The sequence below is a fragment of the Schistocerca serialis genome, chromosome 9 (assembly GCF_023864345.2).
Source record: "Schistocerca serialis cubense isolate TAMUIC-IGC-003099 chromosome 9, iqSchSeri2.2, whole genome shotgun sequence".
Lineage (NCBI taxonomy): Eukaryota > Metazoa > Arthropoda > Insecta > Orthoptera > Acrididae > Schistocerca > Schistocerca serialis.
The window spans coordinates 374,385,805-374,529,983 of NC_064646.1; the positions used below are offsets into that span (position 1 = coordinate 374,385,805).

The window sequence follows — 144,179 nt, forward strand, 5'->3', positions numbered from 1 at the left end:
TCCGGTCGTACCTAAGAGCGAAGACAGCTATCTAGAATTTCAGTTCTGACCTCTGGGCAGTATCTAAATGGTAGTGGGATACAGGATTAAAGCTCAGCCCAGACAAAACCCAAGTGGTACTCGTTGGTCATTCCAGGATCGCCAGGTCGAAATTTGGGGAATTCTAACCATGATTAATCCCAGACAGGAGAGTACCAATATCTCTCCCTCAGAAAAGAGTTTCCTCTGTGAGACAGACAAGGGGGAGATTGAGTCAGTAATTAAATCACTGAAGACTAATTACTCTCATGTATATGATAGAGAGCCTAGCAGAATATTACTGTGATGCACATGTTAGCCCTGTATTTAGCCATATTTGTAAATTTTTCTTTAGGAATGGTCAGTTTCCTGAACGATTAAAGTATGCAGTAGTATAACCGCTTTATAAAAAGGGAGAAAGGGGTAATGTAAACAATTTTAGACCTGGTTCTATGCCATCAGTCTTTGCTAAAGTTATTGAAAAGGCTGTGTATGTAAGGATAATTGATCATTTTATATCACACGATTTGCTATCAGACATACAGTTCAGCTTTAGAAGAAAATTAACAACTTAAAGTGCTCTTTTCTCTGTCAGGTCCAGGATGGGCTAAACAAAACGTTTCGATCGCTAGGCATATTTTTTTGATTTAACTAAGGCATTTGAATGTGTTGCTCGCAAAATATTGCTCCAGAAAATGGACAAATACGGAATATGGGGAAGAGCTCACAATTGGTTCACCTCTTACTTTACCAACAGACAGCAGAAGCTGATTATTCACGGTCTTGAGAATGGCTGTGATGTGGGGTCTGAGTGGTGTGCAGTTAAATGGTGGGGAGGTGCTCCAGGGATCAGTGTAGGGGCCACTCCTCTTCCTTATTCATATAAATGATATGTCCTCTAGTATTACAGCTAATTATGAAATATTTATGTCTGCTGATGACACTGTCTTGGTAATAAAGGATGTTTGCAACCTTGGCTCGGTTTCAAATAGTGCAGTTCATGACTTAAGTTCATTGCTTGTAGAAAATAAACTAACGGTAAATCACACTAAGACCCAGTTTTTACAGTTTCTGACACACTGTTCAACAAAAACTGACATTTTGATATCACAGAATGGGCTTATGATTAGTGAAAGTGAACAGTTCAAATTTCTAGGTGTTAAGATAGATAGTAAACGTTCAGGTTAGATTAGATTAGATTAGATTAGATTAATAGTTGTTCCATAGATCATGAAGACGACACTTCGTAATGATGTGGAACGTGTCAAGTTAATAAAAGATGTCTGTACAAGATATTACATTACACATAATATTGCATGTCACTAATGTTTAAGTTGTTGTTTTCCTTAATTTATATATAAAAATTCAGCCAATGAATAGAAGAAGTTGTCATCTAGAAATTCTTTTAACTTATTTTTAAATGTTAGTTGACTATCTGTCAGGCTTTTGATGCTGTTTGGTAGGTGACCAAAGACTTTTGTGGCAGCATAATTTACCCCTTTCTGTGCCAAAGTCAGATTTAACCCTGCATAGTGAAGATCATCCTTTCTCCTGGTGTTATAGCTATGCACACTGCTATTACTTTTGAACTGGGTTGGATTATTAACAACAAATTTCATAAGTGAAGGTGGGGTTACTGTGAGGATCCCTAGATCATTAAATAGATGTCTGCAGGATGACCGTGGGTCTTGTTGAAAGACTTATTGCAGCCATTTTTACTATTCGGAATGGTATCTGAAGTGAGTGAGATCGTTCGGCACGAAAATTAGTCTACTTTCATTATTTTCATTCGCTTATGTCATATGGTATTATATTTTTAGGTAACTCTTCCCATTCTAGAAGGATATTTTTGGCTCAGAAGCAGTGGTTCAGACAATAAGTTATCTAAGTTCATGGACCTCTTGTCGACCTCTGTTCACGAGTCTGGGTATTTTAATATTGGCCACTCAATAAATATATTCCTTACTTTCACTTCTTGTTAACAATATTAGCTTATTCCCAAGAATAAGCAGCTTTCACTCAGTTAATACTCGGCAGACGCGCACTAAAATCGAAACTGAAGAGTTTCCTCATGAGTCACTCCTTGTATTCTGATGAGGAGTTCCTTGTAAAATTACCTAATTCTTGTTGTATTGTTGATTGCGTTTACTTAAACTTATGGACTGACTATTTTCGGGTTTATAAACATTTTATTTTTATCTGTTATTACTTATATGTTGTAATTTCATGTACTGACACGTATCATGACCGTGGAGATTTGCTCCTCAATTTGGTCCTATGGAACGTGACGTGTAAATAAATAAATAGATGAAGATCTAAATTAAAGTGGCACGAAACTGCAGGGTGCTACAAGGCATTAGCATCTCTCCATGCCCTACAAAGATATAGAAAAATCTTCTATCTTGACCCGCAAAAAACTTGAAGAGACACTTATACATCCAATAACAGCAATTTCATCCTGCAAGGAAAGCTCACAGCGCCTGAAACTAACTACAAACGCCAGTGTTCGATATATCTGCGACGTTCGACTCTTTGATCATATTTCACCATCACGTGCATAGACATCCTCGCTGCGTGCAGACAAGCGCTTAGATTTCCTTACATTCTGTCTCCACTACTGTCGCATCAGCCTACATTTCCCCTCGTATCTCTACTCGACTTAACGCTCTCGTTTGAACAACAAGGCAGAAACATCCGTTCCCATCAGAGCAAAATCCTTTCTGCTCCGCATCATCGCTTACCCATTTCTTCGAAGTCCTTTCAGCAGTAGGAATCCGACTGTAGGATAACATCCCTCACTGTATTAGGATCTGACTAACATTTCCATTTGCAAAAGACATATCTACTGAAGCAGCAATAGTGACTACTATTTTACCTCTTCGCATTCGTTGCCTCTTGACATCCTTCTTTCTTTTCACATCTGCCTCATTCTCACTGTTGGCAGCTCAGCTGTCTTTTTTTTTTTTTTTTTTTTTTTTTCCTACTGACTGGTTTGACGCGGCCCGCCACGAATTCCTTTCCTGTGCTAACCTCTTCATCTCAGAGTAGCACTTGCAACCTACGTCCTCAATTATTTGCTTAACGTATTCCAATCTCTGTCTTCCTCTATAGTTTTTCCCCTCTACAGCTCCCTCTAGTACCATGGAAGTCATTCCCTCATGTCTTAGCAGATGTCCGATCATCCTGTCCCTTCTCCTTATCAGTGTTTTCCACATATTCCTTTCCTCTCCGATTCTGCGTAGCTGGTACAGTCTCCTTAAATTTCACTTCCCAGAACTCGCTATATCAGAAAATATTTATTTTGTACACCTATAAATTCTTTTATGTCTGTCACTGTCATTACTATTATTATTACTACTGTCGTTATTTTCACTATTATTGTTGATATTCTTGCTGTTACTGAAAGCAGCAGTAATAGAAGTACTGCCAGTATAATATTTTGTACAACAGAAAATTCTTTTATATCTACCACTATCATATCCATTTTATTATTACTGTAATTATTTTTATTATTGTTATTATTGATATTATTATTGTCCTGAAGTCAGCAGTAATAGAAATACAGCCAGTATTATCTATACCAGATATTAGGCAGTACTATTTATTCACATTGTCTCTAGAGACACTCATATCATGACTTTTCGTTATATTAATACTATTTTTGATTTCTTAATTAATCAAGGATTAAAAAGATACTGTATGTGTGAATCCCTGGTCCGATGTAGGAGATAGCCTGAAGGCTCTAATCTGTACAGGATAAATAAAAAAATAAATCGATATAACCAATGATTTCGCATACTTTATTCAGATGATCATTTCTCCCTACGTAAGTTGTAGTCAATTCAATATTTTCTCATACATAGAAGAAAGTTGGTGACTCAAATTCCATGAAAGATCTCGCCGCCACGTAAAGTGCCTGTGTTATAATGGCCACCCAAACTTGCTTGTGATATCAGTGACACTCTCTCCCCTACTTTGCGATAGTACAAAACGAGCTGCCCTTCTTTTTATTTTGGAATTTCGCAGTGTCCTTTGTCAATCCTATTTGGTAAGGATCCAGTACCGGTCATCAGTGCTCTAGCAGAGGACCGCCAGACGCAGGATGGGTAGTCTCATTAGTGTACGTGTAGCACTTTGTAAGTGTTCTGCCGATAAAACACAGGCTTTGGTTTGCCTTCCCTGCAACATTTTTATGTGACTGATACAGTTTAAGTTGTTTGTGATCGTAATTCCTAAGTGTTTAGCTGAACTGACAACTTTAGACTTGTGTGATTTATTTTGTAAGCGAAATTCAACGAATTTCTTTTGGCACTCATGTGAATGTCTTTGCACTTTCCCATATTTAGAATCAACTGCCTCTTCTTCCGCCGTAGAAGTATAGTATCTCAGTCATTTTGCAATTGGTCTTGTTCTTCTGATAACTTTACTGGACAGTAAATTACAACATCACCTGCAAACAGCCTAAGAGGGCAGCTCAGATTGTCTGCTAAATCGCTTATACAGATTATGAACAGCACAGGTCCTATAACGCTTCCTTGGGAACGCCAGACATGACTTCTGTTTTACTCAATGACTTTCTGTTGATCACTACGAACTGTGATCTTTCTGACAGGAAAGCACGACACTAGTAGCACAACTGAAACGATTCTGCTACGGGCGAAGTTTCATTGGAAATCTCTTTTGAGGAACGAAAGCCTCCTGAAAATCTATCAGTCTCAAGCAGCGTTTTCAACCAGCAATATGCACTCTCGTGAAATGGCCAAGATGTTAAAGTTCATAAATCTGTGACAATAGTTAACCAATGTAAAATCGGACTATCACTTCCATATGTCTTCTGTAATTAATATATCCTCAACACAGATAGTTAATCCATTAACAAATCTGCTGAGAAAACTTTATTAAAATCTCCGCTAAATGTAGCTGAACCCTAAGGGTAACTTGTGAAATCGATAACAAGAGGCACACCAAAATAACGTAGTGAATTTTCGACACGAGGGACGCAACTCAATTTGCCAACAGTTCCGCTTAAATCAGTGGAAGACAGCGCACGAATGTCACAGAATTTTTGTAAATGCTCATCTAAAATCAATTATCTATCAATTTCCTGTGAACTAATTATATTAATCTGCCTAAAATCCAATACCATCGTAATACAATCTCTATTCTTAGCAATTACCTACAATAGGTTATTATATGAAGTGGCAGCGGACTGAATCACACCTTTTTCTAACATCTTCACAGTTTCAGCCTCAACTCTCTCTCTTTGTATGTCAAAGATATCGGATATGACATGACGAAGTCTCTTGTGATCTTTAACCTTGAAGGGTAAGGTTGGTTGATTTGTGGGAATGGATACGAAAAGTCCTTAATTGCACCAGCCTGTTCCGAAAACACAGAAGGATAACGTTGCATTACAACAAACAAACATTTGAGTACCCTGTCTGCCTTTTCAGCGTAGTCAACCTCATTTCATATTTCTGCTAAATTACAGTCATCCGTTTGTCAGTCTACAGACAGAATGCCATAAAAAGTACCCTTACTCACAAAAGGTCCGAATTCAAAAGAAAACTCTAATGAGAGATTTGAGAAAATGCACTGAACTGTTTTCGCGACCCACATATTCATCAGATCTCAACGTAACCTCATTATACTTCAAATTCACTTGTGCGCACCCAAATCCATTACAGCGTGGTGCACTGACAAAAAATAAACTGCTAACGCAGCATCAGTAGTCATCCCCGGCGCAGTCACAAAATTCACAGAGAATTTATTAGCTTGACATAGAAATTGAGCATCTTCTTATCTCTTCACTTCTATGTTTTTTTACAATAATTATGCCTCTCAGACAGCTGCAACGAAATAATAGGCTTTGAACCTACACCTTTACACACCTGAAAAGCTGACTCGCTTAACACAGACCTGACTGCCAGTACCCTGAACAGAAGACAAAGGAATTCCGTTAACATTTGTTCAGAGCATCGGAATCGCCAAAAAAATTAGTTCTTCTACATCTTACTATCATGACCAATGTAAAATTTTAAAAATTCTACTTGCAGTAGAACCGCTCTAATCCGTCACCTTCGGGACCGGGACCATGGTCGGAACGAAAAAAGGTCGGGTTATCCGAAAAATCTAATATTTATTCCAAAAAATATAAAAAGAAATTTGGTACAAAAATTAAACGATTTTAGAACTAAAAGACGTCTACAATAAAATAAAAAGATGCTTTTTACACAGTGTTAAACAATATATTAACTAAAAATACGTCTACACACACTATAATATGTATTGGTTTTAAAAGGAAAAACGACAAACAAATTACAGTACTCTACTGTACTTAATAACGTATAAACGATATATACTGTAAATTAAGAAATGTTTATAGCACTGTATATAAAAATTACGTTTTTACAAAGGAATAAACTACTGTAGGTATAAACTAAGAAATGATTATACTGTATGCATTGTTTTTACAGTAAAAACGAAAACAATCTACTTGAAAAAAAAACAATAATACATATTTGTTTAGCAGATCTTATTCTAGATTTAGCTGCAGTGTCCCTCCATAAAACCTCCATTGGAGTTGATATTGGATTCTGGTCGATGTATTGAAGGGCGATGTCAAAAGGGTTTTTTGCATCGTCGTGTGAAATCTGGTTGGGGGATTCGTCTTCGCCGTCCGAGTCCTCATTCACAGTTTCCTGACTAACAACGGCAACAATCAGGTCGTCACTGAGCTCTTCCAAAGTGTCTTTGTCACATTCGTTGATCCACTCTTCAACTTCATTGGCAGGTACGTTCGGCTCCAGAGTTTGCAGATCTTTAACGATTTCCAGTGCGTCGTCGTTTTGCTCATCTTTGGTATGCTCAGTTTCAGTCATAACTTGTGGCCAAAGCTTACGCCACGATTTCCGCAGTGTGTCAGGTTTCAGTTCATCCCATGCTGGAGCGATTGTGTAGATAGCATCTTCGATGTTCAGGGATTTCATTGCCTCAAATAAGTTATGACCTTCTTCAGATTTTTCCAAGATTGAACGCATATACTTTCTGCGATATCGCCTTTTTAACCATTTTATAACGCCCTGATCCATTGTTTGGATGAGTGAGGTCACATTAGGAGGCAGAAAGAGAGCTTTTATGTCCCCTTTCACCAAATCTTCCTCAGATGGATGTGATGGTGCGTTATCCAACAGCAGTAGAACACGAACAGACAGATTTTTTTGCTTCAAGTCGTTTTCGACCGATGGCACAAACTCGTCGAAAATCCAGGATTTAAAAAGGTTTCAGTCCATCCAAGGAGATTTTTTATTGCGGTAATAAACCGGCAAGGAAGATAAGTTTATGTTTTTGAATGCCCTTGGCTTCTTAGATTTGCCAATGACATACAAGGGGAGCTTGTGGGTACCATCTGCGTTGCTACAAGGAATGACTGTTATTCCTGCCATGGATTCATTTGAAGCTGCGAGCGTTTTTATTGACATCATTTTAAAGTTCAGCCCTGTCTCGTCGCTGTTATACCCTGGGCAGGGTAACAGTTCATTTTCTTCTACAATTTCTTGAAACTTAACAGAATACTCCTTAGCAGCTGCGGCATCTACAGATAGTTTTTCACTGGAAATAGAAACAAATCGGACACCATGACGAGTTTTCCAACGATCAATCCAGCCCCCACTGGCAGCAAATTTACTTTCGGCATCCAGTTCATCTTTTCTTTTTTTTTCAGAACTATCGCTTTTTTTAAAAAATTGGCCCAGATATTCGAGTTCCTTTCCTTTTTTCTTGGCAAAACCACATCCACAATGCGTTATCAAGCAGTTCAGTTCAAGTTTAGGCTTGAAAATGCAAACGGAACATTATTTTTTAACACAATTTAGCAGAAGATAACACAGAGAAAATAACACCAAGCAGAAGATCTCTTTCATCACTGTAAATTGCTTTTCGAGTAATGTGTTCAATTTCTCCTAAGTTCCACAAGTTAGACCGACATAAATAATTAATGACCAGTGAAGTTACCTGCAAAAACTGAGTGGGACTATAAAATAAATTCTCCCATCATAGGCAGTGATATTATGAAGTCAAAAATTGATGTAAAAGCTAAGAAACACTGGTGTTAATGAGAAGAAACTCTGACTGTAAAACGGTCAGGAAAACCAATCTTATGCAACATGGTAGGGTCGACGAACTGTAAGGCACCAATACTGGTAGTTTATCTGAAGTACGTAATAATGCTTACAGATTTTCGCTATGATTAAATTGCCATTTGTTTCTATGCATGTTGATCCATAATAGTGCTACTGTAGTGCAATCTGATGTGAATAATATAATGATACGAATAATTACAATAATATGAATTCATTAATGAATGAATATAATAATATGAATAACATACCACATGCAGCACTTATTTCGGGCTATGGTTAATTTTGGTGTAGGGAATGGTTAATTAATTTTACGTCTAAATTTACTAGTTAAAGAACAACCATTTGACGTTGAGAAAGTCCAGCTAATTGGCAAAAGATACAATCCGACCATGATTGCGTCACACGTACGATTCTAAATATTTTACTGCATAGAACCTAACAATATTTAAAATATTTTTGTTCTACCACAATACAACACGTGCTGCTCCAAAGATATAGGCAATGACTTCCTTGTGAAACCAGTGAAGATTTAACTGAAATTACTGACTGAATGTATGTTCCACATAAAAAATAATTCTTGTTGAGAAAGTGACCATGCTGTAGGCAAATGTTGACAAAAGGAATCCTGCTACTGAATAATTTATGAGGCCATGGTCACATAACTTCTTGAAAACAAACATGACATAGGTCGCAGTTCTCACTGTTACGTTTTCACACACGAACTCAGATCGTGATCATCAAATACTCTAATTCTCACTCAGTGCATATCAGAGCAGTCACACTTCCTCCTGATGACCACACCACTGCACTGACTAGAACAAAACAGAACTGGCAACACCCATAGTCCATAATTCTAAACCAGAAGTCACACCTCTATCACTGGCCTTGTTAAATAATTATATGCCTGGCCACCATTCGAAAAGTGGCGTTAGACAAACAACTGTAGCTGATCCAGGAGTGGTTGCTCCACAGATATCGACCAGTGGACATACACTATCAGGATAACACTGATTGCGAGGTCGTAGAGGATTAAAAGACGATAGATACTCAATTGACAGACCTAACATGCAACTGTCAAATTCACGTTTCAGGTTTGCGTGTGGTCATGTCTAATGATTGCACTTATTGTGCTCTAAAATACTGGTTTTGTATGCTCATGTAACTTTTAAGTAAACTCTACTGACTTATAATCATATTCCATTATCTACTATTGTTGATTACTCTGTTGTAACTTTCAGCTAATGATACAATGGCGTGCTGAAACCTAATGTCACCGAATTTTTCATGTGATAATCTTTTTAAATAAAACAAACATTACTAACAGTCTACATCTTTATTCTTCACATGCCGCATTCTGTCGATAGAGAGCTCGGAATTGTGGTTTATAGCATACAGGTGTGTCATGTAGCTATGCCCGTAAGTGAGAGACAGCATGCTGGAACCGAGTTTTGAATCCATGAGTTCTTCTAGACATGGAGCACCCTCTTCTTCACCATGACAATGTCACACCACACACTAGCGCTGCGACATCTTCAACAATACGACACCTTGGGTTTACTGTCATCGATCATTATCCATACAGTCCTGACTTGACACCATCTGATTGTCATCTCTTTACTTCACTTAAAGAAATCTTTGGGAAGTTCACTCTGATAGTGGTGAAGCGGTGCAAGCACAGATGAAGTTGTGGGTCCGTAAACAAAGTCAAACATTCTAAAGTGCCTGTATCAAGAAACTGGTCTCGCATTGGGAGAACTGTGTTGGTGCCGAGGGTGACTATGTTGAGTAATAAATACGTAGACTTGAACAATAAAAATGTGGAATATTTATAAGGTTTGCTTCATTTAAAAAGTTTTAGGACTTTCCACATAAAAAATATGGAGGCATTACCTGTCATCAAGCCCTCGTAGTTTTGTATTCTTAGACATGAGGGTTTCCCTTAAGTGTCAGTTTTTTACTCTTTCTAGGAGGTGGGTATTTCAATAAAGTGGTTGAAGCCAGTGAGGACAATAACAAAAACCTAAGCAGTATCTCAGCAAATAAGGTTTCTATAACACAACTTGAGCCGTGGCTGACTCATGCTATATGCTGGATTAAACCTTCATTGCAATTCTGAGTTTATTGCTACGAGGTCCGTGGCTCACCGACTCTGGACACTAAAGTTGAGTTTTGATGTAATTTACCAGGAAGTCAAGACTGTTCGTATTGTGTCGTTTGGAGTTCATTGTCGGCTGTTGGGATATTCCTGAGAGCAACAATGTTGTTTTCAAGTTGGAAAATTCTAGCCTCCCTCTGGTGGAGTCTCACTGTATTTGGTTATTTGAATTGAAGTTACCAGCGGAATCTTGTGTCTTGTGGCCGTTAACGTTCCAGTTACCTGCCCTGACCGTTGACGTGAATTTCAGGCAGTGTAGTTTCCTCATCGTGTTGTTGCTGTCCAGCACGGTGTGTAGTTCGACAGCTCCATGTATGATTGGTTGTGGGCGCCAATATCTTCTACGTTGTTCCGTTGAACTCCCTGTTGGGCCCTGGACGGGTAAAGTGGAAGTTAACTTGTTGGTGGATCCGTTGACTCTCTGTCGGTTGGGTTGTCGTCGGATCGTGAATAGTTGGTACGACTGTCTCTCACCTAAGCGAGCGTTAGTGTTGGATTTCCAGGCCCTCCCTCGAACATCTGAGCGCCCTTGAGTCTACTGCCTTTTTTTTCATTTATTCTTGTTGTTTGTACTTGTATGGCTTCTAGCTGATATTTTTAAAATTAAGGTTGTTTTGTCCTTAAGACGTAAGATTCTTTAGGCCTTTAACGTAATTTAAAGAACTGTTTCACGTAAGACCTTTGCCGTTTTAAAAATTTTAATATTGTTGAATTTTAAGTGTTGGGCTTTCATCCGATTTTGAATTCAAATTTTTTGCTCTGAAAATGTCAGATTTTTTGTGCCTTTGAGCTAAATAAAGAGCTGTTGTAAGATAAGGCTTGCCTTTTAAATTTCTGAAAATGCTTACGTTTAAACTTATTTACCTTCAGTCGTTTTTAAATTAAAGTAGCTTTCGGCCGGTAACTAAGTCCCAAAGATTAAGGCTGTGTGTTACGAAAAAACCATTTTTGGGCTCTTGTAATGTTTGATGAAATAATAAAGTTGTATGTAACTGAGCCTCTTATTTTGGCCCCTTACCACAATTTACGCTACCTGTCCTGTCGTGTAGGGCGTCTCACTGGCAGCAGAGCGTGATTTGTGTTTGTGCTTGCCATTCTAGTTGGTGTCAGTTTCACTCTTATTTCGTTTGTGTTTTATGGCACCATATTGTTTTGGCTGTAACTTGTAACAGGTGCTTACCGTAATGGCAGTCAGACAGTGTCCGTGAATCGTCATCCTCAGGAAACACCACCTTGTTTATGAGTTGGCAATAAGGCACCAACCGATTGAGGGCAATGTCACGGAATTGGTAATCCGTTTGCGCACTGCCCTTCTTCAGCCAGTTGACGTCGCGCCGGCGGTGCTGGGTGGGACAGGAGCGGCAAATGAGTTCTTGTTTGGGGCTATTAGAGGCCTTGAGAACACTATTTGTCTTTTGGAAGGAACGCAACCGAGTAACAGTCAGCTGGATAGGGTGCAGGCACAATTAATACATTTAACTAATCGGATAGCGGATTTGAGCACGTTAGATTTGGAAGACCATCACAAAAAAATAACCGTTGAGTTGATAAATTTGGTAAGCGCATTACAGTTTAAGCTTACGTGTTTGGAGTTGGATGGGAGGGAGGTTGAAGATAGGGAATTGCGCTGTCAGGGAGAATGAGAGCCAGCACGGGGTGGTGCTGTGACAGCCTCTGTCAAGTTAGATGCTGTATTTATAAGTTGCCTATTTCTTTCGAGGCATTACCGTACTGACTGTGGAGCGACTTGATCAGGTAGAGGAATTATTGTGATTATTGGTTCGCTTAGAACAACACGCGGCCGCTTTTCGAGTTCCGCACCAAGTAATTTTGTCGTTGTACCCGTTAGCTAGAGGCGAGCTGCAGAACCTCCTCTCGCGAGCCATGGCGGAAGGGTTTTCTTTGCGGCAAAGAAGAGAACTCGTAATTAGGCAAAGTTTGGCCACCGGGGTTCGTAAACAGCTTGAGTGTCGTTACATTTGGGAAGTACAGCGGGGCGAGGAGCAGTTACATCACTATGTCGATAGATTTCAGACAGCATCTTTGGCCTTGCTGATTTTCTTACCTGAACACGAATTGCTCTCTATCGTTCTTAGCGGAATGCGTGCGGCGGTAAGTCATATTTTGTCTTCCGTAAGCAGCCTTCAACCTGGGAAGAGCTTCGTGACGTGGTCGTAGCAGCATCTGCATTACCACTTGAGAACCGTGTACGTCACAAGGTGAAGGGGCGGGACGTCGGCGCTGTTGCCGGAGTATCTGCATCTGTTGAAGTTATAAAAACGGAACCCCGGCATTGTTTCAGGTGCACCAGTGCAGCTCATTTGGTGCGCTCTTGTGTTCAGCCTCGTACACCCAGAGCCAATAGATGACGCCGGGTTGGGCCGCGAAATCGGGTTCGAGATTTCAGACATTGATGTACTCAGGTGGTCGCTTCCTCATCACCACCCTTGCACTACGTTTGTTATCGGGAAGGTGACGAGCCCGTTTGTGCTCCTTTGGATTCTGGTAGTTCCTTTTTGTTATTGACCTTCGAGTGGTTTTTGAAATTTGGGCATCTCACGAAAATTCGATCGGTCCCTTCGTCGGTGCAGAGATGTCGGAAGGCCAATGCCTCTGTACGGTTGGATCCTGGGGATTACATCGGTCGGCGACGTTTCCTGGCCTATGTCTGTAGCCTTGGTTAAGGAACTGTCCGTTAATCTAATTTTGGGGTGTGATTTCATCGGTAAAATCGGCTTGGTCTTGGATTATTCCGGACACACCTTCTTCTTTAAAAAGTTTGGCCTTTGCGAGGGCGCTAAACCTGTTGTAAATCTGTCGGGGCGTTGGCCCTCGAGGCCGTAGCTAACGAGTTTGATCTGGTTCATCTCTTGCCTCATCAGGTTTCTTAGTTACGCGAATTGTTGCACAGTTTCCCCAGGTCCTTAGGGATAACCTAGGTGTTACTAACGTTCTTGATTATCATATGCGTCTGTCCGACAATATTCCAGTTAGGCAGTCCCCATACCGCCTCTCACCCCTAAGGTGAAGATACGTAAGGCTAAGATACCTCACATGCTCCAATACATCTGCTTATGCCCCCCAATATTTCTTGTACCCAAAGATCAGGGGCGTGATTTCAGACATGTGGTAGACTACTAGATTACAGGCAGCCGGGCTGACCGTTAAGCCTAGTAAGATGACGCTAGCCAAGCAGCAGGTATCTTTCTTAGGTCATATAGTGTCGGGTCAGAGTATTCACATTGACCAAGAGCGAACTAAAGCCTTACGGGCTTTTTCTCGACCTACTGATAAGCAGGGTATTGCTAAATTCATAGGCATGGCAAATAATTTCGTTCCCAATTTCACTCAGTTGGCAGCACCCTTAAATCAGTTACGTCGGAAGGGCATGGGGCTCGCATAGGAGGCTGCCTTTGTGCATATTAAGGCACCGATAGCAAATCCTCCGGTCCTTGGGGTACTCGATTTTAATAAAAGGTTTATTGTTTATTGTTCAACGCTTCTAATTCTGGGGTTTCAGCTGTTCTCCTAAAGGAGTTTGAGGGGTAGAGACAGCCATTCGCCTACGAGTCTCAACTGTTAACTGATTCCGAACTCAAGTATTCCGTCTACGAGTGCGAGGCTTTGGCCGTTTTGTTTGCATTAGAGAAGTAACACTTCTACCTTGAACATCGGGTTTTCCAATTAGAAACCGACAATCAGGCTTTGAGCAGGGTGTTGGCTAGGTCGCGTTAGACTGGCCTTATTGACAACAGGTGGGCAGTATGCATTTCAGAATTTCAGTTTGAAGTTGTGAAGGGCTCTGAAAATATCGTTGCTGATGTCCTCAGCCGGGTGTTCACCGAAACTACACCTAGTGAGAAAAACCGGCAGGTAGAAGGAGACGGTCTTAATTGTATGGTGTTGGGTGAAATTGCCTTCTTGTTTCAAGATGTGGGTCAGCATCAGGATCAGGACCCATTCTGCAACGTGTGTTGGCAGGAGACCTGTCGGATGAGTATTTTGTTGAGAGTGGTATTCTCTGTAATAGTGTGGGCGATGCTAAGCGGTGCAAGATCCGTTTGTCTGTAAATTTGGTGCTCCCGGTTTTTTGTTATTTTTATGATTCGGTGGCTATTTTTGTACTTATAAGACTCTCCAAAATATCAAGGAAGATATAACTTGACCATCCATGAACGGGGCTGTGAGAGAGATGATATCCCAATGTCACTTGTGTAATGCAGCCAAACGCAAGAATGCTCTTCAACAGGTTTGCTGAGTTCTGAACGAGAGTCATGCCCTACGCACAAGTTCTATATTGATTATTTAGGACCTTTTCGTCGTACTAAGAAGAGTCATCGATATGTACTAGTTATTATCGATGCGTTCTCCAGATTTACTTGGCTCCTCCCGACCCGTAACGTTACCGCTGCCACCACTATTTGTCATTTAACTTGGTAGCGATAATGCTCCTGCTTTTCTTTCGGCCCTTTCATGGCATTCTGTTTTCATATCGGTGTCAGGCATATCACTACCACTCCGTATTATCCCCAGGGGCCTTTCACGGAGAGAGTTAACCAAAATCGTAAATCCGTGTTGATTATTTATAATCAGAAAACGCCTAGTAAATGGGACTCCAGTCTTCCTTGGCTTAGGTTTGCCTTTAATACCACCAACCATGAAGCATTGCAAGTTACACACGCCTACTTGATCTTTTCCTATCCGGTCAATTCCTCTCTTTCAAACTTGTGGGGAATTCAAGATATTATTCCAGGCCATATTAGTCCTCGTGTTATCAAGGAATACTGGAACCGGGCCATACGCAATATACTCAGAGCCCACAATAAACAAGCTCAGCGTTATAATCGCAATCGAGAAACCTTTACAGTTAGGCCAGAGGATCAAGTTTATGTCCGCAATTTCCCAGGGAGGCAGGTGCGTGGAGGGAATCTTAGTAAATTTACTCCTTGTTTCCTGGGGCCTTCCACTATCATACGTATTTTAGGCCCGGTAAATCTGTTGGTCAAGGAGAACAGTTCAGGTAAGCAGTATCGGATTCACCTTAGCCAAGTTAAGTACAGGTAGCTCAGGGGTTGAGTTACCCCCTTCCTGTGTTAAGTTTGAAGGGGCGGAGGTTGAGCCGTTACGGCAAGAAAGGAAGAATGAACTGATTGTTCGTGTTAATAACGATCATCCTTTACCTCCTCTGCATTACTGCAGATGACGTGTCACTGAACACATTTGTTCTGTGCAAGTAGTACACGTGCGGCGCCTAGTTGTTTCCGCTGCACTGTGTGGAATCTGGAGGTTCTGTTATAGTTCACTAACCTGCTGTCTTCAAGTTGATGTCCCCAGCGCAGGAAACAGCACGCAGGTCGTAGATTCTCTATCTTGAGGCTGAAACTGACTTTTAGCGAGGTTCTGTTCTGAAATAATGTATCATTTCTCGCGTATTTTAATACTGCCACACGAGAAAACTGCATGATCTTAATACAACACCTTCTGATACAGCAAATTACATGATCAATCACAATGTTTACGAAAATGTATCTTTACACTATTTGTGGCACGTGTCTATGCCTCATGACTACCGGAGTGAATCTTTTATTACTGAATACTGGCATACACATCTCGACTGCCTAATCCAGAGTGACGAACAGGAACTTAAATAAAAATTGGAACTACATCCTACGACAGACAACATGTCTGTTCTCCTCGACTGACTAATCCAGACTGACTAACAGCCCGAAACACTTCGCGCGCCATACGAGAAAAGGCGTGACCCGAACGCTTCCAAAGTGCTTCGTCTGCAATTTCGTCAGTCTTTTGTTTTTGATTTAAATTGTTTTTAACAATTCTAAAATGACTGATTGATAGTCAGCTGTTGAGAGATATTTATATAAAAAGTGAAGTCATTCCAATTATTAGTGTAACTAACAATAATAACTATAATTTAACGTTTTGGTGCCCTTGCTCCGAACACAGCAGCCAATCACAGAGCAGCAGCATTATTCGGGCGGTCTTCTCATGGGAATGGTACCGAATCTAACGACTTTCGCAGGTACCTCACACCACATTTCTTCATCTATATATTTCTTGCATCTCCACAGCTCTGGGAACAGCTTGTTGTAGCCTAATATGGTGGCTGACTAACCCAGAAATATTACACCGTGGCTGGCTCATGCCATGCGCTGGATTAAACCTTCGTTGCGATTCTGTGTTTCGTCTACCGCGGTTATCGCGATTATGCTGTTATCCTCTCCTTCCGCGGGTGGCAGCAGCGGTGTGTATCGATATTCGCACCCTGGACTATCCTTGACCTGGCACTTACAGTTTCCGTCAGGGCGGTGTGTGACCAGTCAGTCGGTTTGCGTGGAGCAGCGAGGAATTCTCGGCGGGACATAGTTTGACCAGGGCCGCTGGCGGCCTCTACGCTGTGTTCGAATGTATGGATGTGTGGGGCTGTTCCCATTGCTATGAGGTCCGTGTCTCACCGACTCTGGACACGAAAGTTGAGTTTTGATGTAATTTACCAGGAAGTCAAGACTGTTCATATTGCGTTGTTTGGAGTTCATTGTCGGCTGCTGGGATATTCCTGAGAGCAACAATATTGTTTTCAAATTGGAAAATTCTAGCCTCCCTCTGGTGGAATTTCACTGTCTTTGGTTATTTGAATTGAAGTTCACCACGGAATCTTCTGCCTTGTGGCCGTTAACGTAAATTTCAGGCAGTGTAGTTTTCTCATCGTGTTGTTGCTGTCCAGCACGGTGTGTAGCTCGACAGCTCCATGTATGATTGGTTGTGGGCGCCAATATCTTCTACGTTGTTCCGTTGAACTCCCTGTTGGGCCTTGGTCGGGTGAAGTGGAAGTTATCTTGTTGGTGGATCTGTTGACTGTCTGTCGGTTGGGTTGTCGTCGGATCGTGAATAGTTGGCATGACTGTCTCTCACCTAAGCGAGCGTTAGTGTTGGGTTTCCAGGCTGTCCCTTGAACATCTGAGCGCCCTTGAGTGTACAGTCCTTTTTCATTTGTTTTTGTTGTTTGTACTTGTATGGCTTCAAGCCGATTTTTTTTTTTTTTTATTAAGGTTGTTTGCCCTTAGGCGTAAGATTCTTTAGGCCTTCAGCCTAATTTAAAGAACTGTTTCACGAAAGACCTTTGGCATTTTAAAGGTTTTAATGTTGTTGAATTTTAAGTGTTGGGCCTTCAGCCGAGTTTGAGTTGTTTTGCTCTGAAGGTCTTCAGCCTAGTTCAAAGAACTGTTTCACCTAAGATCTTTGGTATTTAAAAAAACAAATGTTATCGAGTTTTAAGTGTTAGGCCTTCAGCTGATTCGAATTTAACTTGTTTGCTCTTGAAGTGTCTGATTCTTTGGGCCTTCAACCTAACTAAAGAACTGTTTCAAGATAAGGCTTTGCCTTTTAAATTGTAATTCTGGCAGACACAGCAAAGGACCTGGAACAGCAGTTGAACGGAATGGACAATGTCTTGACAGCAGGAGATAAGATGAACATCAACAAAAGCAAAACGAGGATAATGGAATGTAGTCAAATCAAGACGGGTGATGCTGAGGGAATTATATTAGGAAATGAGACACTCAAAGTAATGAAGGAATTTTGCTATTTGGGGATCAAAATAACTGATGATGGTCGAAGTAGAGAGGATATAAAATGTATACTTGCAATGGCAAGGAAAGCGTTGCTGAAGAAGAGAAATTTGTTAACATCAAGTATAGATTTAAGTGTCAGAAAGTCGTTTCTGAAAGTATTTGTATGGAGTGTAGCCATGTATGGAAGTGAAAAATGGACGATAACTAGTTTGGACAAGAAGAGAATAGAATCTTTTTAAATGTGGTGCTACAGAAGAAGGCTGAAGATTAGATGGGTAGATCACATAACTAATGAGGAGGTATTGAATAGGGTTGGGGAGAAGAGGAGTTTGTGGCACAACTTGACTAGAAGAAGGGATCGGTTGGTAGGACATGTTCTGAGGCATCAAGGGATCACCAATTTAGTATTGGAGGGCAGTGTGGAGGGTAAAAATCGTAGAGGGAGACCAAGAGATGAATACGCTAGGCAGATTCAGAAGGATGTAGGCTGGAGTAGGTACTGGAAGATGAAGAAGCTTGCACTGGATAGAGTAGCATGGGGAGCTGCATCAGACCAGTCTCAGGACTGAAGACCACAACAACAACAACAACAAAACACATAAGGTCATTCTATCAATCCCTTTTTTCCTTGGATTTACGACTTCAGACGTTCACTGATATACAAGTGTTAGAATATTTCCTTGAGGAGTTTGAAGACATAGTTGCGCATGTACAATTCTTTTTGAACTTTGAACAAAGGCCTCGCTCTATATATATCTTTGCTGTAAATGTTTGTATTTATTAATGTGAAATTTAGATCAGTATAAGCGATTATTACTAATGTAGTACATGAGAACACTTATCATAGATACATATCCAAAAGGTAGCTGTAGCTGGCAGTAAATATAATCCGGAATGTTATTTTTAAATTCGTTGTAGTGCATTACGAAGTGAAAACAATACTAAGAGATTCAATGCACATGAGCTCCATTTTGCAAACTTTTAACAAAGCCTTTACTCTGTGGAGGTCTTGTCTGTAGATGTTTAAATAAATCAACGTTTCCTTTAGAACCAATAAAAGCATGTCTTACGTCCTTAGCACATGGTAACATACAAACATAATGACAAAAACAGGTTGAAATTATAACCCAAGTTTTTAATTTTAAATGTAGGAGTGTACTTTATTTATAGTTATCTTACAAATGATGGGAAATATATTTTTGTGATGAAATACAATAGCATGTTTTTATGATGAAACTTTTTTAAGTAGCTAATCACTCATATAATTAGACTCCGCAAGTTAACAATATGTTACAAAATAACTTATAACAACTCTTATACCATGATTTTTAAAAATGAATTTATTATTCGGTATATATGAAGTATAGAACGATAATCGTGTGAACCACACACATTAACCATTACATGGTGCTGGTATCTTATTTATTAATGTCTAATGGCATCAGAGTAAATGGACTAGAATGCCCTAAAGACTTAACACAGCATTTTCTGGAATAAATTTTCAAACAAAAGTTTTGCAGTGTAGTTTATACATGGGCAAAATAACTATAGAAACTGAAGCAAAATCATTTATTTCTATGAAAATAATGTTCATATTTTATTGTTTCTGTAAAGTAGAAGTATGATAGAGCACAGCAGTGTACGATATTGGACTGAACTAACGTCCACCTATGTGAATGACTAATGAAGTATTTTTTCTAAGGCAAAACCTGCATTTCGCTCCACTTCATGAAGGTGGAAAGACTGAGTTGTAGGGAACATTTCTGAACACCTTCCTGGCCATTTGCTTGAAGGAGACTCCCAGAGCTTCATCTATAGCCGGTTTCAGCTCCTTTGCAATCTCTTCAGAATTCTCATTCAGGAACTTGAGTGTGTTGTCAGCTGTAACATCGACATGCAGTTCACCATTACTTTTACTTTCTCGGAGCCATACTCATCGTCCAGCATCAAATTAATATGTCAGACACTGAGCAATACATTTCTGAGGTTTTTCACTACTCTGTAATTTCATAGATTTAGTTTAGAATTATGACCAAATATATTTAAAAGATTGTAAATTCTATCAAAACACTAGGAAATATAGTTGCAATAAATGAAATAACACCACAAACAAATGTGGCATATTATCAGGAGTTTATGAATGTGCTCTATCAAATTCTTAACATGGTTTACATTTTTCCTATCAAAATCTTAATATTCTGGAAACGTTAATTAGTTGTTAACATAAACTATTTATTGCAAGTAGGTGGGAGGTACATTCATCTATGGCCTTTTCCCACAGTTCACTTATGGTGTTTAACCACTGACCTTGGTATTGTTATTTTCTTGCATTTAGGCTGTTTGACACATACTTGTAATAAGTAATTCGTTATAATTCACAAACAGTAATAATCAGCACAAAGCTGTTGGTAGACCATGAAATCTGTAGCATGATGCCGCAAAAAATATTAACTGTTCATCTAATAACATAAAAATGTTGACAAATAAGAAACCAAATTACAAATCTAAACTGAAATCGTCGTATCTTAGATCGCTTCTTACCACATATTGATGATTTCCTTAAATTAAAAGGTGCTTGGTTCATATACAACATAATTTTTAAAAATTTTTACATTGAAGTATTTCTTAGTAGAAATACACGAATTAAAGAAAAATTCATTTTTTCTCAATCTTTAATTTAACTATGGTCACTAACAACAGAATTTGTGTGTAAGACTGAACTGTCCATATTTGTTAATATATTTGAGCTTCTTAGATATTTATTGATTTGTAACTAGGTTTTGGTTCATTAGCCGGACATAGATATTAACTGGAAGCAATGAAGTGTCCACCTAGAATAAGTGTACCATAAAATAGAATAGATTTTCTGCTGAATTAAGTCAAAACTCGACTGAAAGTAAAAAAGTGCTAGTAGGACTCTCTGAGGGTTCCTTACAAATGTAGTTAAATATGTTTATAAACAGCTCATCCATCGACGATTTTTTCCTGTTATCGATTTTGACATTACGAAGTATCCCTCCTGGTAACTCCAAGACTTTCGAGAATATTTTAATGTTAAGTTTTAAGTTTGAATCTTTTGTGTGATTCCGCATGTCCTATTGTAATTTTTCACAGTTAGACGAAATGGGAATGAAACATTTATAAATTGTGAACATAAATTTTACACATAAACCAACGATTAAGAAAAACCATATCAAAATCTTGACAGTAGTCCCTCAGACTGGCCTGGACATTCAAACACAAGAGAGGAAAGAACTTATGTCTACATCGTAGAGAGAGAAGTATTGACGAAATATTGATATTTACTTATTAAAACTGGACTACAACATCCATTTTATATTTAAATACAGTAATATGTTTCTATTATCCATAAAGAGGATGAAAGCAATTTAAGTACTAATGGCAAAATGAGTTTTTATGTAATATAACTACAATTTAACAGATTTTGGTCCTTTAGCTGTACTATAAAACCTTTTTTCTTCGCGAATTTTACTATTCAAGGTTAACAGGAAGTACTCTACAGGCTTTTGATGAGTGAGTTTACGACTAGTGAAATATGTGATATAAATGGACATGTATTTTGATTGCATTGACATAGAAGCTAGACTATTTTATACCAACAAGGGCTGGTAGACCTCAGTCAGTATGTGACATAAATCTCAACTTGATATGTCTACTCGTTCCTGAGAAAAAAGGGTCTTAAGTTGGACAGACAGGCAGACAGAACAGAGGGACAACAAAGTCGTTCTTTAAGGGATCCATTTTTTAGGATTGAGGTATAGAAAACCTAAAAATAAAAATTCTATCGAACTCCTGCACACAGTTACCAGAATACTTTCATAGAATTACCATGAAATCTTGAGCAGTAATTAATCCAAAGGATGTATGATTCAAAAAGCCTAATTTCAATGAAACAGAATGTCAGAACTCGAATTTTGTACCGGTTGTCCACTTTCGTAAACATTTCCAACCGAATTTTGTATCTGTTGTCCACTTTAGTAAATATTTTCGATAAAAATCGATAAGAAACGTGGAAATTCTTAGAGAAGTAGCAGTTAACAGTTCCTACAGGCTATGGATCACACTGTACTCGTATGAAAATACTAGCATACAACCAAATTATACTAATATAAGTCGGGAATCATCAATTATCAGCTGTACATAATGAAGAATACAAATAAACAGAGCTTGTGTAAGAGAAAATTGCACAAAAATTACATATAAATTAATTTGATTAAAGCTTTGGAGAATGACGAACTGTCGACTTTCATAGTCGCTAAAGGTTCATCTGTACTTTTTGTTTCAGTATGCGGGTTCTCCTTGGTAATGTCCTTAACACTCATGAACAGTATCTCATTTCACCAGATTTTCGAAACGTGCTAACCATTAGGAGACATGTTTGGGATATTTAATGACTTTTTGCAACTATGTATCAGGATTTACAGGACCAAAGTACTTTATGTAAGTGATATATCCGAGAGTTTTGGGAAAAATCAGGTATTATGTTGATGTATTAAGTTCCTTAATATTACTATTTTCTATTACAACGGCACAGTTTGTGCACAAAAATACGACGCAATCCGAATTTATCGCTTGTGATACGATTTACTGGCAAGCTGTGACAACCGAGTTCCACCTTAGTGGCTGGACATTGCTTTGAATACCCAGCGTATACAATGAACACTGAAGGATAATAATAAGTCACAGCCAAAAGGAAAAGAACTTTCTTGTAATTATTCGAGTTTATGGATAGCCTGTGCCCTTTGTAACATGTGAATTTATGTGGGGAAACGACTATTCATAGGATGGTTAGGATTTTCAGTACTTCCAATAATTACAATTCCTCAACGGGTGCTAGTTTTGTTCTCACGAGGAGGTGCAGTGCTTAACATACTGGACTCTTCACATTGGTGTGGATGACTGCTTAAATTCCTGTCCAGAGCGTGATAACTACTTTCTTTTTTTTCTTTCTTGCCATGATTACCTTAAGATTACTTAGCACAAACGATTCCATTGAGAACCTTACTCTACATTTCCTTCCTCATGGTAATCTGACTTGAGCTTGCAATCAGTCTCTAATGACACCCTCATCGACGGTGTTTTCCACAAAGTCTACCTTCCTTAAATCTGCAACCAATAAAATAATCAAAGAAATGCTGCATCATCACAGTAACAATTCATTGTGGCAATCTCAGGTCTGTGCAACCGATTCAAGGAGATGTAAAGAAAATTATTGTAATGTTGTGTAAATGAGGAATGAGGCTGTCACGACACGGATGAGAATAAGAGAGTCATTGGGATATGTAGGTGGTATTTTAAATACTTTTAAAGTTCTTCAAAACCTATCACAGAAAATCACCTTACTAGCTGTAGAAAGGACGTTCACAAATTTTGCTCTATCGTTTCCTTTTTTTTCATTTTTTGCAGGAGGAGAATGAAACATTTTTTCAGCATACTTGGAACATTTAGCTATAAAATGATATATAAAAGTATTTTCTTTTATTTACAGGTGAACCGTAATGGATCACGAAGTATATGTCAGTTTGCGACGTCGGTGATGGAGTTCATCTTCAAAACCGGTGACGACTCTGCCTTATCGTTTGACAGGAAGTTGCTCCCTGTTTATGGGGAGGACACAGTGGATCGCAGCAGTATCCAGCGGTGGTTGCAGAGGTTTACAGAAGGTGATTTCTCTCTTCTGGGCAATCCAAGATGCTGTACACCATTGATGGCAGTGAGTGATGTGAATAAGGAGACCATTGATCAAGCCATCCAAAATGACAGATGTGTGACGACACGACAGCTTGCTGAAATGACTCGTTTGTCATTGGGTAGTGTGGTATTACTGTTACAATCACTAGGGCACAGAAAAATCTGTGCACATTGAGTGCTAAGGTTATTCACAAGAGAAATGAAAACGATGAGGAAGAATATGTGTGAGGGTCTCATGCAGACCTTTACTGAAGAGTGGAAACAGTGTTTTGATGGCGTCATTACCCAGTATGTATCATGGTTGAATTTGTCCGAACCTGTGAGCATAACCCAATCCATGGAGTGGCGTCATCTGGGTTCCCCTCGGAAGAAGAAATCAAGAGTTTCACGAACAGCAGGCCGAAAAATTATGGCCTCCTTCTTCTGGAATCAGCGTGGTGTCATGTTCACTGACCTTTTGGAAACTGGCTCCACAATTAACTGTGACCGTTGCTGTTTGTCACTGGACAAGCTGCGATGTGCCATCAAGACTCGCAGGCCAGAGCTTCAGGGTCAACTCATCACGCTACCATGACAATGCTAAACCCCATACAGCAATTATGACACAGGAGGAAATCAGGAAAATGGGTTCGAAATTGTTCCTCGTCCTCCCTACAGTCCAGACTCTGCTCCATCTAATTTTTACCTGCATGGAAAAACATTTGATAGTGAGACATGCCTTACTTCCTCTGTCAAGCGATTGTGTAAAAGTCAATCCCCATAATTTTACCAAAGTGCATCTATGTCATGGAAAGAACGTTGGGCCAGATGCGTCACAGGTGATGGAGGCTACATTGATAGGTTCAATGTACAGCTAAATGTTCCAAGTACGTTCACAAGAAATTTCCTTCTCCTTCTGCAAAAAACAAAAAATTAGAGACGACTGTGCAAAACATTTTGAACACCCTTAGTATTTCACGAAAGTGTACTGTGCCTTCTATACTACAAGAGATGAAGCATAATGAAACCATTACATCTTTGATATTGATAAGAACTGGAGGATTTTTCTTTGCTGCAGTTATAGTCACATCCCACTATATTGATGAACAGTGTCTGTCTCTGTTTCGTTTTCACAATTAAAACCACATAAAATATCTTTATTGTTTTACGAACTCAGAATTGCTTTTCATTAATAGCATTGTGGTTTGTTTCATCTGGTATCAAAGGATGTAAAAAAATTAAAGTTGTCTGTCTTAATAATCTACTACATCAACTTATGATTCTAGCAAGTGATTTCTGTTGCTAAATTTGTTTTTATCTACAAAATTTTGACACTTGCGAAAACCAACAGAAATTATCTTTCTTGTATACTTTTACCATACAAAATCCAGCTTTCAGTGATCACTAAAAGCAAGAATCAATTCTGACCCAGTTTTTGTAGTAAACTGATTTCTCTACAACACCTCCAAATTACTCTTTCTAAGAATCAACAATCAGTAACACAGTCACTCCTCTTAGCAGTAATCTAATAAACCCAGACCTAACAACTAACCATAATCTAAGAGGTTTCAGTGGAACTTTTAGACTTTCATTTTATTGAGTCCTCATATCAGAAACTGTCTACTGTATTTTTCGTGTATCTCAATATTTCAACAAGTGGAAGAAGCAGGCACATGATTTGAGCACAACAACATCTTTTTAGTCACATACCTAATGCTTTGTCATTGTTGAACAATCCTGTAAGGTCCATCGACAACTTGTTCAACTTGAGGTCGACCTTAAAGTCCGTCACGTCCCAGAACACCTGTCCATCTCGTTCAGTTGGCTGTCCAGTTAGCTCCATATCGGTTTCCAGTCTAGCTGAAGGTATGGGAGACAAAATGAATATTAGTACAATTGCACTGAAACTCAGAACAACAGACAAAGGATTATTTATAAAGGCAGCTTAATGCAATGTTGGGCATGAAATGACAAAATAGTTTCCTTAGGGTGCATGTTGAAAGAGGGGGAAAAACCGCGATTTTACTGTTGTACATAATGGTACCATCTTTGAAATCTGCGAAATTCATGGTTATTTACAAGCTAAAGGAAGTGACTTTAGTTTGAAAAATGGTGATTATAAAACCATTATACGCGATTAATAAGCTGTTATGAGGTCTTCAAGCACTGGGGGCCGATGGCTCCCTGTATAAAAAGTCACCACATTTTGCTAACGACCTTGTCAAAGAGGGCAGAGGAGCGAACAGAGGATCAGCATACTCTCTCGTCCGTGAGGTGGGAAACTGTACCTAAAGGCGGAAGAATCGCCAATGATTAACGGCATGAGGATGCAGAATGCAATGAAAACAACTGCATTAAAGAAACTTAATGTGTCTCCACAGGACTTTTGGGTTGTAATTGTGAAAGTGTCGTGGTAATCTCTCTATTGGCAAAAGATTTGGGATTAGTCTCCCATTCGGCTGTGCAGAGGGGACTACCAAGGGGGAATGACAATAAGAAGAAGATTGAATAATCGATGAATGGAGAACATTCTATGAGTCAGGGCATCGATTGTCAGAAGCTTGAAAGTGATAGGGGAGCTAGGAAATCTGAAAAGGTAAATGCAGTCGCTCAGTCTCGCTATAGTAGGAGCCAGTGAAATGAAATGGTAAGAAGACGAAGATTTCTGGTCAGATAAGTATGGGGTAATATCAATAGCAGCAGAAAATGGTACCATGGGAGTAGGATTTCTTATGAGTAGGAAGGTATGGCAAAGAGTATGTTAGTGTGAACAGTTCAGTGATACAGTTGTTCTCACCAGAATCGACAGTAAATCAACACCAACCACGACATTTCAGGTACACATGCTGACACCGCAAACTGAAGAGACAGAGAAAGAACATGAGGATACTGAAAGAGTAATACAGAATGGCAAGGAAGATGAAAATCTAACAGTCATCGGGGTCTGGAATGATGTTGTAGTAAATAAATGAAAAGGTTATAGGAGAATCTGGGCTGAGGGCAACCAATGAGAGAGGAGAAGGGTTAATTGAGTTCTGTACAAAACGTCAGCTTGTAATGGTGAATACTCTGTTCAGGAATCACAAGAAGAGGAGGTAAACGTGGAAGAGGGCATGTGATACGGAAAGATTTCAGCTATATTACGTCATGGACAGGCAGAGAGTCCAAAGTCAGATACTGGATTTTAAGGCATTCCCAGAAGCAGATACAGACACGGACTACAATATAGTATTAATGAAGAGTAGGCTTAAGTTTAGGAGATTAGTGAACAAAAATCAATATACAAAGAAGTGGGATATTTAATTGCTAAGAAATGACGAGATACTCTTGAAGTTCTCTAAGGCTATAGATACAGCACTAAGGAAGAGCTCACCAGACAGTGCAGTTGAAGAGGAAAGGCAATCTATAAAAAAGGCAATCACAGAATCTGGAAAGAAAAACTTCAGTACAAGGAAAGAAATTGTGAAGAAATGATGGATAACACAAGAAATACTTCAGCTGATCGATGAAAGAAGGAAGTACAAATATGTTCAGGGCAACTCAAAAATACAAAATAGAAGTAGCTGAGGAATGAAATAAATTGGAAAAGGAACTAAGCTAGGGAAAAATGGATGGATGAAAAATTGGAAAAAAAAGACAGAAAGAAAGAATTGTTGGAAACTGACTCAGCACATAGGAAAGTCATAACAGCCCTCAGTGAAATTAAAAGTAAGGGTGGTAACATCAAAAGTGCCATATTCCACTGTTGGATGCAGAGGAGAGAGCAGAAAGGTGGCTTGAGTACACTGAACGCCTCAGAGATGGGGAAGATTTGTCTGATGTGATGGAAGAAGAAACAGGAATCGATATTGAAGAAATGGAGGACCCATTACTTGAATCAGTATTTAAGAGAGCTTTAGAGGACTTAAGACCAAATAAGGCAGAAGGGATGAATAATGCTCCATCAAAATTTCTAAAGTATTGGGGGAGGGAGCGACAAAGCGTCTATTCACGTTGGTGTGTAGAATGTATGAGCCCAGCGACATAACATCTCACTTTCGGAAAAATATCATTTACACTACAACGAAGTCTGAAAGAGCTGATAAATACGAGAATTACGCGCAATCAGCTTAACAGCTCATCCGTCCAAGTTACTGACACAAACAACACAGAGATGAATGTAAAGAAAACTGAGGATGTCACATGATGATAAGTTCTGCTTTAGGAAAGGTAAATTCACAAGAGAGGTAAATCTGACGCTGCCGTTCATTACAGGAGAAAGAGAAAAGTCAAGACACGTTCTTGGTATTTGTCACCCTGAAAGAAGCGGTAGACAGTGTAAAATGGCTCAAAATGTTAGACCATCTGAGAAATATAGGGGTAAGCTACGGGGAGAGACAGGTTATTAAGAAAATGTACAAAATCCATGAGGGAATTATAAGAGTCGACCACCAAAAGCGAACACTCAGACTAAAATAGTGTAAGACAGGGGCGTAGTCTTTCACCCCACTTTTCAATCTGTAGCAATGACGGAAATGGAATAAAGATTCAAGATGAAAGGATATTAATGATATGAGTAGCTGATGACATTATTATGCTAAATGAAAGTGAAGAAGAATTACATTATATGCTGAATGTAATGAACAGTCTAAAGAGTGCAGAATATGGGTTGAAAGTAAATTGAAGAAAGACGATAGTAATGAGAAGTGGCAGAAATGCGGACAATAAAAAACTTAACCTCAGGATTTGTGGTCACAAAGTAGATGGAGTTAACGAATTCTGCTACCTAGGCAGAAAAATAAGTAACGAAGGATGCAGGAAGGAAGGCATCAAAAAAGTCTAGCACTGGAAAAAAGTATTCCTTGCAAAGAGAAATGTAGGCCTTAATTTCAGGAAAATATCCTTAGAATGTGCGTTTGGAGCACAGAATGGTGTGGTGGTGAAACATGGACTGTGGGAAAACCGGAATGGAAGAAAATTGAAACATTGAGATGTGGTGCTACAGAGGAATACTGAAAATTAGGTGAACTGATAAGGTAAGGAATGAGGAGGCTCTGCACAGAACTGGAGAGCAAATGAATATGTGGAAAATATTCTCAAGGAGCAGAGACACGATGATAGGACATTTGTTAGGATATCAGGGAATGATTTCCATTACTGTAGAGGGAGCTACAGAGGAGAAGTATGTGGCGAGGTTAAGTGGATCCAACCAACCCCAAAATTACTATAAAAACGAAACATATGTTTTTCAAATTTTGAATTGTAAATCATTATTTTAAATCTTTCCATTTATATATTAGCTTAATGTAACCATCTTCAAAATATTGAAAATCACAACCAGAAATTAATTTATAATATACATCAGGTAAAATAATGTTAAAATACTTACTGATCCACGTAAAAATTTTCTTTCCTTGTCTTGTTTTCAATATTATGTGAAGCATTTACTTTTATCTCACTAATCTTTTAAATAAAATAGTGTTGCTTATGTTGTTTTTCAGAAAATTCTTACATTTATATAGAATACGTTTTTATTGAGGATAAAAACTATTTATCTTCATAAATATGACTACAGTGAGTGATTCATTTAAATTTGACATTTTTTTAGAGAAATAAGAAACAAAGTTGAATGTAATATTTGCAAACAATATTTTAAACTGTCTCTAATTATAGAACATTTGAGAGGCCAGGACCATACCAACAGTATTAATGTATTAAAGCAAATTTATAAAGAAGAAGAATGCAAAATGAGATTTAATAGTTATGATGAAATATATTGAAATATGGGATGACATAGAAAATTCAGATTCTCTTTTTTATGACAGTTTGAAAAGTAGTGAATTACAATTTATCAATACATAATTTACCAAAAATAATACAAAATTATATTAATGCATTTTGGATTTTGTTCTTATATTAGAACATACAGAAAAATTAAACTTTGTTAAATAATAAATAATTTTTAATAGCCATAAGGTATTGTGTCATAATTTTCTAGAACTACTCTTATCACAGTGAAATGAGAGTTCTTCCTTAACTTGTTTGATTATTAAATTCTTAGTATTTCCATCTCTAGTTATCTGGTTGTACTCTATTTCCTCTTTTCCTTCATTTCACTTCCTACTAATGTTATCATGGTCTCACCATACAGCTTTAAAGACCAGTTTGTTATCCACTTCTTATCTCATAACTTATCTGTCCTTTCACCCAACATACAAAATTTTTCTAAGTTGACTTTGCCATCATCAATATACACTACCAAATCGATATCAAAATATATCCCGTTTTTCCTAGTTTATCTAACAGACAATAAAATGTAGGCATTGCATTCAATGTGGTGAATGCAGCTATAAAAATATTTGTACTTGCACAATTTTCTATATAATAATACTGGAAGTTGTGCCTCATCTGTAACATAAACTCATTAATAAAATTTATATCTATGTTACCTAATCGGTCATCTAATAGCATCTCATGAAAAGGTTTTAAATTTGTAACATACCCAGTTTTTCTCATATTTTGTCATTGTTCAAATTTACCACATAATTTTTTTAATGTATTTTAGCAAGTGCCCTTTCTCCAGGATTTTGTTCTATCTTTTATTTATCCCATAGAATTCCTAATTTATCTTTTACTGCTTTTATGTATTCATCTTTACTTTTAAATCGTTTTTCTGAGGTCTGTATTTTCATTTATTGCCTACATAATATTTGCATTTGTTTTTAAAATCCCATACTTCATAGGCATCTAAAATTTTACATCCTTTTCCCACAGCTTTCTTTACTTCATCTGTTATCCAAGTTCCAACAAAACTTCCTTCTTCATCATTATGATAAAAAATTTTTTTAATTTATTTAGTTTTTCATTCATTTTTACAGGCAATACTGGATGACACAATCCTCTATGTGGCAACACATTACATTTTTGAATAATATCTTGGTATATAAACTTTTCTTTTGTGTCACAGAATAATATTCATAATATTGTACAGTCGACTAAAGACTGCATATACTATCAAATCTTATTTTTCCATTAGCTTCATCTGCTTTAGCTCTTAATTTTATCACATTTGTATAACTACCATAAAAATCATATCTGGGCTTGAATGGTTTTGATAACTTTTGGTAACTGTTTTAATTTTTTAAGACTTTTGTATGCTTCTGAAATAAGTCAGTCACATTCACACACCTCTGCTCAATTGCATCCAGCTCATTTCTGCACCTCTTCTTAAAGTCATTTGATAGAGGTTACCAGCTGTTTCTTCACTTTAATTGGTAATTGTCTCAGTTTTAACATTTTTTTGCAACCATGGCAGAATCTGCCATGATATTGATAAATAGCATTTGTTTCATTATCAAATCCATCTATTTTTGCTGCAGCTGTTTTTAGTCCATCGCCATTAAGAGCATGTTAAATATTATCATTGTTTGAGCTATATCACTAAGCTATGCATTCTTTAATTTTCTCTCTGTTTCTTATCTTACCGAATACAGAAACTGTATTTTTAGGCATGTGTTTAGATACTACAGGTTATGGCAGCATTCATAGTAGGATATTAAATACACACCATCAGGCAGTAACTGTAATTTATTTATTACCTCTTATGTGAATTAATAGCTAAGGGTATGACATTTACTAATGGGTAAGTCATTGTCCATTAATATCGTAGTAGATGCATCTCTGGCACTGATAAATTATTTAAAGCCTTATGTACAAGACTTTTCCACCCCTTTTCATTTTTCCTAAATTTGTGAGGAAGATTATTCAAAAATCTAATTAAATGCAGAATTTCTTTTCGATATTTTGTTATGAAATCACTAAATTTAATTGTTAACAATTGAGTTATTCCAATTTTTTCATTCTGATGATTTTTATTTAAGGCTAATACTTCTCCATGAATTACTGCTAATTATGGACATCATTGATCGAAACATATTGCATTGGTTTTGTTGTGTATTTTTTAATTATACCTTCACCACTTTTTTCATCCACATTTGAATCTAAATATGAGGCCAGTTTTTGTGAAGGCTAAAGATCAACATTTCCTTTTTAGAATATTTGTTATTATTACCTTAACTTGATTTTATTTTATTCAGATTGTTATTAGTATAAAATGCTCCTGCATGAATCAATATATCTGCATAATCCAATAAATCAGAACATGTAAGTAATGTATTCATATCATCCATAGTTACTTCTTTTTTTAGTTAAAAGACTCGTTAACCAATCAGTAGCTCAATATCTTCTATGACCAATTGTTACTTTAACTCCATCAAATTTTAATGGTAATTTATGAACAAATTTAAATGCACCAACAGGTTTCAATCCAAGAACTTCATCTTCACTGTGATTAACATATTGTAACATTTTAAATTAATTCTTTTAACTGCTTGTTCTCCTCTTGGAGGTATCCTTTCTATCTCTTCATGTTTTGTCAATAAATCTTGTATTTTTTATTTACTTATTGTATAATCTCTTTTACCACTGTCATATTCCTTAGTTGTTGGAACATCATTGAATTCTTCTAAAAAATGTTGATTATAAGTAACCAATTGTTTGTCAACTTCTCCAGTTTCTTCAGTTGATTGTAACACATTATCACCTATTCCTTCAATACCTTGTTTAACTTGTTCAGTTGTATCAATAGCAGGTTGACCTTTTTCACATTTTTCATACTCTGTTCATTGTTGTTTTCTATTTTTACTTTTTGTTTTATTTTTACTTTTAATCTTCTATTTCCATTAGCTTTTTTAAGAACTTCCAGGTTGTATGTTGCAAACATTTATTATCGTAGAAAACATTTAAAATAATTGTTTTAAAAATGTTTTCGTTTTATATCTGAACTTTCCATCGTTCGGACTCCTAGCCATGTCTGCCACAAAAAACCCAAACTGATCTTTCCAACATTTACAACTTGTTTCTTTAAAATCCTCAATTTTTAAATCACTTCCAACAACTCATCGTAAATACGTTTCAAATTTGTTTAATGTTGTCGGAATACATTTAAGAAATGAGATTATCTCTAACTTATTGTTTTTCTATTTTTAAATCCATTTATGCTAAATAAAAATAATCTATTCGTTTATGTGTTCCTCTAGTAAACTATTCTCTAACAATACCCTGGTTTTCAAGAATGTAGTCATCAACTACTGCTACCCAATTTTCTACACATTAATCAGATGGAATAATTTAATCTCTATTGTCAATAAAAGTAGTAACTTCTTCCATATGCTTACCTACAATTTTTGACATTTTTTTATAAATTCTGGAAGTATGGTTGATCTAAACCTCTGGAGTAAACATACTAATATTTAATTTTGATCCAATTCAATCATCCTGTAGTTATAATACAATTACCAGTTATTAACGCAGTTATTTCACAAACACTTGCACCTATTATTGCACATCGAACAGAATTTTGGTAAAAGTTTTCCATGCTCAGATTTTTATTTCTGTTCTGGTATTTTTAATTTTGTTTCCTAATCTGTCATGTATTTAATAAATTTTTTAATACAAAATGAGTAGATTATTTCAATTGCGTGGTAAGTCATCTTGACTGATTTAACTTATACACTACAGCTTCAGTAATGTTGCACAGGTTGGTTTTTATTCAAATTTTTAACTCAAAATATTACATCAATAAATAAATAATAATTTATATTGCAGTGAAGAAACGGTAGAAATTCCAGTAGGTCAGTATAGTTTAAGAAATTTAGAAAAATTTATTCATTTGAAAATGCCAAACATTCACATTAAATCTGATGAAATTTTAAATAGAGTAACTACTGAGACATATGTGAAACTATACATGGATATAAAAGATAGTACTGCAAGTGTGGTTGGATTTAGTAAAGAAACTATTAAAGCTAATGAAAAGACTTGCTAAGAATGTTCCTAAAATTATTGCATTCGAATTAATAAAAAGAAATGTTAATCTAGATTATGGTATAATTACAAAATATATTGATTCTTGTCAACATAAAACTATTATTGAATCATTCAAGCTTAATGCAGAATTTGGTGGATCAATAATTCATGAACTACATTATCCTGTATATATTCCGATTTTGATACTATTCAATATATAGAAATTACTGGAACTGAAGTGAATGGTAACTTGATTGACTTTAATGGTGCTGCTGCAACAATTGTATAGAAATGTCTTGATAAAATTTTTCCTTATGAATGATGAACAAAATCGAGAGTTATCAGCTTTACTCATTCACTGTGAATCAGAAGATTAAAGTCCGCCCCGGTAGCTGAGTGGTCAGCGTGACAGACTGTCAATCCTAAGGGCCCGGGTTCGATTCCCGGCTGGGTCGGAAATTTTCTCCGCTCAGGGACTGGGTGTTGTGTTGTCCTAATCATCATCATTTCATCCTCATCGACGCACAGGTCGCCGAAGTGGCGTCAAATCGAAAGACCTGCACCAGGCGAACGGTCTACCCGACGGGAGGCCCTAGCCACACGACATTTCCATTTTAGAAGATTAAAAATAATTTATTTCTCCCCAACAATAACATGGAGATTAATATAAATATTGGAGATGGTTGTGTTCATCCCAGTCATGCTCAACAGTAAATAAGCTGTAGTATTATTGGAGCTGATGGTACTGGTTATCCAACATATGATGGAAAATTCAATAAAAAATTAATTGATATCTATGTAGGAAAGTTGTTGGAGATCATCACTACAAAGAAAGGAAACACTGTCTTGTCTATAATGGGACATCGATTCATCATTCCATCTGTCCTTAAACGATTGACTATATCCTTAATAATGATAAGATAAAAACAAAAAAAAATGAAGCGATTTTTCTACTGGATTTTTTTTTGGTGGTTTCTTCAGTGATTATCAAGAAGTGATTTGGGAAGGAAATGCAACAGTAATTTTTAGATGGAGTCAAAATGCTGGAGATGCTGTTCTTCGATGGGCTGATAAAAATGATGCTGGAGTTGGAATAAAAGATACTCTTTCAAAAGAAGGCAAAACTGAAGTAAAATCTAAGAAGCCTTGCATTCCATCGGTAGAATATGAACCAGAATGAAACTTCCTGGCCGTTTAAAACTGTGCGCTGGACCAAGACTCCAACTCAGGACCTTTGCCCGCGAAAGGCAAAAGTCCAGAGTTCGAGTCTCGGTTCGGTACACAGTTTTAATCTGCCAGGAAGTTTCATATCAGTGCACACTCCACTGCAGAGTGAAAATCTCATTCATGAACCAGAATATTCACTAGGGCTGGAAGGAGAAAGCCTAAAAAATCAGAAAATTCCAGTTTCTTTCTTTGAAACACGAGAAGTTGAAACAGCTGAATTTTGTGGAAAAAGATATTTTGAACTAGATATTACTAATCATCATAATTCTTGAGAATTTTAGGGGCCTTGCTTTGATTTTTGTTGTGTTTCAAGCTAACCAAAAAAATTATAATAAACTGATTCTTTTTCATTCAAACAATAATAACAGAATACCTATATAAAGAACATATAAAATGAAGTTTCTCCTCAAGAAATGTGGAATCTAGATCCAACAAATATCTGGACGTGTATAATGCTTTCTTAGATATTAAGCAAAATAATAATTAAATCGACCCCCTAGCTGCAAACATCATTGGGGACATGTTGAAAATGTATGCCCTGACCAGGACTCCAACCCAGAATGTCCCACTTACATGGCAGACACTCTATCCTTCTGAGCCGCCGAGTTCACATAGGATAGTGTGCCTGCAGGGACTTATCCCTTACATGCTCCCCGTGAGACCCACATTCCCAACATGTCTACACCATTACATTCATAGTGTGCCTAATAGATGTTTCTCCATTATATTGAAAAATTTTCGCTCAACTGAATGGTGATAACAATGTAACTCCTTTCAATCTCATTGAAAATTATCCTATTTTTGTCATAAATATGTCTAGGAGAATGAATGTGTTAGCCACACAGAAAACCAGAATGAAATAAGTATATCTTTCAATGATAAAATTGCGAAGCATACAACTGTCTATATAGTAATGTATAGCAAGAAAAATTCAATATAGGTTACTCACCATAGCGTTTTGAGTGAAAAGTTTTAATGTAAATATTTTTTATTGTATATAAATTGATAGCCTACTAGAGAAGCTTAACAATGCAAGCAATTCAAATTTGTGTGAAAAGATTAGCTAGCTGGAAATAAATGAATTGTATTATACTACAGACTGTGAATTTTTAAAAACTAGACACAGGAAGAAGATTTGTTTGGAACTTTATGTTAAATTTAAAATTATTTTACCAAACAGATGTGATAAATTAATTAGCAGTTGTGATTTATAATTTTTTGGTGTAGGAAATATTAAACTAACATATAAATGAATGAAGAAACTTAAAAATAATGATAATGAATTTCATAATCTGGAGCTCTTTATGTGAGAATACATTATTTCACTTTTGTATTAGTTTTGTGGTTGGTTTGGGTTTGCTTGGTAAATTATGTACTAGTGTGCTCAACCAATCCACTTGATACTTAGAGGGCAAGAGCTGTGGAGGAAGACGGAGATTGGAGTACATCCAGCAAATACTGAGGACGAAAGGTTGATGCACTACTCTCAGATGAAGAGGCTGACACAGCAGCGGAACTGGTGGCAGGCTCCATCATACCAGCGAAGACTGATGACTCAAAAAAAGAATGAAATCTTCGGCAAAGGGTAGGACGTCTTGTGCCACCCTCTGAACTGCAATTCAAATTTACACCCTCTAATGATTTTGCGCAGTGTGTAAGAAATTTTAGCTCTTTGTATAGATACAGTATAAGTGATTATGTCTTCAATACTAAAAAATAATTACCCTTACCTTTCTTCTAAATTTGCCCTTGTACACAACAAGCGATTTCTACCCAATTTGGAACAGTTACGACTGCAAGCTGAAACATGCCTAGTACCGTGCAGCTGGGGTGATGGTGGAAGTTCTCTTTCATCCAAATTTAGTATACCAATAACTGAACATGCTTATATGTGAAAAGTACACTGAATGTAATGGGCCCCTATCATCCTCTGAACTGTAAATGAAATATTGAATTTGAAGTGATGACATGTGAAAATATAATTCTGGAACTTTTGGAGATATTTCACACTAATAAGTATGCATATGGTTTGCTGTTTGAAGAGAATACTATGGGTTACTGTATGTCCCAGAGCAAGATCAGGCTACTGAAGATGTGCAACTCACAATGTGACTAAAAGTGTAATAGTATCTCAAGCCTGTAGCACACTGGAACTGCAGTATTAGGTGGATACATATAGTGTTATGTAGCTCCTGAAGTACTTTTAACCTCAAATTGCAAACATAAGATGGACCAAGTGGAAGAAAAACATGGTGAGTGGGACATACATACCCTCACTAGGGTCAACAGTGGGGGTCAACATTATTTTGTTACTGAATTAATTTTACTATCAATAACAGCATATTTTCAAAATATAAACAGTTAATGAAAAACTACCGTAATTGATATCATATCGAATATTGTAGGGGTGCTAGAATATGGATATTATTTAAGCCAAATTTAGTCCATTAGAGGTGTTGTATTCTGTGAGCCTTTATGCAAAATTAGAGCAATCCAAAATTGCACATTCTGTAGGAAGTACTGTTCTTATACTTAAAAGATCTGAGAAACTACTACAAATATGTGACCTTAAAGCACCTGGTAATCAACCAGATAACTCTGAGAGAATGTGTTCGCTATTTCAATTATAAGATATTGGATTTCTGGGTTGTTTCCCACAACGATTTGAGTGGAAAATATAAACATGATACACTACCTAATACATTATTCTCTTTAGATCAACATTTCACCTGGAAAAACAAGTATGTCCTTATTATCCTTTGTATTATCCCTGCATGTACACAAAGAATTCTTGTCTGTTGAACCTTCTCCTACTAATTCTCTATCAGTTACTGATGAATGCTGTTCAAAAATGGTAATTTCTAGGGTTTCACCTGGAGAGATTATATGCACCAACAACAGAAATAATTAATCACATTATAGGTATCATTGTGGATAATTTGTTTCTTTTTTATAATCGATGTTTTCTCTGTGTGAGAAGTGGAAACAGTATGTAGCAATTGTCACAGCAGTTTTATTACTTCTATGTTATGTTTGAGGTAGAAATCAGATTTATTCTGTTTCATAAACTCCATGTGATCAGAAGTATCCAGACACTCCATAAACCATACATTTTTCGTATTAGGTGCATTGTGCTGCCACCTACTGCCAGGTACTCCATATCAGCGACCTCAGTGGTCAGCACATATTGTGAGAGGACAGAATGAGACACTGTATGGAACTCACAGACTTCGAACGTGGTCAGGTGATTGGTTGTCACTTGTATCATACATCTATATGCGAGATTTCCACACTCTTAAACATCCCTAGGTCCACTGTTCCTGATGTGATAGTGAAGTGGAAACGTGAAGGGACACATACAGCACAAAAGCATACAGGCCGACCTCGTCTGTCGACTGCCATCTATTGAGACCATCAGGACCATCACACAGGAATTCCAGACTGCACCAGGATCCAGAGCAAGTACCATGACAGTTAGCCAGGAGGTGAGAAAACTTGGATTTAATGGTCGAGCGGCTGATCATAAGCTACACATCACGCTGGTAAATGCCAAACGACACGTCTATTGGTGTATGGAGAGTAAACATCGTGCGACTGGATAGTTGAAAAACTTTGTGTGGAGTGACAAATCATGGTACACAAAGTGGCGGTCTGATGGCAGGGTGTGGATATGGCAAACGATCGGTGAACATGATATGCCAGCGTGTGTAGTGCCAAAAGTAAATTTCGGAGGCGGTGGTGTTATGGTGTGGTCGTGTTTTTCATGGAAGTGGCTTGCGCCCCTTGTTGTTTAGCGTGGCAGTATCACAGCACAGACCTACTTTGATGTTTTAAGCACCTTCTTGCTTCTCACTGTTAAGGAGTAATTTGGGGATGTATGTTTCAACACGATCGAGCAACTGTTCATAACGCATGGGTTGTGGTGGAGTGGTTACACGACAATAACATCCCTGTAATGGGCTGGCCCGCACAGAATCCTTACCTGAATCCTATAGAATACCTTTGGAATGTTTTGGAACGCCAGCTTCGTGTCAGACTTCACCAACCTACATCGATACCTCTCCTCAGTGCAGCATTGCGTGAAGTATGAGCTGCCATTCATCAAGAAATCTTCCAGCACCTGATTAAATGTATGCCTGTGAGAGTGGAAGCTGTCATCAAGGCTAAGGATGGGACAACACCATATTGAATTCCAGCATTAACAATAGAAGGCGCCACAAACTTATAAGTTTCAGTCAGGTGTCTGGATACATTTGATCAGCTGGTTAGCAAAAGATAGTCTGAATATGTTGAGTACTGATGTGTAACAGTATCCTAATACAAGTTCTTGCTGATACACATTAATGATCTTCCACATTCCTTGTCACAATATGGGAATATTGTCTTTGTCCTTTTTGAAGGTGACAGAATTATAGGAGTGGGAAGGTAGCACTAGAACAGTAACTTAAATTACCCATAGGCAAGCATCTAAAACTACCAACAAATGATTGAAGGCAAATGGATTCTTATTAAATATTAGTTAGACTTAGCAAAATGTATACACTGACTCTACTTGAATGCCAGAACTAAACACCATTGCTCAATCAAACAATGAAATAGAAGAATTAATTAACACTCAGTCTTTGCAGTTCTTAATGCATGGACTTAATTTGTATCTACTTCTACACTAGGCACACTATTCAAAGATGGGACTGTCTTACTTTACCTATATTAGAAATGCAGTTAGTTATACCTACATGGTGATTACAGATGAATGATCTAGTTTATCCAGTATATTTCCATCTCATGATAAGTAACAGATTTGAGAAACTTAAGGGGACTTGATCGTGAAAATTACCAAAAATTTGAAAAACATTTTCTTGTTCTATAGAAAAGAGCATTTCAAGCTGATTTCAGAAATGTATGGTTTATGGGCTTTATCATTTTCCGTTCATTCTAAAATTGAGGTAGAACATAATATTGCACAGGGGCCATGCCCATCTCTCAGTTTGAAGTGCGACAGAACATGTGATGAATTATTTTGTTCTTCCATTTTTCCATCGTTGGTTACAGATCGATAGCACAGGTGTATTCTAGAAGGCAATCCTGGAACCAAAGTACAGGCATGTCTAGAAGGCTATGGTTCGAATCTAAACAAAGATCTGAGAATATATGATTGCCGAATTTCATAGGCATGTGATTTTGCAGTAATTGTGTGTTGTTTTTGTGTGTGTGTGTGTGTGTGTGTATGTGTGTGTGTGTGTGTGTGTGTGTGTGTGTGTTTTCTGTGCTACAAATGCCGAGAGTAAAGAAATTTTGTCCCAAACGAAAGTTTCGTGGTAACCTGTTCCAAACACAACCGAATAATACACATCGGTTGCTTCAAAAGTCACCTGCAGAAACTGTGTCTACAGGTAGCGCTTCTGGTCGTAAACTTTCGATTTCTGAATGTATAAGAACACACCTAGTAGTATAATGAGCAGTAACAGCGATGGACATATTATTGTGAACCTAAATATGCCGTCAAGACTTTTGAAGAGAGCTGTGGAATGTAAGTACTGCAATTGTGAAGATAGTATTGATGTTTCTGAGGACATTTCAGGAAGGAAGAGTGTACAGTGTAAATATTCAGCTTACTTCTGCAATGTGATGTATTGGAAGGGGTAGGATTGCTGCCCAGACTTTTTGTGCAGTAATGGATTTGCCTCCACCTCCACTAAGATTTGACAGATACAGTAAATTAATAGTCTTACAAAAGTGAAATAGATTCTTTGACTTAATATTATAGACTAGGAATAAGGAGAACATGAGACGAATTGTTTGGGCAACATAGTTCCACAGAGTGTCAACAGATGAAACGCAACAACATGATTTGTGTCCAAAAAGGGAAGATTCGTGGTGCAAATACTGGTTGAGCAATGCTGCAGGCATACAATATACCGACAAGCATTCCTTACCACTTGCTGTAATGTATACAATTAGGCCTATATGTAGGGATCTGGCAAATAAAAATCTACTTAGGAAATTTATGCATGGTCTCTCTCAGAATGAAAATGAAAACTTCAACAGCTGCGTATGGGACAGAATACTCAAAGCTGTATTTGTTGGGCTGACAGTGGTGAAGATTGGTGTAATGGGCGTAATAATAACATTCAATGATGGTGCAATTTCAAGGATCAATGTTATGAAGAAATTTAACATGGGAAGGAATATGGCTTCAGCTCTAACTGCTATTGATAAGCAGCAGGTAACCGAAGCAGAGACATCTGCAGAAACTACTACCAAGAAGTCAAGGACAAAGAAAAGAATTAAGACAAAGAGTGTGGAGCATAAGGAAACAGAACAACTGGAGTATGCAACTGGACTGTTGTAAACGAGCCTAGTGGTAAGTTATTAAATCTGTAAAACTTCTTTTGCGATGTACCGAAAACTTGAATTTTCCTCTTTCAGGTACACTTTTCTCCTAAATGACTGAAGTTAAAATCACAAAAATTGGTGCAGATATTTAGAATGACCTCCTCTATCTCCCTTGATTACTATTTCATCAAAAATTTATAACATGATGATGATGTCGCTGATATTTGTGATACATTTTAAATATTTTTGTTGTAGTAAAATAAATTATTTTTCTTTTACACAGATCAGCATCAGGGAGGGAAACCGGAGGCATAAAACACTTACGTGAATGTTGTCTGTACTCGGACTCTTTGTCCAAGCTGTCCAGTCAGTGGTTACAAAGAAAATGGTACCACAGTAAAACAGTGTTCCGCTTTTTATTTATATTGTTGTCAGTACCAAAATATAATAAATATCTCAGTGATTTTTTGGGAAATGCTTTGACTGATGACCCTAATTGTTCGTAAGAATTTTGAGCCGTCTCCCATATATAGATCAGTTGCACTACAAGGGTGAAGATAATGCTAAAAATGCAGCATGTTCAGGGGCGTGCCCCCTTAAATGATCGAACTATAATTATCATAATATCCAACTATCTTCTAAAATACCGTTGTTGTGATAAGAATACACCCTTCTTTCGCTACCTCATAAGAAAGTTTGGTATGTGCATGATTGTTTCACATCTCATGTTCAGGTATTTCACATTGTCAGTACTTCAACTCTCTCAAAAGCAAAATGTGGCAACAAGTTATCTCTATAAAGGCCCCAGATTTTTAACATTAGTACAAATGGATTAGAGGTACATGGATACAAACGTACTCAATAACCTGCCAAACAATGTATCAAATTTATTTTAGATATTATAATGGGAATAAAGGGGTAATTGAGGAAACAAGGAAAAATTTCTATTTTTCAAACCATTTGTTAACACATAAGTGCCACCACATAGGAACTATTAAACCTACTGTATTTGAAATAACCAGGATAATCTTCTGCACACAGCTGGCTTATTGTTAATGATTAATGAAAAGTACCTCTGCTGTATTATAAATTCGTAATAACACATCTGAGGTGGTTTTCGTCAATCATTAATCAGTCATATTAGTAGAAGACCCTAGTATTGCATTACTGGAAGTCACTCCATTATAAAACACTCCAGTAAGCGCACATTTTCGGCAGTTTTTCGCTACCAACACTGATAAGAGAATTAAGATTCGGGAAAAGTTAGCCTGGAAGAGGTGTTCTTTACTGACAGTTACATGTACAATGTCAATTTTTTAGGAGGCTGTTGTATTTGCCACACTAGTGGAAATGTATGCTTTGGGGGATGGTGTAGGTATTTGAAAATGTTCCTTTTTTTATTAGTTTAATTGTCCTCATTCCAAGTGTACGATTAAATACAAAAATATTTTGAATGGGAATATAATACAGAAAGGTGTAAAAATATTTATAACTAAGAAACTGAGTTATCAAATATTGCTGGTGACTTATTAGAAAGTGTTGTTTTGGCATGATTTGACAATTTTTTGAGATGCCAAACGTAACGTTGTTTAGGAGAAGGTAACAGAAGTTAGGATGGACAACGAGGAGACATTTTATATTTTGAGGAAGAGCTCTTCACTAACCGTTGTTGTAGGAAAAAGGAATCGATTGTTCAGATTTCGTGTCACGATGAGGAATAGCACAGTTTCAAAGGACAGATAGATGTTTTATTCGATTTCGTGGTAAAATACCAGAGGTAATTAAACCATCTTTGGCAGATTATGTGGAGAATTGATAGGTGTGTGTTCAGGGGTATATGATCGTGTAGGTCAAGCAGATAGAGACTCTTGTAAGGGCAATACGGTGCTTGGTATCAAGTTTGTTGAGACTACAAGTGTTCGGAATGGAGGATGGGTGATAAACGGGTAATTTTATAGATTCCTATAGTACATATGAGTGTGAGAGTAAGTAGATGTGAAAGCAAAGTGGAATATATGGATGTATAGTATAAAGAAGGGAGTGATAGAACACTGGATGGATGGAAGTCTACGTTACATTTGATAGAAAAAGATCTCGAGGACCGTCGTCATATTAAATGAGTGGAGGAAGCAACAAACTGGGTACTTACGTGCTGTTATGTTGCTGTTTCCCTCCCCTTTAACAGGCAGCACCAGAACCTTGCCGTCTGCCTTGTATTGTCCAATCAGCGAGAAGGGCGAATCGGCATGCAGCTTTGCCTTCAAGTTGTAACTGCCTGGCTTCATTCTGTGAACACAGTCATGTTGACCAGAGTTATCAACGTTGTGGCGTTGTAAGCCTATATTTGGCGAATACTCATTTCTCCGAGTAATAACATATGAATGAGTGTTTCATTATTCTATGCTGACCCTCTCTCAGAGCCGGCTCTTCGGCACCTGGAAATAGAGAAACACTATCGAAGGCTGATGTTGGAGAGTACTAGATACACCGAAAGGTGATGACCTACATTATATTTCCCAACCAAACTTTGGAACAGTCCATAGTAACTTCTCAGTTTGCCAAGTATGTAAGCTTACTGTAGTATGGCTGCCCACCTAGTCATCGATGGTTGCCTCTATCAAGAGTTTAGACTGTGTTTACTAGAGAATTGTGCTGAGGCTTCGTTCGGCGAACAAAGACTATTGCCGGATATGTGGCCTACAAAGCGCCAGCTGCTGTATTGCCAAAAATGGTAACTTTCACCATATGTACTGTACGTTTAATTTTAGTCTTCATCACCAGAAGTATTTCTGTGTTATTGAAAGTACACTTTCCACATTTGTGTGCCTTGTCGGCTAGGTAAGAATAAGTTGCGCTGCGACTATAACAGAATCAACAGATATGGATTTAATCATAATTCAGTCAGCATTCTATTTGATACTTGTAAATCATGAGTAATTAAGATTTACGAGTGGAGATATTTTCGTAGATATATCGTGGCGCAAAATCAACAGACTGCCACATAACGAAACGGTGATGGATAGCCTCATTAGAATGAACTACAGGGTGTATACATAGCCAAGAAAAAAAATTCACAGATTTTTTCCAGATTTCGCGGTTAAAATTACTCTTTCTCCCGGGTGAAAATACAGTTTTCCCCTGTTAAGTGACAGTATACTTATCCTCGGAACTGTAAAACTTATCAATCCTTCGATTGTTTATTGTTTAATACACCGTCGTATAACTTGAGGACCTTTAGAAAACCAAACTCAGTAAAAAAACACGTTTTGTAAAGATCTTTGATGTGCAGCAACATGTACGCTGCATATTTTCGTGTTACGAAAGAGTAAATTTAAATTCCACCAAACGCCGCATGTTACTTTCCAAAGCATTGAAATCAAGATTGCAATGCGTTTTTGTAGCCAGTCAAAGCTCGTCACATGATATCGCCAGCCGATGACAGCAGATCTTTTAGCATAGGATACGTGATGTAGTCATCCAATAACAATATTACTGTCAAGTAGAGCGTACACACAAATAGGAAAAGTTAATGGTTTAAATTAACATACACAGCGTTACTACAAGAAAAACAAAGCTTTCACATACAATATTGGCCTCGACGATTAATAAGCTGCAAGAGAAGCTAAGCTTTCACATATAATGTTGATTTTTTCTGTTTTTTGCTCGTGTTACACTTTAAGGTACATCACACAAATATGCCAGTAAAATTTTTAATAAAGATATAAATGTCTGATCTTCTGAGGTCAAAATTTTTCTAAATGTGCGTCTTCAAAGGCCAAAATTTTAAATGAGAGTCAAACGCTCTCTGATATAAAAAATTCATCGCACATTCTCGCACATAATTCATCTTGCATAAAAGAATATTTACTTTGAAAGTAACACTTTTCAAACTACCATTCGCAATATTTTCCCGTGACCTGTTAGAAATATGTTCGTTTCAGTAGTTTCCAGAGAGCGCCAGAAACAGGCGTCACCGCGCTTGTGCAGTTGCGATGACGCAGGAAGCCCCTATGTTCGTAGGTGTAAGACATTAAAAGATCTTACACTATGTCATAAAAGAAACAAGACATCAGAGGATACTCCAAGAAGATCGTAATTTCGTGAACCATACTAAAATGCGTAATTCGGCTTAAGGTACACGTTCGTATGTCCAGATTCGGAAGTAAATTTTCTTGAGTACCGGTACTGTATTATCTCATGTTTGGTTCTTTATTATGGCATAATGTCATAGTTCTAGAAGATGAAAACATGCCCTTTTGAAATGCAGCGAACAGTTGAAACTAGCCCATAGTATGAAATCAAACACTCGTTACTGCCCCTGCGGAAAAGATTAATAAAAGCCAAATTTCTTTAGCATTTGAAGTATAAAATTTTATTTTGTGTTGTAGCATTAACAAGACAAGTGCCAAGGGAAAACAAGTACGAGCGACCTAGGCAGTCGGTCATTAAAAATTCTGCTCCACGTGCCTGCCCTGCGAATTGCGTAACGTTAGCATTATATCAGACTATTTGAATTGTGGATGAAGGAAATGAATTGTTTTAACTCCCCAGACCGGCCACACGCCTTATGAAATATCAATTCCCATGACATGCACAACCATAGTAGAGTTACCTAGTTTCAAATAGACATACACCCACTTTCCTATGAACAAAATAAAAATTAAAAAGTATTTTGGCATTAGCAGCAAGGACTATTGATCAACACAAAAGCGACATGTTTTATTACTTACTGCTTCACTGCTTCGTGATAATCGTGTAAAAGGTCTTCGAGCCCTGAAATAAAAAGTTATAGACAGTTTCAGGTTCATAAGCCACGATTACTGCAAGCTGTAGTTTCAGTACGCTGCGTGCTCTGGAGATATGTGCGTTGTCTGCTTTTGACTGTTTACCTGTCAGTTTTCGTCCCTTTAAGCGTGGTTCTTACTCGGGAAACTATTAAGTAAAAAATATTTTTTGCCACAAATAGTCTATTTACACATTTTGATAATGAAATGGTTTTCATTTCACTGTTGCCCATAGTTTTGTGATACTTTGGAATTAAGTAAAACATAGCTAATATTTTTGTAAGTCAGCATTAAGGACTGTAGTCGTTTATCAGGCTACGTTTGGTGCATTTTAGATTTTAGATCGCTGTGTACCAAATGTAGCTTACATACAGAAATTGTTTATAACGCTGGAAGGAGTGCCCTACCTCTTTCAATTCTCGAGTAAATACGTGAAATTCCTCGAATCTAACAATTGCGCCAGGCCCTCCTTGCCTTACATAGCCGTAGCCGACGCAGCGTTATGTTCTGCCTGTTTACATATCTCTGTATTTGATTACACATGCCTATATGAGTTCGTTTGGCATTTCGTGGTGTGTATGTATACATGTATACATACGGCTACATGCTGGCCTTTTGCAGGCTACAATTCGACTGATAGCGAAAGGACTTTTAGGGGCAAACAATTTTTTTTCTATGTTTCATGTCTATCAGGCTCTGTCAGACATTTGGGTAAATGGATTATTATTAAAGGTCTCTAGTAATGAAGCCAGATCAGACTGCGGGTACACTGCTGTTAGTGATGGACCATTTTTTGTTGCCTATCTGCTGCAGACTCGTACTTGTAGGCTGACTGCATTGAATACATGACGAAATACACTGAAGCGCCAAAGAAACTGCTATAGGTATGTATATTCAAATACATTGATATCCAAGCAGGCATGATGCGGCGCTGCGGTCGGCGACGATTATATAAGCAAACAAGTGTTTGGTGCAGTTGTTAGAACGGTTGCTGCTGCTTCAGTGGCAGGTTATGATGATTTAAGTGAGTTTGAACGTGGTGTTATAATACTCGCGAGCAATGGGACACAGCGTCTCCGAGCTACCAATGAAGTGGGGATTTTACAGTACGACCATTTCGCGAATGTACCGTGAATATCAGGAATCCCGGTAAAACATCATATCTCCGTCATCACCACAGTCGGAAAATTATTATACAACAAAGTGACTAAAGACGGCTGAAGAGAATCGTTCAACGTGACAAAAATGCAATCCTTCTGCAAATTGCTGCAGATTTCAGTGCTGGGCCATCAACAAGTGTCAGCGTGCGAAACATTCAACGATACATCTTCGATATAGGCTTTCGGAGCCGAACGCCTACTCGTGTACACTTGATGACTGCACGACAAAGCTTTACGCCTCATCTTGGTCCGTCAACACAGACGGTGGACCGTTGACGACGGGAAACATATTGCCTGGTCGGACGAGTCTCGTTTCAAATTGCATCGTGCGGATGACCGTGTACGGGTATGGTGACAACTTCATGAATTCATGGACCCTGCATGTCAGCAGAGGATTGTTCAAGCTGGTGGAGGCTCTGTAATGGTGTGGGGCGTGTGCAGTTGGAGTGACGTGGGACCCATGATACGTGAAGATACGACTCTGATATCTGACCCGTACATAAGCATTCTCTCTGATCGCCTGCATCCTTTCATCTCCATCCTCCATTCCGACGGAATTGGGCGATTGCAGCAGGACAATGCGACAACGCATATGGCCAGAGTGGCTTAAGGAACACTCTCTTGAGTTTAAACATTTCCGCTGGCCACCAAACTAACCAAACATGAACATTGTTTAATATATCTGGGATGCCTTGCAACATACTGCTCAGAAGAGATCTCTACCCTCGTACTCCTAAGGATTTGTGGAGAGCCCTGCAGAATTCATGGTGTCAGTTCCCTCCGCTCAGAGATCAGTCGAATCCATGCCACATCGTGTTGTGGCACTTCTGTGTGCTCGTGGGCGCCCAACACGATATTATGGACGTTTACCAGTTTCACTGGCTCTTCAGTGAAATTAAAGAATGTTTTTAAAGGAAACCTAAGAATTTATTTTGAATGACTTTCATTAGCTAAGAGGTACCTTCATGTCGCCTATTCTTCAACTAGTAGGGGCATCAGCAGTTCATAGGAACAAGCATTCGAAGCGACATAATTTAGATCTTCCTTCTTACGACCGGGAGAGCGTCTCTCTGACCACACGCCCCTCCTATCCGCATCCTCCTCCGAGGATGACACGGCGGTCGGATGGTTCCGGTACGCCCCTTGCGGCCTGAAGACGGAGTGAGTGCTAAAAGTTTAATCTCTGCTACTTTCGAGTTTGTTATGTTATGTTTTGGAGATGGCATTGTCTGTAAATTGATCTACTTTTTATACTTTCATCCACTAATAGCTTACGCCGTTAAAATGAGAGTTAACTCACTATAATCGAAAACAAATGGTTCAAATGGCTCTAAGCACTATGGGACTTAACATCTTAGGTCATCAGTCCCTTAGAACTTGTTGTTGTGGTCTTCAGTCCTGAGACTGGTTTGATGCAGCTCTCCATGCTACTCTATCCTGTGCAAGCTTTTTCATCTCCCAGTACCTACTGCAACCTACATCCTTCTGAATCTGCTTAGTGTATTCATCTCTTGGTCTCCCTCTACAATTTTTACCCTCCACGCTGCCCTCCAATACTAAATTGGTGATCCCTTGATGCCTCAGAACATGTCCTACCAACCGATCCCTTCTTCTGGTCAAGTTGTGCCACAAACTTCTCTTCTCCCCAATCCTATTCAATACTTCCTCATTAGTTATGTGATCTACCCATCTAATCTTCAGCATTCTTCTGTAGCACCACATTTCGAAAGCTCCTATTCTCTTCTTGTCCAAACTAATTATCGTCCATGTTCCACTTCCATACATGGCTACACTTCATACAAATACTTTCAGAAACGACTTCCTGACACTTAAACCTATACTCGATGTTAACAAATTTCTCTTCTTCAGAAACGCTTTCCTTGCCATTGCCAGTCTACATTTTATATCCTCTCTACTTCGACCATCATCAGTTATTTTGCTCCCCAAATAGCAAAACTCCTTTACTACTTGAAGTGTCTCATTTCCTAATCTAATTCCCTCAGCATCACCCGACTTAATTGGACTACATTCCATTATCCTTGTTATGCTTTTGTTGATGTTCATCTTATATCCTCCTTTCAAGACACTGCCCATTCCATTCAACTGCTCTTCCAAGTCCTTTGCTGTCTCTGACAGAATTACAATGTCATCGGCAAACCTCAGAGTTTTTATTTCTTCTCCATGAATTTTAATACCTACTCCGAATTTTTCTTTTGTTTCCTTTACTGCTTGCTCAATATACAGATTGAACAACATCGGGGAGAGGCTACAACCCTGTCTTACTCCCTTCACAACCACTGCTTCCCTTTCATGTCCCTCGACTTCTATAACTGCCATCTGGTTTCTGTACAAATTGTAAATAGCCTTTCGCTCCCTGTATTTTACCCCTGCCACCTTTAGAATTTGAAAGAGAGTATTCCAGTCAACATTGTCAAAAGCTTTCTGTAAGTCTACAAATGCTAGAAACGTAGGTTTGCCTTTCCTTAATCTTTCTTCTAAGATAAGTCGTAAGGTCGGTATTGCCTCACGTGTTCCAGTGTTTCTTCGGAATCCAAACTGATCTTCCCCGAGGTTGGCTTCTACTAGTTTTTCCATTCGTCTGTAAAGAATTCGTATTAGTATTTTGCAGCTGTGACTTATTAAACTGATAGTTCGGTAATTTTCACATCTGTCAACACCTGCTTTCTTTGGGATTGGAATTATTACATTCTTCTTGAAGTCTGAGGGTATTTCGCCTGTTTCATACATCTTGCTCACCAGATGGTAGAGTTTGTCAGGACTGGCTCTCCCAATGCCGTCAGTAGTTCCAATGGAATGTTGTCTACTCCGGGGGCCTTGTTTCGACTCAGGTCTTTCAGTGCTCTGTCAAACTCTTCATGCAGTAATATATCTCCCATTTCATCTTCACCTACATCCTCTTCCATTTCCATAATATTGTCCTCAAGTACATCGCCCTTGTATAGATCCTCTATATACTCCTTCCACCTTTCTGCTTTCCCTTCTTTGCTTAGAACTGGCTTTCCATCTGAGCTATTGATATTCATCCAAGTCGTTCTCTTATCTGCAAAGGTCTCTTTAATTTTCCTGTAGGCAGTATCTATCTTACCCCTAGTGAGATAGGCCTCTACATCCTTACATTTGTCCTCTAGCCATCCCTGCTTAGCCATTTTGCACTTCCTGTCGATCTCATTTCTGAGACGTTTGTATTCCTTTTTGCCTGCTTCATTTACTGCATTTTTATATTTTCTCCTTTCATCAAATAAATTCAATATTTCTTCTGTTACCCAAGGATTTCTACTAGCCCTCGTCTTTTTACCTACTTGATCCTCTGCTGCCTTCGCTACTTCATCCCTCAAAGCTGCCCATTCTTCTTCTACTGTATTTCTTTCCCCCATTCCTGTCAATTGTTCTCTTACGCTCTCCCTGAAACTCTGTACAACCTCTGGTTCTTTCAGTTTATCCAGGTCCCATCTCCTTAAATTCCCACCTTTTTGCAGTTCCTTCAGTTTTAATCTACAGGTCATAACCAACAGATTGTGGTCAGAGTCCACATCTGCCGCTGGAAATGTCTTACAATTTAAAACCTGGTTCCTAAATCTCTGTCTTACCATTATATAATCTATCTGATACCTTTTAGGATCTCCAGGGTTCTTCCATGTATACAACCTTCTTTCATGATTCTTAATCCAAGTGTTAGCTATGATTATGCTGTGCTCTGTGCAAAATTCTACCAGGCGGCTTCCTCTTTCATTTCTTAGCCCCAATCCATATTCACCTATTATGTTTCCTTCTCTCCCTTTTCCTAAACTCGAATTCCAGTCACCCATGACTATTAAATTTTCGTCTCCCTTCACAATCTGAAAAATTTCTTTTATTTCATCATACATTTCTTCAATTTCTTCGTCATCTGCAGACCTAGTTGGCATATAAACTTGTTCTACTGTAGTAGTGGGCTTCGTATCTATCTTGGCCACAATAATGCGTTCACTATGCTGTTTGTAGTAGCTTACCCGCATTCCTATTTTCCTATCCATTATTAAACCTACTCCTGCATTACCCCTATTTGATTTTGTGTTTATAACCCTGTAGTCACCTGACCAGAAGTCTTGTTCCTCCTGCCACCGAACTTCACTAATTCCCACTATACCTAACTTCAACCTACCCATTTCCCTTTTTAAATTTTCTAACCTACCTGCCCAATTAAGGGATCTGACATCTCACGCTCCGATCCGTAGAACGCCACTTTTCTTTCTCCTGATAATGACATCCTCTTGAGTAGTCCCCGCCCGGAGATCCGAATGGGGACTATTTTACCTCCGGAATATTTTACCCAAGAGGACGCCATCATCATTTAATCATACAGTAAAGCTGCATGCCCTCGGGAAAAATTACGGCTGTAGTTTCCCCTTGCTTTCAGTCGTTCGCAGTACCAGCACAGCAAGGCCGTTTTGGTTATTGTTACAAGGCCAGATCAGTCAATCATCCAGACTCTTGGCCTTGCAACTACTGAAACTAGAACTTAGAACTACTTAAAGCTAGCTAACCTAAGGAATCACACACATCCATGCCCGAGGCAGGATTCGAACCTACGGTCGTAGCAGTCCCGCGGTTCCGGACTGCAGCGCCTAGAACCGCACGGCTACCGCGGCCGGCTCAAACGAAAACAAAAAACTTTTTTGTTGCATAGAGGAGTGTCGGTCGAATATGTGGCTTCCGCCTCAGGAGCTATTGGAGGCATCTCTTTGAACAGATTTATGGTACATTTACCCCATTATGTAGATTGTTCCCAAGAATAGATGTAATAGATAACGAAATTAGTAGGAAACAGGAAATGAAATCACATCTCCTTGCCGACTCCAATTCCACACAAGAATTTCTGAATATATAAAGAGTATGGTGTACGCCAGTGCGTGTTGTGGTGTGTGTGTGTGTGTGTGTGTGTGTGTGTGTGTTTTCAAGGAAATGAAAGGCATTGAGCTTTAAATCGCTGTAAACAGGGAAAAAATTAGAATCAATGTATATGACCAGAAAACCGCCATATTAGGAAATGTCCTACGACAGTTAGACGTGGTAAATACGGCGCAGAGAACATCCAAATAACGAACTGATTATTTAACAGTGGGGTAGGTAATGTGTCTTTTATCTGGAGCGAGCTGAGTACAGACTAAAGCTTATGCGTGACTGACTAATTCCTCGTCGCACGAGAGTGTCCCCTGTCTTAAATCGCTAATCGCTTGAAAGTCAGCTTGCCCTTTTCTCGCACGACATCCACTAAAGCATTCATGAAACCCGACAGACCGATTCCACATTCCCAGAATTCCGGTAAGCGTTTGACACGGTGGCCCACTATAGATTGTTACCGTAGATCTGACCATATGAAACAGGTTCTCCGTTGTAAGAGTGGCTCGAAGAGTTCTTAAGTAATAGAAGCCATTGCCTGATCCTAAACGACGAGTGTTCATCAAAGACCAGTCATGAGTTCCGCAGGGAAGTGCGATAGGATAGCTTTTATTCTCTGTATACGTATACGATGTGACGGATTGGGTCAGCCGTAGTCTGCGACTTTTTAGTAATGGAGCTGCAGTGTACGAGAAATTGTTGTCAATGAGTATCTGTAGGGGGATCCAGGGTAACTTTGGTGTGATGAAGCACAGCTTTCACTAAATGCATGAAAATGTAAGTTGATATAGATGAATAGGAAAACAATATTGTAATATTCGAATAGAGAACTGGTGATGTAATTGCATACAATCACTTCGATCAAATATCTGAGTGTAGCGTTGAAAAGAGCTATAAGTAGGGATGAGTAGGTAAGATCGGCAGTAGGGAAGGCGAATGGTGGACTTCGGTTTCCTCGGAGAATTCTAGGAAAAGTGCAGCTCATCTATGAAAGGAACTATGTGTAGAAAACTAGTGTGGCCAATGGCTTGGACCCATACCAGGTCAGATTACAGAAATACATCGAAGCAATTCAGAGCCGTACTGATAAATGTGTTACCCGTTGGTTTGATATATTGATTCGAAATATTTCTTGGACTGGAAAGAAAGCCCATGTACGAAAGACAATATTCTTTTCGCGAAATAGTACTGACAAAATTTAGGGAACTGGCACTTTTGGCAGACCACAGAGGGATTCTATGAACGATAAGACACATTTCTAATGAGTACCGTGAAGAACAGGTAAGATAGATTATGGTTCGTCGGAGATATATAGACAGTCGTTTACTCCTCACTCTTAGTGGTACGAGATACTCTCCGCCATGTACTGTATGGTGGATGCGGAGTTTGTATGTAGATGTATAAAAGCACGTACGGTCTTCATGATGAACGTCGTGTGTGTGATTGACAAGCCGACAAATCTGTGAAATTCACCCGGTGTCCACCTTTCTCGCGTCGTATTGTTTCATGTGTATATTATCTTTGCTTGCCTTTTCACTGTTTATTGAAGTCTTCTGAAATTACACAAAGTCCAGAAAATTACGAATTTCTAAAATGTGAAAACACTTTCCGAGCTACAAGTTGGTTGAGTAACTAGGAACAAATATTCTATTAATATTCAAAAGTGTAGCAATTGAGAAAATCTTATCAGTACTTTAATATCCAAACTATTTATTACATTATTACTTTACTACAAGCCAATAATCAATAAGTGAAATTAAATTAAGCAGAAGTATTATTGAAAACAGCTACAAGTTAAGTATACTTTAAAACTGAAGATATTGGAAACTAATACAAATTTCCATTCTCAGGTCAGACAAAACTGGTAAGACAATGTCAGATGTTACGTGGTAATGAATCCCCTTAAGTTTCAACATACAAAAGGTGGCTTAACTATCCATACGTTATATAGGTAATCCTAGAAATGTTGCGACAAGCTTCGATGGGCTGTAGAGGGTGTCCTGAGGAACAAATCGAGGACAGGAACCCGTGTCTGGCAACGTCACCCAACGACGCTGCAGAGCGTCGAAGCTATAAGCGCCGATGTTTGCCGTTAGGCCACCCACTCGGCAGCAAACGTAACTTTGTATGCTGAAGGACCGTAGGCGTAACATCTCATAATGTTGTTTGTTATTCAGTGATCGCGACTGACTGCCACGGTCGCCAATGGAAAAGGTGCACCTTGCTGCTGCGTACAAAGGCCTGATGTCCATGAATGCAAAGTTCCGTCGCCTTGGTGGATGACGGTTCCGGACACGGATTTCTATCTGCAGTTTCTTTTTCTCCTGGATGCCAAAAATCATGCGATATTTTAGAGTGACGCTTCGCCAGAAGATAACCAGACTGATACCCATCGAAACGTTCCGGACAACGGAGTCACCCGGATCGAAGCCGGAGATGATTTGATAAGTAGTACACGTTGGGAAAGAATATATATGCAGATATTTATAAATGCTTCATAAAGCTCTGCCCAGTGTTTGGCAACAACAAAACTGTATAAAACGTCGGAAACTGCTTATAGCAATCCCTAACGTGAGCTCCATCACGTGTCTGTACAACCTGCGACTAGGTCGAAGTACTGACCGATTAACATCTCTCTCGGGCTACAGTATCCTCTAGTTACAACAGTCTCCCCCCACTCTCTTCAGATAATGCGCCGCGTTTGTTGATCAATAGTCTTAGCGTGGGAACACACGTGTAACCTCCTTTCTAAAATTCGAACACACGTACCTTCAGTCATTTTGGTTATTCCGTAAATGTAGTGATTACAGTGTGCTCACTATTTGTGGAAAAATTTAGATCACTCTCTAGTTAGAGCTGGTTGCTGAAATAATGGCCCATTTTAGAATAAGGGAAGTTTTCAGCAAAATTACAGGTGAATTTATATTGGGGTTGTGGAAGCACGAGATAGGAATATATGATAGGGGATTTTCAGTTCCAGCATTGGCCCTGCAACCAAAGGAATCTTCCTGAAAACCTTGACATAACCGGGAGATGGGAACTGACAGACAGATGGAGTCCGCTCAAGCAGTATGAAACCCCAATGGGCGTTAAAGTGCATATGTTTATCTGTGCACTTAGCAGAATTGGCTATGTGCTCAAAATGTCCAGTATACCTACGTATGACGTTGGTAACTTTCTGCCTCGCCACTCTTTGCCTTTGTGAAAAATAATCACTGAGTGCGTGTCATTAGCGTATTGTGCAGGTGCAAGTTCATACATGTTAAAATATTCAGCACTATTACACCGAGGTCGTATTTTTTACTTATAACCAACGTGTTGTTCCTATCTGCGGAGGACAACTTCAAGAGGGGTTGTAACCTTTTTGAAGGCCCAATGCACACCCTGGCTCGCTCCGTTTCCGCGTGCTACCGCACGCCTCACATCTTTTGAATTCTCGAGGAGGGGAGAAACAGACATTTCAGCCGTTACGGAAACGCTCTGTGGCCGCGAGTGCAGCAGATTCAATTAGATGAGACTGAGGCACTGGCAGCCACTAGCGGATTCCATGAAAGCTAGTTCAGAGAAGCCGTAGTGATTGTTAAACACCACAATAACATTTTTTGGGAGGATTAGAAAGTGTAAGGACCGTCCGTGCTATTGTTAACGCTGTGGTACTTACTCGATGGAGTCGACGATCGCATTGCCAATACCGGTGATGTCCACCTCGTTGAATTCCAGGCTTAGGGCGACTGGCCGGTCAGGTGAGTCATTGATTTTGATTTGCGTAAAGTGCAACGGGTCAAGTGGCGGAAGGCCGAGACTCGGAATACCTGGAAAGGAAGAGTGCATTTGAACGGAATGGCAGATGCTATCTAGCACTAGTAAATAAATAACATGGGTCAGACAACTGAACTGATTCAACAGTTCTAAAGTGCCGAGATCCTACTAATTGGAGAAAATAAAACAGAATTAATTATTGGGAAGAAATAATAGCATTGCCGTGAAATATGGATCAATAACTGCTCTGCATAGCCCAGTAAGCTGCGACTTGATTGTCTCCCCGGTGTCCACAAAAAATTATCCAACAGGTGTACAAATCTAAAGCTGCAATAACTGATGCAGCTAATTCTGTTAATTTATAAACTATCAGTGGACCAAGAACTAAATATTACACGAGATATACAAAACACATTGTATCTCAGAGGAGAGATACGTATCCATGCAATAAAGGATGTTTATATCCTTTAATTGTTGAGAAGGTAAGTAACTTATAAAAATACTTGATACAGCATTGAGTGCAGTATATCTCCTAGTTTTGTTTACAAATGTTAATTGCATCTATCCTTTGTAGCACGACAAATATCCTATCCGTAATGATTTCGCTACCAAATACTAAGAAGCGAGGTCACGATGTGTGATGCAACTGCCTATCTTATCCGTTGCCGCCGATCGCGACTACCCCAGAAGCGGAAGAACAAACAGTCTGTATTTTAGATAATTCCATACACAGAACTCCATTGCAGTTAAATTAAGTGATCGTGGTGGTCACCAAATCCAATCCCACTAGGCACACTCGTACGGAGTTACGCAACAACTTTACGATGACAATGTGGTGGAGCGCCGACTTGTTGGAAAATAAATTATGTGCACGTATCCTGTTGTAATATAGGCATAAGTCTTCAAGCGTGTCCAGGTACGATATGTCAGCTAAGAGACTGTTGCCCGACGCTGACTGAAATCCCTATGTGATACGTGGCCAGTTTCGGTGAAGCGATTGTACAAGTGAATTACAGTTTGTCTTTGAGGTGGCCGCTTGGCTTGCCATATTAGTGCTGAATTGTCTCCGAACTGTAGTAGCGGATTTGGATTCTTGTATCCATAAACAATACTACACACACTATGCAGCGTTATACGACTCCTAGATAGTTGTTGCAATAACTGCTTCCAGCATGCCACCTACCGGAAACGTCTGGATGTAAAAGTGTTAGGTGGGAATGAAACTTGAATATATACTGCATTCAGTGCTGTATGAAACGTTTCCGTATGTTATTTACCCTTTTCACAAATTAAAGTTACTTTTGTATAGCTCATTTATAAGCATCCAGTATAATTTTAAAGTGTATTTGTAGATTACTTTGATACATAAAAGAAGGCATATTTCGTTACGTTATGGAAAGCTGCATGGCTACCTTCGAGAAATGAAACAGGGAAGGCAGCAAAGATTCTTACACGTAAAAGGGCAAGTTGCAGTAGAAGTCATTAGATAACTGACATACAAAATTGAACTGTCGAAAGGAGAAAATACACGCATCAAAATAGTTTGGCACAAGACCTACTAATTCAAGGCATTGCAATTTGGGCTGAACATAAATTTCTCTGTTTCTGTCACAATTTTAGACCAGGTACTTGAACCTGAGATAAGTGCAAAAATCGCTGTATATATTGATGACATACTTGCCACTTCCACCTGGCATGGGCATTGTGAATTATTAAATGAGACGGTTCAAGCTTTCAGGGAAGAGCACATGACGCTGAGGGGGCTCGACTCTGAGAATGAATACCTTTGGAGAAATTACGATAGTGGTGGTCCTTCTTACAAATGAAGATGGAAAAACTGATACAGAAATATTATATAGCATAAAAGGTTTTACCAAACCTAAGAATAGAAAAAAAACTGTTCCGTTTTTAGAGACATGCAACTTTTGTAGAAATTCTGTGCCAGGGCAAATATTCAGTGATCGAAACTCTTACAAACTGCTGATCCTAAACCAAAATTATGAATTGGATGAGCAATGTCAAAAACTATTCGAGAATCTGAAACAACACTTAGTGAAGACAGAACAAAACATCGTCCAGCTTTGAGCAGACCTTCCTGTATGCGTACAGATAGCAGTAAGTATGATTTAAGAGTGAAAGTTTTGAAAATATTGGGATAACAAACGTATTTCAATAGTTACCTCAAGTGGTTCTAGCCATTTTTTGTGATTTCCAAAAAATGGTTCAAATGGCTCTGAGCACTATGGGACTCAACTGCTGACGTCATAAGTCCCCTAGAACTTAGAACTATTTAAACCTAACTAACCTAAGGACAACACACACATCAATGCCCGAGGCAGGATTCGAACCTGCGACCGTAGCGGTCGCGCGGTTCCAGACTGTAGCGCCAGAACCGCTCGGCCACCAGCGGCCGGCTGTGATTTCCAAAAATTTAGAATACATCTCCGGAGGCATACGAGTATGTCGCATGTGTACACACATCAGCGAGCAGTAACTGTCAGTGAAGAAATTGAGATTCGTTCATGAAAGAGTATGATGGTGCTCACTGTACCTACAACAGTTTCAATCTAAAATCAAATTAATATATTATAAGCTGCCACAATACTGACGAGACGTCCTCATAAGGTGTATGTCATGTTAACAAGAGCTTTCTCCAGCCTTTCGCAACCTATTCATCAGGCTCTTTTCTCTCATCAACTACAACATAGCTAACATTTTCTGATAACATATCACTTGACAAGCGTTGTAGTCTTGCCAGTTTTCAACCCATTGATTTAATTGTTACCCAGTTTCAGCCCACAATCAACAAAAGTCTCATATATTTTCCCATCTGCTTATTATCATGCAGCTATTCAAAATAATCCATTGCTACATTTGACTGTTAATTATTATCTTTCCCTAATGCTAACATAGTCAGCACTTGCTTATCTAGGGAAAGCTCTGTTGCATGATCAGCGCAATTTTTAAAAAATCATGAAATGCATCCCGAACGTGGTGGAAGTTACCTTTTATCAGTATTGGCACAGCATCCATAATCGCCTTCTTCAAGCAGCCGTTGAAGTCTGGGTCAGTCTGCTTGCAGGTTTTCAGAGATGATGCTGTAAGAGAACAGAAGCTTATTGAGGAATTAGAACGCATTGTACTATAAAATAAAACTGAAGCAACACCCGAAGTGCAGTGACAAATTTTTATGATATAGTGTGTAGAGCATATTTTTAAGTTCGATCTCTGAAATTAAGTTTTTAACGAACAGAAGTACGTGTTTTAAAACTGGAAATAACAACAGACCTCCTCTACGGGTAATTCGGGACATAAAGCTGTTATGAAACTGAGATCTGTGTTCATCAATGGCGCAAAAGCGATTATTTATAACCATTCTTCAAGGACCTGTAGTGCTATTACCATTAGATAGGAAATGTAAATACAGTAGGAAAAGAAGCTGTTCAGAGATTTGTCAGTTGTTCAAAGTAACAGGTACATTTTTCATTTCTAGAATGAGTGTTTCACTATGCAGCTATTTTGAAACTTGTTAACAGTTTAATACAGTGTGCTGAGTTGCGATTCGTAGCAGAAATCAGACTTTCGCAGGTCATGCTCTAACTGATCCGACTACGTAACAGTGCCTCACGAAATGCCTTCGGAAGTCTGATAGGCAACTGAGATCAGGGCAGAAGTAAAGGCGACATGGATGATCGTGAGCCGTGCCTGGATTGCGAGCGATGTTCTGGCTGACTCAGCTAGCTAGGAAAGTCTGACGACTGACTCTTACTGGTGTGGCAGAACGAACACTGTGAGAGTTGTCTGTGAGGCTTGGCTGTGTTGTCGGCAATGCTCTTAGTGCCTCAACTATCTAGGAATGACTCACGATCTGCCCTCGAAGATCTGGATGTGGGGGAGGTAATGGCAGAAATAAAGCTGTGACTGTGGTAAATATTCGTAATGATTCAGCTTTCTAAGACTGGCCTGTAACCCAGCTCATAGGTCTTAAATGTAGGATGGATAGAGATGGAAGTAAAGTGGTGGCAGCATTCCGCGAGTCAATTTTGGGTGGTGGGCAGAGTTCCTACCGAGTAACCTATCTAGGATCGACTCACGACACGCCCTCACAGGTCTCGAATGTAGGAGAGGTGCAGGCGAAAGTAAATCTGTGAGGGCACACCGCGAACCATACCTGGATGGAGGTCAATGCTCTTATTGATGTGGCTGTCTGGGTATAACTCACAACCTGTTCTTACACGCCTGAAATCTAAGGAGGTATAGGTGGAAGTACAGCTGTGAGGGCATACCAAGAGTTATTGAAGGTTGGAGACCAATGCTCTTAGTGATTCGGGACATACCCTCACAGGTTTGGCTTATAGGAGAAGTAGTGGCAGAATTAAAGTTGCAATGGTGGGTTACGAGACAGATCTGGATTTTGGCAATGCTCTTGTCCGCTCAGCTAACTATAAATGACCCACAACTGCCTCCACATCCAGGAAGTGTGAGAGGTGAAGGCAGAAGTAAAGCTTTGAGGGCATTCATGAGGCATAACTAGGCGGTGGGCAATTTTCTTACCAACTCAAATATCTAGGAATGACTCGCAACACACCCTTATTCGTGCAAGGGTGCAAGCGAAAGAAAATGTATGAGGGAATTCCAGGAGTCACACCCGGATGATGGCCAATGCTCTTACTGACGTAACTGCCTACGAATGACTCACAACGCGTTCTTACAAGTCTGCAATGTAGGGAAGTACAGCTAGAAGTAAAACTAGGTGCATTCCAAAATTCGTACTAGGATGGAGAGCAAAACTCTTTGTGTCAGCTATCTGTGTATGGTTCATGAGATGCTAGTATAGCTCTGGTACGTGGGAGACTTACTGTGGGATATAAATGTCCAGTGGTGGGTTCTGAGTCATAACTACATGGCGGCAATGGTCTTGCCGACTCAGCAGTCTAAAAAAGACTCACAACTGCCCACATATACTTCGAAAACAGAAGAGGTGGGGGCAGTAATAAAACTGTGATGGCATGCGCGAGGTATAACTAGGTGGTGGTCTATGCTCTAAATGACTCAGCTATCTAGAGATGACTAACGATCCACACTGGCGAAAGAAAACGTATGAGGGAATTCCAGGAGTCACGCCCGGATGATGGCCAATGCTCTTACTGACGTAACTGCCTACGAATGACTCACAACGCGTTCTTACAAGTCTGCAATGTAGGGAAGTACAGCTAGAAGTAGAACTGTGAGTGCATTCCAAAATTCGTACTAGGATGGAGAGCAAAACTCTTTGTGTCAGCTATCTGGGAATGGTTCATGAGATGCTATTATAGCTCTGGTACGTGGGAGACTTACTGTGGGATATAAATGTCCAGTGGTGGGTTCTGAGTCATAACTACATGGCGGCAATGGTCTTGCCGACTCAGCGGTCTAAAACAGACTCACAACTGCCCACATAGACTTCGAAAACAGAAGAGGTGGCGGCAGTAATAAAACTGTGATGGCATGCGCGAGGTATAACTAGGTGGTGGTCTATGCTCTAAATGACTCAGCTATCTAGAGATGACTAACGATCCACACTGGAATGTAGGAGAGATAAGGTGGAAGTCAAGCTATGAGGGTACGCCAGGAGCCACACATCGGTAATGGGCAACGCACTCACGACACTACCACATGCTTTTATAAGGGAGAACGTGAAGGTGTGAGGAGCTATTCTCCCAGAAAATATGCAAGTTAGTTACTCTCTCAAAATGAAAACTTGCACGAAGAACGTTTCTTTGAAGTTATTGTCAGGTATCACATCTGAGTTTTTTTTCTCATGAGAGTATTACTATGGCTGGATACCCTTCCTGACGCAATAATGGTATTCTAGAGTAATTCGAGATATTTTATCTGCTTCAGATGTCCTCCAAACTGAGTAAAAACGTTTTGCTTTGTAAATTCTCTTATTTTAATTCAGTGTGTTGTATCTTTGAGGTTTAAAAAGGAAATCTTCTTGAGTTCTCTTAAAATTGTGTCTGATGTGTGTAATCTGTTACTAGACTGTCTATTGCTAGAGATCAATCGTCATTAATCGGGTATGATAACATTCCAAATCTGATTTGTTCCCTCGTCTCTCGAACCTACGTTAAGTGCTAAGTGAGTAATTAGATCTCTGATAATTTGAGCTCAAAAGCTGTTAAATGGGGGAACTTCGAGATTCATTAGCACTAGTGCTCTCTTATCCAACGACGTTCCTTGTGGCTTGTGTCCCTCATTTCAATGTTCTACAAAAATGGTTCAAATTGCTCTGAGCACTATGGGACTTAACTTCTGAGGTCATCAGTCCCCTAGAACTTAGAACTATTTAAACCTAACTAACCTAAGGACATCACACACATCCATGCCCGAGGCAGGATTCGACCTGCGACCGTAGCGGTCGCGCGGTTCCAGACTGTAGCGCCTAGAACCGCTAGGCCACCCTGGCCGGCGAGTATGTATTATGCAATCGCATAACCGATGGGTATTGCAAATTTCCTATGAAACGATATTACAATACGATGAAGAAAGAATTTCGAGGACATTCAGACGTCTCAGCGTAGGTCGTAATGTCATTTGCCTTTTTATTGCAATAGAGATCTAGATTTCAACTGACAGTTGAGCTACAATCAGTGGGTCGTAAGTAGTCATGTACGCTGCACGTAATTATAACACCAAATGTTCCAATTTCAGTATGTGAGATCGGAAAATGTGTCTTTTTAATTACGTCCAGTCTCAATGACTACTTATAACGCGCTGATGATACCCGCACTGTCAGTTGCAATCTAGATATATAATGCTATAAAAAAAGACAAGTGATGTTATAATCCATGCTGACACGTCTTTCTGTCCTGGATTACATCGCGGCCGTAGGGGACAATCATTCCCATGGAATCGAACATAATGAAGAATTTAAAAGTTTAGCTGACAATGAAATAGCAATAAATTACAACTATCGACAGACGGGAATCATTGTGATGTACATCCACAAGCGCTTTGTTCTAAATTTGCGTGATGACATCATTGGTACGAATAGTAAAATTTTTGAAGTCGCACACGTGATTCTACTGTCGGTTCCAACAGATTTCGATGCAACTGAAGGAAGAGTATCGAGGTTCTATATCTGCAATATATGTTTATAAGGTAAATAGGCATGCTTGGAACTATTTTTCGATTTGAAACTTGCTATTGTTGAACATTTGAAGGAAAAGGAAGTGTAGGAATGAAACCCAAAACATCCGGAATGGCCTGGTGACCTCGCCTTTTAAGTGGCCTTTACTGCACACTGTCCACAGGAAGACACTTCCAGTTGGGGAACAACTTCTTTGTTATTTGATGGGGTTGCATTTTAATACAAAATCGCGTTGTAACAGGAACACAATCTGACAAACGTAGTCCATTTCCCTAAGCTCACTGACGTTAAAGAAAATGTGAGGTCTGAAGAATTCGTGATGGTCTTGAAGCAATCACAAGGAAAATTTTCTAACCGTTTTGAAGATAGTATCAATCTTACCTCTGTTTCCGAACTCTTTTCGAAATCGTTTACCATTTGAGTTAAAAGCACTCCTGTAAGTGCAGAGGTAACCTACCAATCTGCAAGTTAATTCCCATTTCAAACAGAAAAAGCTTGAAACGGTCCAGGAGGTCTACAGTGTTTTCCTCACTCTCATAATGAAATTGCAAAAATATGTATGTGAAAGACGTTTTTTCGATTTTGAAACTAAGTATCTCACGATTATGTCGCAATCTGGGTGCTAAAATCTATAAAATTGTCTGTGTCTGCCACATGCCGCAGTTTTTACACAATAAAAATTTGTCATGTCTTAAGTGCAAAAAAAAGTAATTAAATAATACTGATAATCAGTTTTTCTGTGATCTGTGTTGTTGAGAAACGTGAAATATAAAACCATGTCGTATGCCGTGTGCCTGCATTGCCATTTAAATGCTGTGTGTTCTCCCCCCTCTTCCCCCTCCTAGAGCTCAGACAGCATGGCATGGTGGTGGGGGAAGTGTGCCACGGAGGCTGAGCACTATGGCATTCGTGCCAAGGTATGTCTCGTGAGACGAATTCTAGGCCACTCCTGTTTAATGCGAATATCAATACTGCTCTGGGGATTGATCTTCTGGCTCACATCCTTTGGTGTTACTCTGTGCTCCACTTACAACGAACTTGGCTTTTGTTTAAGAATTAAACATTTAACTCTGGTACAGAAACTTTATAAACAACGAAAGTAGACGTGATATCAGATGAGAGTTTTCTGTACTGCTAGCAACAAACCAGAAAAGACACAAACTTCCTTTGTTAGTTACTTAAAAAAACCACAACCATCGAATACCGAAATAACACAGGTGAATGCGAACCAAACACCACTGAATGTGAATTGCTGACGCATGCCTACAGTTCACACAGATAGTTCTAGTTTCCTGTTGCTGGTTCGGTTGTGTTCGCCTTACTCTAAAGGAGACTTACGGAATCATTGAAGCCCAGCGAGGGTTGTGCGGGGTGAGTGTGTCTACTTAAGAAACCATTCCCTTACAAATGTTCAAATTTGTGTGAAATCTTACGGTACTTAACTGCTAAGGTCATCAGTCCCTAAGCTTACACACTACTTAACCTAAATTATCCTAAGGACAAACACACACACCCATGCCCGAGGGAGGACTCGAACCTCCGCCGGGACCAGCCGCACAGCCCATGACTGCAGCGCCATAGACCGCTCGGCTAATCCCGCACGGCATTCCCTTATAACTCCCCTCGTTTCGTCACAACACCTTATCATCTTAGTGGTGTAGTGTACATTGGTTAGAATTTATGCAGCTAAATCCTCGAGTATCTTGTTCGATTTCCGGCTAGGTTAAGAACTTTCTCTACTTGGGGGCTGAATGTTCGCGTACTTCTCGCTACTTCATATCATCATCATAGCCACGTAAGGATACTCAATCGAGTCACTCATAAATAATCGACTTGTGGTACGGCAGACGCAAGGATTAGACTGGGAATGACTACTATGAAATAGCTACCGTGTGAAGTGTAACAAGACAACTGCACTAGTGCTCCACACAAACGTACAGAAAATGGACTAAAACAACTGTCAGCCGGCAGCTTGTGGTCGAGCAACAGCAGCAACAGGAAAGTAACCGATTTTGTGACATTTTACGAGTTCCTGACCAGGAACGAACTGTATGGTGTCATCTGTGTACTTTGTTAGTTTAGTTTTTGGGTTTCTGCATGTTAATTTAACATTTACTGGACACCGATTTTGTGCCATCTTACGAGTTCCTAACCAGGAGAGAATTATTTACTCTCATCTGTGTGCTTTGGTAGCTTAGTTTTCGAATCCCTTGCGTTACTCTAATTTATGAGACAGAGTTCTTAAGTTTTCGTGAGTTTTCTGCAGTAAAGTCGATAGTCCTTTGTTTCCCTGTGTAGTGTGGTTTTCTACGATCTTTAGTATGGATAGGGATTGTGACTCCTGAGAGTTGATACGAGCCAAGTCAGTGATACTTCGCTCTCACCCCCAGGCTGTGTTGCCTTCGATTACACTCCAGTGGATGGGCATCATTGTTGTGGACTGGCTGTGGGGATCCAACGAACGTCAAGCACGACCCACAAGTCAGCCGATTAGTCCGCACCGGTGAGCCCAGTTACTGCTCGCACTGAGGTTACCTCATTACCCGTGGTGGAGTGGGAGGTCGCTATGGATGCGGCAGGCGGCGAAAGACTTTCCAGGCGACCACAAGTAAGGCATCCCCAGTTAGCCTGACAAACAGGTTCCAGTTGTTATCTGTGGCTGACACTGTCCCTCAGAAAGATGGAGTCCCTTGTCGGTTTCAAAGGAAACCTCTCAGTCTGCAAGATCTGGACAGTCAGAGACTGTGGGATTATTGGCAGTTGAGAGCTCCGATGTTTGGCGCGTTATTGGGCACCTTAGGGGCATGGCTACTGAAGAGGGGAAGAAATCCAGTGTGTATACTGTGTGCATACCGGGTGCAGTCATTTCAGACGTGGAGCGGGTCCTTCTCGAAACCATGAAGAGCACATGCTGCAGCCAACTGCTGGTAGTGTCGCTTTCTACCTGGTTTCGAGTTGGTATCACAAGTCGTAAACGCTGCCAGGCCTGAAAGCGAGATGAAAGCAGAGCTCACCATTTACAGAACAGTCGACAAGACCGATTGCGAATCTCTGTAACAGAGTCGAGTGGAGGATTTGAATCAGAGACTAAGACGGTTCTGCCACCATGTAGGCTGCAGCTTCTTTGACTTGCACCGTAGGGTGGTGGGTTTCCATGTTCGAGCAGGTACGGAGTCCATTACATTCAGGATGCCGTTACAAGGTTAGATGGGTTGTGTGAGGTGAGCTGGGTGGTTTCTGAAGTTAGAGAGTCTCGGAGAAACACAAGACGGGCTTCAGTCTTTAAGGGTGCAGTCCGAACACAGGAAGAACGTAGATCTAGGAACCATCGGTATGAGAGGTGTGAACAGTCGTGGACGTGTTGGCAACGTACCATAGCTCCAAGCGCTAGTAGAGAGCATTGGTGCTCGTTTAGGCACTGAAAGCTGGCAGAAACAGGAGATAAGTTCAGCAGAATTTTTTGCGAAGGAGGTGACATTGTAGAGAAAGTAAACGTCAAATACAGTTTAAGGGTGGCTTGTTTGTTGCTGTTAGAAGTAGTTTAACTTGTAGCAAAATTGAAGTAAGTGGTTCACATCAGTCAATGTGGAGGTCGTTCTTGGCAACCGGAATAAAACTGGATCATTTTACCGACCTCCCAACGCCGATGACACAGATGCTGAAAGGTTCACAGAAAGATTAAGTCTAATTTCAAACAAGTGCGCTACTCATGCAATTGTAGTTGGTGGTGATTTCAGTTTCCCCTCGATATATTGGCGAAAATATATGTTTAAACCCGGAGGTACACATAAAACATTATCTGAAATTGTATTAAACGCTTTCTATGCAAATTGATTCGAAAAGTTAGTTCATGAGCCGGCTCGACTAGTAAACTTTTGTGAAAACACATTTGACCTCTTAGAATCCAATAATCCCGAGCTAATAACAGCATCGAAACGTATAAAAGAGTTAACGAACACAGGGCTGCCGTTGCGTGACTGAATACCATAACTCCCAAATTCTCCACAAGGTAAACGGAAAGTAAATCCTTTCAAAAAGGCAGATAAAAATTTCCTTGACGCCTTCCGCAGAGACAATTCCCACTCCTTCGAAGTTAGAAAGTATGCAGCAAATGCGGCTGTATTTCAGAGACATAGTATATACTGGAATTGAAAGATTTATACCAAATAAATTAACAAACAACGGAGCTGATCCCCCCATGGTACACAAAACAGCTCGAACACTGTTGCGGAAACGACGAAAAAAGCATGCCAAATTTAAACGAACTGGAATGCCCCAAGACTGACGATCTTCAACACAAGCTCTAAATTAATGCGGACTTCAGTTTGAGACGGCTATAATAGTTCCCACCAAGAAATCTGGTCTCAAAATCTGGCAGAAAATCCAAAGAAATTTGGTCGTATGTAAATTATGTTAGCGGCAAGACGCGATAGCAATGGAAATCCTATTCCTTCACCAAACTAGACGAAATAAGTATTCCAGAATTCGAATCAATAACAGCTGCTGCCGTCAGTAACTTAGAAGTAGACATCCACTAGTAATGAAGAAGACATTAATCACTTAATAAAAGCAAGTCTTGCGATACAGACTGTAAACCAATTAGCCTTCCTTTCAGAGTATTCTGATGCAATAGCTCCATAATTCCCCCCCATGAACCATGGATCTAGCCGTTGGTGGGGAGGCTTGGGTGCCTCAGCGATACAGATAGCAGTACCGTAGGTGCAACCACAACGGAGGGGTATCTGTTGAGAGGCCAGACAAACGTGTGGTTCCTGAAGAGGGGCAACAGCTTTTTCAGTAGTTGCAAGGGCAACAGTCTGGATGATTGACTGATCTAGCCTTGTCACAATAACCAAAACGGCCTTGCTGAGCTGGTACTGCGAACGGCGGAAAGCAAGGGGAAACTACGGCCGTAATTTTTCCAGAGGGCATACAGCTTTACTGTATGGTTAAATGATGTTGGCGTCCTCTTGGGTGAAATATTCCGGAGGTAAAATAGTCCCCCATTTGGATCTCCGGGCGGGGACTACTCAAGAGGATGTCGTTATCAGGAGAAAGAAAACTGGCATTCTACGGATCGGAGCTGGAATGTCAGATCCCTTAATCGGGCAGGTAGCTTAGAAAATTTAAAAAGGGAAATGGATAGGTTAAAGTTAGATATAGTGGGAATTAGTGAAGTTCGGTGGCAGAAGGAACAAGACTTCTGGTCAGGTGACTACAGGTTTATAAACACAAAATCAAATAGGGGTAATGCAGGAGTAGGTTTAATAATGAATAGGAAAATAGTAATGCGGGTAAGCTACTACAAACAGCATAGTGAACGCATTATTGTGGCCAAGATAGATACAGAGCACACGCCTACTACAGTAGTACAAGTTTATATGCCAACTAGCTCTGCAGATGACGAAGAAATTGAAGAAATGTATGATGAAATAAAATAAATTATTCAGATAGTGAAGGGTGACGAAAATTTAATAGTCATAGGTGACTGGAATTCGGTAGTAGAAAAAGGGAGAGAAGGAAACGTAGTAGGTGAATATGGATTGAGGCTAAGAAATGAAAGAGGAAACCGCCTGGTAGAATTTTGCACAGAGCACAACTTAATCATAGTTGACACTTGGTTCAAGACACATTAAAGAAGGCTGTATACGTGGAAGAAGCCTGGAGGTACTGACAGGTTTCAAATAGATTATCTAATGGTAAGACAGAGATTTAGGAACCAGGTTTTAAATTGTAAGACATTTCCAGGGGCAGATGTGGACTCTGACCACAATCTATTGGTTATGTCCTGTAGAATAAAACTGAAGAAACTGCAAAATGGTGGGAATTTAAGGAGATGGGACCTGAATAAACCGAAAGAATCAGATGTTGTACAGAGTTTCAGGGAGAGCATAAGAAAACAATTGACAGGAATGGGCGAAAGAAATACAGTAGAAGAAGAATGGGTAGCTTTGAGGGATGAAGTCGTGAAGGCAGCAGAGGATCAAGTAGGTAAAAAGACGAGGGCTAGTAGAAATCCTTGGGTAACAGAAGATATATTGAATTTAATTGATGAAAGGAGAAAATACAAAAATGCAGTAAATGAAACAGGCAAAAAGGAATGCAAACGTCTCAAAAATGAGATCGACAGGAAGTGCAAAATGGCTAAGCAGGGATGGCTAGAGGATAAATGTAACGATGTAGAGGCTTATCTCACTAGGAGTAAGACAGATACTGCCTACAGGAAAATTAAAGACACCTTTGGAGAACGGAGAACCACTTGCATCAACATCAAGAGCACAGGTGGAAACCCAGTTCTAAGCAAAGAAGGGAAAGCAGAAAGGTGGAAAAATTATGTAGAAGGTCTTTACAAGGGCGATGTACTTGAGGACAATATTATGGAAATGGAAGAGGATGTAGATAAAGATGAAATGGGAGATGCGATATTGCGTGAAGAGTTTAACAGAGCACTGAAAGACCTGAGTCGAAACAAGGCCCCGGAGTAGACAACATTCCATTGGAACTACTGACGGCCTTGGGAGAGCCAGTCCTGACAAAACTCTACCATCTGGTGAGCAAGATGTATGAAACAGGAGAAATACCCTCAGACTTCAAGACGAATATAATAATTCCAATCCCAAAGAAAGCAGATGTTGACAGATGTGACAATTACCGAACTATCAGTTTAATAAGTCACACCTGCAAAATACAAATGCGAATTCTTTACAGAAGAATGGAAAAACTAGTAGAAGCCGACCTCGGAGAAGATTAGTTTGGATTCCGTAGAAATGTTGGAACACGTGAGGCAATACTGACCCTACGACTCATCTTAGAAGCTAGATTAAGGAAGCGCAAACCTACGTTTCTAGCATTTGTAGACTTAGAGAAAGCTTTCGACAACGTTGACTGGAATACTCTCTTTCAAATTCTAAAGATGGCAGGGGTAAAATGCAGGGAGCGAAAGGCTATTTACAATTTGTACAGAAACCAGATGGCAGTTATAAGAGTCGAGGGGCATGAAAGGGAAGCAGCGGTTGGGAAGGGAGCCTATCCCCGATGGTATTCAATCTGTATATTGAGCAAGCAGTGGAGGAAACAAGAGAAAAATTCGGAGTAGGTATTAAAATCCATGGAGAAGAAATAAAAACTTTGAGGTTCGCCGATGACATTGTAATTGTATCAGAGACAGCAAAGGACTTGGAAGAGCAGTTGAACGGAATGGATAGTGTCTTGAAAGGAGGATATACGATGAACATCAACAAAAGCAAAACGAGGATAATGGAATGTAGTCGAATTAAGTCCGGTGATGCTGAGGGTATTAGATTAGGAAATGAGACACTTAAAATAATAAAGAAGTTTTACTATTTGGGGTGCAAAATAACTGATGATGGTCGATGTAGACAGGATATAAAATGTAGACTGGCAATGGCAAGGAAAGAGTTTCTGAAGAAGAAAAATTTGTTAACATCGAGTATAGATTTAAGTGTCAGGAACTCATTTCTGAAAGTATTTGTATGGAGTGTAGCCATGTATGGAAGTGAAACATGGACGATAAATAGTTTGGACAAGAACAGAATAGAAGCTTTTGAAATGTGGTGCTACAGAAGAATGCTGAAGATTAGTTCGGTAGATCACATAACTAATGAGGAAGTATTGAATAGGATTGGGGAGAATTTAGTGGCACAACTTGACTAGAAGAAGTGATCGGTTGGTAGGACATGTTCTGAGGCATCAACGGATCACCAATTTAGTATTGGAGGGCAGCGTGGAGGGTAAAAATCGTAGAGGGAGACCAAGAGATGAATACACTAAGCAGATTCAGAAGCATGTAGGTTGCAGTAGGTACTGGGAGATGAAGAGGCTTGAACAGGATAGAGTGGCATGGAGAGCTGCATCAAACCAGTCTCAGGACTGAAGACCACAACAACAACAACATCTCCATAATTAAAAGTTACATACAATCGCTCGCTGGATGAAAGATCCGTACTCAAATACTGAAAACTGCACAGATCTCTCCAACATTCAAGAAAGGCAATGGGACTTACCCACTAAATAACAGGCCCATATCAATTATGTTCGATAATTATGAATTACCTCGAAGGGAACGGTCTATTGACACAAAATAATCACGAATTTAGAAGATATCGTTCTTGCGAAACACAACTAGTGCTTTATTAATACCATGTGGTGAGTGCTATTGGTAAGAGATTTCAAATTGATTTCCTATTTCTAGATTTCCAGAAGCCTTTCGACACCGTACCTCACAAGCGGCTTGCAATCTAATTGCGTTCTTGTGGAAAACGCGTCTCAGTTATTTGACTGGATTCATGATTTCCTATCGAAAGGTCATAGTTCGTAGTAACTGACGGAAAGTCATCGAGTGAAACAGAAGTGATTTCTGGCATTCCCCAGGGTAGTGTTGTAGGTCCTCTGCTGTTCCTTGTCTGTATAAAGGATTTAGAAGACAATCGGAGCAGCAGTTAAGGTTGTCTGCAGATGAAGCTGTCGTTTATTGCCTAATAAAGTCACCGGAAGATCAAAAAAATTGCAAAATTGTGAAAAAAGGATTTGTATGGGGTGAAAATTGGCAACTGAGCCTAAGTAATGAAAGTTGTAAGATTATCCGCGAGAGTACCGTATTAAATGGAATTCGTTCAACTTCCGTTATATGATAAATCAGTCAAATATAAACGCCATAAATTTAACTAAATACCTAGGAACTACAATTAAGAACAACTTAAATTGGAAAAAACGAATACAAAATGTTGTGGGAAAGGCGAACTGAAGACTATGTTTTACTGGCAAAACACTTAGAAGGTGCAGCAGATCCACTGAAGAGACTGTCTAAACTACGCTTGTATATCGTCTTTACGAGTACTGCTGCGTGGAGTGGGATCCTTAGCAAACAGGATTGACGAAGTAGATCGAGAGACTTCAACGAAGGGCAACACGTTACGTTTTATCGAGAAACAGGGAAAAGAGTGTTACGCACATGATACAGTACTTGGATGGTTATCATTAAAATAAAGGGGATTTCTCGCTGCAGCAGGATCTCTCTCAAGACGTGAACTCGGGACCTTTGTCTTTCACGGGCAAGTGCTCTACACTTGCCCGCGAAAGGCAAAGATCCCGAGTTCGAGTCTCGGTCCGGCACAAAGTTGTAATCTGCTAGGAAGTTTCGTCAACTTACTGCTCTGAATGTGGAAGTCTTTTGTTGATGGCCAATCTACGTAGGGAAAAACGAGCATCATAATAAACTAAGGGAAATAGGAGCTCGCGAGAATAGACACAGGTATTCGTTTCTTCTACACGCTGTTCGAGAATGGAATAATAGAGAACTGTTGTGAAGGTGGTTCGATGAACCCTCTGCCACTAACTTAAGCGTGATTTGCAGAGTATCCCTGTAGATGTAGATGTAGTTGCAGATGTTCATGTAGATGTACATGTCCTTACATCTCACCGGAAGAACGGTCTGGGCAAGCTGTCTAGCAACGAATTTGAACTAAGAGTAAAGAATACAAAAGTAGAATTAATACAGTGGAACGGTGAGAGTCGACTTGCTGAATTGTAGTGATACAGAAGACACAGTGGAAATGGTGGTACAATTCTGGTAAAGTAGACTGAAAAAGTACACAGCATGGTCGGAAAACGAAAGATTTATGTTTCAAATAGGAACGTAAGGTGTGGAGAAACAAAAGATCAAGTCTTAACGTTCCGTCAGAGATGAGTTCAATAGAGACGGAGTACAAGCTCGAATTAGATGAAGTTGGGGAAGTATTGTCCCCGTTTCGTTATCTTATAAAATGTCATTTCCTTTGTGCATTTAGATAATCCAGTTAAAAGGTAAGACTGGATGTCCAAAGGAGATTTTGAATTGCGCGCCGCATATGTAACCCAGTATGTTAACATTTAAGACGATTCGCTCGATGTGATTGAGAGAGATTTCTTTCCAAAGCAGTTCCGCTGTTATCTGATCATGGAACTGGGTTAATACTTTGCCAACGGAGCTCCGAAATGTGTGAACCCGACACTTGGGTAGCGACATGAACAGAGAATGAGAAACTTGAAAGAGTGGGAGTAGGCTACCGAAGAATGATAAGAACTAACTTTAAAGAAATTGGCTAATCGAAGGCGTTATGTACAATGTAAGAATGAAAAAAAATGGTAAAACAACCACATCAATAAATACAGAGTCACGGACACTGTTCTTCACTATTCATGAGCGGATACTGTGGTACTCGAGAGGACCGCGGGTGGTAAAATTGTAACGGAAGACAAGTTTTGAAATATGCTTCATGAGGAATCACTGGACTTCCTGTCTCTTTGACAGCATGTTTGTAGGCGCCTCCTACACTGGAGAACGACATCAGCAACTCGTGCCCGTGAAACGGCAGACAAAATTACTAGAGAATCTCCCACCGAAAATCTCGAGTCCCAGCACCAACAGGCGACGGGTAAAAATTTTAAATAAATGAATGATTTACAGATTATCCAGTCCGAAAAATCATTTGACCGCATCCACAGCAGAGAAAACCTCTGGCCAGTAGTGGAGAAGATGTTTCCCCAGGCACCTGATAAAAATATACCAAGGTGAAAACACCAAAATAAGAATATATACTAACAAAAGTTGACGCTACAAACAATCCAGGGAATAAGGCAAGGCTGTAGCACATTAGCAATACTGTTCAACATTACATTAACGACCTGATTAATTACGGAATGCGTGAATGACAGGAAACCCCCAATGTATAAAACCTGCGACACATAAATTGGTAAACTCGATGCTTGTGGCCGACGAACACGTAACTGGTCTCAGTAATGAACGCACATTACAAGGAGCGATACACACATCAAAAAATATTGGGCTACATTAGAACCTGAAGATACCACCAACTATAAAAAGACTGTCGTTTTTTAGGAAATCATCCCATAAGAACAAGGATAATCATCATATAATAGGATAATCATCATATAATAACAGAATAGGTCTCCCATTTCCACTATCTAGGACGTGACACAACTTTTGAAGACGAGAAATACATAAATAAAATCAACTCCAATCAACAAATATATCGAACGATAAAACCAGCATTAAACGGTAAACGAGAGGAAAAACTCAAATTAAACTTCGTGAAGTCACGGCACTACTGATAGTACCACACGGAGTAAACTGAGCGACGTGGCACAGGGTTTATCACGGTTGACTGGCATTCGGCAGGAGCGCGGTTCATCTTCCCGTCCGGTCATCCATATCTATATTTTCCGTGGTTCTCCTAAATCGCTTCAGCAAAACGACGGCGTGGTTCCTTTGAAAAGGGCGAGGCCGGTTTCCTTCCTAATTTGAGCTTGTATTCTGTGATACCGCCTGTTCAAATTTGTTGTTAGAAAATATCGAGCCTCTTCAGTTTCTTACTCGCTTTGTGATTTCTGCCACTGTAACCTACGCCAGCAATTAACTGCCGGCTGCTGGTGGCCGAACGGTTCTAGGCGTTTCAGTTTGGAACCGCGCGACCGCTACGGCCGCAGGTTCGAATCCTGCCTCGGGCATGGATGTTTGTGATGTCCTTAGGTTAGTTAGGTTTAAGTAGTTCTAAGTTCTACGGGACTGATGACCTCAGCAGTTATGTCCCATAGTGCTCAGAGCCATTTTTTTTTTTTTTTTTTTTTTTTGTGCCATTAACTTCACGCTGTTTACATTCGCCTGCTGCTACATTCACCTGATGTCCAGAAGTTCTCTGCGCATCTCACCGGAGACTAAGTTACTCTCTGCTAATTATTAACTGGTGTAGCGGAATTGTTTGTAGTGCAATTTGTATTGTTTAATCTACCGTCATGTGTGACAAATGTTGATGTTGTCGTAGATTAGTGAGCACAGGAGTGAAATGTCAGAATTGTGGGGTGATAGCAGCGGGGAAGCTGTTTTAGTGCCAGATGAGGCTCGCCGATGGAGTTGTAGATCATATAGCCGTGACAAGAAAATCGTGGAACAGAGAAAAAAGATTTGTCCCCTTCAGGCTGAACTAGAAATGGAGTACTTCGAATTAGACAGGTTGAAGGGCGAAAGAGACCATGGGAGCTAGGAACAGGTAACAAGTCCTAGTCAGAAGGAGAAAACCCCAGAAATCACCTTTCAGTGAGCAATCAGTTTAATTTGTTACCTGATGCAGAAGAGCCTCAAACAGTTTTTGAGCAAAGTAGGGTGCAACAGACCCGTAGTAACAATCGTAATGCTAGGTCGGGAGTAAAGTCAAGCAGAAAGAAAAGAGTCCTGTTGTTAGGTAGCAGTCATGGGAGAGCTCTAGGCCAGTTGCTACAGGATAGGATAGGAGTCGAGTACCAGGTCACATGCATTGTCTAACCTAGTGCTAAGCTTAGCCAGGTTAAAGAAAACCTATGGGCCTTGTGCAAAGATTTTGATGGTGAGGACCATGTTCTTATTGTAGGAGGAACAGCCTGGCTAGCAGTTCGGACTATGGTATTAGGTGTGACCTGAATGCAATAGGAACAGCAACAGCTCACGCTCGTGTGGGGTTTGTGTATCTTTTGCGGCGCCATGACCAGCCCTGGATTAATACGGAGACCAGCCCTGGATTAATACGGATATCAACTGTGTTAACAGAGAGCTGTGGGAGTTACTGTTGGCAGAAACTAAATCTCATATCTGTGTTGTGCCTGATGATGCAATTGGGAGGTGGGGCTACACCCGAATAGGAGGGAGAACGATAGATTAGTTGATCTTCTTGCAGAAAATGTAAGGGGGGCCACATGCACACAAGACAAAATACCTGTGATTACTGGAGTCAGAGAGGGTTAGAGTCAGGTAACAGACAGAGAGTATTGAAAGAGATTAAAACAGAACAGTGTCATAATGTTTGAATTAGTATCCAAAGAAATAAAATTTGTGCGTTTCATCAGAACATTACAGGATTGAAAAATAAAATAAATGAGCTTCTTGTATGCCTAGAAAATAGGGTAAATTCTGAAGGTATAGAAGTTTCCTGTCTCTCTGAACACCATGTAACCGCAGGGATGGAGAAGTTAAATTTAAGGGATTACTGATTAACATCTTATTCATATATAGTCAACATGGAGAAAGGAGGAGTTTCTACTTATATAAAAACTGGACACAAAGTCAGAAATATTGAAACAATTAGTTGTTGTGTAGATCAGATCCTTGTAGCATGTGCTTTATTAGTTGCTACTGCAATTTACTTCTATAGTAAATGTAACAATCTACAGATCCCCTCAAGGTAACTATCAGCTATTCATAAAAATTCTAGAAGCATTATTGAGCTACCTGTCAGACAAAAGGAAGCAGTTAGTGGTTTGTGGTGATTTTAATGTAGATTTCTTAAAAGATACGGATAGCAAAAATGAGCTACAATCTTTGTTTGGTTTTCAATCTAGTATCTGTTGTAAATTTTCCAACTCGTCTACAGCAGGATAGTAGGTCACTTGTCGATAACATTTTCATAGACGGTTCAAATGGCTCTGGGCACTATGGGACTTAACATCTGAGGTCATCAGTCCCCTAGAACTTAGAACTACTTAAACCTAACCAACCTAAGGACATAACACACATCCATGCCCGAGGCAGGATTCGAACCTGCGACCTTAGGGGTAGCGTGGTTCCAGACTGAAGCGCCCAGAACCGCTCAGCCACACCGGCCGGCTTCACAGACAGTGCTCAGGCAGAAACTACTAATGTGTAACCATCTGTTAATGGGCTAACTGATCATGATGCACAGTAAATGGAAATAACACATATAGCACCTTATAGACTTGAAACAGGTTTATACAAGGCAGGGAGGCTTATTGATGCGAACAGCATACAGAGTTTTAAGTGCAGCCTGGAAGAGGTAGAATGGAATGAAGTATATATAGAAAATGATGTTGATTCCAAATTCAGTTTATTCCACAGTAAATTTGTCTCAATATTTGAGAGTTGCTTTTCTGAAACGTTATCCAAAAAAGCCATTACAAAGTAAGCCATGGATTACTAAGGGACTTAAGATATCGTGTAAGAGGAAGAGGGAAATACATGTACAGGCCAGAATAAGTCAGGATCCACCGTTACTTGCTTACTACAAAAGATATGGTAATATTTTAAGGAAGGTCATTATGAAGTCGAGAAGCTTATGTGTTCTGACAGAAATTAGTGATGCAGATAATAAGATGAAAACTATATGGAATATTGTCAAACGCGAGACGGGGCAGCCTGACAGTGCACATCATACCATAGCAATAAAGCGAAATGATGATGTTGTGAGTGATAATTCACAAGTTGCAAGTATTTTTAACAATCGCTTTCTGAATGTAGTATCAAAATTAGGATTAAAGGGTTCAGTTCAAGAAGCAAAAATATATGTCCAAAAATGTCATTCCCCAGGACTTTAGGCCTTTACAAATAGCACCAACATCCCCCACTGAAATTAAGGGAATTATAAATATACTCAGAAACCATGTGGTGTTGATGGAGTCTTAGAGGATTTTGAAGTATGGGGCTAATTTCATAAGTGGAGTCCTTAGTGATATATGTAATGCTTCGGTGTCAAAGGGAATTTTTCCAGACAGATTGAAATACGCAATTGTCAACCCTCTTCATAAGAAATGGGACAAGAGTGACTTAAATAATTATAAACCAATCTGATTGCGCACATCGTTTTCTAAAATATTCGAAGAAGTTAAGTATTCAAGAGTATTCTCACATTTAAGTGAAAATAATTTACTCAGCATGTAACAGTTCAGATTTTGGAAAGATTACTCGACTGAGAATGCTATCTGCAGATTTACCCATCAGATAGTACAAGCTCTAAATAACAAATTATTTCCAGTTGGTATATTTTGCGATCTTTCCAAGGCATTTGGCTGTGTGGATCATGTTACACTCTTAGAAAACTCAGGTTCTATGGAACTGAAGGCTAGACACACCGCTGGTTTGAATCATACTTAACGAACAGAAAGCAAAAAGTTCTGCGGAATAACACAAATAATGATGGGAGGGTGGTAAATCCTAGTGGACGAGGAGTTATCACAAAGGGAGTGTGATAAGGTTCAATTTTGGGTCCTCTGCTGTTTTTATTCGTGTGAATGACCTCTCACTTAACGTTCAGCAAGCAGAACTAGTACTTTTTGCAGATGGCACGAGTGTTATGATAAATCCCACTCCAGAAAATGCAGCTGAAGATATTGATAAGGAAATCTTTCATAGAATTATTAAGTGGTTCTCAGAAAATGGGCTGTCCCTTAATTTTGAAAAACTCACTATATCCAGTTCTGTACACCGAATAGAGTCATACCGATAACTGATGTAGCATATGACCAAGGCTCAGTTAACAGGGTAGATTTCTCCAAATTTTTGTGTGTTCACATTGATTACAACTTGAACTGGAAGAAGTATATTACTGAGCTTCCCAAACAAAAAAGTTCAGCTGCTTTCGCTCTTCGTATAATCGCTAGTCTTGGTAATAAACAGATCAGCCTCCTAACGTACTTTGCTTATTTCCTCTCATTAATGTCTTATGGAATAATTTTATGGGCTATAAAGACATAAAGTATTGATTGTATAAAAGATAGCAGTCAGAATAAATAATGGTATTCACCCAAGGACGTCATGCAGACATCTATTCAAGGAGTTGGATATTTTAACTGCACCATCAGACTACATATATTTGCTAATGCAATTCATTATAAATAATCCATCTCAATTCGTGAATAACAGTGATGCTCGTACGTAAAACACTAGAGGGAAAAATGACCTTCACTATCCGTTATTGAAGCTATCAGTTGCTCATAAAGAAGTACATTATTCAGCAAGAAAAGCCTTTGATCATTTGCCCAACAACATAATGTGTCTGACAGGTAGCAAATCTAGTTTTAAATCTAGCTTAAAATCATTTCTTTTGGACAACTCCCTCTAATCCATGAAAGAGTTTCTGTTTGAAAACTGGTAAAAAAATTGGTTCCTCTAAATGTAGTTTCATGTGTAGAACTAAAATTTTTGGTAATATTAATATCAGCACTATTCATGTGTGTGTGTATATATATCTTCTAATCCGACTTTTTCCACATCATATCGATAAAATAATATTCTAAATGATCTACAGAACATTACATAACTAAACTAAACTAAAACTAAGCAACAGTAACCATGTAATGGCTGGTTCACTATTATAGCGCCTACACAGTATTATTGTTATACTTTTTTCCCTTAGAACCTCCTGCCAAAAGAAATAGCCACTGGTTCCGAAGACTTGTGCATTTCCACATCTTTTGTAGTTGTTTCTTCCTGTCGTCACTTCATGACCAGATTTCTATCTGTCCTTGTTGTATTTTCAAACACTGATAATTTTCGTGATTTACATATTTTAGCAATAAATACAATAAATGAGTTCGTAATCCTGGATTTCGTATTTTATCACCAGCTGGACACTAGCCAAGCCCCTGGCACTGCGTGATATATCCACAGATAATTGTTGATATCCTAGAATTGAGAATTTTTTGTAGTTTCCGGATGAATATTCTATCAATGCAAACTACAATATTTTGGCACTACCCCTAGGTTTTTTATTACTATTATTATTATAGTTTTTATTGGTTGTTGTGGTCAAGCACAAGGCAATAACGGTATGTCTGAAAACTTCCAGATTCTATATTTTCAGAGGCAAGGAGCCCAGCAACCATGTGATTTAAAAGCAGTAAGTATAGTGTAAACATGTCAATTTTATTGGTTTAAATGGGAATATAGGATATCGGTAGGGAGAGGATTGGTATAGAAGAATGTTTTCTAGTAAGTTCTACCCCCAATGTCGACGCTTAGCTTTCATTTATGAGTATTAGGTAGCACTCCCGATGCACTGTAAGTTGCTAATCACGTACAAAATCTAAGTATCGCTTGTCTTCTGTTCGAAGGGAATTCTTTTTCGTTCTTAAATTTACTTAGCCGGTAACGCTGATGATGCGAGAAGAAGGACTGAGGGCACCAACTGCTATCTGCTTACACTCAGGGACAATGCTCTCAGAAAATTTTGGAACCATTGGTTTAGTCAGTGCCAAAGTTACCACAGACTTTACCTATCTGATGTCTGAAAAAGCTGCATAAATATTCAGTGACATATTGATATGAATGGAAAGTGGTGCAAAGACTGACAACTTCCTCTGAATGTTCATAAACTTAAAAAAGTTGCATTTTACAAAACGAAAAATGTGCTCGGTAATTACAGTATCAAAGAGTCAAAATTGGAATCAGTATACTCATGTAAATATCTGGATGTAACAATTTATAGGGATATGAAAAAAATGCAGTAGGCTCCATGGTAGATGACAGACTGCACTACGTTGATGAGATATTTGTAAAATGCGATTAGTCAGCAGAAGAGGTAGCTGACAAAACAGTCCTGCGACTAGAATTATTATTTTCTCCGGCACAGAACAGCACAGTTCATTTTCAATAATTACTACATATATTTTGTACACCTATAATTCACCTTTTATTTTTACCTACATGTAAATGAAATTTGATGTATCCTGTAAATTTCTAGTAACGTTCAATGTAACTTTAATTTTGTACAACTTTTATGCAGAAAATTTGCTTTAGTCCGGTAGAAGAAGTTTTATCTGTGCTAGATTTTGTTAAGAAGGACGTGGCAACCAAACTTAGTTGGTGCTGGGGCTCGGTAATGTAATAACGCATGGGTGAAGACTTATAGTTTAATCTGTGAAAAGAGTGGCAATTTCCCAGAAAGAGAGACAGTTTTCTTTTAGGTGAAAGTCAGAAGATTGTTTGTGGAGGTGATAATCACAGTAGTGACACGGAGAAACAATTTTGATACATAGAAACAAACGGGTCGCAAGTATTCCCCAAAAAGCCGTCATAGCTGCACTATTGCAGTGATTACCGGAGTTTCGAGAAGAAATACGGCTTTAATATTTTCGATGAAGTCTTAGGATTCGAAAGAGGGGAAAATTACAAGAGAAGAAAATGGAAGAGGTAAGTTACTACACCACAGAGTTTGACGGTAGATCGACACAGAAGATTAGAACTTTATCAAGACAACGACCGTACAAGGAGAACTATCCGTCAACAGAAAACTCGAGTACACTGTGGACTCGCCGAGGCGGTGAACTGAGCCGGCCGGAGTGGCCGTGCGGTTCTAGGCGCTACAGTCTGGAACCGAGCGACCGCTACGGTCGCAGGTTCGAATCCAGCCTCGGGCATGGATGTGTGTGATGGCCTTAGGTTAGTTAGGTTTAATTAGTTCTAAGTTATAGGCGACTGATGACCTCAGAAGTTAAGTCGCATAGTGCTCAGAGTCATTTTTGAGCAGTGTACTGAACAGGTGTCAGCTTTACTTTGGTTGAGGGGGGACTGGAAACTACAGCGGTAATACGGACGGTGTTGCGAAAAGTGGCTATTATCGCTTATCTAGTAATCGAAAGAGGGGAACTATGAATAGATTGGCTGTCGTTAATTTAGTTTATATGAGGCCCGAAGTGTGCATTAGCTTTGAAAGTGAAATATTAATAAAGTGAGGACACGTTTTTTAAACATATCATTACATGACCATCCATAGCTATTTGCATGAAATGATGTTTATATTTCATCCCCCGGCACATTGTAGACCCAAACTATTTCCACTAGGATTTAAAAGGTTTTGACAATGAGAATTTGTCGACGAGAATGTCATCGGAGTGGCAGTGGGTATTATTTGCAATTTTTTTAAATTTAATTCATTCGTTGACTAGATAGCATCGTGCCATATTGTCTTCCTCCCATGGGTGGCCGAACGTCTGCCATGCGATGACACCAGTGCTTCTCAGCTAGAAGAGCGGCGTCCCAGATGAATCCAGAAAAATGACAATGATTCATCTTAACGGCAGACATTATTTTTCGCAGCTTCATGAACATTTATCTCAAAGCAGACTTTCTGCATGTTAATTGACTGATATTCCATTAGTAAAAGACCATCAAGATTAACAACAGTTACGCGAAAGAATAACAGTTACGCCAAACATTTTCCTCTCAAAATTAAATTTTCAACATTTAAAAGCTATGGTCACGCTGCTTTTATGGACTGTGAAAACAAATATATTTAATTGTAAAGTGCTAAATAGAATAAAAATTTTGCCGTTTCAACATTCTGTTACATTGTTTCCAGATGGTTAACGTAGTAAATAAGTTAATCTGCCATAGTCTAGACAAACACTTATCTTTAACGAAAACAGAGCATGACTGCTATGACACGGTGTCACATGCAACAGTATTAATATTTCTATAGATAGTCACTGTTGCAGTCTTTATTTAAATTGTATCTTAGCATACCGCCTGACCAACACAAGTAGATAATTCACTTTGGTTTATAAGTCCTATACAGAAAAAGAGACCTTGCATATATTAAGACACGTCAATTCAGTAGACTCCAGTTTATCTACCCAAGTATTTTTATTTCATATTTGCATCTGCTTTCATGTCAGTGTGAACGTGTGTGTCTTAGGTCGCCTCTCATAGACAAAAGCAATACTGAGGCTAGCGGCATATAGTCTTAATAGAATTACTGTTCTTGTATTGAATTGTTTTGATGCGAGCGAAGAAGTAGCATTTGAAGTCACCGTTCTTGGCTGTGGCAACAGGTTGTGATTCTAGCACATTTCTGAGTTATCTGAGATTCCGAAAGCTCTATTACAGGTGCTTAGACAGCGAGTTAGTAAAAACATCATATTATTATGGTGTTATCACGTCTTAACCGTTTCACCTGCTATCGATTGTGGCAGAATGTGTGTTTAAACGAGATTCAATGGTCATAGAGTGTCATTGGATCGGGCGTTTACCGTATTATTTGGCGCCGGTGTTATTTAGGCAGAGGGTGAAGGTATATAATTTCAAGTAATTAAGCGTGCAGTAATCACCCACAATTAATGTTTATTGCAGATCTAGATTTCGGGATTTCGGTCGCTGTGTGGCCATCTTCAGTGTAGTAAATGTAAGCAGATCCACCAAGATCGGTGCAGTTTTACACGAGCCCGAAATTCAGTTGTATCTTCAATGCGATATTCTTTCAAATAGAAATGTGGCAGGAAATCCAAAGAAATTCTGATAGAACGTAAATTACATATGCGCCAAGACGCAACCGATTCTTTCACCGTGCGATAACAGTCGCGATGTTACAGTACCACTACAACAGAGTTACTAAATATGGTCTTCCGGAATTCCTTCAGCAAAGAAGACGAAGTAAATATTCCAGAACAAGTTCCAACAGGTGTAACTAAGATGTAGATATCCTTGGTGCAGCGAAGCAGGTTAATTCAGATTGTATTCTAGTCGATTTCCTTTAGGAGTATACTGACACATTAGCTGTGCACTTAACAATCATAAGCAATTTATGCATTGTAAAGTTGCAAAAACCACCACACCACCCGAGAAAGAAAATAGGAATGGCTCAAATGGTTCAAATGGCTCTGAGCACTATGGGACTTAACATCGATGGTCATCAGTCCCCTAGAACTTAGAACTACTTAAACCTAACTAACCAAAGGAGATCACACAACACCCAGCCATCACGAGGCAGAGAAAATCCCTGACCCCGCCGGGAATCGAACCCGGGAACCCGGGCGTGGGAAGCGAGAACGCTACCGCACGACCACGAGATGCGGGCAAAGAAAATAGGAGTAGTCCGCTAAATTGCACACACATTTCACCAACGTCGATTTTCGGTAGGATTTTGAAACATAAGCTTTCTGTGAACATTGCGAATTGCTTCGAAGAAAACGATTGTGGACAAGGAGTGAATACGAATCCTAAAACTATCGTTCTTGTGAAACACAGTTAGACTTTTACTCTCGGGAGTTAATGAGTGCTATCGACAGGGGGTGTCAAACTAACTTCATGTTTTTAGATTTCCAGAAGGCTTTTGACACCGTTCCTCACAAGACACTTCTAATCAAAGTGCGTGTTATGGACTGTCGACTCAATTCGCATTGGTTTCATGATTTCCCATCAGAAAGGTCACATTTCGTAGTAACCGTTAGAAAATCATCGAGTAAATCAGAAGCAATATCTGGAGTTCCGCAAGGAAGCGTTACAAGCCGTCTGCTGTTCATGATGTACATGACAACCTTAGAATACCTCTGATACTGTTTTCTAGTGATGCTGTCATGTATTGTCTTGTAAAGTCATCTCACGACGAAAGCTAAACGAAAAAATGATTTTGAAAAGATATCTGCATGGTGCGTAAAGTGGCAATTAACTCTAAATAACAAAATCTGTGAAGTCTTCCACACGAGTCATAAAAGGAATGCGCTAGATTTCGGCTACATGACAAATCACACAAACATAAAGGCTGTAAAATCTTCAAATTACTTAGATATTAGAATTACGAATTACTTAAGAGGAAACGATCACACTGATAAGCTGTTCGGAAAGGACTCCAAAGACTGTGATTCATTGAGAGAACACTTAGAAAAGGCAACGGATCTACTAAAGAGACTACCTACACTACGTTCGTCCGTCTCTTTTGGAGTACTGCTGTGAGGTGTGGAATACGCATCACATAGGACTGATGGAGGACATTCAAAGAGTTCAGAGAAGGTCAGTTCGTTTTGTGCTATCGCGAAATAGGAAAGAGAAAGCCACGGATATGATACGCGACCTGGGATGTCAGCCAATAAAGCAAAGACGTTATCGCATCAAAACTCCAATCAGCAACTTTCTTCTCAGAGAATGAAAATGTTTTGTTGGCTGCCAAACTACATGGGAAGAAATGATCACCATAACAAATAAGATAAATCTGTGCTCGCACAGAATGATTTAAGCACTCGCTTCTTGCGCGGGTTGTTCGAGAGTGAAACGGTAGGGAAATAGCTCGAACGTGGTTCGATGAACCCTCTAAAAGGAACTTAATTGTGGGTTGCAGAGTAGTCGTACAGATGTACATGCACACAGCAGTGATTTTAACATTTTAACTTACATTTGCTTCACTGAACTCGTGGCCATATTTGTTTCGTGCGATCAAAGCTGATAATATAATTTCAGGTAATTGCAATACTGATTCGCTACTGTATTATAACCATTTTATGAGCAATTCCAGAATTATTCAATTGTGTGGGACTTGTACAAACTACTATTAACAGGGGGTTCTGAACACGGAAGGACATCACAGTTGGTCACACGTTTATTGGAGTCACGGAGATACTGAAAGACCTGAACCGGCAAACGCACGCAGGTAGACACAAACAATCTCGTGAATCCCTTAGTAAGATTCAAGAATCAACTTTACTTGGCGATTCTGAGAGTACGCTACTGTCCTCTGCGTATCACTCCTCTAAGTATCGCGAAGGTCGTATTAAGGCTTTTAGACAATATTTCTTCTCGAACTGTATACGTGAATTAAACGGGGAGAAGCCCTCATATTTGCCACAGTTGAAGGTATCCCGTGGGTTAACGGTCACCAAATGAAAAAACAGTTTCAATTTAGAAGGGCAATAGCATCTGTTGTACGTATCCACAAAGCCACGATAAATGAAAACGACGGTAATGGAAACCATGTTGGCTGTTGGCTGTTGGTCACGGCAGTAGTGACGTGAAAGTGGACAAGTCTCCTCAGCTCAGAACGCCATGCGGCTGCACCTCGGCTGTCTCTGACTTTTGCGGACAAGCACGGTAAGCACTCACGCAGCTGAGCGGCACCGGCGAAGGCGACGAGCAGCAGCACTAGCGGCAGCTGTGAGGACCCCATGGTGGCTGGAACTGCAACGTGACGTCTCTGGAGCCGGAGGACGTGTGGCGGAGAAGTAGGTCGGTCCCTAGTTCTTAAAGGTCCGCTCTCAAGGTCGTTGCGGAACCCCAGAGTAACCGGTCGCCGCGAAGTCGCATCAAGGCTACGATTTCGCACAACTTGTAGACAAAAGTGCAGATACGAAGCTGAAGGTGAGCCAGCACCCGTCTGTTGGCTACAGGTAACAGATCGCTGCAGACTCTGTTGAAACCCAGTTTCATTTGCTACAAAGTTGATTGCTTCGTGCAGGAGACACACCACGCACAGCACTAGATAAGTGAAGTACAACACTGAACCATAGAGCAAGCTCCGATCGATTTGGGATACAGTCGAAAATATAATTAAATTGCCAATTGCCGAAGATAAAGACGTCCAATATTTTCAGAATTTGTTTTATCGCAAAAAGAAGTCAAAATGGGTAAGCACACCGTTTACTGCTGGTTGTGGATGCTGTTGTTGTGGTCTTCAGTCCTGAGACTGGTTTGATGCAGCTCTCCATGTTACTCTATCCTGTGCAAGCTTCTTCGTCTCCCAGTACCTACTGCAGCCTACATCCATCTGAATCTGTTGAGTCTATTCATCTCTTGGTCTCCCTCTACGATTTTTACCCTCCACGCTGCCCTCAAATACTAAATTGGTGATCCCTCGATGTCTCAGAACATGTCCTACCAACCGATCCCTTCTTCTAGTCAAGTTATGATACAAGATCCTCTTCTCCCTAATTCTATTCAATACCTCCTCATTAGTTATGTGATCTACACATTTAATCTTCAGCATTCTTCTGCAGCACCACATGTCGAAAGCTTCTATTCTCTTCTTGTCTAAGCTATTTACCGTCTACGTTTCACTTCCATACATGGCTACACTCCATACAAATACTTTTAGAAACAACTTCCTGACATTTAAATCTATACTCGATGTTAACAAATTTTTCTTCTTCAGAAACGCTTTCCTTGCCATTGCCCGTCTACATTTTATATCCTCTCTACTTCGACAATCATCAGTTATTTTTCTACCCAAACAGCAAAAATTCTTTACTACTTTGTCTCATTTCCTAATCTCATTCCCTCAGCATCACCCGACTTAATTCGACTACATTCTATTACCCTCGTTTTCCTTTTGCTGATGTTCAAGACACCGTCCATTCCGTTCAACTGCTCTTCCTAGTCCTTTGCTGTCTCTGACAGAATTACAATGTCATCGGCGAAACTCAATTTTTTATTTCTTCTCCATGGATTTTAATACCTTCTCCGAACTTTTCTTTTATTTTCCTTTACTGCTTGCTCAATATACAGATTGAATAACATCGGGGATAGGCTACAACCCTGTCACATTCCCTTCCCAACCACTCCTTCCCTTTCATACCCCTCGACCCTCATAACTGACATCTGCTTTCGGCACGAATTTTAAATAGACTTTCGCTCCCTGTATTTTACCCCTAGCACCTTCAGAATTTGAAAGAGAGTATTCCAATCAACATTGTCAAAAGCTTTCTCTAAGTCTACGAATGCTAGAAACGTAGGTTTGCCGTTCCTTAATCCTTCTTCTAAGATAAGTCATAGGGTCAGTATTACCTCACGTGTTCCAAAATTTCAACGGAATCCAAACTGATCTTCCCCGAGGTCGGTTTCTATCAGTTTTTCCATTCGTCTGTAAAGAATTCGCGTTAGTATTTTGCAGCTGTGACTTATTAAACTGATAGTTCGGTAATTTTCTCATCTGTCAACACCTGCTTTCTTTGGGATTGGAATTATTATATTTTTCTTGAAGTCTGGGGGTATTTCGCCTGTCTCATACATCTTGCTCACCAGATGGTAGAGTTTTGTCAGGACTGGCTCTCCCAAGGCCGTCAGTAGTTCTAATGGAATGTTGTCTACTCCGGGGGCCTTGTTTCGACTCAGGTCTTTCAGTGCTCTGTCAAACTCTTCGCGCAGTATCATATCTCCCATTTCATCTTCATCTGCATCCTCTTCCATTTCCATAATATTGTCTTCAAGTACATCGCCCTTGTATAGACCCTCTATATACCCCTTCCATCTTTCTGCTTTCCCTTCTTTGCTTAGAACTGGGTATCCATCTGAGCTCTTGATATTCATGCAAGTGGTTCTCCGTTCTCCAAAGGTGTCTTTAATTTTCCTGTAGGCAGTATCTATCTTACCCCTCGTGAGATAAGCCTCTACATCCTTACATTTGTCCTCTAGCCATCCCTGCTTATTCATTTTGCACTTATTGCTGGTACGATCAGTAAATCGCCATAAACACTGAAGAGCCAAAGAAACTGGTATAAGCTTGTGAATTCAAATCCATAGATACGTAAACAGGCAGAAAACGGCGCTGCGGGCGGAAACGCCTGTATAAGACAACAAATGTCTCGCGCGGTTTTAGATTGGTTACTGCTGCTACAGTGGCAGGTTATCGAGATTACAGTGAGTTTGAACGTGGTGCTATAGTCGGTGCACGAGAGATGGGACACAGCACCTCCGACGTAGCGATAAAGTAGGAATTTTCCCGTACGACCATTTCACGAGTGTACCTTGAATATAAGGAATCCGGTAAAACATCAAATCTCCGACATCGCTGAAGCCGGAAAAACACCTGCCTAATATCGTGTAGGGGCCCCGTGAGCACGCAGAAGTGCCTCAACACGACAGGCATGGACTCGACTAATGTTTGAAGTAGTGCTGGAGGGAATTGACACCATGCATCCTGAAAGACTGTCCAGAAATCTGAAACAGTGCTGGAGGGAATTGACGCCTGAATCCAGCACGTCTGACCATAAGTCCTTAAGAGTACGAGGGGCTGGATATCAGTTCTAAACCAACACGTGGCAAGGCATCCCATATATGCTCAATAATGTTAATTCCTGGGGAGTTTGGTGGCCAATGGAAGTGTTTAAACTCGGAACAGTTCTCCTGGAGCCACTATGTAACAATTCTGGTCGCATGAGGTGTCGCATTGTCCTCCTGAATTTGCACAAGTTCGTCGGAATGCACAATATACATGAATGGATTTAGGTGATCATATAGGATGCCTACGTACGTGTCACCTGTCACAGTCGTATCTAGATGTATCAGGGGTCTCATATCACTCGAACTGCCCACGACCCACGGCATTACAAAACCTCCACCAGCTGACGTGGAGGTTCCTTTGATTCATGAGGTTATCTCCATACCCGTACACGACCATCCACTCGATACAGTTTGAAACGAGACTCGTGTGACAAGACAACATGTCTCCAGTCACCAACAGTCCAGTTCCAACAACTGCGCCAGACACTTGTTGTCTTATGTAGGCATTGCCGACCGCAGCGGCATATTCTGCCGGTATACATGTCTCTGTATTTGAATACCCATGCTTATACCAGTTTCTTTGGAGCTTCAGTGTAGAATTATCAGTTAAACTGTTATTTATAAAGTTGCATTCTTCATTTTTATATTCATTTCTTTGCTTCTGAAAAATGGTTCGCGTTCATCATTTTTTCCACCGTTTTTTTTTCATTGTACTGTATTTTCTTTGAATGTCAATGCTTTATCCAAATATATCCCAAGGTATTTGGGTTTCTTTGTCCATAGGATGTTCTGTCCTGATATTTGTAGTTTAGTTCTTACTAATGATTTTCTCTTCTTGACGGGGTGTACTGTCGCTGTTTTCGTGATGTTATATGCACATTTGTTTTGTTGTGCCCATGTTTCCACTACATTAGTTTGCCTGTAGGACCTGGCTATTGTGATGTCAATGTTGTCAAAAACTGAGAGAACAGAAAGAATACTATGCTGTTAGTGAGATGATGCACGTCATATTGGATTCAGAGACAAATTTTGTCTTGTTCCTATGGAAAAGGTGTTCCAAAGAAACGAAAGACGTCTTTTGTTCCATCAAATTATCAGTGACATGAACTAGTTTCACCGAAGATAGCTTAATGTAAGATGAACATCAATGGTCTGTGAGCTGACATCTTTTATTTGAAGGAATATTCAGATGAATTTAGAATCCGGTTTTCCAGCCGCGTCAGTTCAAATAAAATGCTCGAGCTTTCGATGGCCATCTCCGCCATCGTCGTCAGGAGTTCACTGACTGCCGGGGCTGTTACGGTCACTCGCTTATATAAGCATGATGACATCATGGGGACGGGCGTTGGACATCGAAAGAAAGCAGAGACAGATGCGCGACGCGGGAGTGGCAGTTTAAAACGTGGCGCCTCCTCCTGGCGCCACCTGACGTCACCGATGCTGCCGCGAGCTGCCCGGGTCGACTTACGCGCGCGCGCCACATTGGATCGATCTGATTGGCTGCTGATGATGTGATCGTGCCTGTATAAGCGAGTGACCGTAACAGCCCCGGTTTAGTCCTTTTGTATTCCCCTCCTCTGCCTTCCCCACTCCTTGGCACATCTGCTCAGCACCCCCCCCCCCCCACCCCTCTTATGGACCCTCATCTTCCATTGAATCCTTTCCCCCCTCCCCCCTTCACTTTTCCTCTCCTTCCCCACCTTTTTTTTCCCATCATCTGTCCAGTTTACCCCCACCTGCTCTCGGCTGTAGTATGTCATATTTGTGCCAACTTTTTAGTGCAGTGTTCAAGTGAGTGTTCAGTGTTGTGCGTCTTTCCACAGTGTTGCGAACAGAAATCATGCTGTCGCTGGGTGTGCATTTTATATCTCTTGCGAACATAAACCAGACTGTCGCCGTGTGTTTTAATTGTCTGTCTATTATTTTTCTGCTTCCTGTGTATTTTATTAGCATCATCAACCCTGTGTTTTATGCTTTAAGTTCCAGAATTTTCTGCCATTTTACCTTTAAGTCACCGATTTTATCGCCAACTGTTATTTTTTATTATCTTCATCTTTTTAAAACAAATTCTGCAGGCTGAAGAGCGGCGTAATAACCTACTGCCAGCCCGCCCCCTACAGGGGGAATCGAAACTCAATAAGGACAAAAAAAAGAAAAAAAACAGCCCCGGCAGTCAGTGAACTCCTGACGACGATGGCGGAGATGGCCATCGAAAGCTCGAGCATTTTATTTGAATTGACGCAGCTGGAAAACCGAGAACGTTTTATTCATGTATGCCGTCGTGAAAGACTCCGAGGACACAATTTAGAATCCCTCAAGCAACCTGATTACAAAGCCAGACTACCCATAAACATCTCTGAAATGAATGCTATTTAAAAAAAAATTAATTTGTATTGTGGAAAAAAGATGCAATTTTAGAATGAAATTTTCACATCTCCACCAACAAAGAGAGTAGAAACTGAAGTGAACTTTAAGTCATGACCTTATTTGATTGTAATAATATTTCAAATGTATTTAGTTTCAGGATAACACGTATAATAAAATTGTCTCCTCAAGATATAAGGCTTTTAGTTTCTACACGACAATGTTTATGGTAAAAAAAATTAAGCTACTGATAAAGCAAATTTGGATACAAATTTCATAATCCAAAGCACTGGAAACTATTTATATTTACAAAATGTACGAAGTGATTTTACTTCATTGTGTTTGCATAAAGCAGTTTCTTTTCTCCATTTTAAAACTGGTAAAAGAGGACTTGTCTTTCTGTAGTTAGTAGCTGAAGCATAGTGAACGTCAGCTACTTACTGTGACATACCACAAGGCGAAGGTTACTACTGTCGCCAATGGTATCATGTAGTCATTTGTATGGCTTACTCGTCGCTGATTAACCTGATTCGTGGGAACACTGAAAGCTGAGTGCACATTTTTCAGCAGCGGGTTGCGTCTTGCAGTTTCGTTCTGAAGTGCTCAAGCGTTAGTGGTCATCCGGCCTTATATCCGAGGAGCGAGTCAGTGTTACGGCTTCGCGTAGGAAGTTCGCATGCAGTCGAGTCATAAGATTATCTGAAGAGTCCGCATATGTTGATAAAATATGAGTTTGAAACCTTACTGTCAATCTGCAGGGCAGCAATTGCTTCATTGGCGTAAACTGCACAGTAATAACACAGAGAATAAGTACAAATACCAGTATCATTACTTTTAGTCAGAAGCATCCGTTAAGGTGCTGCATCATTACATGAAAAAACAAAAACGGATAAGTACGAGAACGAATAGCGCTCTGAGGACAGACTTAATTATGTATGTAGATATTGTATTTCATCTTTAGATTTTATGGCTTGTGTTCTGGAGTAAGTAAACATGTGACATAAATGACAGTAACTATTGTCTGCATTGACTGAGAAGTTCAAAATGGTTGACACCACAGAAGGACCGCAGACCTTTCTGACCTGACGTCTCTACCCGTTTCTGAGAAAAAGTTTTCTTAATACACTGCTGGCCACCGTAAATGCAACACCAAGAAAGACAAGAGGTAGCACAACAAAATTTATTTTGTAGATAACATGTTGACCAAGTACCAAATGATTACGTTTACAGACGTCTGTGACATGTGGTTCCTGCCAGAATCAGTAGCCAGAGTAGCCGCCATTGTTGGAGATCACCGCTGCCATACGTCTCGGCATTGAGTCAAAGAGACGTTGGATGTGTTCCTGGGGTACAGCAGCCCAAGCAGCTTCCACACGTTGCCAAAGATCATCTGATGTGGCAGCTGGGGATGTAATCTGGGTCACTCGTTGAGCAACCATGGACCACATGTTTTCTATCGGCGAAAGATCCGGAGAGCGAACCAGCCAGGGAAGCAATTCAATCTGGTTATTGACGAAGAACCTTTGGACAATGCGTGCCACGTGTGGTCGCGCATTATACTGTTGAAATATGGCTGTGGCCGAGCCCTTAAGGTAAGGGAGGACAACTGGCTCCAGCACCTTGGATATGTAGCACCGGCTATTTAAAGTACCGGCAATGCGTACTAGAGGCGTCCGAGAGTAATATCCAATACCGCCCCATACCATAATACCCGGTGCAAGACCAGTGTGGCGGTGCATAATGCAGCTGTCCAGTATCCTCTCTCCACGGTGTCTCCACACTCGAATCCGACTATCGTGGTGCTGCAGACAGAAGCGTGCCTCGTCAGTAAAGACAACGTCATTCCATTCTGCCGTCCACATCCGTCTGTCATCACACCATTGGCGACGGAGACTTCTGTGGTTCTGCGTCAATGGTAGACGAAGCAATGGACGTCTTGCGGACAGACCACTCTGCTGTAAACGGCGTCGAATGGTACGCGCAGACACTGGATTATGCGTTACAGACGCAATTTGCTGTGCTACGGTTCGGGATGTCACTAAGCGATCCGTCACTACCATGCGCACAATTTGCCTATCAGCACGTGCAGTGGTGCACCGAGGTGAATGCGATCGACCACGTCGGTCCGTCGTACCCTCCTGCATCCAACGGTCACATATCCGCATTACAGTTGTTTGGTTCCGTCCAACACGACTAGCGATTTCCCTGTATGATAATCTACAATCTCGGTAAGCCACTATCCTTCCTCTGTCGAACTCGGATACTTGATCAAACGATGTTCGCTGTTGTCTACGAGGCATAACTGATCGTCTTGTGAAACAACCACAAGGTAAACACAAGTGCCGAACGTACGCTCGTCGAAATCGCCAAGCCTTAAATGGCGCTATGAGGTGGCGCCACAGGCGCGCGTGATATGCGTCTGCGCTAAAATTCTAATCAGTTGCATATCTCATCGCTGCAAACCCATGGTGTAAATTTCACTTGATTCGGATGCTTCCTTCAGGGTGTTGCATTTACGGTGGCCAGCAGTGTAGAAGGAAAGACCGACGGATAACAAAGTGATCCTATAAGCGCACCGTTTTAACGATTGAGGTAAGGAATCGTAAACATTAATAAATATACAGTGAAAATTTGATTTTGAAACGAAATACAGGCATGATAAAATTCAGCGGGAGAGAGGAAGTAAATTCAACTCATAATACGATCAGGTATGTGCTTACCTGTTGTTAGGAACTCAATAAACTAACAAGAGGAGTCACGATGTTGGGATCACAGATTTATTTCAGACGTTGTACACCTTTAATAGGCCATTAAAACAACGTAATGTGTGGGCCGTAAGATGCACTACTCTGGCATTTCCTAGAAAATGTGAAAAGAAATTTCACGCGTTTATTAAGTGTGTTACGTACCTATGAGTGGTACTCGGTGTTAGACTTCATGGTGGTCAAGTGGTTAGCGTTCGAGCTTGGGAAGACAGACGTGTATGAGGCGGCGGTCTGTACTATCGGGAGCGAAAGAGAAATTTTTCAAAATACCAACGAGGTGTGTTTTCCCAGCATTCCCTGTAAATGCGGGAGAACTGCATTCTTTGGATGTAGTAGACGCCGTTTCAATTTATGTTTTTCATGTCCGTTTGACAAATACGATTCTACAACATGCGTTGTCGAGAGCACATACGACGAGTAATTGTGCAATACGCTTATGGTCTGGCACATTGCGACTTACTGTATTACGGAATAATGTCAAAAAAATGGCTCTGAGCTCTATGAGAATTAACATCTGAGGTCGTCAGTCCCCTAGAACTTAGAACTAATTAAACCTAACTAACCTAAGGACATCACACACATCCATGCCCGAGGCAGGATTCGAACCTGCGACCGTAGCGGTCGCTCGGATCCAGACTGAAGCGCCTAGAACCGCATGGCCACTGCGACCGGCGAATAATGTCAGTCGCATTAATATTAATCTAGGTTTGACTTGGGTTTTCAAAGGCTGTCCCTCGTCCTTGAAAATTTTATTAAAACTAGTAAATAGTCAAATAACATATGAAATTCACTACAGCTTCATGCAAATGCGGGTGAGTTCCTTTAATTATATTGCCTCTCAAATGTCGTATAAACAAAATAGATAAATAAAACAACTACTTGCAGGATTCTAGCCGTCGCCTGGTCCGGCAATCTCATGCAAAGCGTGAACTCTTACCACTTGACCACAATCACTGCTTAAAGCCAGTCCCTTTGCACGGATGGGTAAGTTACACAACAGTCTCGTAAAACTTCTCTTGCAGTTTTCTCGGAATTATCGGAGTTATGCACTGTACTACTTGCACATTACATTGTATTAATTTCCTACTAAACATGTACATAGTTTGAAGTAAATCCATGATCCTAGCGTCGTTGCCTCTCCTTTTAAGACAACAGTATGAACTGTTATCCTTTCAAAGCAATCTTTTTCATTTGGATTTAATGAATTTTAATTTTCGTAAGATATACATTGCTAAGCTGTAGATTAGTAAGACGTATGAGACAGGCGGAATACCTTCCGACTTTAAGAAGAATATAATAATTCCAAACCCAATGAAAGCAGGTGCTAACAGATGTAAATATTACCGAATTATCTGTTTAATATGTAATGTTCGCAAAACAGCAATGTGATTTCTTTAGAGAAAATGGGAAAGCTATTAGAAGCCAGCATCGGGGTGGATCTGTTTCTATTCCGGAGAAATGTAGGAAAACGTACTGACCCTACGACTATCTTGGTAGATAGGTTAAGAAAGACTGACCTACGTTTATAGCATTTGTTGACGTAGAGAAAGCTTTAGACAATATTTAGACAGTATTGTCCTTAACATTCAGAAGGTAGCAGAGGTAAATTACAGCTTGTACGGAACAAGACGGCAGTTATACGAGTCGAATGACATGAAAGGGAAGCAGTGGTTGAGAAGGGAGTGAGAAAGGGCTGTAGCCTATCCTAGATGTAATTCAATCTGTACATTTAGCAAGCAGTAAATGAAATCAAGGAAAACTTCTGAGTAGGAGTTCAAATTCAGGGAGAAAACTTTGAGGCTTGTTGATGACATTATAATTCTGTCACAGACTTGGAATAGCAGTTGAACGGAATGAACAGTGTCTTCAAAGGAGGGTATAAGCTGAATATCAATAAAAGCAAATCAGGGGTAATGGAATGTGATCGAATAATGTCAGGTGATGCTGAAGGAATTAAATTAGGAACTGAGACAGTTAAAGTAGTACATGAGTTTTGTTGTTCGATCACTAAAATAAATTATGATGGTCGAAGTAGAGATGGTAGAAAATATAGAATGGCAATGGCAAAAAAGGGACTTCTTTAACATGGAATACAGATCTTAGTGTTTGGAAATCTTTTCTGAAAGTATTCGTATGGTGCGTAGCCATGAATGGAAGTGGAAAATTGGTGATATGCAGTTTAGACAAGAAGAGAATAGAAGCTTTTGCAGAAGAATTCTGAGGATTGGAGCAGATCACCTAATCAATGATGAGTTAGCCGGCCGAAGTGGCCGTGCGGTTAAAGGCGCTGCAGTCTGGAACCGCAAGACCGCTACGGTCGCAGGTTCGAATCCTGCCTCGGGCATGGATGTTTGTGATGTCCTTAGGTTAGTTAGGTTTCACTAGTTCTAAGTTCTAGGGGACTAATGACCTCAGCAGTTGAGTCCCATAGTGCTCAGAGCCATTTGAACCATTTGAATGATGAGTTACATTCTGAAACATCAAGGGATCACCAACTTATTTTTGGAGGGAACTACGGGAGATAAAAATCGTAGACGGTATCCAAGAGATGAATACAGCAAGCAGATTCAGAGGGATATAGGTTGCATTATTTGTTCAGAGATGAAGAGGCTTGCACAGGGTAGCAGAGCATTTAGAACTGCGTCAAACCAGTCTTCGGAGTGAAAACCAGAACAAAAACAAGGAAAAGTTACGAGTTTTATGTAACACGTATTGTGTAACACATTCAGGTCTTGTAGAAGCGTGTTGTCTTTGCTAATCATCAGTTTACCACATCTGATCGCCGCGCAGAAAACTGTTTCTATTAAAGGTCAGTAAGACTCTAGAGGAGAGAGTTTACAACATTCACGAGCATTTTGGGATTCCTAAAAAGACGTATACCGAAAATCAAATAGGATCACCTATCCCATGCACAGTAGTTTTTAGGGTCCGTTCCTCGTTCAGTAATAACTGAACCTTTATAGGATAAGTTTGATGTCTGTCTGTCTTTCTGTCAATTTGTTAAGATGCCTTGTTTCCCAGGAACGACTGCAGGTATCAAGTTGACATATATGTTAAATATTAAGGTCTGCAGTCTTTTGGTAGTGTAAAGAAGCAAGTTCAGAATAAAAGTAAAGTAAAAAATCACAGAATTGCTAGTTTGTAATTACACAACATAAAGAAAATATTTTTTAGCATTTGTTGTCCGTCGTTCTGTCAGCTCGTCTGTTAAAATCCTTGCTTCTCAGGAGTGAGTAGAGGTATCATGTTGAAATTTATATGAGATACTAGAGTCTACAAACCCTTGGTAGTGTAAAACATTTAAGGGCATAAATGAATGCAGGCCCAATTACGTCTCGTATTTTGATACTCGGACACCCGCTCATCAGATCTATAGATCAACTGAATACATATATATAATATATTTAAATAATTAAGTTTATGCGAAAGATTCAGATTGCGAGTCCTAGTCCCACTGATATGAGTATTTCTTTCTTTTTTTGTAGCATCTTCACGTTGGGAATCTCTATGAACACAATAAATTCATTCATTATGTTATCGATGAATGATGTCATTAAGGTTATCATGATCGTTTGATTAGGAAAAGCAGTACATGAATGGCTGTCTCAAATATTGTAAGGCTTCGGCGTTCTGTTTGTAGTTTGCCTATACATTAACAGCGTATAGTAAGATTACGTTTGCATACTAGTAATAAATAAGGGGGGGACGATGTTTTTACGCAGAAAATGTCGGCGAATTTCGTTAAAGAAAAAGTGACACATAATTTGTAAAGTGGTAGAAACTCACAACACGCAGTGCACTTATTAAAAGGCCGCTCGATGGACTCGCATTGAGAGTGGTTTCATAACTTGTTTCACGATTAGCACGACGTGACTTGGTAAGAAGTACGAACGCCAGAATAATGCGGACACGGAAATAAGCGGACAGCAGGGTTTGCCGGGGATTTGCGGACACCACCTATTTTTTGGAAGTGGCCTTGTTTAACAACAGCGCGCAATTTAAAACAAGTTCTTAGGTCATCGTTTCCGCCACACCCTCTATAAAAGAATAGGGAAAAAGTCTTATAAACAGCAGAACTTCAATTATCCGCATGTCTCGCGATAGGACCCGATCCGGGTCAAATATCCGAATAAGTGGGTAATCATTTCTTTTTAGAATAGCTACATTTGTGTATACATACATTTTGTACAGTACTTTACTTACAATTAGTATCAGATCTTGACCAAATAGGTCAGAGCCAGTTGTTTTGCTGTGTTCAGTCGTTTCCGTACACCAAATCTCGCAACCGCTTGACTGCGTGCAGCTGTGTATGCTGTCACACTCAGGCCTCCGCCTCATATGCGTTAGCGCAGTGTCAAGGGACACAAACGCCTAACCAGCTGACGCACCTGAATCCGGTTCAGTGACAGTGCTATTCTTCAGGCCGTCAGTCTCGTGTCTCACACTTTGAATAACTTCATTGGCACTGAGAATTTGGAATAGAGTGTTCGAAGAATTAGAAGCAAGTCGCTCGCCTATATCCACTGCACTGCAATCGAAACGTCCAGGAATTTTCCAAATGATCTTTCTGCGTCCTCAAGTGATACTTCGTCCCCAGCCGCTTCTCTTTCTTCCTATTCCTTTTCGCGTTACTCTTTTCATCTTCGTCCTCCTGTACATCGTCCATCGTTCAAATTCCTTTCAGTTTATTCCAAGCTCTTTTTAAGGCGTCCGCCGAGCGCTGCTGGCAAGCGGCGTGCAACCAGCCCTTGTGAAGCAAACTGGAGAGCTAATTGATTGAGCATTAGTTCAAAAAAATGGCTCTGAGCACTATAATACTTAACTTCTATGGTCATCAGTCCCCTAGAACTTAGAACTACTTAAACCTAAATAACCTAAGGACATCACACACATCAATGCCAGAGGCAAGATTCGAACCTGCGACCGTAGCGGTCGCCCGGTTCCACACTGCAACGCCTAGAACCGCTCGCCCATGAGCATTAGTGATTCCGGTCTCTTAAACGGACATACGTCCGGGAGAGCGGTGTGCTGACCTCATGCCCCTCCATATACGCATCCAGTGACGCCTGTGGGCTGAGCACGACAAGCCGGCCTGTTGGTACCGTTGGATCTTCATGGCCAGTTCGGGCGAAATTTAATTTAGTTCTTTTTAAGGTGGTTGTCTTAACCAAACTCCACACTTCTGCCACAGTGTAAGAGCTGCCTTTTAAATTCAATTTCTGATGATGAGCCACAATGCCTTATTCATTACCATCTTCTATGAAAAGCTTATCAATAGTTGTCTTCAGTAGTGTCACTTTATAAATTGGATAACTAATTGGTCCATTGGCTGCAGGAAACTAGTTACGATTGGCGGAAGGAAGATTGTTTTGATATGTCCATCTTCCCTACCAAGAAGGATTTCTGTAGGGTAGCTGGGTGTATTGTCCAAAAGTAACATCACCTTACTGGATTCTTTTTCTATAGCTATTTGTATTTATTCAATTCAGGTATGAAAATTTAGTCATACGATTGGCAAAACTAAGTAGCAATCATCCTGGCCTTTGGTTGATTGTTGTAAAAGATGACAAGTTTTTTCTATATATATTCGAAAGCTCGTTGATTTCTAGATCTTCCTATCAACTCTAGGGGTATTTCCTGATTACAGTTATCACAGTTCAGCACGATAACATGGTCTTTATCAGTCTTACGACCAAGCGCACTTCTTTCCATTTTAGAAGCTGAGGATGTTTTCGGCAGCGCCTTGCAAATAAGGTCTTTGTCATCTGCGTTGTATAACAATTCAAGGTCATAAGATCCTGCCTCAACTTCAATTTTTTCAACAAAATTTTCTGCTGTGTTTTGGTCTGCTCAAAGTTTTTCGCCACTTAAATCCAACTTGCGAATACCGGTCTTTTCCGCTTTAAACTAAGATAACCTGTCGATTTTGTCACATGAAAGTTCGTCTCTTTTTAAAACAATCGGTCGTGGAATAGGATTTCCCAATGTTTGTTCTTTCAGAAACCTCTTCCAGGTCTTTGTTTTCTCCTGTTTTCATCGCTATCCTCGACGAACACCCATCTTCACTCAGAAACAGACACAAAGTTTAAAATTGAGGACTTGTTTCTCTATGACTGATATCTTTAATGTTCCCACGTCAATATTTTTGATATTTGCTTATCACTCACACCATTTTCTAAGTGTTTAAAGGACTTTTACTTTGCCTGCCAACGATACGACATCACGTTTCCTTTTAGAAGACACATTTCGCACAGTAAATTAAAACAGATGCACAAAACAAAGCGAAAGACATGTGGGGTGGAATGTATAACGAAAAATGAGTGTACACGTTCCGGGTACGAGAGAGACTTATATAGGCCGCACTGCATGACAGGCACCACAAACAGCAAAGCTCATACTGTCCGCGCAACTATGCGCGTACTGCATCCGTTGTTCACTGGACAGTTTTGTCTCTTACAACATTCACTGCGGATTGACATTAGAATGATAATAAAGCGTACAACACCATAATAACTGCCGAATGAAACCAACAATGTTAATCATACAGTAGAAATTTCTTTTTCTTCAAAGCTACCTGGATAATTGATGATCTGGATATTTGGAATTCGGATAACTGGAGTTCTACTTTATAAACAAATACAGGTTTTGGTCAGCATATTACTGATAAATGATGTGCTTGTTCGTCGAGATTCCTTAGTAATATATGATAATGTACTGAGACTGACGTGTATTTTACAGACTACCAGTTACTGTGTAAATATGATGTCCTTCATTTCCTTTACTTCCACCGCAAATGATTATTCTCTCCTCCAATCTACCACCTTCTGGAGAGAAACTATTGTCAGCACACTTTTAAGAGACCACCATGAAGAGCAGTTTGAAAACTGTTCTGGGGCTCTTGACACCGTAGGTAACGCAAGGTCGTGGTCACATTTCTGGAGTGAAGCATCACTCTAACAAAATCACGAGTTTCTTAAGAAATTCCCCATTTCATCCACATCTATCTCGGATAATTGGGTTAGTTTCTTCTCAAACTTCTTCATCGCCTTCTCCAGTTCCTTCTTCACTTCTAGAGCTGCATCGCCTGGCCCAGACAAGTAAAACACTTCACAATCCTTCGAACATATTTTTCCTTTGCAATGATCAGATTTTTCGCGTAAACACATCCAAGTAACAAACTTCTTCTGGGGATTCAGTAAATTTCCGATACTTGTAACAACCGCAGTGAGCAAAAGGTCCTGGTCGTTGTAACGATTTGCATACTAGGACTCACACTGGGAACTTCGGAAGCGAAGTAAGCACTGAGACTTTTGTTTCAATCACCGCGACATTCACGTAATTCTTTAGGGCTGGAGGAGGCTTGTAAGGTTACGCAAATATAGCGTTTTATATGTTACTCACATTAGTGACTTGCGAGCTCTCTGATACCTGCTTAACACTGATATGTACTTGTGTGCTGATCAAGTGTATCAGTGGTGATTAAAATGAAATCAAAGAGGCCAGTGAATTAATTGTTAGTTCGTGTGATAGAATATGGTGTGACTTTTTTTTTAAATTATCTGTGTAATTTTGTGATACTACAGAAAGAATAAATAAAAAAGTTCACTAATTAATATATTAATCGATTTCGGTGGTAACCATTCAGTTTGTGGCAAGGGTGCATCCTTAAAGCTGACGCCAAGGTTCCTTTCAGATCTGTGATATTTTAATCATCAAACTTGCAACAGTGTTACATTTCAATAAAGCACACGTACATATCTATGTTAATGGATAAACCTCTGTAACGTCATAAAAAGAAGCGTTTTCATGACAGTTATTTATGTACATTATAAACAATACTGTGAAAAAATATTACAAAATAACGACACTGCAGAAATTCTCGCGCGGCATGTTGAATTTGAAGCGATCTGATGCATACACCGTAACTGGTGCCAATTTGAACGTGGAAAAAAGAAAAAAAATCTATGTAATACACATGAGGGTAGCTAGTAAACAATGTAGGAGGTTTTACAAGTATTGCTTTTTGTGTAATTAGCGAGTGTTTAAATAAAGACGTTCAATTTTCGCAAGAAAAACACCCCTTTATTGACAAATATTGTTTAAATTAACTAATCGATAACCACTACGTGGTTCACATTGAATTGTTATTTCCTAATTGTGGTTAAATTTTTAAGAAAAGACTGAAAATTTTGGAAATGTACTACATGTCATATTACGGAATATTGATAATTTTTACTTTTGGACCGTCTGTCTACAACTGAATGAAACACAATTTTCGTCGTATAGGCGTTTCGCCTTTGCCCTGTGCAAGCCATCTTCAGTGCCCTGGAATATATACACATTTTTAATATTTAGTTTACATTTTGTAGCAATGCATTTGCAGATTATAAACAGTTCTGGTGGTTGGTTTTTCTATGAGGTGGTAATATTTTAAATTCTACATTCAAGTTGTGTGGATGATTTTCTGCATGTTATGTTTCTCTTCAATTTTTGGTGCTGGTCCTCTTCTTATAACTGCCATGTGGGGTTTTTGCCTTCCACGTTTCACATTCAGTTCCTAGTGGTATCCAAAAGTTAAAATTATCAGTGTGCCATAATATTACACGCAACTGCGGAAGACAGTGCTCCGGGAGTTGAAGATGTTAATACTGTGTGCCGTAAAAAAACGCGTTTGAAGTTTTCAAATGTGTTCCACACACGAAAAAATGAAGAAACCTACTTTTAGGAAACGCTTCCCTTTAATCTGTCGTGCTTTTGCCGTTGCTATCGGAATCATATCCTTTCATGGAACGATTGAAATGTCATTCGTGGAAGTTCCAAGAATGCCCGAAGCTTTGCAATTCCTTTTAGGCTTACTCAAAGCAAGCGAATTGCTAGGGCTATTCGACGGCTCATTTCATATGCATTCAGTATAAACTGAGTCCTTCTGAGCATTTTGGACAAGTAGTAATTATTGTGAAGCCTAAGCCAGAAGGATTTCGTTCTTGCAATGTCATGTGTGCATTGCACGTTTTACATTTCGCATGTTAAGAAATAACAGAGAAAACGGCAAGAAAATTTTAATCCATTCACCCTGAATTTCATAGCAGAAGCACTGACTGCTTCCGAACTGCTCTCGGCCTCATATCTATTTTTCGAACGCTTTGATGACGTACTGGTTCGACAGCGTGTTGGATACAATGTTTCCGTACCTTTTCTGCCCGAGCACACTTTCTTCCTACTCACTCTTACTTGAAAGACAAACCGTTATACTATAAGATAACAAATAAACTCTAAAAATTGTCTGTAATATCAAGATTTTAAGCGAAAGAATTGTCCTTTTCGTACACGTGCTGACGCTTGCTGACGCCAAGCTAACGCGTTATGGTTTTGAAATGCTTCTAACTATACCCAGACATTACAGGGGTATCGAACTGGCGCAGGTAGTCCGTTTCGGGTTATCCGAGGCGCTAGAGGAGGAGGTCAAAATTCCACACAATATTCTTTTTCGGGAATTAGACTTTTTCCCCCAAATTTTATAAGATTCAAAGTATCTCTTAAGTCAATAAAACAAAACATGATTTTCTCTAAATTTTTCACAAGAATCAACAAGCTCGCAAATCCCTGCAATTACCTGTATACTTGGAACCTCTTCAACACATCATATTGTCATGAAATCATAAGTGTCTGAATATCTCCTGACAACTAAGGTATTTTATCAGTTGTTAAGTCGCATAGTGCTCAGAGAGCATCAGTTGTACTAAGACGTAGTGAATCGTACCACTTACGCACCCCTGATGCTCTGGAGTATGCGGAGATGAGTGTGTCTTTTATGACAGGAGGCACTATCGTATTGTTCCGTCCAACAACACACAAGCAGTAAGTTTTTATTTACTTTTTAAATCGGCTTTCGTAACTTACTCAGCCATATTAATACTGAAAACGTTAAACGTACTATAGTTCCTTTAGACTATTCAGAGCATACATTAGACTAAATCGTATCCCTGTACCAAGACACAGGCTTAACTAAGGGCAATTCCGAGATAAAGCGAGTTTTAGAACCACACTATACTGGAATGACTAAACAAGACGAAAATGTAACACAGGATACACAGAGATAGTATGCTATAAAATACTGCCGGTAACAATATAAGCTTGCACAGGATGGAGTAGCATGGAGAGCTGCATCAAACCAGTCTCAGGACTGAAGACTATAACAACAACAACAACAAAATAAGAAGTGATAAATCGCCGTTGGTTTACAATTGGGCATTCCCATTTAAATTCATTATAATAGAATGTATCTAAATTAAAAACAAAACGTTCTTTTGTAAGTAGTGTAAGAATAGTCTCAAAAGCCGCGGGCAGCGGATTGGATATTTGTGCAGATCTACACGTACAATCCAGACAGACCATGAGAACTCGATGCAAGAGTCAGATTTAGACATTACAGTCATACTTAACGATACACCAATATTGAGACACATACGTCTAGGAGCTACATAGTGACCTACATTTATGGGCTGATCGTTCCATATCCTGCTGAGCAGCAGGGCATAAGTAAGTTAATTGTGGTTTGATCTTCCCGTGTTATTCTAATTACTAAGTCGATTAGTTCAGTGCATGCTGGCACTGTTGACGAGCTCCTACATTTTATTTATTTATTTTGTTGTGTCGTTGGATGTTAAAAAAGTTTGGCGGCTGGTTGGCTGGTTTGTAACTGATGGCCAAGGGTGTGAAGATTACTTACAAGAACTTTGATTTGGTACGCGTTCGGAGGGCATTGTAGGAACGTATGGTTTGCATCTCCTTCCTCTCCAGAAACACATAGATGGGTGGCACTTAGATTGGACCGACAGAGGTCTTGTTGAACTTCAAAAGATTAAATTTCAACCGTGCAATAAGTGTTGTGGAGGTATTCAATGTTTGCGTCTTTTTGTGTTTGTTTATTTTTATACCATGGGATGAATTGGTGCATAGTGACTGCATTTCGTTTCAGATGTCCATGACCATTCCTCTTGCCTGTCCGATGGCAACCACTTTCTAAGCAGGGCATCATATTTGTGAGAGGGATTTTATCTTATTCTGTAACTCGATATAGAAATGTTTGCTTTACTAGGACATCTACTTGTTCTGTTCAGTTCCAGATATCTCATAGTGGCCTTTCGTCCATCCTACCGCGATGTTGCTGCAGTTGTTGTACAACTGAGACACGACGTTGACAATTGCTACATGCATGAGGTTTGGTTCAACTATAATGGTGGTTTCTAATCAGTTGTAAACCTCATATGCTATCGGAGATAGTGACTAGTGTGTTTGCTGTCGTCGCCTGTGCGAATATAAGGGCTTCCAAATTGGCAATCAGCTTGGCTGTAATAATAGTGGAGTGTGTATCCAGCTTGTACAGACCTCCTCGTTTGTTTGAGGTTACCGATATACACTACCAGCCCCCATCATTAGAATAGGTCTCATCTATATACAACACACACGTATCGTGATAGTGAGACAGGAATGCCACTGCCGTTCCGTTTGCTGGGTCGTGGTTCTGAAGCGTCAAATTGCTCCTGGCATCAGCGTGTAAAGTTCCGTATGGCCTGTTGTAACGCCGTATAAGATGACTTTTTTACGCCCTAAGACCTCTTGCTTGCATCTCCATCTATTCAGCTGGGGTGAGTGGAAGCTGCTTATTGATCCAATATCTTCCGCAGTTACAGTAGGATGTTAATTCCCGGATTTTTTTTGTCAAGCGACTCGTATGCGTTGAAACAGAGCCGCAGGAGGAATCTCTCACAGAGGAATATTCGCTGCAGCTTTAACGGTGGATCATTCGAGGACGACATGCACGTAATGCTTTGTACTGCGTAGTGTCCACTCTTTCGAGACTGCTGTCTGATGCTGATCTGTGGCACATGGATTCACAGCCAAAGTGTGTCATTTGTAGGGACCAGAATGAATGTAACTCCATCTTCTGGCTGGAGTGTAGGACTACGGCTGGTCAATATCCAGTAACTCAACTGAAGCTGGCCTGAAGATAACGTAATGTATCGACGAAACTGGTAGCTAAAAATAAAAATAAAACCTAAATAACGGCGATTGGTATTGTTTTATTGGGACCAGTCTGAAGTCATCGCTGTCCGCCCATCAGAGTTCTAACACTGTCAAAGCACTATTGTTCGTGTATCTTTATAGAGGCGACGGCAGTTGTTCAGGTTTCGCGTGGGGCAGCGATATACATTCAAGTTGCGTCGAAAATTATAAACATTTTACCGATGTTATTGAGTTACGGATATGAAAGTTTTGTGTCAAATGTTAGGACAACATTGAGGACTAAACAGTATTTTTACGGATGGTGTACGTCATGGCACACTGAAATCAACGGACAAACCTATGTCGTCATTCTTTATCTGTACCATCTGTTGTCGTGTTATACTATAAAGGATAGTCAAATCAAAGCCAAACACCCGCACTGACATGCAGAACGCCCGTCATACGGCCCCATTGTTGCTACATTTCGATACTGTCAATGTGATAGGGGAACGGCGTAGTGTCACACCAGAGGTGCACGCAGTTCTTGGGTTTTGACCTTCAATGTTGGCTGACTGATGTAGTGTACTCGTCCATCTGTCGTAGTACCGTACGACTGGCGCCTACGACACGACTACCCTTCAACCATCTGTGCAGCAGGCGTGACCAGCATTCCTCGCCCGCTCGCTATACCGTACTTCTAGCGCATGAGGCACGACTATCCTTCAGACAGCTGTGCAACAGACGCGGCCTGCATTCCTCGCCGGCTCGCTACCCGGACTCCGGCGATCACTTGGAAACAAGTTTCTCGGGCGTGGAACCACAATCGAACGAAGGCTACGCTTCAGCAGTTTGGTTGGGAAGCACTGGAACATCCTCCGCGCAGCCCAGATCTTTCACCGCGTGATATCCACATCTGCGACGACCTGAAGAAAAACATGAGAGGACGTCGGTTTCAGTCGAACGAGGAAGTGCAAGAGTGGGTCCCGTTGTAGATACGTCAGCGGTCGACGGCGTTCTACGAAACAGGAACTGACCGTCTCGTCTCCCAGTTGGATAAATGTGTTAACGGATGTGTTTATAATTTTTTAATGGATCGACTCCATGGTCCTGTTGTGGCGCATGTTATGTTCTCATTTGGTTTCTCTCATATTGCTTCAAAAATTATTGAACCACAGTCAAACTTTAATTGCGGCAAGCATTAAAGCAGCCGCACAGTTCAGTGTGATTGGGAAGCTGAATTTAACTACTAATATCAGCACGGTTCGGTGTAAATATTGTCAGGAAATGTGTTGCTTTCGAACACATTAACCGAAGTAAGTGGTATTAGTTTCATGGTATGAACTGTTATCCCTCCAAAGCAATATTTTCATTCGCTTTCAAGAAGTAATGATTAACTTTATGTTACTAACTAACTAACTCGCTTCATTGTCCATGGTTCAAGGGCCAGTTGGTGGTTACACATGCAACGGATTCCCGAAGCAACAAAAATTTTCTACATTCTTTTGAAATTTCCGTCCAATTTTAAAAAGTTAACATGCTAGAATAACCCACTCATAAGAGGCATAATCTTTTGTTAATGGCTTAAAACAATAAGATTACTATTAAAGTTTGAAAATGTGTATACGTCTTCAGGCAGCGTAGCTCACGACGCGCTAATACCCAAAATACACTGAAGAACCAAAGAAACAACTACAACTGTCTAATATCGTGTAGAGCCCCCGCTACCACACAGAAGTGCCGCCACACGACGCAGCATGGACTCGACAAATGTCTGGAGTAGTGCCGGAGGGAACTCATACAATGAATCCTGCAGGACTGTCCATAACTCCGTAAGAGTACGAGGGGATACAGATCTCTTCTGAACAGCACGTTGCAAGGCACCCCAGATATGATCGATAATGTTCATGTCTGGGGCGTGTTCTTGAAGCCACTCTGTAGCAATAAGGACATGTGGAGTGTCGCATTGTCCTGAGAGAATTACCCAAGTCCGTCGGAATACACAATTGGATGCAGGTGGTCAAACAGGATGTATACGTACGTTTCACCTGTCAGAGTCGTATCTAGACGCATCAGGGCTCCCATAATCACTGAAACTGCACATGCACACCAATACAGAGCCCCTATTAGCTTGAACAGTCCCCTGCTGACATGCAGGATCCATATATTCATGAGCTTGTCTCGATACCCGCACAGGTCCATACGCTCGATAACGTTTGAAACGACACTCTCCCGATCAGACAACATGTTTACAGTTATCAGCATTCGAATGTCGGTGTTGATTTGCTCAGGAGAGGCGTAAAGCATTGTGTCGTGCAGTCATCACGGATGCACGACTGGACCTTCGGCTCCGAAAGCCCATATCGATGAGGTTTCGTTGAATAGTTTGCACGCTGGCACTTGTTGATGGGCCAGCATTGAAATCTGTAGCAATTTGCGGATGGGTTGCACTTCGGTCACGCTGGACGATTCACTTCAGTCGTCGTTCGTCCCGTTCTCACAGTCCGGCCGCACCGACGTCGGAGATTTGATGTTCTACCGTATTCCTGATACTCACGGTACACACGTAAAATGGTCGTGCGGAAAAATCCCCACTTTATCGTTACCTCGAAGGTTCTGTGTCCCATCGCTGGTGCGCCTATTGTAACACAATGTTGAAACTCGTTTAAATCTTGATAACCTTAAGTCTGAAGCAGTAACCGACCTAACAATTGCGGCAGACACTTCTCGTCTTACATAGGTGTCGCCAACCGCAGAGCCGTATTCTGCTTGTCTCTGTAATTGAATACGCATGCCTATACCAGCTTCTTTGGCGCTTCAGTGCAAAATACCGTGAAGATCGTTCATAATCTGAACTGACGGTAATACTAAATCAAATATGGATATTTTCATGTCATGCATTTGCTGTCCTTTTGCAGAACACAAATAAAATACGTAAGCCAGAAAGTCGATGTACTGTCACTGACAGATTTTATTCTTCTGCTTCGCAACAATCTCTACCTTAACAAATCTGATAATTAGTTATGACAGTTACACTAATTTATCAGTTAAAGGTACTTTTTCTGCCGTTCTGTTCGTTAACGAAGTCACGGTAATTCGGTTTATACCAATATAAGAGATTCTGTAAGCCTTGTAGACTGCATATGAAACAGATACTGGACGAGTATCCGGCTCTGACCTATTTACTATCTCCTCAGATAGGAGGTCAATATCTGGTAGATACCGAATTTCTAATAAATTATAAAAAAATATTTTAAAATCGATTTTACTTAATCCACATATACATTAAACATAAATTAAACCACGATGTCTTCAAATCAACACGCCGTTTACTATTCCTTTAAACAAAAACATAAGTTAGTACTCTAATAGAACAAGGGGAAAATTATAGTGAATAACACCAATTTACCTACATTAATAGGTTGTGATGATACATTTACACTGGTGTCCAAATTTAAAGCAACAAACCATTGTTTACTTGTCCTGTGACTAATTAACGATTTAATCAGACAAACCGTCACTAGATGACCGTACGATCGTTTTCTGCACCGAAGATTCCATTCCACTCGACGCACAACCAAGCCAAAGATGACCTCAGGGAATCTATCAAACGGAGACTGTTTGCTGGGTAAGTTCTCATCCACAACTGCTGTGCACACAATCACAGATGGTGGAGTATGGCACAGACAAGACATCTACCTGGCTCTCTGCAGTTGAAGGCCATGAGAAGAATGGAAGCAGGACAGTCACAAAATCATTTGGCCCTATGGCTCAATGTCAATCGTTCTGTTGTTTCTCGTACGTGGCTACACTTCATACAGATAGAACCTGTATCCCGAAGACGAGGGCTCAGCCGACTACGTGTAATATCACAAAGAGAGATCCTTTATTTGGCTGTAAGAGCACGACGATATTGCATTAGTGGTGCACAGCAACTATCATCTGATATCGCAGCATCCATTGGAAGTGTTGTAGCGAGGCAAACGTTATACAGAAGGCTTTTTCAGAGTGGCCTTTATTGTCAGAGGCCTGCTGTATGTGAACCTATGACGCTTCTTTACAGAAGGGAACGCATAGAGCGGAGTCATCAACATGCCACCTGGACGGTCAAACAGAGGACCTATGTTCTTTTCACAGATGTGTACCGATTTTGTCTAGACAGTGATTCTCGGCGGATTCGAATTTGGAGGGAACGTGAAAGATGATTTCGGGATCCAGAAAATTATGGAAAGAGACCGATATAGAAGATGATCCCTAATAATGTAATCAGAGATTATGTTGACCGCTCGAACACCTCTTCAAGAAATTGTGCGGTGAATCGGTAAGCTTTAACTGCTGTCAGGTACCATTACGAGTTCTTGGCAGCTGTTGCGAGATGCTGTGGGCTCTGACTTCGTATTGCTGGACGATAATGCTTGACCTCATAGAGCACTCGTCTCCTAGAAATGGAAGATATTCCATGCTCGCTCTCTCGATTTGAATCTCATCGAGTACATCAGGGGTGGATTAGGGACACGGGTTGCATCAAGTCAGCATCCACCAATCATCCTCCAAGACTTGCGAGCACCACTGCAGGAAGAATGGGCGCTATAACCTCAACGTGAGATTGATGGCATCATTCACAGAATGTCACGTCGTTTGCCATGTCTGTATTGTTTCCAGACGCCGGCACACCACATACTGAGCGCAATAACCACTTGTCGGAATGTGTGTGTAAATCCGTTAAGTTGGAAAAAAAGAAGATCGTCTTTGTCCATCGTTATGCTTGTTGCAGTTATTTATGTTCTGTATTCTTTACATTGTTTCTACTTTACTATAACCTGATTGTACTATTTTGTGGAAAAGTAAACGCAACCTTGCAAAAATTTCGATTAGCTGTAATTTTGGAGCCGGCCAAAGTGGCCGTGCGGTTAAAGGCGCTGCAGTCTGGAACCGCCAGACCACTACGGTCGCAGGTTCGAATCCTGCCTCGGGCATGGATGTTTGTGATGTCCTTAGGTTAGTTAGGTTTAACTAGTTCTAAGTTCTAGGGGACTAATGACCTCAGCAGTTGAGTCCCATAGTGCTCAGAGCCATTTTTTTGTAATTTTGGACACCAGTGTATTAGCATCGTCTTAAATTTGTCAGAATCTATTTTCTTTTCATAAGATGGCACCACCCATCTGCAGCGCAAGCAATCTGTCATAAGGGGAATACCAGTACGGATAGTAGTCGGGTAAAAAAGTATTATTGCAGATTATTGAAGTAAGAAATGACCCACTAATACAGTACTGCAAGTTGTTGCCACCTAGCGCTCAAGATGTGAATAAATCATCTGTACTCTTTGTTGTTGTTTTTTTATATAATTATTGTCAATGGTCAAGATTTTTAGTACCTACATTAAGTTATACGTAAACAAATAATGAAATTTTACTGTCAAAATTGAGTATCCTGGACTTGAAATACTTGGGCAAGGAACACATGAGCATTTAGTTCATCCTCTGTATTTAAGAGCACTATAAGTTCATCACAAATGGTCTCAGTTGACCGTCACGAACAAGTAACAAATCCAGTAACCAGTTCCTAAGAGGAAAATAAGTTCACAACTAGACGAAATACTTGGAACACAAGCCTTGGTTGAGGCAACAACACAATGAAAGCTTCTACAGTCAGAGTTCGTTCTCCATTAGTTTTACTATCAAATGTTTGAGTGCTCGCTCCCCTTGAGCGGCGCACATCGAAACGAGCTAACACGTAAGTTACGATCTGTACGAGTTCGCAGTTTCTACAGTCTTGCCAAATGAATTTGACAGAATACCAACAGGCTGGGGAGCGCATTGCGGCACTGGATCCGGCGCAGACTTCTTATTTTGGCTGGCTACGTCGTAACGTGGTTCAAGTGCCTCTGAGCACTATGGGACTTAACATCTGTGGTCATCAGTCCCCTAGAACTTAGAACCACTTAAAACTAACTAACCTAAGGACGTCACACACATCCATGCCCGAGGCAGGAGTCGAACCTGCGACCGTAGCAGTCGTACGGTTCCGCGAGACCACCGCGGCCGGCTGCTACGTCGTAACCACCGTGATTGGCGGGTGTACGGTCGTAAATGCCTGATTGGCTGCACTTGACTTTGGTGGATGCAGCAAAAGGTTTGTGGCGGGATCGACCTCCGTTGCTGATTTACACGCCCTCTTTACTCTGGTCCGGTGCAGTCGAAGGCTGTCTGCAGGCCGCGCTGCAAATGACGGAGCCCGAACGTCGTGTAGTCGTAGGGGCTGAACTGGCAACCAGTGCGACGGCGGTGTGTTGCATTGTGGTATCCTTCCTGACAACTTTTTCGACTGGCAATAGAATGTGTATGCAATTTACGAGAGAGTAGCAGATGTAAAGAAATAGCTATTATATAAATTAGGTGGACAATGCAATGTGGTATCCTTCCTGACAACTTTTTCGACTGGCCATAGAGTGTGTATGCAATTTACGAGAGAGTAACAGATGTAAATAGCTATTATATCAATTAGGTGGACAAAGAAAGTTATACTATTGAGCGTTTCCATTAGACCGTATCTGAATTAGTAACGAATTGTTTCTATAAGTATTTAAAAGTCGGTATTGCAGTGGTGGAATGGATATCATAATGCATCTTCCGGATGGTGACTGTGTATTGGTACATGCGAACTGCAAGCTGTTGTATGGAATCTAATATGTAATTGTTATAGCTACGTGAATTTACGTGGCGTCTCCGACAGAGGCAAACCATCTGCTCGCTAAAGTACCTACAGATTTATTTATTTTTAGTATATGTGTTGCGAAGTCAGTTATCGTTTTGTGAAACCAGTTTCTCTCAACTGTGGTACTTCATTTGGAATATTTGTTTGTTCAGTGAAGATGGCTTTAGTGCTTCATTGTGTAGGTAGTGAGTGCCACCCAACCTATGTTCCATATACCTAAAATTTGTTTTTGTACTCAGCAGCTACAAAATTTAGGCCGGCCGGGGTGGCCGAGCGGTTCTAGGCGCTACAGTCTGAAACCGCGCGACCGCTACGGTCGCATGTTCGAATCCTGCATTGGGAATGGATATGTGTGATGTCCTTAGGTTAGTTAGGTTTAAGTAGTTCTAAGGGACTGGTGACCTCAGAATTTAAGTCCCACAGTGCTCAGAGCCATTTGAACCAATATAATTGAAAGTTAATATCTCCTAAAATCCTCTAGTACAACAAAATTAGCTAAATGGTAGCTAAACTTCCTTTATAAAATGTACCAAACGGCTGATGAACATAAAACGAAGCAGACTTCAAAATGTAAAGAGCCATCTTCCTTATCAAGAAGTATAGGCAATACGGTGACTAAAGCTTAGTGGAATCGTTACTTATATTGCGGGCGACGAAATTAAAATTGTCAATCAGCATCATCAGCAAAGTCTTTTTATTTCATTCAGTTAAACCTTGTGTTTCACATATTTACTCTACAGTAAATTGCTGTACACTTTCATGTACTAAAAATAAATATTTCCTACACTTATAACTAAAATACCCCAGTCCGCAATGAGCAATAAGCTATTTCTGAGTAATTGTGGTGTTAGTTACTGAATATTAATTAGCTACATAGTGTTCATATCTTCAGTGATGGTAAACACAGATAGGCTCAAGTATTTCTGATAATGTGTTTTGAGTTAATGTCCCCATCGTCAGTCATCTCAAAGTGGTGATGCAATTATCAGCTCAATTAGTAACACCCTCTTTCTTCACATAAAAATTCTAATTAATTATTTAATGCGTCGTAACCTCGTGGCATTATTTTTTTGCGTAGTGTAAGAATAACTACCGAGTACCTACTGCACGCAATTGGTACCATTTTAGCGTCAGATACCTCGTAGTGAAACGAAGGTTTCTCCTGATTAGAAAGGACCATTTAATTGAAATCAGAAACCGTCATCAGATAATAAGGTATTTCGTTTGTCTTCGTAAACAACGTCGTTCGCTATATACACCGAAGCAAGGCGTTGACGGATTCCGGCAAACTGTAAAATTCTGGTACTGTGTCGCATTAGCTGACCACGAAATACATGGGTCGCGTGTGGTAAGTCAGGGATTCGTTGTGCAGTCTTATCCACATCTAAATCCTCATTTAATGTCAAAACTTCCGTTATTCGTACGTACAGGAGAGACCAGAGCACATTTTTTTCTCATTTCGTCAGAGGGCTTCAAAAGCTTAACGCACTGCTGCATCAAACGACACTCACTAGACGTCAAATTAGTTAGCATATATATGTATGGGAAGCCACATAAAGCTACATAAAACGTTTTTGTGTTTTGTTCCAACAGGTGATCTACCACATAAAAGGTGAAATTCCATCACAGCTTAAGTAATCAACAGGGTGAATCAAGTAAAACGTAACACATCTTTCATTTCGTGAAAGCTTACACGGGGTTTTCGGCAGTTTAGAGTGCCGAGGGGCATGTATTTTTTTGTTTGGCCAATGTTTTTAGCGCAGGTATCAACGGAGATATTAAAGCAAGTTTGTTAAGTGCTGTATATTTTTCGTTAGTGCATTCGATACTTCTTGAGAAGACAATTACAGTGATATAGCGTTTGTTAGTGTTGATGTTTAAACCTGTCGTAAAAAATTCGAGAAATGTTCTAGAACGTGTGAGCACGTTGGACGGAGTTGCAGATTCACTTACGAATGTTGTATGTGGAAATAAGACATAGGTTTGAATCTAGCCTACGACAAAGAGTTTAGGAAAACTATTTCACATTTGTGTATTCTCCCAGATTTACGGGAGCTGAAACGGAAGAATCAACTGTTCATTCTTCAGAAATATAGAGGTCATATACGCTGCATTAAACAACTACTGTGTTAAATACCTAAATGTTACAAGGAAGCTCTGGCTCATCTTTTCCTGTACGTGGCTGTGTGCTTCTTAAAGATAATATACATGCTATCGGACAAGTGTCTCTATCTACACTGATCTAAATTATATCATGTGGGATACATTCGTTGAACTGAACAGTCTATTAAATGTAGTTTGGTGACCATCAGTGCACCACGAAGCTTTTTCTTGACGGAACGTCGTTTGATGCCGTCCGCAAGTGCATAAAACAGCCTTACCAACTACGTGCAGTACACGCTGTCCACTTATTTGACATTACAATGCAATTTTGTACACAGGTAAATCAACTAACAATGATTTTCTAACCGTCCAAATCACATAACAATAATTTTGTATTAAAAAAATTTTTGTCCTTCATTTAAACATGTGTTCAAAGTATTGAACATAGCCTGAAAGGCACATCTACCATTCGAAATAACGATGAACAGATATAGTTGCAGTGGATGATATGGCAGAACATGTACTGATGATTCGTCTCGTGTAGCAGGGGTTTCGCCATAGAAGTGCATTGTTGAGTGCTCCCCAGAGAACTAAATCAACAGGAATCAAATCGTTAGTCTTCACAAGCCATTTGATAACAAGAAAGTTCTCATTTAGTATTTGCGTTGCAACACGGAACGAGTGAGCTGGAAAGCCATCGTGTTGCAGCCATATACTTTGTTCAATATACAGTGTACCTCTTCTAGAAGAACCGACCGAATATTAGTCAGAAAGTTTGCGTACGAATGACCATTTAGAACGCCTCAGAAGAAATGAGAGCCTACAGTGTAATTTCCTATGATGCCGCACCATACGGTAACGCCCCGTTGATGTTGCGCCTGACAAAGACAGTATGGATTCTCGGCTTCCCAGTAGTGCAAGTTATGCAATTTACATTAGCGTGGTTAGTAAACGTTGCTTCATAGATAAAGAGCACAAGTTGGAAAAATGGTGTGTCGTCTCTCAGTTACTAAAAGGCAAACGGACATAATTCTGTACAACGGTCGAAATTATGGTCTTTGACTGCCTGATACAGCGACAGAACACAGGGATGGGAATTCTGTCGATGCAGGATGCGAATATAACTCATCTGGCTGATTCCACATTCCTTGCCAATATGGTTATTACTACTATACAGATTCATTAGCGTCGTAGCCAGAACAGCTTCTTCTTGTTCTCTGTCAGTTCCAGTCTTCGTTCTTCTCCTCCTTTTGACTTTCAGGCAGCCTTTTCGCACTAGCGTCTTAAAAACTCGTGCAATTCTCTGGCGCTGACGATCTTGATAGATAGCCCTGTACGGCTGCACTGATTTTACAGCACTTCTACTACATTCATCATAAAAAATACCGCGTGGTTACAATTAAACTTCTCTTATTTAACACGTTATGACCAGGAAACTAATTACCGTACAAGGACCAAACCTGATAACATTAATATCAAGGACATGGAGAAGAGAAATAATGCAGAATCAGTTCAGAAGAAACACTTTTAATATGTTGCTACAGTACACCATACCATAACATATCGGTACCATTCATGCTACAGAGGGGCTCAATGTTGCGCCCATCAGTGTCCAAAAGAGTCTGAGAACGCAGAATTGCATTCTGAACAGCATAATGAAGCACGTTCGTAGGTATGGTGGCTACCTCTCTTGATATGCTGCGCTTCAGATCAGCACATCTGTGAATGCTCCCCTGGCAAACCCTGTCCTTCACATAGTCCCATAGCCAGAAATCTCAGGGAATGAGATCAGGTGATCGTACCGACCAAGTATTTGGAAACAATGGATTGATTATTCAATCGTTTTTAAATGCGTTATGGAGAACCAGGTGAACACGAGCGAGGTACATTGAGGCCCCATCTTGCACGAAAACTGCTGAGTTTAATGCGACTCTCTCCTGTACGGCAGGTATGACATGCTGGCGAAGCGTATCGCAGAAACGCTGGCAAGTCACACTGCACGTATTTGGTAGCCGAGCTCCAGTCTGTTCAAAAAAGAATGGGCCAATAATGAACGTCACCGTGAGGCAACACTGTAGATGTCCACCATACAGAGAAACTTCATGCATAGTGACTGGAGGTGAAGGTACCCACTGTCGACAATTCTGTGTGTTCACCTTAGCCGTCAGAAGAAAATGATCTTCTTCTGTCAATAAAATGATCCAGGTGCACCCCTCTTCCACTTCAGTCCTTTAGAGAAAATGGAGAGCGAAGTCATCACGTCGTTGTGCGTCCTGTGGTGCGAGGTGCTGTACGATATGGATCCTATACGGCTGCCATTTGAGAGTGGTTCGAAATACCTTCCGTACAGTGGGCCACTGGGTGTTCAACTGTCATGACACAACACGCACATAGGGAATTGCATGCGGCGTTGTCTGCCATTGCAGCGGCGATTTCATCAACCACCTGTGGTGCATCCGGTTGTCGGTCTCTTCCTGGAGCGACACCCAGTTCTCCACTTGATTCGGACTTCTTCATCACGCTTCGCACAGAAGGTGGAGAAAGAGCACACTTCCATAATCCTTTGAACCGGCGATATTATAGAAGTGCAGCTGCAGCATTATTGTTGTTCTGCTAATACAGCTTCGCCAGTAATGCCCTACGCCTTTTGTCCAAGCTCATGTTCACAAGTCAAGTGCACTGCGATTGGTCAGGTGTGTGAGAGTATGAACCACGATGGCTGATCATTGCGCATGGTCGCTAGAGTTGGGACTGGACGGTGGCACTGTAACGCATGGAAATCATGCATTCCATACTCTGGACATTAATGCTACCAAGATTGGTACTAGGACGGTAGTTAATTTCCGTGTTATAACGTGTTAAATAGGGAAAGTTCATTTATAAACACCTGTAAAACATCCAATTTCTTCTCATTGGTGTACATATCTGCACGCAACGGCCGTTGAAACAGAAATGAACCGCCTACGGTGCAGGTAAGTAAACAGGCCAATGTGTTGACATTCTGACATAGCGTAGCACGAGAGCTCTGCTTGGCGGTGTTTACACCGCTAGTGTCGATTGCAGCCACCGTGGTCTCCAATTCTAGGACATTTCTCGAATTCTTTTTTTTATACTGATTTTACGTGAACATTAACAAATGCTATATCACTGTTATAGCCTTCCCAAGAGCTATCGAGTACAGTTAAAAAAGTATACTGTTACATTTTAAAAAACGTACTTCCTTCAATATCCACGTTGATACCAGCGCTAAAAATTTTAACAAAACAAACAAATACGAGCCTCTAGACTCTCTAACGTTGGCGAAAACCACATTTCGATATGTGAAGCCGTTCACGAAATAAAAGGCGTGTTACGTACGTTATTCAACTTGTATTTCAGAATAGACTCGCACCACTTTTTAATGAAACATCTACTAATGAATGGTTTAGTGTTAGAAACGCAAAAAACAGGTATCAAGTGAAATGATAGCTGAAAAAACGCGTCACAAACGGGTAAAGAGGTTTAAAAATTAGGTACAAAGACATACAATACGCCAAATACGCTAATCGTAAAAAATTCAATGAATACATTCAGAAGAAATTATTGAAAGCTAAGAGCAATACCACTGGAAAAGAAATGAAACAAAAGCAATAGTTTTATCAGCACGTAGGACATCTTGGGATATGTATGAATGAATAGTTTCGTGGAGATAAAAAATTAATAAAATTTTCTCGGGATATGTTTATAAGTTTGACTTGATATCCATGGGAGACGAGAAATAGTACACAAATTAATGAAATATCTAAGCAAAGGAGAAAGAGATGCCGCAAATCAAAACGTAATGCAAACATCTTACTGGATAACACATTGCAAAAATCAAATAAGCATGTAATAAATAATAAGTGCAAGCAATAAACTGTATCGATGTGATGCAGTTGAGGACAGTTCTGAAATAATGAAAAACAGAAAATCACCAGAATTAGGTGGAATAAATTTCGAATTGATTAAACATGGAAGAATCCTTTTGAAACTAAGCGTGCTAGATCTCTTTAACATGTGTTGTGTGCAATACGAATACTGAAGGAATTTAAAAAAGCAAAGGTCATTTCAGTATATAAGAAAAGCAAAAGATGTAATACACCCAAGTATAGGGATTTAAGGATTCATCATAATGCTTGAAAAATCGACAGCAAAATAATAGATGAAACACTTTGAAATGTCGTGGATATAATTTTATTGAATGAACAAGCAGTTTCCAAACGGGAGGATCATGCACAGTTGCTGAAACGTATAGAAAGGAAGAGACTAGAATTTAATATGGAACTTCAGCTAGCGTTTGGGGCTTAAGGTTAGGTTAGGTTAGTGTTTAACGTCCCGTCGACAACGAGGTCATTAGAGACGGAGCGCAAGCTCGGGTTAGGGAAGGATTGGGAAGGAAATCGGCCGTGCCCTTTCAAAGGAACCATCCCGGCATTTGCCTGAAACGATTTAGGGAAATCACGTTGCGGCTTAAGGAAATGCATTTGACAAACTTCGCAGAGATAAGCTACGAGGTTCTTATGTGACGTACTTCGAGTCAGTGCTGATTGTTATAGCTTTTAATTTTACTAAACTGAGGTTACAATATGTTTTTCAGTGCAGTAAAGTAATCCATTTCACACTTTGTGAGTCATGGTTATGCAACATGCTCATGTACGAGACGTTTAACTGCGCCATGTACTGTAGAAAACTTCATGGCAGAGAAATACGCATTGGTCGGAGTCCCAGAACTGATGACGAAGGAGAAGGCGGACCGTCTGTGATCCTAACAGTCGCAAAGGACACGGAGGAGAGTGAGCCACAAAGTGGAGCAGTACTGGAATACAGGGTGTCCGTTCCGACAGCTAGGGGGAGAAGCGGGCATGGTCGGCCAGGTAATACGCTAGTCAAAGAACAGCAGCACGTTGATTATTCAGTTGGCAGGGTGCCTTACGAAAAATACAACGACTGTGGATATCCTTGACCTTCATACCCCTCAAGTATGGATGTCACAGCAATTTAAGGCACAGACTGACATACAGTAAACATGAAATGCGAACACAGGCAAATCGCAGCTGTTACTGAGAACTTTGAGGAAATCGAAAGGGAAAAAGGGGATCAGAGAATCATTATCCATAACAGAGCATTGAGCTAGATTTATTGTTAACTGAAAGCCGCGGTGAAACACAAGGCATCACTTAAGATATTACAAAAGAAGAAATCTACTAGCAATCATTGAATTTGCGGACAGAATGGGTTAGCAGAAAGATATCTGATATAAGTGAGAATCAGTCGATGGCCACGGAATACTTGGAGTGCTGCATGACGCCACTAGCATATAACATACAGGGCGTTTACGTAAGAGCATACAAAAATATAGCAGCACATAGAGAATGCTCTATTAAACAATTTGAGATAGGGAACCTTGAGACGGAGAAACCAGCCTATGGAGATATAGAACTGGTCTACCGCATTGTCCAGCGTTACTGTTTTCCAGCTTATTTACAACTAACATGCGTACAGGTTTACACGTACTGTGCAGTATTTTTTTTTTTTCATCAGTCTTCTGAATGGTTTGATGCGGACTTCCACGAATTACTTTCCTGTGCCAACCTCTTCATCCCAGAGTAGCACTTGCAACCTATGTTTTCAATTATTTGCTGGACGTATTCCTATCTCTGTCTTCCTCTACGGTTTTTGCCCACCACAGCTCGCTCTGGTGCCATGGAAGTCATTCCCTCATGTCTTAACAGATGTCCTATCATCCTGTCCCTTCTCCTCATAATTGTTTTTCACGTGTTTCTATCCTCTACGATTCTCCGCAGAAACTCCTCATTCCTTACCTCATCACTCCACCTAATTTTCAAAATTCGTCCTTAACACCACTTCTCAAACACGTCGATCCTCTTCTGCTCCTGTTATCCCACAGCCCATGCTTCACTACCATACAATGCTGTACTCCAGACGTACATTCTCAGAAGTTTCTTCCACAAATTAAGGCCGATATTTGATATTAGTAGACTTCCCTTGGGCAGGAATGCCGTTTTTGCCATTGCTGGTCTCTTTTGATGTCCTCCTTGCTCCGTCCGTCATGGGTTATTTTACTGTCGAGGTAGCAGAATTCCTTCATCTACTTCGTGACCATCAGTCCTAATGCTAAGTTTCTCGCTGTTCTCACTTCTGCTTCGTCTTCTTCGATTTACTCTCAGTCCATATTCTGTGTTCATTAGACGCTTCATTTCATTCAGCAGATCATGCAATTCTTTAGTTTCACTGAGGATAGCAATGTCATCAGCGAATCATATCATTGATGCGCTTTCGCCTTGAATTTTAATTCCACTCCTGAATCATTCTTTTATTTTTATCATTGCTTCTGCTATCTACAGATTGAACAGTATGGTCGAAAGACTACATCCCTGTCTTACACCCTTTTTAAACCGAGCACTTTGTTCTTGGTCGTCCACTCTTATTATTCCCTCTTGGGACTTGTAAACCACATACAGACGCCATTTTGAAGCTGTCCTGCAGCTACGCTGTTTGTCAGAAGTGGTGAAAACTTGGCACGCTCACTCAGGAGACTTCAGATACAACATACATATGGTTTCGCATTCGTAGCATTGGTTTCCGCTGAGAAAAACTGCGGTGCGTAACTTTCTCGGCAACCCCCGGATACTGTATTTTACTCGTCTATCCCAGGTCAACAAATCCTGTGAACGTGGCTTGATTTTTCCGTAGTCTTGCTTCCAGGATTGCCTCCCTCTGGTGCCTTTACATTTCCAGGCCTTTTGGGGCCACGGACACAGGCCGCTACCATCCTGGACATGCTCCGAGATGCCCTCGCCCTGGTCGGCTATAAGGAGAAGGAGATTCAGATGAAGATGCCTCACCCACTACCACATCAGATCAAGAACCAGCCACGCCGGCGGTGACAGAAGCGGCTTCGGTGGGAGGCGCTGTGTGCAGAGGCTCCTGGATGCCACCCTCATGCAGCCACCACCTGATATCCCCGGCCTGCACAACTTCTGGGCGACCTCTTCAAGCAGAAGCCTACCTCGACCACTGGCGACATCAGTGGCCGCTTCCTGCCGCACTCGCAACCTGCAGACTTCAGGTGCCTGTGGAGGCCAGTAACTGCTGAAGGGGTCGCTGTCTCCCTGCCACCCATGAGTTTGGCGCCGGGTCCAGACGGCCTGACTCCCGCCGAGCCGCGCCGCCTGCCGCACGACGTGGTGGCGAGATTCCTCCTTGCAAGAGCACTCCCTGGCAACCTCCTCCGTGTCTGGACCACCTTACCCCCCAGAGTGGCTGCACCAGCATTACCTGCTGACTTTCGGCCTGTCACCGTATGTTCAGTGCTGGATAGGAATTTTCAAAACGTTCTGGCCTCTCGCTTGATACATCTGTGTGCTGTGGACGAACGCCAGCAGGTATTCATTCCTCGGGATGGGTTGCTGGAATACACTTCCATCTTGAACCAAGCTCTCGTCGACTCCGTCCATGCCTGCTGTTCTGTGTTTTCATCGCTCGACGTGTTCAATTCCATCGACTCGCTAGGCCATATTGCCCTACGCCCTGTTCTGAAGGCGCATGGCCTTCCGAGTGAATTTGCCGACTACGTTGAGAGCTCCTATAGGGACAGCACGAAGGTCATAGCGGGCAGCGGCGGCTTGAGCGCGGAAGTGCAACCGTCAAGCGGTGTCCGCCAGGAGGGCCTTCTCTCCTCCTCGACTTCAACATGGCCATCGACACAATACTAGATCGCATGCTTTCCCACATTGGAGCCCAGATTCTAGGTCGCAAAGTCAATGCTGCGGCCTTTGCTGATTATGTCCTCCTGTCTTCATCGACAAAGAGGGGTCTGCAGTCACTCACCGACTCAGCCACCGCAGCTTTCGCCCATATGGGGCTGCACATCAACCTACAGAAGTGTTCCAACCTCGCCTTAGTGGCTTCGGGCCGTAATAAGAAGGTGCCGGTGGATGACGCAGTCATCTTAACGGCCTGCAACGCCCACCTGCTGGCGCTATGCACAGGTGAGACCTTCCGCTACCTAGGGCTGCAGATCTTTTTTTCCAGTCAGTTCCTGTTCTGTCCTCGCAGCCATCTGCAACAGCAGGTGCACATCATCATCCACGCTTCTTGAAGCGGCAACAGCCCCTCTATGCCCTCGTGCACGTGCTGCTACCGGGCCTGTATCAATCTGACCGCTTGGGGGGACCTACCCTCCGGTGATCTCGACTCCTGGCGCTGCATAAAATTGTGCCAACTGTGGACAACGCGAGCCTAGACGAAGTACAGCGAGGGGTCGCGGTGCTGGAGTTGTACTTGACGTGGAAGGCCACTTTCTGGAGACGTTGTAGCAGGTCGGGGAGATGTAAGCGGCTAGCCTGCATGTCGCCTTCGATGGAGCTGTTCTCTCGGAGTCTGCCGCCATTCGAGGCCAGCACCAGTGTGTCTCTGACACCAGTCGACATCTGTCTGGGCGTGACGTCATGAACGTCAGCCGCGCCCGCATAAACGCCTTTCCTTCCAAAAGGTGGCATAGTCGCGGGCGGATGAATGACACCCGTTGCCGTGAGGGCTAAATAGCAGTGGAGACCGCCAATCACGTCGTACAGCTTGCAGGCAGACGCACGGGTCCCGCATGAAACGACGAGACGCAGTCGTGAAGAAGTGCGTCTTGCGTGAACTCGCGCAAAAGGACTTCGTCGTCTCGGTGGAGCCGCACCTGCGTAGACCTGAAGGGCTCCGCAAGGCAGCCCTCGTAGTCGACGCTCAGAAAGTCGGTGATCACCTTCGGCTCGACTGGTGTCGTAACAGGAAGACGACGAAGTACAACGCGCCGTTCATTCGGCGTCCCGTCCTCGACTTGCGTCCTGGCGTCACAGAAATTTAATTCAAATCGTCTACGTTGAACGGGAAGGGGACATGGTCACCACAATCCGCGAGAGACCTCTTTAAAGTGTGCCCCACAGTGCGAGAACTGTCAGTGATCTCTTCCCCTGGGCTTACTTCGTGCTAAACATCCTACAAGATCTTTGAGCTGATAATCGCAAAGCGCCTGGCGCACAGACTCGACGTCATTAGAGTACTGGACGCTTACGCGTTTACTCCTGGGAACTCTTCTTCAATACCGGAGCAATATCGTCTTTGTTCTGTTCTTTTGTTTTTTGTCTATGTAATTTCAGTTTCAGTCTTTGTAATTTTCTGTATATGAGGTGTGCGCCCCAACTAAGCTCCCACTACAGTGAGGGTGCGGGCGCCGTACAGGAAACATAATGTCAGTTTTTGCTCATGTGTTTTTAATTTGGAATAAAGAGGTGTGAATAAATATGTGGACGTATGTTTATTGCATATTGCGATAAACTATAATGTATGTATGGTATGTTTTTATAAAATCCCAATTTTCTGAACATTGTACTTATCTGTACATACGAGTACTTATACCAAGGTAACAGGACTTCTGAAGATGACAGGACTATATGGGTTGAAACCAAGGTCAAGAGGTTTTGACAACTATCTCCAGCTGCTGGTGGCTGTTTTAGTCCATATACTACATTTTCACAGTTGCTGTTGCAGCCGTGCTTAAGATTCTACTGCATGTACATGCTTACTACAACCCACTTCGCCGGCGCGTCCTTCTTTCTCCTGTGACCATGTGCTTGTCACACAGTTGTTCAATCTTTGTCACAATGTACTTTCTACTTGTAACTACAGTACCAGACATTTCCCAAACGTGGCTAGTAGCTACTATACCTGCAGGAAAGCGTGGCAGAATTGGTGAGGAAGGGAAAGCAGTGGGCACCCGTTGAGGTGAAGAAGCCTACCATGTTAAGAGCACGGTTATTTAGTGCAGTAAGAAAGAAAGGTAGACCTAGAGAAGCCGCCGAAACTGACTGGGCTGCTGCTCAAGGGAGCAGGAGAGGAGAACGTCTGGTCGGGTCGGAAGCTGCCGGCAGAAGAGGGCGGACGGCGTGTAGCTCCAGCCGGCTGGCCGCGGCTCCACCCCCACGTGACCGCTTCCAACGCTCCCTATTGGGCAGCCAAGTTGTAGACGTGCAGTTTGGTAGCGTTACCTCGTCAGTAACACATGAGTTTAGCTGCTGATGGTTCAGCACCTGAGTTTCAAAGTGGTTCTGTGCAGTTTTGTGCAACGTGACTGATATGCTGCAACTAGCCGCCAGGCAGAAGGCACTGACGATCATCAAGTGAAAAATAAAATAAATTTTTATACTATTAAATTCATTCAGTAACGGCCCCCACTGCACACCCGTCTTCCCTCCGCAGGAGGGAAGCTTGCGATGGTGGTAGAGGGGGGGTGGGGGGGGGGGTAAATTAACAGTTACTATGGGGCTCCTGCGAAGGATGGCCTTGCATAATTTTGACAATATATTTTTGAGTTTTTAAAAATTTGCGTTGAAGGGGTTACAATCATTTGGTAATGATATCTTGCGTGACAAAGTTTGGACGATGGTGGATGGTGCGGTGGTGCTGTGAAGCGCTGAGAATGGCGGCACGAGGTACGACGATCAGCTGTTGGCGCTGGCAACGGCGAAGGTCGCTGGCTGCGGCGGGCAGCGGCGTGCTGTGGCGTACTACAACTTCCGCCGGAGCGTATAAGTAGGGGGTTCTGGAAGGAGTGATGCACAGATCACAAGGGGGGAAGGGGGTTAATATTTTTGCATCACTTCACACGCACACGGTGATTCACTTTGTCGTTTATATCTAAAGGAGAGCCATGCCTTTTCTTTTTGGAGGTATTTTATTTATTTACTATTTCTTTTCTACCCACATGGCACTCAGACCATGGCTATTTTCTATTGGGCTACTACAGTATAGGACAACAAGAAACATTACAAAACTTAAGCGCGATATTCCCCAGGAGGTTGCTATTCAGGGACAGCAGGAAGGGAGGACCGAAGTCGCGCAAAAAGTCCTTTTCTAAAGGTTACCCATAGCGGAATACCAAATATGATAATTACTAAAGGGGTACATACAGAACATGGAATTACGACTGCCTAAACCGTGATATGCGTGGTGGCACCGTCTAGTGTAATCTGCCCTACTCTTTGTTTACCAGGTCAGTTAAAGATTGGACCAGCTGGAACTGGGAGTGGTTGGGGAGAGATGGACAATTGTCAGGTGACGGTAGTACCATCGGTTGCTCCGGTAAATACCACAGGAGAGGGGGGGAGCCGCACGTTATGGGCGTATGACAAGTGTGCAAGCACCTCCTCGGTGGGGGTAGTGATATTGCAGTGAGAGTTATTAAATAATAAAACCCTACCGTTGAGTAGCACACGGTAGGGCTGGTTTGCTCGAAGGAACTCGTAACACATGATAGTGGCTGTAACTGGATGAGTTACGGTCTATAAAATACTAATAGTCGGCGTCGTGGTGGCAGGTGGTAGTACAGGGTGCAGGTGGTCAGGCATGAGTACCTATAAGCACGAATTAATCTTGTTAGCTCCAGCTATTAGTTAGGTTACGAAAGGGAAGTATTACAGTGGATGAATAAGTACTAAATAATTACCTGAGTTTGTAGCGGCAAGTGAAAAGTCGATGGTTAATAGACTCGTGGGCACTATCTAACTGCGCAATCAAAAATGACGATTCCAAAAAAACTGAAGGGGTGTAAGTTAGTAGCATCGGGGTAGTGGGGGAAGGAGGGGGTATGGTCGTGCTGAAAGAAGGCTTACTCGTCATCCTGATCAGAATGAGTGCAGAAATGTGGGGTAGCATTAATCCATGCCTGCAATCTATGCGTTGGCGGAATTCGCGGTATTTAGTGGTTTCGTAAGTGATTTGCTGAATCGGAAGCTTTAGTAATGGATGTTGTGGCTTAGGAGGAAAAGGGATTTGACCAATGAGAAAATTATGTTGCTGTTAACGCCGGGTTTTTTGTGGGCATGTTTGTGGACACAACGCCAGGGTAGCTAGACATATTGGCCACCTATGCCGAGCGGCCCACGCGCAGCGAACCGGAAGGGTGGTCACGTTAAAGAAAAAGGAATTGGTTATAATCGGGAACAAGTTCAGGTAACGGGTTTCACAATAAGATTGATTCAGCAGTGATATATCCACTAGTAACAGGGTTTTTTTCTTTCCCCTCCCTCTTGGGAGAGGCGATATGTCTGAGTAGCGCTCGTTACCGACCAGGGTGCAAACGAAGGCGAACCTCGTCGTAATGTTTTAATGATGCATACATGAAAGAGATAGAGGAGCGACTGAGAGCATTGGTAGTAACCCAGTGCAATGCATGGGCGAGGGAGGAACTGTGCTCTGTCCCGATAGGGGCGATTACGTCTCGTGGGGTTTACAAAATACCCAAAATTCCTGAAGTAATAGGGTGAGCAGTTCTCGTGGGGGTGCGAACTACTGCGACGTTGTACAACAAAACTTTTATTCATTAGGGTGGAAATCTCTTGCTAACTATATTTCAAACAAGATAGAGCATTACTGTATTTGGGAGATGATGTCACGTAATGGGTGCTAATCCACAACAACCTAGTGCTTATTTCAGTGGGTGCTTCAATCTTATTACGTCACGGTTGTGTTTGTTTGAATAAACAAATGGATGTCTGTCACTTCCTAAACACACGGCTGAGTACTGTATCCAAATGGTAGCAGCGCCGATTTCCGTGGTCGCTCGTAACATCTTCACTTCATCATTACATTACTTTGTAAGAAGCAGAGTGAACAACAACGATACTTGTTTGCGCCTGGGTAAACTCTTAAATGTGCAAACTACAATTCTTCACTTACTTGGGTGAAACTTATTTAGTTTTAATCACAAAATCTATTTCGCTTACCGGTCTACAGCGAGAGGGTAGCGCACTTCTTCTCAACTTAAAGGATGCATTCGACTCTTTTCTTTTGAGTATCTTAGATAACTCGGGTGCTTCCTTTCTTTTAAACATGCCAGTCCGACTCTGGGCATGAACATGGCGCATGATAGGATTCCGGAATCGATAACTCACAAAATCGAGTATCACGACCGAAGGGGAATCTTATGTAATGGGAGTGTTGATATACTGCAACGTATCTAGAATCCAGGGCTGTGGTGGGCCTTTGCATACTGAACTATAAAATACAAGTACATATTGTACTAAACAAATGGCATAAATTATTACACGCATATTGTGAAATGCTTAAGCGAAACACAAAATCATAAGGGGAGAAAAATACAATTTATTTGTTAACAATTATTAAACAGCTAGCAACTGGCAACGCACAGTAGGTGCAACTGTTTTGGCTGTCATCATTTACCGTGACCACGCAATCTGTTTATCTGACGAGCCCCTAATGTCTACTGATGACTTAAGATCATCTATAAAAGCCAACACATCCCCTGACGCGCTACGAGATAAAGATTCGCCACAGTCGGACCTACTCCTAGCGTTTGCGACTTTTTACTTCTATCTCGCTAGTTCATTCTATATGACCAAATCATCCGCCCTCAATTGAGCCACCTAATCCTCTAACGACTGCACCGATTCTTCACTTTTGACTCCTTGTGTCTCTGATGTTGCTTCAGCGTCAGTTACCCCCAATAAAAGTTACACTACAAGACAATACCCAGAGAACAGTTTGTTCCGAAGTGTTGGAATCGTGAGCCACCTGGTCACTCAAAAGTGCCTAGCCGTTTGCCCAAAACGGCTACAAGTACAGCAGCTCCACTTCTGATTCAGCACAATCCGCATAATACCCGAGTAAACTGCTCGGAGTGCAATGTACAGGTACTAAGCATTCATTTTAACCATTAAGCCTACATTGCGATAGATCCACAGGTTCCGCTGGTTTCATAAATGTAACTTCCGTAAAATGAAGCCCTCTAAACTTTGACCATCACATAAGAACAACGTAGTGTCAGCACACGCCAGTGTCGTCACTGCGTGCTGTGACTTGAACGACGCTCTGTGGGAATGGTAAACCCTCCACTGTTGATCCGTGCAACGTCGGCCCTCTTGACACCACTCTATGGATCTCTCTGTAGTGCCACCGCTGTAGGGAGTGGTGTGATTTTAGTGCTCCTGTAGGTGGTGGGGAACCAGTGGAACCGTTGTGGACAATTTATCAACAGAACTTTACTGTATCTTCAATTCTACATGAGGCAGGCACCCTTTCTTCGTAGGTTCTGGACGGTGCAGATGGCGTCGGCTGTTACGACGGCACCCGCCGATGCTGCACCAGGACACCGGCCTGGCGGCGATGGAAGGCCACAGCTAGTTGCGATAGCGGAGCTTCTCGACACAACGACACGCTGTCCCACTGCTCTTCGCTGCACGGTGACGGATGCGGCTGTGCACGGGTGTCGACCTGCGCCCCTCAGACAGACGGCAGCACGCACGAACAACAAGCCGGGGGGCTGTGTCACCAAGTCCCGTGAAGCACCCACCGTGGCAGCAGACGCAGTCTGGTCTCGAACTGGAGGCTGTTACTGACGCTGCTCAATTGTATCGCGGTCCGGCGGTGTTGCAGCGTCGTGGTGTGACTACTCAGCGATGACCCCCTTGTCCTCAAATTCAGCATTTATACGCCGTTACTGCCTATGGGATTATACTACCAGGGAGAGGAGTGTCACATTTTTATGACATTCCAGCACCAATTACTACAGAGTTTATTTCATACACGACGTGATACTCCAGAAAAGTTTAGAGACAGCAGCTGCAAAGGAACTTAGAAGACAGTCTTTTAAATGGCTAATAACCCAGACCGAGTTGTGTTACATGATAAATGAATTTGGTCAGCAGCAATATGGTGCAAGTGGAGTTGAGCATTCGGGAAGCTTTAACACAGCCAGGGTAACTCATAATGACCTGTTCTCAAGACAAGAAGGGATTTCCTCATCACGTGCGATATCTTATCCAATGAAGTTCATGAACTTAGTTCAAGAACACACCTTGTTGGAAACATCTTCATCAACCAACGCTGTGGGTGCTACTCAAAAAAGAAAATGTTCCTAGTGCAGCAATGCCTGCAGTGGGAGGCTCTCTCAGCTTTCATCTGTCCTACCCGATGCTGAATCTATATGGAACTCTTGCCAAAGTGTATGATAAAGGTGATAATGATTATGATAACATCGACACCGCCTCTGCAAAAGCGTCAGACACTCACGCACCTTCGATATCATCCACAGAGCGTCCCCTAATCCACGTGATTTGAGGTGTGGTGACCGTGATAATATTAATGAGTGCAAGAATCGCAAAACAGTGAAGTGCAGTGAAAACCAGGTCCTTCTATCTAGTACAAAAGACATTTCTAGCATCTTTAGCCCCATTAAAAAGGATTTTCAATGTCACAGAGACAAAATTCACAATAATTCAGAAGTTATTGTTTGGAGGGTTTCAGTGTAATGCAGCTGCTCTTAGACATATTATCAGATTTGTGCCTCCTAAAGGAAAATATATTATGTAACCTCCAACCATGGCATTAGACAGGATTCTTGTGAGAATAAATAATTTGCCAACAGTGTTTAAATCATCATGCGACTCCTTCGTCAGACGTGCACGAGAAGATATGAACCATTCGACACTGAGAATTTATACGTGCAGTTTCTAAAAAGCTATGGAAGTGTTTTTTTTTCACCCAGTCCTCATCTCTCTGACGGGCTCTTGAAACAAGTAAAAGGATGAATATACTACAGATAAATTTAGCTCGAAGTAAATTGGCAATTACCAAAATACGAAAACCAATTAATGGGCTGAATGTTGATACAATCTGTTTACAAGAACCATACTGTAGAAACAATAAACTGCCGATCTTTTGTGCGAGTATAGTAGCTATTGGCCACGATGGGGATATGTCTGGTATTTTGGTTACAAGTAGAAAATTCGTTGTGACAAAGGTTGAACAGGTGTTTGACAAGCACATGGTCACAGGAGAAAAAGAGTACGCTTGGGTGAAGTGGGTTGCAGTAAGAATATACATGCAGTAGATTCTTAAGCATGACTGCAACAGAAACTGTGAAAATGTAATACCGTATATTGTACTGCGAGGGCCCTTACTGAATGGATTTAATAGTATAAAAATTTGATTTTAATTTTCACTTATGTTCGTCAGTGTCTTCTGCCTTGCTACTAGTTACAGTGTATCAGTGACGTTGCACAAAACCAGACAGAACCACTTTGAAACTCACGTGTTGAACCATAAGCAGCTAAACTCACGTGTTGCTGGCGCGGTAACCCTATCGAACTGCGCGTCTACAACTTGGCTGTGCAACATCTGGTATCAGAAGTGGGATCGCTCACCATTAGGCCCATCTTACCCATCTAACTAAAGGCAATCAACATACACTTCATGAGATAATGTTTGGCCGCCCTATGGAATCTCCTTTTTAGATCGATCAATTACCTCTGGGAATCGATCACACAGCCTTCAAGGGGCTAGAACACCGCCTCAAGGCCATTTGGAAGAATGTGCAAGGGAACAACCGCAAAGCAACCAGGAAACAGATGGAAAGAAGTAGTAGAAATGCCATCATCTCCCCCTATAAACCTGGTGATTCGGTTTTGCTAAAGAAACCTGGTATAAAGAAAGGAAGAGTATGTATGACAGACCATATTCAATCACTCAGTTCACTTCCCCTGCCTGTCTGCAAGGTGGTCAACCAGTTTGATAGACTAAAACCCTATTCAGGAACTATGCCTCTCCCACTGCCTCCTGAGACAAGCGCCCTACCTCCAGCAGGTTCTGTCCCTCCCCCCATCCCCCCCTCCCATGAAGTGGAGGAAAAGGAAAATTCCCCCATCCGCAGCTCACTCTAGATACGCTCTGAGAAGTAAACACCCATATGCCCTTAGATCCAAGGACTAAACATCCAGGTATTTCTTCTTACTTTGGAGATTTCCAATAGCAACCAAAAACAAAAGTGACAAGGTTGAAGAAACCACCTTATTACTTTCCTTCGCAAATGAAGATGTCACCTTAGCCTCCCTCTCTGAAAGAGTTTATCAGAGCTTTACCTGCCCACCCTGTTCTGCAATGCTGGCCTAGAATAATTAATCCCTAGTTTTAACCAGTATTTTTATTATGTTATTTATGTGTTATGACACGCCTAGTGGTCGGACAATAGCTCTATTTTCAATACCAGTACATTTAATTCTAAATAAGAGTATCATATGGAGAAGCTATGGATCAGTATTAGGACATTGCAATTAGTCTCTACCTTTTCATTCCAAAGACTTTCTCCCTGAAATGGCACCATGATTCATTGAGTAATTTTCTGTTTGAATACCCAGAGCGATAATTAATGATACTATAACATATAACATGCAGTATTAACTGAGAAATTTGCTCCTAACGAAGATACATAACCTGTCGCTTTGACACCAAACGAAATGTTAGATAACTCAATGATTATTCCTCTACGGCGGGCACGTGGCCTGCACACAAAACAGTGACACTCTAAACTTCCCCTGACGTCCCTCATGAATGCCCCGTTATTTTTCAGGTTAGCTCAGAAGGTAAGTTTAGCTGCTCAGCGGTACTACGAAGTTGTAAACACGTGCGCTCCACCTGTCGGAATCAAGTGGACCTGTTAACAAGGAATCGCACGCGCGGTACCCATAATATCAGTGACGGAGTCACTTCAAACACCTGACACTGCTGCTACCTCCTGCCCCTCCCCAAACTTTGTCGCCCCATTAGTCGCACCGGCTGTCACCGCCTGATTCCCCCCCTCCCCCCAACCCCCTTCCCCTCTTTCCGTGTGCTGACTGTGCGCTTGCCTGCCGCTGTTAAAGGGACCTTTCTCATGTTATAACATACTATATTTGCTACCAACCAATGAATAGCAATTTAATACAGAATGGTACCATCTTCTTAGTTAGTACCTACACTCCTGGAAATGGAAAAAAGAACACATTGACACCGGTGTGTCAGACCCACCATACTTGCTCCGGACACTGCGAGAGGGCTGTACAAGCAATGATCACACGCACGGCACAGCGGACACACCAGGAACCGCGGTGTTGGCCGTCAAATGGCGCTAGCTGCGCAGCATTTGTGCACCGCCGCCGTCAGTGTCAGCCAGTTTGCCGTGGCATACGGAGCTCCATCGCAGTCTTTAACACTGGTAGCATGCCGCGACAGCGTGGACGTGAACCATATGTGCAGTTGACGGACTTTGAGCGAGGGCGTATAGTGGGCATGCGGGAGGCCGGGTGGACGTACCGCCGAATTGCTCAACACGTGGGGCGTGAGGTCTCCACAGTACATCGATGTTGTCGCCAGTGGTCGGCGGAAGGTGCACGTGCCCGTCGACCTGGGACCGGACCGCAGCGACGCACGGATGCACGCCAAGACCGTAGGATCCTACGCAGTGCCGTAGGGGACCGCACCGCCACTTCCCAGCAAATTAGGGACACTGTTGCTCCTGAGGTATCGGCGAGGACCATTCACTACCGTCTCCATGAAGCTGGGCTACGGTCCCGCACACCGTTAGGCCGTCTTCCGCTCACGCCCCAACATCGTGCAGCCCGCCTCCAGTGGTGTCGCGACAGGCGTGAATGGAGGGACGAATGGAGACGTGTCGTCTTCAGCGATGAGAGTCGCTTCTGCCTTGGTGCCAATGATGGTCGTAAGCGTGTTTGGCGCCGTGCAGGTGAGCGCCACAATCAGGACTGAATACGACCGAGGCACACAGGGCCAACACCCGGCATCATGGTGTGGGGAGCGATCTCCTACACTGGCCGTACACCACTGGTGATCGTCGAGGGGACACTGAATAGTGCACGGTACATCCAAACCGTCATCGAACCCATCGTTCTACCATTCCTAGACCGGCAAGGGAACTTGCTGTTCCAACAAGACAATGCACGTCCGCATGTATCCCGTGCCACCCAACGTGCTCTAGAAGGTGTAAGTCAACTACCCTGGCCAGCAAGATCTCCGGATCTGTCCCCCATTGAGCATGTTTGGGACTGGATGAAGCGTCGTCTCACGCGGTCTGCATGTCCAGCACGAACGCTGGTCCAACTGAGGCGCCAGGTGGAAATGGCATGGCAAGCCGTTCCACAGGACTACATCCAGCATCTCCACGATCGTCTCCATGGGAGAATAGCAGCCTGCATTGCTGCGAAAGGTGGATATACACTGTACTAGTGCCGACATTGTGCATGCTCTGTTGCCTGTGTCTATGTGCCTGTGGTTCTGTCAGTGTGATCATGTGATGTATCTGACCCCAGGAATGTGTCAATAAAGTTTCCCCTTCCTGGGACAATGAATTCTCGGTGTTCTTATTTCAATTTCCAGGAGTGTATTTCAAATGTGATTTCTTCCATCCTTCTGTTTCAATACCTGGTTAACTTCTGCAATTTGAAAACACGCACGTTAGTTTACTTGCACAGCTAAACCCTTAGCATGCCCACTGACCAGACTATAAGTCTGAGGGGGGTTTGGAAGCAAACAACCTCCAGGTGATGGAACGTGAAGAGGAAAAGCATCGGAATAACGAAGCGCGCCGTTATGAGGTGTATTCCCGTGCTCCGCCATTTAGTTTGGTGGCGATGTGTATTTCTGAGCCTCCTCCGAAGTATAGTACCACCATACCACCTTCCATCTAGTCTGACCCATCTTAAGAACCAACTACCTGCTGACTTTCCAAATTTTTAAATGGTTTCACCATTACGTGCCCATTACAGCCAATTCACTTTTGCCACCAAAAAGGGGAAAAAAATAAAATTAAAATTTCTTTATACAGGAGCTATAGTAATTTTACCCAACAAACCCATATATGTCGACTCGTTCGAGAAAGGTATTAGAATAATATTGCAACAGTCACTAGTCCCACTCTAATATTATTAATTTCAGTGAACTGCATTTTTATACATGGTTGATTCAAACGCTCCAAGGAGTCACTCACTCAGGACATGCGTGGCGCGCTACACATGCTGCCCCACTGCTATCTCAGAGCTACATGTGTTACGCCGCTGTCCCACTATCTCAGCACTAACCTGAAACCTGCCTCCGTCACATCATGTCTGCCTATGTCTCTCGCCAGCTTCATAACGCTACCTGCTACACCATGTACCGAGTTTGATAAATTGTTTTACCACCCAGTTTTGGTGGCACCCTAAAATCTCTTACCACATGTGCCTCTCCACCAATAAGAGAATAATAAAAGTATTAATACCACGAATTAAATATTACGTACCTATTCACTATACTCCGCATCTCGAACATAAGACTTATGAAAATCGACTATCGAATGTTCCCCTTTATACTACCGATAGCTTTCCAAGTACTGGGGGTGAGCACAAGACCCCAGAGAACCAGACTTCGAGCCTCGGCCACAGCCAACAAGAAAAAAAAAGTAATTACAGGTAAGTCCGTCCCGTCACTACAACATGATGCACCACCAGAACACTAAAACAAGAATACCCCGCCAGTAAACGGTGCCAAGAGATATACCAGAAGGCTCAATATTATGTGCATTTTGTATGATTAGAAGTGTTAAGTTTTTGCTAATGAAGGTGTCTTCCTGGCCAGGTATATTTTACTTCTGATGAAGGTATATTTAGATACACCGAAACTGTTGTCGAGAATTTTAAAAAGTCTTTATCCTGCAACTGTTTTGCCTGTCATCATTTACCGTGACGAATTTCAACAGTTTCTGTTTCAGCCATGTTTACAAACTTGAGATTGCGTGGTTATGTTTGTCAGGAAAAGCAAAATTACTCGTAAAGTACACAGAAGTATTGTGAAATCCAGAAAATTTTGACCAGCTGAGACAGGGATTGCAACAGCGATACAGGAAGCATAATAATGCACTGTTTTTAGGCGAACAATTAGGGATCGTATCCAGGAGCCATAATGAGGAAGTAGAGACTTTATGGACAAAATCTAAAAATGAACGTTAACACGTTCGAGCTCTCAGTAAACGGGGATTTAAATAATGTGGTGCTGAGCAACGAGCGTTCGATGCTTTCTTAAGAGGTTTGACACCCGGAACGCCTCGGACAGTGCGCCTGATCATGCTCATGAAGGGTTAAGTGAGGTATGGAATTCGAAGAAATCGATAGGACGACAGGGGTAAGAGAACGGAAACGGGAATTTACATCGAATATTAAGTGTTTTAAATGCGATAGAACGGGCAATGTACAAAGGCAGTGTTACTGACTACGGAACCCACAGCACAACTGGAGTAACAGGGGTCGCCCACAGTTTGGAGAAAATGGCTTTACAGGACGTTTTGGTCATCGATAAGGTTGTAGGGAGATTGGTAGAGGCAGTCCAGGGAACAGGAACGGTCTGTTAAATATAGAAGGGAGCTCCGGGGCCGCCGACAGGAGTTCCCAGTGAAAATAAGTTCAAAAAATGGTTCAAATGGCTCTGAGCACTACGGGACTTAACATCTGTGGTCATCAGTCCCCTAAAACTTAGAACTACTTGAACCTAACTCACATAAGGACATCACACACATCCATCCCCGAGGTAAGATTCGAACCTGCGACCGTAGCAGTCGCGCGGTTCCGGACTGAGTGCCTAGAACCGCTAGACCACCGCGGCCGGCAAAAATAAGTTCAGTCAGATCGCAAGCAGAGGCGGAATGTGCCGTTACGGATGTTGTGGATGGAAGAGAGTATACAGTATTGGACACAGGAGTGTATGTATCAGTAGCGTCGAGAGAATTAGTGGGTAGGAGGCAGTGAAACCCACCAGGATACGATTTACGTGGTGGTAGTGACTAATGACATAAGGCCATGGGGGTCAGAAGTGGTGAATTTTTCGGTTGGGGCGACCAAGTTAAGGCAGTGTGTGGAAGTGTTGACTTGTGGAAGCGAGGGGAACACCAAAATCCTAGGGATTGATTTTCTGCATCAACATCATGCCATAATTGACACTCGACGACGTACAGTGGAACTAAGTGGAAAAACATTCCGACTGAGGGAAACTGTTGTCAATGTTAAGCTTCTACAAGGGGTGTGTAGTATAGAAGATGGTCCAGGTAAACCGTGAAAAACAGCATTAACGCTTGATCCGCATGGTTATGTGTCGAAAGCCACCGGAAAACCGCTACGGATGAATGTGGAACCGAACTTACCAGTAGGTTTCATATGTGTAATATAACAGAACCTCTGGACGGTAGTGAAGTATTAGACATAGCACATTATTTTGTGAAACTTACATTGTACACGTACAGGAAACGGACAGAGGAAATGTGGTATCCGCCGATGTTGATAATTTCTGCGCCGGAGATGTGAAGTTATTGAAAGGAACGTTATTAGCTACGCTGCAGATTCCGGATGAGGAAGATATTACCACACAGGATGTGTGAGCTATAATGGGCCACAGGATGCTGCTTGGATGGCATTTCAATAGAAATTGAAGCATTTGAAAGGACCAGAAAGAGCACAGCCGAAGGACCTGTTGCTAGAATTCCAGGATCTGCTCTTCTTTCCCGAGAGGGCTGTTGCCTGCTGCACCATTACACAAGACAGAACAGGAAATGAAGCACCGGCATACCGAAGACCATAAAAAATACCTCTGCTGTCGCAGCCGGTTTTAGAAGAGTTCATAAATCAACAATTAGTTGACAAAATAATAGAAGAAAGTAGTAGTGCATAGTGGGCAGGAATTGCAATCGAACCTAAGAAGTCTATGGATGGTTCGCAGATGTATCGGCTTTGTTGTGATTATCGCTGTTTGAACAGCAAGACTACAACAGATGCATACGCTCTTCCGAATATCACAGAGTAAAGCATGTATGTCTCGACTTAAAAAGCAGATACCATCAGCCAGAAGTGTTTCTTGAAGGCAGACCAACAACAGCTTTTTCAACAAATGAGAAACACTACCAATATACGAGGATGCCTTTTGGATTGAAGCATATGCCGCCGATATTCCAACAGTTTCTGGAGGAAGTACTGAGAGTACCACCAATCCACCAATACTTAGTATATCTTGACGACGTAATCATCCATTCAAGGGATATGCAGGAACACAGACAAAGTCTAAAACAAGTATTCAGCAGATTGTGGGCAGCACATCTCACACTCAACGCTGAAAAATGTCACTTTGCACTGGAGGAAGGAAACTATTTTGATCTTGTCATAAGTAACGATGATGCAACGACTTATCCGAAGTTTCTGCAAACAGTGTAAGATTTTCCAGCATCATGAATTACCAAGGACTTACAATCTTTCCTTAAAGTCGCGAATTATTATAGGAGGTTCGTGAAGGGATTTGCGGATATTGCTTACGCAACTGTTGAACAAAGGGGTTAAGTTTGTGCGGTCGGACGAACGCCAGGGAGCATTCGTTCGGCTTAAAGAATGTGACAAAATACAGTTCAGTTTTGGTGATTCCAGACTTTCAGTTTGAATTTATATTGTTATGTGATGCGTCAAACTACGTCCTTAGTAGTGTTTTGAGCCAGGAGGTCGATGGTCAAGAGCATCCTGTTGCCTTTGCATTAAGGCAACTGAACGCCATTGACGGAAATTACAATGCTTAGTCTGGTATATAGAATAACGTACTTTCGATGTTTTAGTATGGTAGGAGTGAGACAGGGTTGTAGCCTCTCCCCGATGTTATTCAATCTATATATTGAGCAAGCAGTAAAGCAAACCAAAGAAAAATTCGGAGTAGGTATTAAAATTCATGGAGAAGAAGAAAAAACTTTGAGGTTCGCCGATGACATTGTAATTCTGTCAGAGACAGCAAAGGACTTGGAAGAGCAGTTGAACGGAATGGACAGTGTCTTGAAAGGAGGATATAAGATGAACATCAACAAAAGCAAAACGAGGATAATGGAATGTAGTCAAATTAAATCGGGTGATGCTGAGGGGATTAGATTAGGAAATGAGACACTTAAAGTAGTAAAGGAGTTTTGCTATTTAGGGAGTAAAATAACTGATGATGGACGAAGTAGAGAGGATATAAAATGTAGACTGGCAATGGCAAGGAAATCGTTTCTGAAGAAGAGAAATTTGTTAATATCGAGTATAGATTTAAGTGTCAGGAAGTCGTTTCTGAAAGTATTTGTATGGAGTGTAGCCATGTATGTAAGTGAAATAATGGACGATAACCAGTTTGGACAAGAAGAGAATAGAAGCTTTCGAAATGTGGTGCTACAGAAGAATGCTGAAGATAAGGTGGGTACATCACGTAACTAATGAGGAGGTATTGAATAGGATTAGGGAGAAGAGAAGTTTGTGGCACAACTTGACTAGAAGAAGGGATCGGTTGGTAGGACATGTTTTGAGGCATCAAGGGATCACAAATTTAGCATTGGAGGGCAGCGTGGAGGGTAAAAATCGTAGAGGGAGACCAAGAGTTGAATACACTAAGCAGATTCAGAAGGATGTAGGTTGCAGTAGGTACTGGGAGATGAAGAAGCTTGCACAGGATAGAGTAGCATGGAGAGCTGCATCAAACCAGTCTCAGGACTGAAGACCACAACAACAACAACAGTATGGTAGGACGTTTAATGTGATAATGGACCATGCAGCTTTAAAGTGGTTACTACGATTGCTGGACCTGTCTAGTAGATTAACAATATGGCAATTGAAACTGAATGAATTTGAGTACGAACTAATCCACAAGCTGGAAGAAAACAAACAAATGCGGACGGGTCAGCGAAAAGATAGCTGTACTACAAGCGCTGGGTCCCGATTTTACATAATGGCGAGCAGCACAGAACACCGACTAGAAATGCAGGCAGTATAATAAACTGTAGTAAGTTAGTATGCATGACGGGGTAATGTGTAGAGGGACAAAATTAGGACCACGAGTGTTAGTGCCGGCCAAGTTGAAATTAGGATTGTTACGTGAGATGTATGATCGTATTTCGTTAGGCCATGATGGAACAGGACGATGAATAGAAGGGTGGCAGAGACGTATTGGTGGAAAGGAAGGAAGATGTGGATTGATACGTCAGGAATTGTAGGGCTGTACACAGACGGCCAATTTGAGGCGACAGCAGGTACTGTTACAAATATTACCAGAAGCAATAGAATCTTTTAGTTTAATTTGGGGTGGACATATTAAAAACATTCAACCGAACACCAGCGGGTAACGGATTTGTGCTGAGCATAACAGATGATTTTTCTCGTTAGGTCTGGCTATAGCAGACCACCAAGCAATCAAAGTCGCACAAGTGGTTATTGAAGTTCGGGGTGCCACAGACGATGATAACGGACCAGGGGAAGAACTTCACATCAGGCGTGATGGAAGTGTGTCGGTTTGTGAGAGTGAAGAATTGAGGACTAGCCCACAGCATACGAAACTTAACGGAATGACAAAGAGTTCACCCAACAATTGGGAAAATGCTGTTACTACTTGGATAAAAACATTCAAACTGTGACACGTAACTTGGGTTCGCCATAAACTCGAATGACTCTGAAGTATATACTAGTACTGGGTTACCACTATTCGAAGTTATGTATGGCAAAAAGATGAGGTCACCCTTTGACATAACTGACCACATGTGTGGCAGAAAAGGAGAAGCCGTCCGCGATGTTGCAAGAAAAGTAATGGAGGTGTGAAAAAGGGTACAAAGACCAAATAAGAAGGCTCAGGAGAACCAGGAAGAGGCAGTGTGGCATGCGGAGACATTGTCGTGGTATAACGTGGGCTAATGGGTGATTTTGTCGAATCCATATACGCCGAAGGGAAAGACATAGAAGTTTTTAACACGGTAGCAGGGCCCGTAGCAACTAACCTAGACTACGTCACCGGTGAATGTGAAACTGGAGTTGCCAAAAGACGACGATTTTGCATGTGGAACGTCTACAATTATTCAAAGGTGCGCCAGAGGCGATTCCACGTGAAGAGCTAATAAAAGCAAGGAACGATATTAGGAGGAAAAAGCTAAACGTTGAGCAACGGGGAAATCCGGATACCTCAGACTCGTTACACATTAATGTCAAGACAGTAGTTAAGTGTATCGACTTTATGGAGATTATCCGTGTGTGTAGTGTACAACGTAATGTTGATAACAGTATGGGCAGACCTACATATGTATTTGTGGTATTCTTATCGGTAGAACTACAAGGTGATCGCTGTTCAGAGACAGGAAGTTCCTGGGGGTAGGGGAAGTGATACGGATCCCTGTCCTCAAGTTACCATGGGAAGAAAAAGAAGAATCCCACTTTTAGTAGTACTATACGTTTTCGCTAGGGGCGGAGTAACGGGACTGTAAGTGCGCCACTTGGATGGTGGAGTGTTGTTTTCCAGATAACGAGATGTGGTATTTTCACAAATGGTCATTACGTTTGTTATTTAATGTGTGGGAGCTACGAAATGAAATCGCGAGGCTGGAAGAACTATTTTCAGGGGTGCAAGAATTGGCGATTAGTAGTGGGAAGTAGAGACAAGCCTCAGGCTTGGTCGAGGCATATGCAACATTAAAGGAGCAGATGCAAGAGGTGATTGAAGTAGCTTAGGAGCGTAAAGAAGAAATGGAAGGATGTTGGTGGTAGAATACTGAAGACAATTTTCGGTAGAGCAGATGCAAGCGACGTGAGCAAGTTGAATTAAATGGCAGAAGCCGCAAGAGGGTTCACAGAAGCGAAGAAGGTGACTAGAATGGCATCCGCGCAAATTATCAATTGCGGCATGCTAAGCGACACACGCACGCTCCACTACCTGCTAAGGAAATCATGGATATTGCCACGACCTCGGCTAGTACCCTGAACAGGGGTTTGGAGGCAGTGAAAGGCTCGTATCCAGGTATTAGACGCAAATGTAACCTTGAAAGGTTACTGCAATAGCTAGGTGAAAGCATCTGGAATGCGAAGTTCGAGCTAACAAATTTGCAGCAGGCAGTCCATCAGGCACTACATGGTCAATTAAGCATTGTCTTGCTGTCACCCGAGCAATTTCTGAAGGGTCTGAGGAAGGTAGAAGGAGAATTACCATCAGATTTACAGCTAGTAGTAAAACCGAGTAGTCAGAACGTACCGTAGTGCAGCAGTGTGTGTAGTAACAGTTAGCTTGCAGTTGTACGTATCGCTAAAAATACCAGTAGCTGGGAAACACGCAGCATTTAGATGTTACTGAGTGCACACTTATCCGCTGAAAGTAGCGGCACTTGGGAAATTAATGTAAGTAAGGGAAGAAGGACTGTTATTAGTAAGAGAAGGTGGGGATCGACACATGGAGATGATTGTGGGTGAGCTCCAGGCATGTCAGAACGGGGTGGTCACCATATACCCAACTCGCGAGTTTGAAATGAGCAGTGACTCATGCAACCTGCAACTGTTTAAGGGAGAAATATGAAAATGTCTTGGCACAAATGAAATGAATGAACTAAATCGTTATTTTTGCAGAGCAGGGCTCCACTGAGTTTATTCAATGTCCAATGACACGGTAGTTGTCGCTAGTTGTTATGAGCGTGGGAAACTCACAGGAAGCAAAATGTTTGGAGTTGAAAGACACCAACTACTAATTAACGGGACTAGGTTTGACATATTGGGATCTAAATTTCATTTACCAGAAACTATGGCGGGAGTTACTTTATTTAAAGTGACACACCCACAGCTGTACTGGCCAGACGAACTACTAGAGATCTTATTCAACCAGAATCTAAACCTTCTGACCGATACTTGGGGACCAGGTCTAGACCACTCCTTAATCCAAATTCCAGCAGCCAAAGAACGCCGGACAACTGCGGAAGAAATACTACAGCATGTAGAGCAATATTGGAATAGGAAACCTCGTCAAGTAACAGTGACTTTAAGTATGGCACTTCCTAGCACCACGGTGATTCTGAGTTTGCTCTGACTAGTTTTTATTATTATTATTTGAGGCTACGGAACGTGAGAAAACGCGGTTCAGTGGTGATACGAGTTTCCATTGAATGGATTCCCAGGCCAAGACGTGACATATAGATCGACTAAATTCATATAGTATCTTTGTAATAGGAATAGACAACTTGGGGGAACTGTACAGAGAAAGAGGTTATCAAAATAGAGTAATGGGAAGCAGTGCAGTGGTGCTACCGACTATTTTAGGCAAAAGTATTAAATCTCTACTGTAAGTGACTGAAAATAGCATGGAGGCCCCTGCGGTGTATCGTGGTAACAGCGCTATCTTACAGCCATGCCATGTCGGTACGTAGGGCACAACAGATGCGCAGCTAAGTTGGGAAGCAAGGACAGCTGAGTGCAGCGGTAAACCGCCCCACTCAGCAAAGAATTTGCTATGGGCGACATAACTAGACGCGAGATTTTAGAGAAACAATTAGGCAATAATGGTGAACTAATGCTTATATTTCAAATACAGCAAGGCACACTTGTTAACAAATGATATGGAACTGTTTAGCACACGGAGCTATTTTTCATTAATTAATGAATTTATTTAATTTTTTTGAGGGAAGCATTGAGATCATGATGTAATCAAATTAAAAGCTGTCTTATCTGGGTATTGTATAATATCTCTCACCATACAGGGTGAAGCGAAATTCACGGACTCGGTCTTTGCAGCGCGACTCCTCACATGAAAGCGATAAAAAAATATCTCTCACAAAATTTCGTCCGGCGATTACATCCGGCAGAAAAAAGACGTTAAAGAGTGACAATCTGGCATCACTGTAACCACATTATGGTAACTACCTCTGTCAGTAAATCGTAACCCTGCTTTTCAGTTGGTGCAGTGAATAGAGTATTGGGTTAGCATGCAGGAGGTCGAGGGTTGGATCGTAGATTGGGCCGCATTCTTTATATTTGCTAATTTCATTCTGACTTTTCATACTGTAATATACACCGTTTCTTAGGTCGTATGTATCCTAAATGTACAACATTTTGTAACGCTGAACATAACAAACATGTGACAAACAAGAAATAGACAGTAGAAAGAAATGATCTGGCATAGGACAGAAGAACTACAATATTAAAGATGATAGCACAGGACAATAACACAACATTTAATTGTCATTTATACTACTTGTAATAAGAGCGCTCAAATGTCGCACATTAGCAGCAAGTGACAATAATAACGTCCATATTAATGACTGCATGACCTTCACAACGGAGTACGTTGTCCTCAGAACAACATATGCTCAAAGTGACCTCCCTGCACGTCCAAACACTGCGCAACCCGCTTGATCATACCGCTCAGGACCCTTCGCAGCAAAGCTGGGTCCATAGTATCAAGAGCAGCATGAACACGCCCTACCAATTCTTCCACATTCGTCAGCGGAGTAGAGAACACATGCTCCTTCAGGTGTGCCCACAGGAAGAAATCCAGGGGATTTAGGTCAAGTGAACACGCTGGCCATACAACTGGACCACCACGTCTGAGTCATTTTCCTGGAAATTTTCTGTCCAAATACTGTCACACATTAATTCCAGAGTGTGGAGGTGCGCCATCATGTTGGAACCATATGCTCTGTCGAACATGTAGTGGAGCATCTTCCAGAGCAGCAGGCAGATAGTTTGAGAGGAATGCATGATACCTTCGTGAAGTCAACGGTCAGGCAATGTGTAGGGGCCAAAACACGTGTCGCCCAATATTCCGGCCCAGACGTTGATACCAAACCGAAGTTGATATCCACGGTCGCGGGTGACGTGCGGGTTAACCTCACACCAATGGTGGGCATTGTGCATGTTGAAGACACCCTCACGAGTGAATGCTGCTTCATCTGACCATATTACGGTGTTCACGAAGTCATCATTGGCTTCCTGTTGTTGTTGGAACCATTCACAGAATTGCATCTGCTGTTGGCGATGTGCAGGATGCAGGTGTTGCATGAAAGTATAATCATAGGGGTACAGCCAAGGCTAGTACAGCACGTTAACGACCGTGCATTGCGAGACAAGCAGCTGCCTTGCTACGCAACGTGTACTTTGCTGATGTTCTTGGTGTATCAACTCCAGAATAGCTTCCTCAGTAGCTTGGGTACGGCGAGTCCATGGATGACCTCTGTCACGTGATGATGGAAGGAGAGAACCTGACTCCTGAAGGTGCAGCTCCAGACAATTAAACGTACACTCCTGGAAATGGAAAAAAGAAC

The 144,179-nt window shown here is 41.0% G+C and overlaps 1 protein-coding gene across 1 annotated transcript; it reads right to left on the minus strand.

Annotated features, from left to right (window-relative positions):
• Positions 1–19,227: 19,227 nt before the first annotated feature.
• LOC126419787 (protein takeout-like) lies at positions 19,228–85,499 on the minus strand. The gene is made up of 6 exons (XM_050086972.1): positions 85,383–85,499; positions 58,611–58,703; positions 55,508–55,658; positions 43,153–43,289; positions 25,305–25,454; positions 19,228–19,784 (listed from the first exon to the last, which is right to left on the minus strand). Exons 1-6 carry the CDS (start codon positions 85,444–85,446, stop codon positions 19,630–19,632), a joined length of 750 nt encoding a protein of 249 aa, XP_049942929.1. The 5' UTR covers positions 85,447–85,499; the 3' UTR covers positions 19,228–19,629.
• Between the last annotated feature and the right edge of the window lie 58,680 nt (positions 85,500–144,179).

Coding starts and splice junctions, on each gene's coding strand:
- LOC126419787 (XM_050086972.1), bottom strand. CDS start 85,446: ATGGGGTCCTCACAGCTGCCGCTAGTGCTGCTGCTCGTCGCCTTCGCC. Junction 58,704..85,382: donor CGCCGGTGCCGCTCAGCTGC/GTGAGTGCTTAC, acceptor GTTCTCTTACAG/CATCATCTCTGAAAACCTGC. Junction 19,785..25,304: donor CAACAATGACAAAGCATTAG/GTATGTGACTAA, acceptor TCGATGTTACAG/CTGACAACACACTCAAGTTC.